This window comes from Salmo salar, chromosome ssa11 (genome assembly GCF_905237065.1).
Source record: "Salmo salar chromosome ssa11, Ssal_v3.1, whole genome shotgun sequence".
Taxonomy (NCBI): domain Eukaryota; kingdom Metazoa; phylum Chordata; class Actinopteri; order Salmoniformes; family Salmonidae; genus Salmo; species Salmo salar.
In genome coordinates, this window is record NC_059452.1 from 63,613,341 (window position 1) to 63,740,940 (window position 127,600).

General features: G+C 42.8%; 2 protein-coding genes and 1 long non-coding RNA gene across 8 annotated transcripts; 2 read left to right on the forward strand and 1 right to left on the reverse strand.

Moving 5' to 3' along the window:
* The first annotated feature begins 5,499 nt into the window (after positions 1–5,499).
* On the forward strand, positions 5,500–109,675 carry LOC106562892 (pro-neuregulin-1, membrane-bound isoform). Of its 5 annotated transcripts, XM_045689829.1 has the most exons (8): positions 5,500–7,103; positions 69,673–69,811; positions 74,966–75,024; positions 85,051–85,153; positions 85,390–85,516; positions 92,570–92,700; positions 106,554–106,754; positions 108,029–109,675. In XM_045689829.1, exons 1-8 carry the CDS (start codon positions 6,377–6,379, stop codon positions 108,732–108,734), a joined length of 2,193 nt encoding a protein of 730 aa, XP_045545785.1. In that variant the 5' UTR covers positions 5,500–6,376; the 3' UTR covers positions 108,735–109,675. The 5 variants fall into 5 exon arrangements, with proteins under 5 accessions (XP_045545785.1, XP_045545782.1, XP_045545783.1 ...); XM_045689826.1 differs by lacking the exons at positions 74,966–75,024; positions 85,051–85,153 and having other exon boundaries at positions 5,502–7,103; positions 108,029–109,674; XM_045689827.1 differs by lacking the exons at positions 74,966–75,024; positions 85,051–85,153 and having other exon boundaries at positions 5,503–7,103; positions 92,603–92,700; positions 108,029–109,673.
* On the reverse strand, positions 97,515–100,125 carry LOC123725179 (uncharacterized). 2 transcript variants are annotated; one of them, XR_006757619.1, is made up of 5 exons: positions 99,756–100,125; positions 99,405–99,485; positions 98,414–98,552; positions 97,890–98,304; positions 97,515–97,528 (listed from the first exon to the last, which is right to left on the reverse strand). It is a non-coding gene; the product is annotated as an uncharacterized lncRNA (long non-coding RNA). The 2 variants fall into 2 exon arrangements; XR_006757618.1 differs by lacking the exon at positions 97,515–97,528 and having other exon boundaries at positions 97,933–98,072; positions 98,224–98,304; positions 99,756–100,094.
* Positions 97,535–98,192, forward strand: LOC123725178 (piggyBac transposable element-derived protein 4-like). The gene is made up of 2 exons (XM_045689830.1): positions 97,535–97,724; positions 97,873–98,192. Exons 1-2 carry the CDS (start codon positions 97,583–97,585, stop codon positions 98,190–98,192), a joined length of 462 nt encoding a protein of 153 aa, XP_045545786.1. The 5' UTR covers positions 97,535–97,582.
* Positions 109,676–127,600: the final 17,925 nt, after the last annotated feature.

The following is a 127,600-nucleotide window of genomic DNA, read 5'->3' on the forward strand; positions in this document are numbered from 1 at the left end:
ATGGTCACAAGTGGTCTGCGGTTGTGAGGCCGGTTAGACGTACTACCAAATTATCTAAAACGGCATTTTTTAACCTCTTGGCGTTCCCCTAGGATAGGGGGCGCTAAAGCGATTTTTGAAAAAAAAATATGTGCCCATTTTAAACGGCCTCCTACTCAAACTCAGAAGCTAGGATATGCATATAATTAATACTTGTGGATAGAAAACACCCTAAAGTTTCTAAAACTGTTTGAATGGTGTCTGTGAGTATAACAGAACTCATATGGCAGTCAAAACCCTGAGACAGATGGAAACAGGAAGTGGAATTCTGAATTGCGAACTCAACTTCATCACGTTGCCTATTAATCACACCGTGAGCTATGGTTCATTGAGCACTTCCTATTGCTTCCACTAGATGTCCCCAGTCTTCACAAAGTGGTTTGAGCCTTCTACTGTTAAAACTGAATGAATGAGACGCTGTGGAACGTGGTCACACGGAGAGGGCCATCACCATTATGACGCCGGCGCCCCTGGTTACCCTCCCCTTTCGAAACGTTTTGAAACACAATGCAATCGTCCCCCTCGAATCTTATTGGCTCTCTTGTTGAAAAACGCCCTGAAGATTTATGTTATCCTGTTAGGGCTAGGGGGCTGTATTGACACGGCTGGATAAAAAACGTAACCGATTTAATCTGGTTACTACTCCTGCCCAGTAACTAGAATATGCATATAATTATTGGCTTTGGATAGAAAACACTCCAAAGTTTCTAAAACTGTTTGAATGGTGTCTGTGAGTATAACAGAACTCAAATGGCAGGTCAAAACCTGAGAGATTCCTTTACAGGAAGTGGCCTGTCTGACCATTTCTTGAACTTCTTTGCCATCTCATTCAATTACAAAGGATCTCTGCTCTAACGTGACACTTCCTACGTCTTCCATAGGCTCTCAGAGCCCGGGAAAAAACAGAATGTCGTCATCCCAGCCCCAGGCTGAAACACATTATCGCCTTTCTCAAGTGGCCGATCAAGGGACTGTGGGCTTAGGCGCGTGCACTGGTTGCCCCCGTCTTTGTGATTTTTCCTCTGTTTGCCGAAAAGGAGATTCCCGGTTGGAATATTATCGCTTTTTTACGAGATAAATTGCATAAAAATTGATTTTAAACAGCGGTTGACATGCTTCGAAGTACGGTAATGGAATATTTAGAATTTTTTTGTCACGAATTGCGCCATGCGCGCGACCCTGATTTACCATTTCGGATAGTTTCTGGAACGCACGAACAAAACGCCGCTATTCGGATATAACGATGGATTATTTGGGACCAAACCAACATTTGTTATTGAAGTAGCAGTCCTGGGAGTGCATTCTGACGAAGACAACAAAGGTAATAACATTTTTGTTATAGTAAATCTGATTTTGGTGAAGGCTAAACTTGCCGGGTGTCTCAATAGCTAGCCCGTGATGGCTGGGCTATGTACTTAGAATATTGCAAAATGTGCTTTCACCAAAAAGCTATTTTAAAATCGGACATATCGAGTGCATAGAGGAGTTCTGTATCTATAATTCTTAAAATAATTGTTATGCTTTTTGTGAACGTTTATCGTGGGTAATTTAGTAAATTGTTAGTAAATTCCCCGGAAGTTTGCAGGGGTATGCTAGTTCTGAACGACACATGCTAATGTAAAAAGCTGTTTTTTGATATAAATATGAACTTGATTGAACAAAACATGCATGTATTGTATAACATAATGTCCTAGGTGTGTCATCTGATGAAGATCATCAAAGGTTAGTGCTGCATTTAGCTGTCTTCTGGGTTTTTGTGACATTATATGCTAGCTTGAAAAATGGGTGTCTGATTATTTCTGGCTGGGTACTCTGCTGACATAATCTAATGTTTTGCTTTCGCTGTAAAGCCTTTTTGAAATCGGACAGTGTGGTTAGATAAAGGAGAGTCTTGTCTTTAAAATGCTGTGAAATAGTCATATGTTTGAAAAATTGAAGTTTTTGTATTTTTGAGGAATTTGTAAATCGCGCCACGCCTATCATTGGATATTGGAGCAGGTGTTCCGCTAGCGGAACGTCTAGATGTAAGAGGTTTAACCATTTGACGTTGACTAGGTTTAGGGTAACGTGACTCCATTCAATTAATTGATTTTAACCTTACTGCAACTGCTGCCAGTCTGTTCTTAGGATTCAGTATGTCAAAGTAATTTCCTGGAATTTTCGTCTCTTTAGATATTCCTGAAGTTTTATCATGTCCTCAATTTATGTGACTACAGTTCACTACTATCCTTGAAATTGTACTTGTTTGATGTCAGATTAAAAATTCTCTCCTCTGGTGTCTTTCATCGCACATGCTTTAATTCTTGTTCAGTGTCACACACATTAGCTTCCCCTTCCTTCCTCTATCGTATGATCTGTATCATCTTGAAAGCTATTGAGCCCCTAGACAATTTGTGGTATTAGATGATGAGGTATCCCTGCCTGCCAAATTAAATGTATTTCATAACAGCACCTGTGCAATGAATGATTCCATAGACATCCATTGGTTTGCAGAGCTGTCTGCATACCAAATATCTCTCCATTACTTGCAGTGACTCATCATGCATAATTCAAATCACTGGGCCTTTACGCCATGTGTTTGATCCTAGGCATGAGGTGCTATCAAATAAAATATACCTCTTTTGATCAAACCTCTCTTTTAAATGGCATAAATGTACTGTAAAGTTTAATATCAATATACAGACACCCAGATCCAGAGGATGAGAATAGCCACTTGACAGGAGGCCACTGTACTGACCCAAAGATACCATTACCGGTATTAAATCCTCTTGATGATTGAAAAGAGTAATTTGTTTGTCAATGGGAAGTGTGGCATTGACTGGACCTTTTTGACTCTGGTCCTCCTCCTGGTTAAACTCCCCCTTGCTTGCTCTCTCAGATAGCAGTCTTTGGATTGTCCTCCCAGCCTATTAGCACCGGGGGGGAAGAGCTTAACAGCTCACCAGGGGATGTCTTTGTAGTGCTGCTCAGGATCGTTAGGATATTGTGCTTAAAGCCAGCCATGAAAAGTGTGGATTTTGTGACCAGTAATAATCCCGGCTCCTCTTGCATTGTGGCAGATGTGATTTGAGGGCCAAAGCAAATACGCATGGGCCGTGTGACAAACAGGACAGGGATTTTCTACAGAGGTGTAGTAAATAGCAGTGGAGGCTACTGAGGGGAGGACGGCTCATGGTAATGGCTGGAACGGATCGAATGGAACGGCATCAAACACATGAAAACCATTTGATACCGTTTCACTGATTCCGCTTGCCATTACCACGAGCCAGACCTCCCCAATTAAAGTGCCACCAACCTCCTGTGGTAAATAGAGCATTCATTGTGCTGTGCATTTCTGAGCTATGCTTCTGAATGATGATAAGCTGAGCTGGTTCTGTGTCCCATGGATTAGCAAGAAATTGTACACGCTATTGATATTCAGCCCGTCCAATACTGTTTCTTAACTTAAAACCTGTTGAGGACAGGCGGAACGCCTAGCCAATATCCAATGGAACAGCGTGGCGCGAAATACAAAACCTCAAAAATCCAATAATTTCAATTTCTCAAACAAACGACTATTTTACACCATTTTATAGATACACTCCTCCTTAATCCAACCACATTGTCCGATTTCAAAAAGGCTTTACAGCGAAAGCAAAACATTAGATTATGTTAGGAGAGTACATAGACCAAAATAACCACACAGCCATTTTCCAAGCAAGGACATGTGTCAATAAAACCCAAAACACAGCTAAATGAAGCACTAACCTTTGACGATCTTCATCAGATGACACTCCTAGGACATCATGTTACACAATACATGTATGATTTGTTCGATCAAGTTCATATTTATATCCAAATCAGCATTTTACATTGGCGCGTGATGTTCAGAAAATGTATTCCCACCAAAAACTTCCTGTGAATTTACAAAAATACTCATCATAAACGTTGACAAAATACATAACAATTAATTTAAGAATTATAGATACAGTACTCCTTTATGCAACCGCTGTGTCATATTTTAAAATAGCTTTACGGAGAAAGCACATTTTTCAATATTCTGAGTACATAGCTCGCCATCACAGAAAGCTATACAGACACCCGCCAAGTTCGGGGCAACCTAAACTCAGAATTAGTATTAGAAATATGCTCTTACCTTTGCTGATCTTTGTCAGAATGCACTCCCAGGACTGCTACTTCTACAAGAAATGTTGTTTTTGTTCTAAATAATCCATATTTATGAACAAATACCTCAGTTTTGTTCGTGCGTTCAGGTCACTATCCAAAGGCTAACGCGCGAGCGCAATTCGAGACACAAAAAGTCAAAATGTTCCATTACCGTACTTAGAAGCATGTCAAACGCTGTTTAAAATCAATCTTTATGGTATTTTTAACATAAAATTGCGATAATATTCTAAGCGTATTCATTCAAGGAGAAAAAGAAGGCACAGCGTGCTCGCCGACCGCGCATATCCAATCTCTTTGTCCACAGGCAGTTCACTCAGTATCTGAGCTCCTATACTCTGCCCAGTGACAGGCGAATGCTCAAACCACTTTCTGAAGGCTTTTGACAGCCAATGGAAGCCTTAGAAAGTGCACCGTGACCCCACAAAAACTGTAGTTTCGAAAGGGACTAGAAAGAAGAACTACAATTCTCAGATCCTCAACTTCCTGGTTGAATTTTTCTCAGGTTTTTGCATGCCATATGAGTTCTGTTATACTCACAGACACCATTCAAACAGTTTTAGAAACTTCAGAGTGTTTTCTATCCACATCTACTAATAATATACATATTCTAGTTTCTGGGAAAGAGTAGTAACCAGTTTAATTTGGGTACGTTTTTCATCCGACCGTGAAAATACTCATCAAAGTAACGTGTATGAAGATATGGTTTTGAATAACTTGGTGTATTAATACATGTATGAAGTACAGTAGTTCCCTAAAGAATAGTCTTATGGAAATTAGTTTTACCCATCTGAAATTAAGGATTCCCTGTGGGAAGAGACTCTTTTAGTGCTAATACATTTTGATTTAAGACATTAAGACAGATTTAGCTCATTTATGTCCTAATCCTTTTTTGGTTTTGAGTGAATTGCCCAAATGTCAGAAGTCTAAGCTTTTATTTCCACACAGACATGCTCAAAACATGCATCTGTGTCATATTGAATTTTGAGAAAAGAAGAACATCATGCTAGCTCTGAAATGTGCCTCTGTAGTATGAACAATTAAGCATGTAGTATGACAAAATTGTATTGTGTTTTGATATTGGGTTATTTTAATGGAAATATTACTTCACAGATTTTTCCTTTTATTGTCATTCACGCCAAATGATGGACGATATCTGGGAAGAGCCATAAAACAATAGCTCAATCCCCTTGGGACGGATCATATGTCTATTTCAATGGCTCCCACCCCTTTACAAAAAAAACATACCCATTTTTGTATTAGCATAATCAATGGTCTAGTCTGAGAGGTTGAGAGAGAGAGCGAGGAAGAGAGAGAGGCCAGAGCCGTCTGCTTGCCTGTGATTCGTTGCCATTCCTCATAATTGGATCAAGTACAAACTAGTTTAGCTGTATGCTTTGTGTTTAGCCTGGGAGCAGATGCGAAGAGTGCGTGGACATACCAAAAAGAGAGAGACCGAGTGAGTGGGAGAGAGAGAAAAAGAGAGAGAGAGGCTAAAGGGGAGAGGAGGGGTGTGGAGAGGAAGAAAAGGGGAATATCCTGACTTGGCCATTCTTCCGAATTGTGCTTCTCTCTCTCTCCACTAATGATCTGTTTCTCTGGACCTGCTGAGATGATTCATCCCCTCTCGGCTGCTGCTTGAACACCACAGACAGACAGCATGTCACTCCTGCCACTCCTGCCACTTGTGCCTGCTTGATCTGTCCCAGCCGCTAGAGCCACATCCTGCCCGTAGCGTTTACACAGCAGCTGGCTCCACTCTTCAAGTCCTCAGTTGAGTGAGCGCCTACTGATTCCACCCAGCGAACTGCACTGAACTCAACTGGATCATGTCTTCTGGGCTACTTTTGTTGTGCGTCTAAGCTGTGCTGAATCTGATGCTTCTATTTCGGTACTTGTTTTGTGAACACATTTCCCATGAGAATGCTGAGAGCGTGAACCTGTGAAGAAATCTTTCTCCCTGTCACGCAAGTCTTATCGGTTTATTTACCAGACGTTAACAAGGTAAACCTCGCACGGCTCTGAAAAGCATCCTCCTTCTTCATCTCCCACCCAACCCCCACCATGGCGATCCGATAATGGACAACACACTTTACAGTACCCGCCGCAGCCAGCTGCTGTGTGCTTTGAGTTGAGTCCAGAGGTCCTTCTGTCTGAGAGAGAGAGAGGGAGGATGGCGGAGAGTGTGGAGGCGGAGGACTCCTCCACCGGGCTGGTTGTCCCTCCCGGATCAGCCTCCCTTACCCACTCCTGCACCGATCCTAGACGAGCCCCCGAGGAGGCGCCGGAGAGGGCTGCGGCAGGTGGAGAGGGCGGGGAAGAGGGCACCGAGGGAGGCGGTGACAATTGCGATGGAGTTCGAGCCGGGCCCCTGGGATTATTGGGCTTGGCAGGGACCTGCTGTGTGTGCATAGAGATGGAACAGGTGCGCAGTTGCCTACGCTCAGAGAAGATCTGCATCCTCCCCATCCTGGCCTGCCTGCTCAGCCTGGCCCTCTGCACTGCCGGCCTCAAGTGGGTCTTTGTGGACAGAATCTTTGAGTATGAGCCGCCCACCCACCTGGACCCTGATCGCATGGAACAAAACCCCTTCATCATCATTTCTGACCCCACACGGGATCTGCCAGTGTCATTTCCCCACCCCTCCCCTGTCCCCATGCCGACGACCACCACCACAGGACAACCTGAGGTCATAGTAGAGGGGAAACCCACCGGAGGACCCTTTGTACCCCAGTCCCCCAGAGTGACTCAGTACACCCCTACTTCTGCATTGACGTACCGCACAGACCCGCCCACGCAACCTGGACCCCCTAACATCCCAAAACCAGTGAACAAGGGAACACCAACCCCCTACATCCAAACTACTGTGGAATCTAATGACGTTATTCTCCCTAAATTCTGTAAGTACGCCACACTTTGTATTTCCAATGAAACCATGTGGTATTTTCATTTCTTCTCAGTTTATTTTACTCTCATCTTCAGTAAATATGTTCAGTTATATTAGCCTTGGAAGTTTAGACAAGAAAGGATTCTGAAGTTTAATGTCGGATAAAGACAAACTCACAAATATTCACTAGGGTAAGCATGTTTTTTTTAAGGGAACCAGATATTGTAGTCAAATGAAGGAAATCTACTGTCAGTTGATGTTGAAATCAAACATCAGCATACTGGGTACAGACAGAAAGGAGATCTCCATGTGATACGATTCAGTGAAATAGTTTGTATACAATCCTCCAGTGTACAATACGCAGCCTTAAAAGGCCATTACTTCTACGTGTTTTTTTTTTTTTAGCTTTTACAACTTTATTTTTTTCCTATTATGCAACTCTATGCTGAGAAGGATAATGCCTGTTGCTGAGCACTCTGTCTGAAAGCAGACATGCTGTGACTTGCAGTGTAGCGCAAGTGGCCATGACTAAACCTCAGAAGAATTACCAACCTACCTTGTTGTGCGCAAGAAACAAAATCCCTTTTGAAACCACCACAGGCTATTACTAGTAAACAACCAACTATAAACTCAACAACTAGCTACTATGGCATAAACATGCCCCTTACAGTCCCACACACCACATTCAATACAGTTAAACACAAGCATGTTAATACCATGGTGTTATGTCAATTTCACTCAGCATTTCACCAAAACATGTTCCCATCTGCATATTTCAAATAAGCACAGGGGCCCCCAATGCTAGCCGTGCATTATTTCCATTTCATATGAAAAATCATTAGCTGATGATGCACGTCTTCCTAAAACTAAATGCTGTGGTGCCAGAGAGACTTCCTCCTGCCAGGCCAATGCTCCATTTCAATGTCAGAGCCTGCTGGAGGCTAATTGCTTCCAATCCCAGTAATGCTATCTGCCATGACTTTTGTCCTCTTGCAGCTTTATTCCCCATTCCCTACAAGATTTCATATATGTTTTTCTCACCTGTCCTCATCTTAATTTGACTAGTATTGTCTCAACAAAATAATCTTGCAGCAACAGGATTTGAACTTTTAGTCCAAAATGTTCTCAGCAACAAAAGAGTGATCAAATAAAAATTCTACATCTGTATTTGACTCTTGTGGTGTAGCTGTGGGTTTTTGTGGCTGCCTGCCCTTGATGCATTTCTTCATGCAAATGAGACTTTCAGTGTAATTAATTCACACTTGACAATTGCCTGTTGGAGATGTGATGAGTAGATTATAGATCTCCATCTGTTCGAAAGGCAGGATATTTGGTTAATACGCCTGCACTCTGATAGCTGACGTGTGTGCTCGGTTTAGTGAGCAGAGAGATGGGAAGGTTTCCTTGTGTTTTTGACACACCCATGACAAAACAAAAGCATTGGCATTGAAATCTGCCAATCATCAGCACAGATTAAAGTTTAGAACTGTATGTGCAGCTTCGCTTAGAAACTATGAATGCCTCACATCAATTTAAGTTTTTCGTAACTCATGCATTGATGACGTTTATAATTTATTGGCTTGTTCCACCACAACAGAGGCACATTTTAGAAATTGAAAGACACAGGTGGTGTGTTTGCTTCGTATGCATTCATTAATCAAATTGAGGGCTGCTGTGAGGCAAGATACTCACCCCTTTTTTAAGCTGCATGATCAATGTTTGGGATTTAAATTGGAAATACGATCTGCTGCTTTGGTAACCCCACACCGAATCAATACCCAGAGAGCAGGTCAGCTGTCCAACCAGGAAGCACAGTGAACGTGATAGTGATTTGTCGCATTATTTGACACATTGAGCAAATTAGAAAATGTGAAGGAAGCTAACGAATACGCCAATACGGATGCCATGTCAATCTGTATAGAGGTCTATCAAAGTTGTGTCAGACATTCCTATGACTGCATGTGTGTATGAGACAGTTGGTGTTGTCGGCGACCTACAACACACCTATAATTGTTCTGCAAAAAAAAAGATATATACAACAATAACTCAATGTTGCAAGTACATGGCATGCTCTTGCTAGTTGACTGTAACATACAATAATACAATTGGTGCACCCTCTTAATCACAAATTGTAATGCGCTTCCTTTTCCCTAATTGGTATTTCCTAATAGTAATCAACTTTGCATTTCATTAAAGTTTGGGTTGAACTTAGAAATGTTTAATTCCATTGTTTCAATTCCCTTGCCAATTTCGTTTACCCACATGAAAAAATACTACAGTTTACTATAGAATATTATAGTACTTACTATACAATTCTGTAATAGACTGTAGTATACTGGGAGACTTCCGGTCGGTCGATCGAAGAAGATGTGTTTGAGAGAGGTCCCCATTTAAACTTTATTTTTACATGCCTCTGTTAGTTTTTATGTAGATGTATCAGTTGGTTATATTCTTTTAGAAAAAAGAACTGCTACAACCAACATATCGTTGAAGGTCGAACCAACTACTCGAATGCCGAAAATGGCTGCCGCGGCCAGCCCTGATGCAGAGTTGGAGGCCTTTACTATGACCACACTTGTAGCTGAGCTAGCTAAACAAAGAAGTAGCCTAAAAGAGGATATGGCTTGTCTCCTCAGCACTTCACTGGCACCTCTCCAAACTTCCATTGACGCCTTTCGAGAAACGGTCAACACGTTTGGGCGACGCCTCACTACACTAGAAGGTTTCTCCAGTGACAACACCAAGCGTATTGCTGAGCTAGAGGCAGCTGTCTCTCATATGAAAACGGCCAACACAGCTCTACTTTCCAAGGTAGATTTGTTGGAGAATTATGCCAGAAGGGAATACATCTGGATCATTGGCATCATGGAGGGAATTGAGACTGGAGTGAATTTGTCTCTGACATGCTGGTGGGTAACAGGACAAACCGCCAGAGCTTGACCGAGTGCACAGATCCCTTACCCCCAAACCCAACTCAGGGGAGCGGCCTAGGGCGATCATGGCCTACTTTTATCATTACCGAGACAAGGAACGGGCAATGTGCTGGGCAAAGGAGCATCAACCAAAATTCTGTGGCCAAGATATACGATTCTACCCGGACCTGAGTGCCAATATCATGAAGAAAAGAGCTGAATTCAAGAACCTAAAAACCTGTCTCTACAAGAAGGGGATAAAGTTTCAGTTCCTACACCCTGCCCGTCTTTGTGTCTTTTGCGAGGGAGAGACCCTAATTTTTGACACACTGGCCGAGGCTAAAGCATTCTATGTCTGGCACGAAGAGTAAAGTTGATAGAAGAAGCGACCCAGCTGGCTAGCCATGGCGGGAGGAATATGTGGCTGGCAATGGACTGATTTTCATGACATCCACTTAGATATTACTTTTCACGTGAAAACAATGTTTATTTTTCTTGATCTGGGAGAAACCGATTTATTTTATTTTGTTTTATTTGACTGAGATTAGTGGCAGTGTTAGCTATAATACATCACAATCAAATTGGCTGGCTAGCGCGAGCTGGCTGGACATACTTGACTGTTTACTATCTGGCTAGCTAACGCCACATTTATATTGAAATGTATTTTTACAATGTAACAAGATGATTGCTTAACTCCAGGAGCACCCAGGGAAATCTTTATTACGTCTTCACTTGGCTGAGAAGATTTCAGACAACAGGGACATTTGGCTGACTTGCTAGCATGCACAACAAAAACCTGAGTGCTCAAGCACTGACTGGGTTATTTGAATGTGGCGGTGGATTTATCTGAACACTTCTCTACCATTTCTAGTGGCTAGCTAGCTGAGATATAGCTTGACATATGGACACCTAGCTAGCTACATCTAGAATCAACTGAACAAAGACCTGTATCCATGTAAGTAAAAGTGGCTAGCTGTCTAGCTTAGCTGGCACTATTAACACATGTTAAATAGCCAACATGGGTTTGTTATGTTTTGTTTGAACTAAGTTGGCATTAGCAAGTCTGTATAGACTATTTACTAATGCTACAATCTCAGAGTTTGACTCGGGTACATTTCTTGTTTGCATTTGCTTTCATGTGACTGTAATGCATTTGTTTGATTGAGTGGGTGTTTGGATATATTTAGCTTTCGCTTCAACCAAGACTCTGACATTGGAATATTTTGGCCTTCGTGTTTGTGGAGTGCGTTCCCTGCTGTAGTCTTTGTGGTCGTGCTGTGCCTGAGTATCATATTTTACTCCCTGTGGTCGTGGACACATTTGCGCAGTGTGGCTGAGGGAGCGTGGCATGGAGCGCGCCCATAACACAACCCATGGGCCCGAAGTCTTGGCCAACAGAAGCATTTTATTTGGCTATTTGCGTTTGTTAAAGCCAATGGAGGATGTAACTGATCGACTATTGAGTGCCACTGTTAATATTTGAGTTCAAATTATTTAAAACTGGCGTTGTAAATTATTCTGTTAAAATCCGATCTGAATGGGAAAAGGAACTTGGTGGAGAGATCACTGCTAAAGTCTGGAATAGTGCCTTACTTAGTTTAAATGGAAGCTACTCTTGTGCCCGGCTCAGCCTTATACAGTCTAAGGTAATATTTATGGTACATGTGACAGGTGTAAAAGCTTCTTGGCGGACTTGACCCACATGTTCTGGTCCTTTCCTCATCTGGCAGACTATTGGTTCACTATATTTAAAACCCTTTCTGAAGCATTTGATTTAAAGTTGCAGCCTAGTGCAGAAATTGCTATTTTTGGAGTACCAAAAAAACAATCCTTCTCTGACCTTTGCCTCCCTGTTAGCCAGCAGAAGGATTTTAAAGGGTTAAAAATCTATTGATCCTCCCTTAGCCTCTCTTTGGCTCAAAGATCTGATGCTGTTCCTAAAATTTGAAAAAATTATGTATACCATTCGAGGGTCAACCACCTAATTGTATTCCACCTGGGACTCGATGATATGCTATTTTGAACAGCTCCAAACACTTCCTCCAGATTAGTATTCTTGGCCCCACCCCCACCCCTTGAGGTTACTGCTATATAGGCCTATAAGATCACCTAATCACCTGACATTGTTAGGCTATTACATTTTGGCTTGTATTGAAGTAACATTATTGTATACTTTTGTTTTGTTTTCTGACATGTAACTCAAGGACTTTCCCTTTTTTAAATGTGTTTGGAGGCATTATGAGGGGGGACGGGAGGAAGGAGGTCGAAGGGGAACAAAAAGGGGGAAAATGTACAATCTCTTTTTATCTTTAATTATTACAGTTTTTAATGTCCCGTTGGTAGGATATATGTGCTTGTAGTTTATTATCGAGCGATTGTACGTTGGCCAATAGTACCGATTGCAAAGGCAGATTAGCCACTCGTCGCTGGATCCTCACAAGGCAACCCGAACTCCTTCCGTGAAACCTCCGTATCTTTCTCCTGCGAATGACAGGGATGGGGGCCTGTTCGGGTGTCGGGGGTAAATCCCTCTCGTCCGACTCATTAAAGAAAAATTATTCATGCAGTTGCAGGTGAGTAATCGCTGTCCTGATGTCCAGAAGCTCTTTTCGGTCATAAGAGACAGTAGCAGCAGCATTATGTACAAAATGAGTTACAAACAATGTGAAAAAACAAACAAAATAGCATGGTTGGTTCAGAGCTCGTAAAACGGCAACCATCCCCTGCTGCACCATCATCATACTCCTGGTAAAGCAAAAACCAAAATGTGCATCCCTTGGGTTCCCAAGGACCGAGTTTGGGAAATGCTGCATTATTTGGTGAAGCTGTATTCTTACGAAAAATGAAACCACAAAGGTAAATATGTGTGTATTGATTTATGGTGCTGTCAGGTGCTAACTATGTCACCTTGACTGGTTTATTATTGATCTTTACAAGACAATGTGAGAGAAAATATTCAACTAAGTTTTGCTATTGATATCCAATTTTAAGTCAAGGGGAAGGTACAATTAAATCACAGCCTAGATTAAGAAAGAAGAATACTACCATTTCAAAACAAACAATCATAACTCAGGGTCATAGAGAACACAATTAGATTAAATTTGAAATCGAGATAAATTTGATCTAGGTAAAATTCTATGGCTGAAGTGAAAGAACTGGAAGAGGGAAGGCTGAGAAGAACTCGGTCTAATAAAATGACCTCTATGACATGGGATGTATTTTCCTTCAGTGAACTTTCCTTGACAATGCACCAGGGCATTAGTTTGTTTCAACTGAGCTAGTTCATAAGTTGGCATAAGCCTAGCTCTATAACAAGAAAGAAGCTTCATAACTTTACTTTTAAATTATTTTGACTGCAATGGAAATTTTACCTAGATCAAATTTATCTCGATTTCAAATGTAATCTAATTGTGTTCTCTATGACCCTGAGTTATGATTGTTTGTTTTGAAATGGTAGTATTCTTCTTTCTTAATCTAGGCTGTGATTTAATTGTACCTTCCCCTTGACTTAAAATTGGATATCAATAGCAAAACTTAGTTGAATATTTTCTCTCACATTGTCTTGTAAAGATCAATAATAAACCAGTCAAGGTGACATAGTTAGCACCTGACAGCACCATAAATCAATACACACATATTTACCTTTGTGGTTTCATTTTGCGTAAGAATACAGCTTCACCAAATAATGCAGCATTTCCCAAACTCGGTCCTTGGGAACCCAAGGGATGCACATTTTGGTTTTTGCTTTACCAGGAGTATGATGATGGTGCCGCAGGGGATGGTTGCCGTTTTACGAGCTCTGAACCAACCATGCTATTTTGTTTGTTTTTTCACATTGTTTGTAACTCATTTTGTACATAATGCTGCTGCTACTGTCTCTTATGACCGAAAAGAGCTTCTGGACATCAGGACAGCGATTACTCACCTGCAACTGCATGAATCATTTTTCTTTAATGAGTCGGACGAGAGGGATTTACCCCCGACACCCGAACAGGCCCCCATCCCTGTCATTCGCAGGAGAAAGATACGGAGGTTTCACAGAAGGAGTTCGGGTTGCCTTGTGAGGATCCAGCGACGAGTGGCTAATCTGCTTTTGCAATCGGTACTATTGGCCAACGTACAATCGCTCGATAATAAACTACAAGCACATATATCCTACCAACGGGACATTAAAAACTGTAATATCTTATGTTTCAACGAGTCGTGGCTGAACGACGACATGAATAACATACAGCTGGTGAGTTATACAGTACATTGTATCGGCAGGATAGAACAGAAGCCTCTGGTAAGACAAGGGGTGGCGGTCTGTGTATATTTGTGAACAACCGCTGGTGCACGATATCACAGGAAGTCTCGAGGATTGCTCGCCTGAGGTGGAGTATCTCATGACAATCTGTAGACCACACTATCTATCTAGAGAGTTTATCTGTATTCTTCGTAGCTGTCTATTTACCCCCACAAACCGATGCTGGCACTAAGACCGCACTCAATGAGCTGTATACGGCCATAAGCAAACAGGAAAAAGCACATCCAGAGGTGGCGCACCTAGTGGCCATCGACTTTAATGCAGGGAAACTTAAATCCGTTTTACCACATTTCTATCAGCATGTTAAATGTGCAACCAGAGAGAAAAAAATCTAGACCACCTTTACTCCACACGCAGAGAAGCATACAAAGCTCTCCGTTTCCCTCCATTTGGCAAATCTGACCATAATTATACCCTCCTGATTCCCGCTTACAAGCAAAAAACAAAGCAGGAAGCACCCTTGACTCGGTCAATAAAAAAAGTGGTCAGATGAAGCAGATGCTAATCTACAGGACTGTTTTGCTAGCACAGATTGGAATATTTTCCGGAATTCTTCCGATGGCATTGAGAAGTACACCACATCAGTCACTGGCTTCATCAATGCGTGCATCGATGACGTCGTCCCACAATGACAGTACGAACATACCCCAACCAGAAGCTATGGATTACAGGCAACATCCAAACTGTGCTAAAGGGTAGAGCTGTCACTTTCAAGAAGCGGGACTCTCACCCGGAAGCTTATAAGAAATCCTGCTATGCCCTCCGACGAACCATAAAACAGGCAAAGCATCAACACAGGACAAAGATCGAATTGTACTACAATGGCTCCGACGCTCGTCGGCTGCGGCAAGGCTTGCAAACTATTACAGACTACAAAGGGAAGCACAGCCGAGAGCTGCACAGTGACACGAGACTACCAGACAGGCTAAATTACTTCTACGCTCGCTTTGAGGCAAGTAACAATGATACATGAATGAGAGCACCAGCTGTTCCGGATGACTGTGTGATCACGCTCTCCGCAGCCGATGTGAGTAAGACCTTTAAACAGGTCAACATTCACAAGGCCACAGTGCCAGATGGATTACCGGGACGTGTACTCCAAGCATGCGCTGACCAACTGGCAAGTGTCCTCACTGACATTTTCATTCTCTCCCTGTCTGAGTCTGTAATACAAACATGTTTCAAGCAGACCACCATAGTCTCTGTGCCCAAGAACACTAAGGTAACCTGACTAAATGACTACCGACCCATAGCACTCACGTCTGTAGCCATGACATGCTTTGAAATGCTGGTCATGGCTCAAATCAACACCATTGTCACAGAAACTCTAGACCCACTCCAATTTGCATACCACCCCAACAGATCCACAAATGATGCAATCTCTATTGCACTCCACCCTGCCCTTTCACAACTTGACAAAAGGAACACCTATGTGAGAATGCTATTCATTGACTACAGCTCAGTTTTCAACCCCGTAGTGCCCTCAAAGCTTATCACTAAGCTAAGGACCCTTGGCCTAAACACCTCCCTCTGCAACTGGATCGTGGACTTCCTGACGGGCCGCACCCAGGTGGTAACGATAGGTAACAACATGTCCGCCACACTGATCATCAACACGGGTCCCCTCATTGGTGCGTGCTCAGTCCCCTCCTGTACTACCTGTTCACTCATGACTGCACGGCCAGGCACGACTCCAACACCATCATCAAGTTTGCCGATGAAACAACAGTGGTAGGCCTGATCACCAACAACGACGAGACAGCCTATAGGGAGGAGGTCAGAGACCTGATTGTGTGGTGCAAGGTCAACAACCTCTCCCTGAACGTGATCAAAACAAAAGAGATGATTGTGGACTACAGAAAAAGGAGGACTGTGAATGCCCCCATTCTTCTCGACGGGGCTTTAGTGGAGCAGGTTGAGAGTTTCAAGTTCCTTGGCGTCCACATCACCAACAAACTAAAATGGTCCAAGAACATGTAACGCCCTGGCCATAGAGGGTTTTTTTGTTCTTTATTTTGGTTAGGCCAGGGTGTTACATTGGGTGGGCGTTCTATGTTCCTTTCTCTATGTTTTTGTATTTCTTTGTTTTGGGCCGTGTGTGGCTCCCAATCAGGCACAGCTGAAGCTCGTTGTTGCTGATTGGGAGTCACACATAAGGAGCATGTTTTTCCTTTGGGTTTTGTGGGTAATTGTTTCTGTTCAGTGTGTTTCCTGTCAGTACTGTTTGGCTGTCGGTTTTCCTGTTTTTCTGTATAGTGTTCTCTTTGTTTGAATTAAATGTAAAGATGAACACTAACTCCGCTGCACCTTGGTCTTCTTCTCACGACAGCCCTTACAGCACACCAAGACAATCATCAAGAGGGCATGACAAAACCTATTCCCCCCCAGAAGACTGAAAAGTTTTGGCATGGGTCCTCATATCTTCAAAAGGTTTTACAGCTGCACCATCGAGAGCATCCTGACTGGTTTCATCACTGCCTGGTATGGCAACTGCTCGGCCTCCAACTGCAAGGCACTAAGGGGGTAGTGCATACGGCCCTGTACATCACTAGGGCCAAGCTTCCTGCCAACCAGGACCTCTATACCAGACGGTGTCAGAGGAAGACCCAAGAAATTGTCAAAGACTACAGCCACCCTAGTCATAGACTGTTCTCTCTGCTACCACACGGCAAAGAGTACCGGAGTGCCAAGTCTAGGTCCAAGAGGCTTCTAAACAACTTCTACTCCGAAGCCATAAGACTCCTGAACAGCGAATCAAATGGCTACCCAGACTATATGCATTGCCCCCCGCAGCTACTTGCCCAAGCCTCCATGGGTGGGCCTGGGAGGGCATAGACCCACCCACTTGGGAGCCAGGGCCAGCCAATTAGAATGAATATTTCCCCATAAAAGGGCTTTATTACAGACAGAAATACTCCTCAATTTCATCAGCTGTCCGGGTTGCTGGTCTCAGATGATCCTGCAGGTGAAGAAGCCGGATGTGGATGTCCTGGGTTGCCGTGGTTGCACGTGGCCTGCGGTTGTGAGGCTGGTTGGACGTACTTCCAAATTCTCTAAAATGACGTTGTAGGCGGCTTATGGTAGAGAAATGAAACTTAAATTCTCTGGCAACAGCTCTGGTGGACTTTCTTGGAGTCAGCATGCCAATTCCACGCTTCCTCAAAACATGAGACATCTGTGGCATTGTGTTGTGTGACCAAACTGCACATTTTAGTGGCCTTTTTTTGCCCCCAGCATGAGGTGCACCTGTGTAATGATCATGCTGTTTAATCAGGTGCTTGATATGCTACACCTGTCAGGTGGATGGATTATCTTGGCAAAGGAGAAATGCTCACTAACCGGGATGTAAACAAATTTGTGCACTAAACATGAGAGAAATAAGCTTTTTGTGCCTATGGAACATTTCTGGTATCTTTTATTTGAGCTCATGAAAAATGGGACCAGCACTTAACATGTTGAGTTTATATTTTTGTTCAGTATAATAAGATTATATGGCCAGGTCTTGTGGGATGCCATGGAATGCATTAGAAAGAAATCCATGCAGCGACTGACACAACCCTCTGTCCCTTTGGCCAGATGCCGCCCTGACATCACAGGCTGAAGGTGTGATAAACCCTCCCATGACGAATAGCCTCGCAACCAATACAAAGTAAAATCCCTTTGACTATGCAACTTGCGATAATAGCCAACAAGCGGATTAAGACATCACTGGTTTACTTTGACTCAATCAGCTGGGTTTTATCTATTGTGTTTGATGGTCCAGTGGTTGATTCTGACAAACGTTCCGAGACAGTAGGCCATCATTTAATTTGGAAATCAATTAAGGAAGTTTTATTTTAATGAAACAAGGACCATAATGTTTACTCTTCAACCGGTTAGCGATAAGGAGCATTTGAATGGGGCCAAGGGGTTCATTATCATTATGACGAAAGGCCAGCTGAGGCGACAGTCTCTAATTTAATTAGGCTAAAATGTTTTGCCATTGATTAAGGTACCACCGCAATTCTGTTTTTCCATTCAAAATGGATTACTGTAATGGCTCTGTGTGCGTTCCTTTGTCCCCATTTAGTGACTCAGCAAATTCAAAAACAGTGTGTCTTCCAAGTCCTTCCTATTCTGTGTCTGGCCATTTAGAAACCTTCAGGTTTGGCTGACGTCGGTACAAATCAAATGAGCACAGAATTCTACTTCAGAAAATGTGTAGATAATTTTTAACCTAACCTATTTAAGATCATTCATATGTCAACAGATGCCAGAGTACAGTGCAGAATTTGAGAATGATCCACTTAAATCATTGGTTCCTTTTGGTGATGAAAGTGCATCGCTTGTGCCGTTTATCAAATAAGGTCCATTACCTAATGATGAGCCATCAGGTTGGCCCCAGCGCTGAACCCTAGGTAACCCCATAAATACCTATCCTCAACCCTGAGTGCCTTTTTAGCTCACAGATAGAAAAGGCTTTCTTGCTCTGAGGTGTTGTCAGAATCTCCGATTTGAAAAATATGCGGTGTCTATCCTAAATAAATAATACAGAGATCAGCTAGAAGAGGGTTTAAAACCAACTGTGTCTGGCAGGAAGAGATTGTATTTAGGACAGATCTGTTCAAAGTTTCCCCTGGATATTTTTAGGGTTCACCTCTCATGTAACTGTAAAGATTAGATTCTGGGCTTTCACCAAACCCTTTTTTCTCTCTGAGGTGAAGTTCATGATAAAGAAGCTGTTAAAGCTAATCAAATGGTTAAGAATTTGAGGTCCTTAGCCAATCCTTACTACTTATCTCACCTGTCAATCATTATATGAACCAATGGTAAAACAAGTGCTTGGATCGGCATCCTAAATCAATTGTATTCCAATGTACTCAAAGTCATAGCTTCTGAAGGAATTTTGATTGTCACAGAGTGGAACATGGTCCTGATATGTAACACCAAAGCCTTGGCCGGAAGATATAGGCTCTATCAGCGACTCAACAAAAAGGAAATGGAAAAGCTACATCACTGTACCTTTGTCATAACCTTTCATAACCTTTGATTCAGACTACAGTACTTGTATTTCCACCTTCCGTGTTGCCAGTAAGAGACAATGGCTCAGTTGTGGAGTGCCACCGTAAGAGATGGATTGAAATTGACAGAAATGGTACCTGGAGGGTCATGCTTTTTCAATTTCAGTCAAGGGGAGGGTTTAGTGTTTTTTGATGTAGTCCAGGGGAGTGTCATGTAATTTGTAATTGATGAAATGTCAATATTTCTCAGTGTTTTAGAATTAATTGCTTATTAGGCTATATATCGATGTGTGCCCGATGCCGCCCCTCATCTCTGAGAGGCTACAAAGTGCATGCTCGGAGAAGCACAAGTCATATTTCTACGAAAATGTACTTCCTAGTCTTTTGCGCTGCTGGGATGGTCTAAATAAAACTGGGCTGCATTACATCAAATCAAATGTTATTAGTCACATGCGCTGAATACAAAAGGTGTAGACCTTACTGTGAAATGCTTACTTACGAGCCCCTAACCGACAGTGCAGTTTAACTGCCTACAGAGGCAGTTCAGGAGGAGAGTCAAATAATTATTCAGATTTTGGGGGGGATTAGGTCTATTCCAAAACACCGACTAGTCTATAGCCTATGTTCTGTTCAGTTTGAAGATGAGAGTGTGACGATGAGGAGGACAGAGGTCAACTTTGATAGCTTGCTACTCCTCTAATTGATTTTAATAAAACAATGTTTCTTGCCCATGATGTATTTATCAGAGTTATTGACCTCACAATAATTCAGATTTAAGTAATTTACATTGTGGTGCTGAAACTTGAAGCAATCAAAAAATGGACAGCTCATGGTGCTGAAAGTAGGCCAATTTGAGTAGGCATAATTCATTTCAACCGTAGACTTTACTAATACTAACCCTTTGTGTTGGAGCCTATTTCTTCCTATTTAATAAATAAGAGGTAAGCCTACCTGTTTGACAGGAGAAATTAGGCTATAGGCTGCTATATCCATAGATTTGTCTGCCAATTCCTCCAACCACAACTCTTTAAATAGAGCCTACCTCCATGTTAGTGAAGGGCTGTTCAGTTAAAACCAGGACTCGAATTTAACGGGTATGAGAGGGTATGCCATAGGACTACCTTTTATTAAAGAAAATGGAAAAAGGCACAGGCCTACCAATTGTTAGCTCAAGAGTTTGAAGAAAATAAAACATTTGATTATATAATTAAAACATTTTTTGAGAACAAGTTCTCATTTACAACTGTGACCTGGCCAAGATAAAGCAAAGCAGTGCGACAAACAACACAGAGTTACACATAAATAAACGTACAGTCAATAACACAATAGAAAGTCTATATACAGTGTGTGCAAATAAAGTAAGATTAGGGAGGTAAGGCAATAAATAGACCATAGTGGCGAAATAATTACAATTTAGCAATTTAACACTGGAGTGATAGATGTGCAGAAGATGAATGTGCAAGTAGAGATACTGGGGTGCAAAGGAGCAAAAAAACTAAAACAATATAGGGATGAGGTAGTTGGGTGGACTATTTACAGATGGGCTGCATACCGGTGCAATGATCGGTAAGCTGCTCTGACAGCTGATGCTTAAAGTTAGTGAGGGGGATATATGAGTCTCCAGCTTCAGTGATTTTTGCAATTCGTTCCAGTCATTGGCAGCAGAGAACTGGAAGGCAAGGCGGCCAAAGGGGGAGTTGGCTTTGGGGATGACCAGTGAAATATATCTGTTGGAGCGCGTGCTATGGGTGGGTGCTGCTATGGTGACCAGTGAGCTGAGATAAGGCGGGGCTTTACCTAGCAAAGACTTATAGATGACCTGGAGCCAGTGAGTTTGGCAACGAATATGAAGCGAGGGCCAGCGAATGAGAGCATACAGGTCGCAGTGGTGGGTTGTATATGGGGCTTAGGTGACAAAACGGATGGCAATGTGATAGACTGCATCCAATTTGCTGAGTAGAGTGTTGGAGGCTATTTTGTAAATGACATCGCCGAAGTCGAGGATCGGTAAGATAGTCAGTTTTACAAGGGTATGTTTGGCAACATGAGTGAAGGATGCTTTGTTGTGAAATAGGAAGCTGATTCTAGATTGAATTTTGGATTGGAGATGCTTAATGTGAGTCTGGAAGGAGAGTTTACAGTCTAACCATACACCTAGGTATTTGTAGTTGTCCACATATTCTAAGTCAGAACCGTCCAGAGTAGTGATGCTAGACAGGCGGGCAGGTGCGGGCAGTGATCGGTTGAAGAGCATGCATTTAGTTTTACTTGCATTTTACTGGCATTGAAGCTCGTTTGGAGGTTGTTAACACAGTGTCCAAAGGAGGGCCAGAAGTATACAGAATGGTGTTGTCTCCGTAGAGGTGGATCAGAGAATCACCAGCAGCAAGAGCGACATCATTAATATATACAGAGAAAAGAGTCGGCCTGAGAATTGAACCCTGTGGCACCCCCATAGAGACTGCCAGAGGTCCAGACAACAGGCCATCCAAGTTGACACATCGAACTCTGTCTGAGAAGTAGTTGGTGAACCGGGCGAGGCAGTCTTTTGAGAAACCATGGCTGTTGAGTCTGCCGATAAGAATGTGGTGATTGACAGAGTCGAAAGCCTTGGCCAGGTCAATGAATACGGCTGCACGGTATTGTCTTTTATCGATGACGGTTATAAACAGCGCTTTGGTCAATGATGTTTTATGCTCAAAACACGAAGTAAAATACCGGGGAAAGACGTGACTCCGATGTATAGTGGGATATAATTGTTTAGTTTCTTTGACATTCATAGGCTGAGCTACAACCTTCTATAGCCGAGGATACAAAGAATGGACTTTGCTTGGGAAGTAATCTAATTCTGTCACTTTCAATTCATTAAGTTGTCCACTTTATGTACAATAGAAGATGTTTAAACCCAGACAGCTTTCAGGGAAATACTTGTGACCTTCTATCATTGGGTTAAGCCATGGAAGAAGAGAAACCAGGAGTTAAAGCTCGCATTTTTCTGCGTCAGTAGGCCTACTCTCTGTCTGGGGTGGAAAGGTAGGTCTAACTTTTGAAAGTACCATGCTCAGATTCCTAATGACGGCTCAGATTTAATTATTTGTTAACAGGGACAGTTTCGTTGCAAACAACAAAAACACTGGTTTGGCATTGGAGAAATATGATAAGATGAACACAGGCCTATGTCTCTGTCCAGTCTTAGCCTGTAATTTAGGTAATTTGTGTGGTATTAAAAAATATTCTGCTAATATGTAAAATTACGTAGAATTGCATGAAATGTTTATAAAAGGCAATTTTTTCTGGACCTGCAAATACGATGATAAATTCATGCAATGGTTTTAATATAAAGGAGATGTTTCCAACCCTATTCTTGTCCACAGTGGTCTGTGAACCCAGCGGCAGGTAGCCTAGTTGTTAGAGCGTTGGGCTAGTAACCAAAAGGTTGTTAGATCGAATCCCCGAGCTGACACGGTATAAATCTGTCGTTCTGCTCCTGAACAAGGAAGTAAACTCACTGTTCCTAGGCTGTCATTGTAAACAAGAATGTGTTCTTAACTGACTTGCCTAGTTAAATAAAGGTAAGAAAACACAAATTTCTATCCCGCAGCCCTGTGTGCAATCAAAAGTCCTGCGTTGCCATGTCATTTTTACAGGACAAAAAAAAACAGTTTTTAAAATGGCATATCTCTCCAAGAAGTGAGGGTAAACGGTAAGCATATTCTCTGCTTTCCACTCTGCTTTAATTATTATTTGGGGTATAGGGGAGGGTCACTTGTTTTTTTAAAGTGTTCAGGGTGGGTTTAGGTTACATTTATTTTGCTGAAGGGAGGGCCATCCATTTTCATTTCAGAGAGGTCTGATTTTCTCCATGTAACTCTTATTATAAATAACGTTCACTTAATGGCCAGTGTCCATTTGTTGTATTGGACACTGACCAACAGCCCAAAGTATCATGTCAGTTTCATTACTGCCTCATATGCCAATTTGAACATGTCCCTTCCCACATAGTCCCCCTGCACATCCCGAACCTTAATACAGTTCTTACATGACTGCTGTACTACTCCACACAATATTGAAGTGTTTTGGCAATCATAAAACAGCCAGCTAGGGAATAGACATATATTCTACTGCACCATAAAGTCTCACCGAGAGCTAGTATGAAATGCCCTCTCTGACAAAAAGATGCCAAAATATCGATGCGTTTTCATCCGCTGCAGTGCCACAATAAAGAATAAGACATTAAAATGCCAATAAATGTGGTCGGCCATGAGGAGTAACATTATCAGTGCTTATAGTGAGACAGTAAAAACCACTAGGGTAGTCGATTATGGAAACTCCATCAATGAAAACATCTCTCTCACACACACATCTTTCACACGCTTCCTCCTCTCTCTCCCCCATCTATCCCCCTGTCAGAGAAGCTGAGTGGGTGAATTATTATTATTATTACACCTTTATTTAACTAGACAAGTCAGTTAAGAACAAATTCTTATTTACAATGACAGCCTATCCCGACCAAACCTGGACGATACTGGGCCAATTGTGCGATGCCCTATGGGACTCCCAATCACGGCCGGATGAGATACAGCCTGGATTTGAACCACGGACTGTAGTGATGCGGCTTGCACTGAGATGCAGAGCCACTCGCGAGCCTGAATCACTCAGTCTGCTTGTTTGAAATGCAGATTCAAGGTTTATAATTGCGATAAAATTTAAAGTAGCATTAGATATGCTTGGCAGAACCTGTCGAGAAGCGACGTTTCTCCGGCAATTCTGACACACCTGTAAGTGGCATTCAACAACAGGCCCTTTCTGAGTAATAGCCCCCTGCTCACCATAATGGTTGGTGTGTCCTCTTATTTGTCATTACAGGATAGCTGTGTAGACAGAGCAAGACAAACAATCAAGGTTAATATCGTGTGTGACGCCCAGTCTTCCCACTTCTACTGTGCTCTGCTAGGCTCTTTCCCACCTTGTTGATTAGCTCCTCGCTAATTCCACATACGAATCGCCTCTGTGCCCACAACAACTGTGGAGAAGACACTGCAATTAAAAGTCTCCCCGATGCCATTAGTAACCATCTGAACACTCCTCTGGAGGACTCTATTCTCTTTGTTTACAGGCTTCCAGTTGGCTCATTCATCCCCCTCCTCTCCCCTGTAACTATTCCCCAGGTCATTACTGGAAATGAGAATGTGTTCTCAGTCAACTTACCTGGTAAAATAAAAATAAGTTAAAAAAGGCGCTCGTTTCTTAACTCTTCAAAGATCCTTGAAGTCCTTGTTTTGAAGTGTGGATGCCATTTACACTGTGTACAAAACTAATATTCAGTTGCAACCCCCTTTGCCCTCAGAACAGCCTCAATTCGTCTGGGGGAAGGACTCTACAAGGTGCCGAAAGCGTTCCATAGGGATGCTGGCCCATGTAGAGTCCAATGCTTCCCACAGTTGTGTCAAGTAAACTGGGGTGCTGACTGGAATATGATTCTCATTATTCTACATGAGGAAATAACAAGAGCACTTGTTAAATTAGTATGGTTGTGTTTTTACAATTTATCCATATACTTCATTCAAATCAAATAATATCTAATTTTATTGGTCACATATTCATCAGATGTTATTGCGGGTGTAGCAGAAAGAGTGCAGTAGTATCTAACAATTCACAACATGTAACATGGGTCGTATAAAGGGGACCAAGGCGCGGCGTGTGAAGTGCTCATATTTCCTTTAATGAATACACTTAAAACAGAAGACAACAAAATGTCCAAACAGTTCCGTCAGATACTACGGACAAAACGGAAAACTACCCACAAAAACCCAGGAAGAAAAACCCCTACTTAAATATGATCTCCAATCAGAGGCAACGAGGACCAGCTGCCTCCAATTGGAGATCAACCCCAAAAAAACAACATAGAAATAGAAAACCTAGAACACAAACATAGAAATAGAAAAACACCCCCTGTCACGCCCTGACCTACTCTACTATAGAAAATTACATCTTACTAGGGTCAGGACGTGACAGTACCCCCCCAAAGGTGCAGACTCCGAATGCAACAAACCCCCCCAAAAAACAAAAAAACTAAAGGGAGGGTAGGGGGGGTGATAATTGTCTATGGCGGCTCAAATGCAGTCCACATAACCTTAACCTTAACCTCCAGCATAGGAGGAGGCTTCGGGTCGGGGCGTACTTCCTGCTCCACCCGCTGATCCTTCTGCTTTATTACCACCTGACCGTGGATCGTCGTCGAAGGAACCGAACTGTAGATCATTGCTGGAGGCTCCGGGCTGCGGACCGCCGCTGGAGGCTCCGGGCTGCGGACCGCCGCTGGAGGCTCCGGACTGAAGCGCATCGCTGGAGGCTCCGGACTGAGGAGCATCGCCGGAGGCTCCGGACTGGGAGGCGTCATAATAGGTTCCGGACTAGTGACCGTTGCTGCTGGCTCCGTGCCATGGATCATCTCTACAGGTTCCGCGCCAAGGATCATCACTGGAGGCTTCTTACCATGAATTATCTCTACAGATGCCGGGCCATGGATTATTCCTACATGCTTCGTGCCATGGTTTATCCCTACAGGCTCCAGACCATTTATAATCCCTCCAGGCTTTTTGCCAAGGATTATTTCTTCAGGTTCCGGGCCATGGATTACCTCTTCAGGCTTCGTGCCATGGAATATCCCTACAGGCTTAGTGCCATGGATCATCTCTACAGGCGTCGGACCATCGATTATCACTGGAGGCTTTGTACGTGGAGCAGGAACCGGTCTCACCGGACTGGGGAGATGCACTGAGGACCGAGTGCTCAAAGCAGGCACCAGCCGTACTGGGTTATGGATGCTCACTGGAGGGAGAGTGCGAAGAACAGGCACAGGACGTACTGGATTCTGGAGGCGCGCTGGAGGGAGAGCGCGAGGAGCAGGCACAGGACGTACTGTGCTATGGAGGCGCACTGGAGAGAGAGTGCGAGAGGCAGGCACATGCTTACCACAAAAAGCACGGGTAGTTGACTCAGGCCTCACCCCAGGCCCAGCCAAACTTCCCGTGTGCCCACCCAAAAAAATGTTTTGGGGCTGCCTCTCGTTTTTCCCAGGTAGGCTCCGATATCTTTCAATTACCTGACCCCAAGTCCAGTTCCTCCTCTCCATCCACTCTGTATGTGACCAGGTGTCCATTTCTGCCCGGGCACGCCGCTTGATCCAGTCATGGTGGGTAGTTCTGTAACATGGGTCGTATAAAGGGGACCAAGGCGCGGCGTGTGAAGTGCTCATATTTCTTATAATGAATACACTTAAAAAGAAAACAACAAAATGACCAAACAGTTCCGTCAGGTACTACAGACAAAACGGAAAACAACTACCCACAAAAACCCAGGAAGAAAAACCCCTACTTAAATATGATTTCCAATCAGAGGCAACGAGGACCAGCTGCCTCCAATTGGAGATCAACCCCCCAAAAAAACATAGAAATAGAAAACCTAGAACACAAACATAGAAATAGAAAACCTAGAAAAACACAAAACACCCCCTGTCACGCCCTGACCTACTCTACTATAGAAAATGACATCTTACTAGGGTCAGGACGTGACACAACAGTAGTATCTAACAATTCACAACAGTAGTATTTAACGATTCACAACAGTGGTATCTAACAATTCACAACAGTGGTATCTAACAATTCACAACAGTGGTATCTAACAATTCACAACAGTGGTATCTAACAATTCACAACAGTAGTATCTAACAATTCACAACAGTAGTATCTAACAATTCACAACAGTAGTATCGAACAATTCACAACAGTAGTATCGAACAATTCACAACAGTAGTATCGAACAATTCACAACAGTAGTATCTAACAATTCAAAACAATACAAATAATCAAAAGTAGAAAAATGGAAGTAAGAGATATTTAAATATTAGGATGAGTAATGTCAGAGTGACATTGACTAAAATACAGTAGAATAGAATACAGTATATACATATGAGATGAGTAAAGCAGTATGTAAACATTATTAAAGTGACTAGTGTTCCATTGTTAAAGTGACCAGTGATTCCATATATATGTAATTAGGACAGCAGCCTTTAAGGTGCAGAGTTGATAGCGGTGGTAGCGGTGATAGAGGTGGTAGCCAGCTAGTGATGGCTATTTAACAGTCTGATGGCCTTGAGATAGAAGCTGTTTTTCAGTCTCTCGGCCCCAGCTTTGATGCACCTGTACTTATCTCGCCTTCTGGATTGTAGGGGGGTGAACAGGCCGAGGCCTGGGTGGTTGATGTCCTTGATGATTTTTTTGGGGCCTTTCTGTGACATCTGGTGCTGTAGGTGTCCTGGAGCGCAGGCAGTATGCCCCCGGTGATGCGTTGGGCAGACCACACCACCCTCTGGAGAGCTCTACGGTTGCGGGCTGTGCAGTTGCCATACCAGGCAGTGATACAACCCAACAGGATGCTCTTAATTGTGCATCTGTAAAAGTTTGTGAGGGTCTTAGGGGCCAAGCTGAATTTCTTCAGCCTCCTGAGGTTGAAGAGTCACTGTTGCGCCTTCTTCACAACAATGTCTGTGTGGGTGGATCATTTCAGATTGTCAGTGATGTGTATGCCAAGGAACTTGAAGCTTTTCACCTTCTCCACTGCGGTCCCATCGATGTGGATAGGGGCGTGCTCCCTCTGCTGTTTCCTGAAGTCCACGATCAGCTCCTTCATTTTGTTGGCACCACTCTGCCAGGGCCTTCACCTCCTCCCTGAAGGCTCTCTCCTCATTGTTGGTATGTAATCATCCCCTATACATTTCCTGATGAACTCAGTCACTGTGTCCGAGTATACGTCAATGTTATTCTCAGAGGCTACATGGAACATATTCCAGCATGATCAAAACAATCTTGAAGCATGGATTCTGATTGGTCAGACCAGTGTTGAATAGACCTTAGCACGGGTACTTCCTGTTTGAGATTCTGCCTATAGGAAGGGAGGAGTAAAACATAGTCATGATCTGATTTGCCGAAGTGAAGGCGGAGGGCCTTGTAGGCAAAGGGGAGTAACAGTGGTCAAGCATTTTTGCAGTGTGAGTACTTTATTCAATGTGGTGATAGAACTTTGGTAGCGTGTTCCTCAAATTTGCTTTCTTAAAATCCACAGCTACAATAAATGCGGCCTCAGGAAATGTGGTTTCTTGAGGGTCGTGTGACTATTACCGAAGAGAATTCTCTTGGGGGGTAAAACTTGTGAGGTATTCTAGGTCGGGTGAAGAAAAGGACTTGAGTTTCTGTACGTTATCACAATCACACCATGAGTAGTTAATCATGAAACATACACCACCGCCCTTCTTCTTTCCGGAGAGTTCTTTACTTCTATCTAAGAGATGTACTGAGAACCCAGCTGCCAGTATGGACAAGGACAGCATGTCCCGAAAGAGCCATGATTCCGTGAAACAGAGTATGTTACAGTCCCGGATGTCTCTCTGGAAGGAAATCCTCACCCTAAGCTCATCTACTTTATTGTCCAGAGACTGGTGATTGGCTAAGAGAAATTGATGATAAAATGATTATGGGGGCTGTGTTAGACTTCAGTGCAGCTTTTAAAATTATCGATCATAGTCCACTGCTGGAAAAACTTATGTGTTATGGCTTTCCACCTCCTGCTATAATGTGGATAAAGAATTACTTGTCTAAAAGAACACAGAGGGTGTTCTTTAATGGAAGCCTCTCAAACATAATCCAGGTAGAAGCAGGAATTCCCCAGGGTAGCTGTTTAGGCCCCTTGCTTTTTTCAATCTTTACTAACGACATGCCACCGGCTTTGAGTAAGGCCACTGTGTCTATGTATGTGGATGACTCAACACTATACACGTCAGCTACTACAGCGACTGAAATGACTGCAACACTTAACAAAGAGCTGCTGTTAGTTTCGGAATAGGTAGAAAGGAATAAGTTAGTCCTAAATATTTCTAAAACTAAAAGCATTGTATTTGTGACAAATCATTCACCAAACCCGAAACCTCAACTACATCTCGTAACTAATAATGTGGAAATTGAGCAAGTTGAGGGGACTAAACTGCTTGGAGTAATCCTGGATTGTAAACTGTCATGGTCAAAACATTGATACAACAGTAGCTAAGAGGGGGAGAAGTCTGTTCATAATAAAGTGTAGCTCTGCCTTCTTAACAACACTATCAACAAGGCAGGTTCCACAGGCCCTGGTTTTGTCACACCTGGACCACTGTTCGTGTGGTCAGGTGCCACAAAGAGGGACTTCAGAAAATTGTAGTTGGCTCAGAACAGAGCAGCACAGCTGGCCCTTAAAAGTACACGGAGGGCTAACATTAATGACATACATGTCAATCTCTCATGGCTCAAAGTGGAAGAGAGATTGACTTCCTCATTACTTGTTTATGTAAGAGGTGTTGACAAGCTGAAGGTACTAGCACACAGTTCGGACACCCATGCATTCTCCACAAGACATGCCACAGTCCCCAAGTCTCTTCACAGTCCCCAAGTCCAGAGCAGACTATGGGAGGTGCACAGTACTACATAGAGCCATGACTACATGGAACTCTATTCCACATTAGGTAACTGATGCAAGCAGTAGAATCAGATTTAAAAACCAGGTAAATAATACAGCCTAGGCACCTAGCGGGGACTGTGAAGTAACACAGTACACAAACATAGGCACAGACACATGCATACACATGATAACATACGCACTATACACACACGTACACATGGATTTTGCATTGTAGATATATGGTAGTGGAGTATGGGCCTGAGGGCACACACTTAGTGTGTTGTGAATTCTGTAATGAATGTATTGTAATGTTTTTAAAATTGTATAACTGTTTTAGTTTTGCCGGACCCCAGGAAGAGTAGCTGCTGCCTTGGCAGCAGCTAATGGGGATCCATAATAAATACAAATAGAAATACAAATGCTGGTGAATTACCGCCGCTCAAATATCCAAAAGTTATTTCCGGCTGTATGTAATAAGAAAAAAAACATTCTGGGCAAATAATGTAAGAAATAACACACACAGAAAAATATATACTGCAAAGTGGCTTAGGAGCTAGAAGCTGAGCTGCTATGTCTGTTTGCGCCATCTTGTCATTCAGTTGCTATTACGAATGGGTAAGGGAACTGTACAAGGGTTTTTGTTTTCTAGGAGAATTATTATTATTATTATTATTATTATTATTTCACCTTTATTTAACCAGGTAGGCCAGTTCTCATTTACAACTTCGACCTGGCCAAGATAAAGCAAAGCAGTGCGACACAAACAACAACACAGAGTTTCACATGGAATAAACAAGCGTACAGTCAATAACACAATAGAAAAAAGTCTATATACAGTGTGTGAAAATGGCGTGAGGAGGTAAGGCAATAAATAGGCCATAGTAGCTGAGTAATTACAATTTAGCAAATTAACACTGGAGTGATAGATGTGCAGATGATGATGTGCAAGTAGAAATACTGGTGTGCAAAAGAGCAAAAAAGATGGATGACCAGTGAGATATACAGTGCCTTGCGAAAGTATTCGGCCCCCTTGAACTTTTCGACCTTTTGCCACATTTCAGGCTTCAAACATAAAGATATAAAACTGTATTTTTTTGTGAAGAATCAACAACAAGTGGGACACAATTATGAAGTGGAACGAAATTTATTGGATATTTCAAACTTTTTTAACAAATAAAAAACGGAAAAATTGGCCGTGCAAAATTATTCAGCCCCTTTACTTTCAGTGCAGCGAACTCTCTCCAGAAGTTCAGTGAGGATCTCTGAATGATCCAATGTTGACCTAAATGACTAATGATGATAAATAGAATCCACCTGTGTGTAATCAAGTCTCCGTATAAATGCACCTGCTCTGTGATAGTCTCAGAGGTCTGTTTAAAGCGCAGAGAGCATCATGAAGAACAAGGAACACACCAGGCAGGTCCGAGATACTGTTGTGGAGAAGTTTAAAGCGGGATTTGGATACAAAAAGATTTCCCAAGCTTTAAACATCCCAAGGAGCACTGTGCAAGCGATAATATTGAAATGGAAGGAGTATCAGACCACTGCAAATCTACGAAGACCCGGCCGTCCCTCTAAACTTTCAGCTCATACAAGGAGAAGACTGATCAGAGATGCAGCCAAGAGGCCCATGATCACTCTAGATGAACTGCAGAGACTACAGCTGAGGTGGGAGACTCTGTCCATAGGACAACAATCAGTCGTATACTGCACAAATCTGGCCTTTATGGAAGAGTGGCAAGAAGAAAGCCATTTCTTAAAGATATCCATAAAAAGTGTCATTTAAAGTTTGCCACTAGCCACCTGGGAGACACACCAAACATGTGGAAAAAGGTGCTCTGGTCAGATGAAACCAAAATCGAACTTTTTGGCAACAATGCAAAACGTTATGTTTGGCATAAAAGCAACACAGCTCATCACCCTGAACACACCATCCCCACTGTCAAACATGGTGGTGGCAGCATCATGGTTTGGGCCTGCTTTTCTTCAGCAGGGGCAGGGAAGATGGTTAAAATTGATGGGAAGATGGATGGAGCCAAATACAGGACCATTCTGGAAGAAAACCTGATGGAGTCTGCAAAAGACCTGAGACTGGGACGGAGATTTGTCTTCCAACAAGACAATGATCCAAAACATAAAGCAAAATCTACAATGGAATGGTTCACAAATAAACATATCCAGGTGTTAGAATGGCCAAGTCAAAGTCCAGACCTGAATCCAATCGAGAATCTGTGGAAAGAACTGAAAACTGCTGTTCACAAACGCTCTCCATCCAACCTCACTGAGCTCGATTTGTTTTGCAAGGAGGAATGGGCAAAAATGTCAGTCTCTTGATGTGCAAAACTGATAGAGACATACCCCAAGCAACTTACAGCTGTAATCGCAGCAAAAGGTGGCGCTACAAAGTATTAACTTAAGGGGGCTGAATAATTTTGCACGCCCAATTTTTCAGTTTTTTATTTGTTAAAAAAGTTTGAAATATCCAATAAATTTCGTTCCACTTCATGATTGTGTCCCACTTGTTGTTGATTCTTCACAAAAAATTACAGTTTTATATTTTTATGTTTGAAGCCTGAAATGTGGCAAAAGGTCGAAAAGTTCAAGGGGGCCGAATACTTTCGCAAGGCACTGTACCTGCTGGAGCGCGTGCTATGAGTGGGTGTTGTTATCATGACCAGTGAGCTGAGATAAGGAGGAGCTTTACCTCGCAAAGACTCATATATGACCTGGAGCCAGTGGGTCTGGTGACGAATATGTAGCGAGGGCCAGCCGACGAGAGCATACAGGTCGCAGTGATTGGTGGTATATGAGGCTTTGGTGACAAAACAGATGGCACTGTGATAGACTGCATCCAGTTTGCTGAGTAGAGTGTTGGAGGCTATTTTGTAAATTACATCGCCGAAGTCGAGGATCGGTATGGTAGTCAGTTTTACGAGGGTCTGTTTGGTGGCGTGAGTGAAGGAGGCTTTGTTGCGAAATAGGAAGCCGAGTCTAGATTTCATTTCTAGCCAGACACCTAGGTATTTTCATAACAGTCCAAAGCATGCATTTAGTTTTAGTAGCGTTTAAGAGCAGCTGGTGGCCATGGATCTGTTTATTAACTTGGCTTTCGAAGACTTTAGAAAGGCAGGGCAGGATGGATATAGGTCTGTAATCGTTTGGGTCTAGAGTGTCACCCCCTTTGCCACCAGCTTTACAATCTTTAGGGATCTCGGATGATACGAAAGATAGATTGAACAGACTGGTAATGGGGGTTGCAACAATGGCGGTGGATAATTTTAGAAAGAGAGGGTCCAGATTGTCTAGCCCAGCTGATTTGTACGGGTCCAGGTTTTGCAGCTCTTTCAGAACATATGCTATCTGGATTTGGGTGAAGGAGGAGCTGGGGAGGCTTGGGCAAGTAGCTGCGGGGGGTGCGGAGCTGTTGGCCGGGGTTGGGGTAGCCAGAAGGAAAGCATTGGCCAGCCGTAGAGAAATGCTTATTGAAATTCTCGATTATCGTAGATTTATCGGTGGTAACAGTGTTTCCTAGCCTCAGTGCAGTGGGCAGCTGGGAGGAGGTGCTCTTATTTTCCATGGACTTTACAGAGTCCCAAAACCTTTCGGAGTTAGAGCTACAGGATGTAAATTTCTGTTTGAAAAAGCTAGCCTTTGCTTTCCTGACTGACTGCGTGTATTGGTTCCTGACTTTCCTAAAAAGTTGCATATCGCGGAGACTATTCGATGCTAGTGCAGTCCGCCACAGGATGTTTTTGTGCTGGTCGAGGGCAGTCAGGTCTGGAGTGAACTAAGGGCTATATCTGTTCTTAGTTGTAAATTTTTTGAAAGGGGCATGCTTATTTAGATGGTGAGGAAATTACTTTTGATGATAATGGTAGATGTACCCTTCAGTTTTGTGATATTGAAATATGTACCCTTTGAGAACCCTCAAGTTCTTGGTTGTTTGGATTTTATGTGGAAGGTTTTTGAACAGATACCCTGCATGCTTAGTTGTATTGCTACATGGTCAAGCAGTCCTGAAAAAGTTATGATCTAGGTGTACCTATTCAGGGAATGACAACAATCTTTATCTACAGTTTTGTCTTACTTTCTTACACGGTTTAATATGAACTGTATGCACATTTGTTTTTAATAGATGTTCTACAAATATATTATTAGTCATGTTCTCCCTCCAGTTTCCCCCTTGTGCATCACTTACTTGATCAAATCTGTAGGTGTCCAGGGACCCACACGCAAAGAAGTACATTGCTACTGTCTGAATCGCTTTCATCAAACATTGCCTCTTAAATTAAGTCCCGTCACTCCATTTCCGCAATCCCTCTCATGGTTCTGCCCTTGTTTTTTTCAAGTGAGAGTAAGTACTTGAAAAGTTCATTAAAATCAAAGCTCCTTGAAACAATAGTGTTATAGTTTATATATTTATTTTACACTTTGATGAACTTATTAGTGCATCCATCCTTGACTTCCGAATGGCTCATTTAGCCCCTCAGTCCCCCCCCCCCCCCCAATGCAAATGTTCCCAGGTCATTGCTATAAATGATAATGTGTTCTCAATCAGCTTACTTGGTCAAATAAGAGTAGATAATAATGATTATAATGATGAAGAGCTAGGTCAACGACCATAGACCAGTAATTTGCGTGAAATCCTATTACTCTTGATTCTTTGTGAATTACAAATAACATGAAATGAAAATCCTCTTAACTATTTAACAGTGACCCTACATTTGGAGAATATTATGAGAATGCCCCTGTTGCCACATGACCATTTGCTAGTGCCTCCTCAGCCTTGAAGGGATGGAAGAGAGGGACAATGGGTGTCAGTCAGACTGAGGACGAGAGGCTGCTGGAAGAGAACAAATCCAGATTAGCCAGGCCCTTAGATCACGCAGATTTAAACCTAATCCAGGTATGTAAAGAACGATGGGGCTTCCAAGGTTCCCATATCCACAGCATGTGTTCTCAAAATACCCCATTCTTGTAGATGTGCATGTCAATGCAAAGCTTGGAGTGGGAGAGGCTAGAGTCCTGATGCTTCATCGTTAACTGGACAGCCTCTTTAGCCAGTGCATGATTCACAGGGATTTATTCAAACAGTTTCACAGAAAACCCAAAAGCAAGCTTAACATGGTCTTCGAAACCAATATATTATTTTGAGTTTATCTGAATCCTCTCATTTTCTACCTACAAGCAGATAGATTAAAGATGTAAGTGGGTAGCGGAGATGCCCCAGCCATATTGTAAGATTTCCCTTCAGCCCTAAGACATGGTTGCGCATTGAAAATATGGATGACCATTTAAAAGCCAATAAAGATCTTCCTGAAATAGGCAGTTTTTACTTTTGAGCCAGGGCTGATTTATCCCTACTGCAAAGTTGGCCAGTGACATTAATATTTAAAGGAAAATTGATACCCCTCCAATCCTTTGCCTCTTCAAGGCTCAACTAGTCCCTAATTATCATAAACATATCTTCAAAGTGTCCCTCGCTCTCTCAGGGTTTTTGAAGTGACAACATATGCATTGTTTTAATTATACACGGGAGAGCAAAGCTCTCCGCTATCCACTGTTCATCTTTGACAGTTTCAGGTTGGATCTGAGAATGGTCACTCCCATCCCATCTAGGGTGGCACAATTCTGGAAACTTTCCCAGTTGAATAATGCCCTTCCTGCTTATTCCTTAATGATTATGTGAATCGTCGAACCGGGATTTCAGAAAAAATGTTTAACTTTGGGAAAATGTTTGACGCAACAGTGAATACAAAAGCCCCAAGTAGAGTAACCAGTGAAACTTGCTCCTCTTCCCAATTCCTTCCTCTGGGCTCGCCCACAGCTGGCTCTCCATAGACTCCCGTTGGTTTTTCAGAGCCATCCTCTTGTTCCAATCTGTCAAGTCAGGGAGGCTTCAGTATGTCTGAGTAGGAATCAGCACTGCTGGTGATCCCGGGATAGAATAAATAGAGCAATCAGTTTGGCTGGTCTCACTAATGACTCAACAGCTTGATGGGAGAAGGAAGGCCCTAAAAATTGTCAAAGATTCCAGCCACCCTAGTCATAGACTGTTCTCTCTGCTACCGCACAGCAAGCGGTACAGGAGCGCCAAGTCTAGGTCCAAAAGGCTTCGCAACAGCTTCTACCCCCAAGCCATAAGACTCCTGAACAGCTGATCAAATGGCTACCCAGACTATTTGCATTGCCCCCCTCCCTTTTACGCTGCTGCTATTCTCTGCTTATTATCTATGCATAGCCACTTTAAAACTATCTACATGTACATATTACCTCAATTACCTCAACTAACCGGTGCCCCCGCACATTGACTCTGTACCGGTACCCCCTGTATATAGCCTCGCTATTGTTATTTTACTGCTTCTGTAATTATTTGTAAAAAAAAATCTTATTTTTCTTAAAACTGCATTGTTGGTTAAGGGCTTGTAAGTTAGCATTTCACTGTAAGGTGAACACCTGTTGTATTTGTCGCATGTGACAAATAAAATTCAATTTGATTTGATCCATCCTTCCTCACTAAACCAGCACATTCGCAGCACATGCTGGGTTTATAGACCTGAGATGAGGTTGTTATCTTCATTAGCTAGGCTAGAGAGTTGAAAAAATTGTACCATGTGGAAAGTCTGATGCATTCCAAGAGATGTCTATCAAGTGGCTGTTGGTGTTCATTCTCATACTTGTTTTACGATAAATTGGGAGATTTGTATCAGTGGTCCCGTATTCTCATTGGTAACTCAATCATAACTGAGGCAAATAAATTATTTACAATCGGCATACCTATCTGCAGATAGCGATGTCATATTCTTTATGGTCTTGATATTAGCAATTGGAACACAAAATCGTAGTTGCCAGTATTTGTAAAATGGTGCTGACAGAGATGGTTGCCTCGCTTCGCGTTCTTAAGAAACTATATTTTATATATTTGATTTCTTACATTGTTACCCTAGGAACTCTTAAGTCTTATTACATACAGCAGGGAAGAACTATTGGATATAAAAGCAACATCAACTTACCAACATTATGACCAGGATTTCGACTTTCCCGAAGTGGATCCTCTGTTCGGACCACCACTCAGGACAATGGATCTGATCCCAGAAGCCGACAAAAAACAATGGCGACGCAAAAGGGGCAGACGGCGCGGCCTTCTGGTCAGGCTCCGTAGACGTGCATATCGCTCACCGCTCCCGGGTATACTACTCGCCAATGTCCAGTCTCTTGACAACAAGGTAGATGAAATTCGAGCAAGGGTTGCCTTCCAGAGAGACATCAGAGATTGTAACATTCTCTGTTTCACGGAAACATGGTTCTCTCGGGATATGTTGTCGGAATCAGTTCAGCCACCGGGCTTCTCCATGCATCGCGCCAACATAAACACCTTTCTGGGAATAGGAACAACATATGACTATTTCACAGCATTTTAAAGACAAGACTCTCCTTTATCTAACCACACTGTCCGATTTCAAAAAGGCTTTACAGCGAAAGCAAAACATTAGATTATGTCAGCAGAGTACCAAGCCAGAAATAATCAGACACCCATTTTTCAAGCTAGCATATAATGTCACAAAAACCCAGAAGACAGCTAAATGCAGCACTAACCTTTGATGATCTTCATCAGATGACACACCTAGGACATTATGTTATACAATACATGCATGTTTTGTTCAATCAAGTTCATATTTATATCAAAAAACAGCTTTTTACATTAGCATGTGACGTTCAGAACTAGCATACCCCCCGCAAACTTCCGGGGAATTTACTAACAATTTACTAAATTACTCACGATAAACGTTCACAAAAAGCATAACAATTATTTTAAGAATTATAGATACAGAACTCCTCTATGCACTCGATATGTCCGATTTTAAAATACCTTTTTGGTGAAAGCACATTTTGCAATATTCTAAGTACATAGCCCAGCCATCACGGGCTAGCTATTTAGACACCCGGCAAGTTTAGCCTTCACCAAAATCAGATTTACTATTATAAAAGTTTGATTACCTTTTGTTGTCTTCGTCAGAATGCACTCCCAGGACTGCTACTTCAATAACAAATGTTGGTTTGGTCCAAAATAATCCATCGTTATATCCGAATAGCGGCGTTTTGTTCGTGCGTCCCAGACACTATCCGAAATGGTAAATCAGGGTCGTGCGCATGGCGCAATTCGTGACAAAAAATGTCTAAATATTCCATTACCGTACTTCGAAGCATGTCAACCGCTGTCTAAAATCAATTTTTATGCAATTTATCTCGTAAAAAGCGATAATATTCCGACCGGGAATCTCCTTTTCGGCAAACAGAGGAAAAATCACAAAGACGGGGGCGGCCAGGGCACGCGCCTAAGCCCACAGTCCCTTGATCGGCCACTTGAGAAAGGCGATAATGTGTTTCAGCCTGGGGCTGGGATGACGACATTCAGGTTTTTCCCGGGCTCTGAGCGCCCATGGAAGACGTAGGAAGTGTCACGTTAGAGCAGAGATCCTTTGTAAAAGATAGAGATGGCAAAGAAGTTCAAGAAATGGTCAGACAGGCCACTTCCTGTAATTATATGATATGCATAATTATATGCATATTCTAGTTACTGGGCAGGAGTAGTAACCAGATTAAATCGGGTATGTTTTTTATCCAGCTGTGAAAATACTGCCCCCTAGCCATAACAGGTTAAACAATGCCACTTTAAATAATGCCACTTTAATAATGTTTACATATCTTACATTACTCATATCACATGGACTGTATATACTGTATTTTATACCATCTACTGCACCCTGCCTATGCCGTTCGGCCATCGCTCATCCATGTGCATATTCTTATTCACCCCTTTAGATTTGTGTGTATAAGGTAGTTGTTGAGGAATTGGTAGATTACTTGTTAGATATTACTGCACTGTCGGAACTAGAAGGAGAAGCATTCCACTACACTCGCATTATCATCTGCTAACCATGTGTATGTGACCAATAAAATTTGATTTGATGTGTATTTTATCAGGACGTTTTTTGATCATCAGGTGAGGCAAAAGTACAATGTTTCTAAGGTGTGGGAGAAAACAAACTAATTTCTTGTCAACAGCAGTGATATTAGGCGCCTCATCTCTGTGCAAAAAACCCTGAACTGAAAATTAACAGAGACACCATGAGAGTAATTAGCTGATCATATGACACTGCTGACTAAAACAGATGCTCCCTATGTCTGGTAGCCCTCGGAACTGTTAACCTATAGCCTGGAGTAGCTTCGCACACACAGGAAGTGGTCAGAGACAATGGACTTCTTCTCTACTCTTTAACAGATAATTTGGTGTTAAGACCCCCAAGGGATGTGGGTTGTGGATAGGATACTCTATCTGCAAGCATGTTAGTGTTTTCTGGATGTTGTTGCGATGTTGGCATGAGATGAAATAGTTATCACATAACCTCCTAGCTGCTGCTAGCGACACTGGTTTATTCATTCAAACCAGCGTTTTTGACTCTCAGGTCCCAGAACAGGCTATATTAACTCCTGAACCTGCTAATGTTTTACAATTTAAGTGGGATACATGGTGTTTGTCTGTATAATGCCCAGTTATTAATCACTTACAAAATTGTACTCTATAAAGCTATGACGATAATTTTATCAGATGACAATAACATACACTTATCGTTACCGCTTCACATGCGCTCGTCTAATTAATTATACCTGCCACTACCACTAGTGTGAAATACAGCAGTGTTTTATTACTCGCAACCAATGTACTGTACCCTTACTGACATTGGCATGTGGTGTCACACACAGTTATCATACATTTACTATTTCTGAATGAAATCAAAACAAATATATAGAGGAAATAATATGGTTGGCTACTCTGCCCAAAAGGATACCTCATTTAGCTGGTGAAAGTTGAAGAAAAGTCTATAAACTCGTAAGTTATTCACTGAAATGTTTTACTCAAACTGTATTCTCCCCTCGTTAATTGGGCCCTCTGAAGAGGAGCCCTTGAAAGTCTTTATCGAATAGGAGGAGACGTCTGCTCAAAAAAAAAACCTTGGCCCAGACACGGCATCTCCATGGTGTGTCTATTAGATTATCCATCGGTTCAATTTGTGGCCCCAGAAGCAGACAGCAAAGCCAACCAAAGGGGATGAGGGGGGTGGTTATGATTATAACGCGCTCCATTGGTTGGAGAACTCCAATTGGGCTCTTGACTAAACACACACCAGGGGGTCGGAAGCAGTCTGTCAACAACCATTGGAATGGGGAAATAAACACTTTCAGTTTTTTTCCCTTTCACAATCATTAGTTATGGTGCGAAATGGAAAGTATGGGTGTAGATTAACTCAAAAAAACATATTTTTACTTGATCAGAATGTTGCGCCTAAATGCTCTTCAAAGTGACTGTAATTTACAGTTACATTAACAATGCAAGCGATTTAAACACAACGCTTAGTAGTATTTCATTGAAATGGAAGATGTTGGCCTCAAGGCTTCATCCCCGACAGGAAGCGTTTCCTTATAAGAATATGAATCTATCCTCCCCATCAACAAGCCAATGTGGTGCCCTCAGCTCAGTTACAAGGTGATCTTATACTCCTGCAGTCAGTGCACATATGTATGCCATTTAGCAGATGCTTTTATCCTAAGTGACTTACAGTAGTGAGTGCATACGGGTGTCCCCAGAGGGAATCAAACCCATGATCGTGATATTTCTAACGCCATGCTCTACCAGATGAGCCACACAAGACCACATCAAAATATTGTTTCTGGTGATGTTTAGGTTGTAGAGTAGCATCGATCATCGTCAGTGATGTAGAGGTAAAAAAATACGTGGATAAACTATGAACACCAGTGGGCGATCGAGATAAGATGAACAATCACTGATATAAACCAAAACATATTACATTTTTGGAACTGTATTGTTTGATTGCATTTTCAGGTAGTTAAAAATGACAGAAAACACACATCAGGTCATGCCTCCCAAAATAGTTAATTTGGACTGGACACTAGAAATGTCCAGAAAAATAGGATGTGGAGATGTTTATATTGAAATGTGTTATCTTTTTAATCACGTTCATGTTCTTATTATCTCATGTAAGCTGAAATACAGTTTTCTTTATTGTAAACTGCAAAAGTGCACCAGGGTTAAATGCGCTTAGTTGACTCTAAAATGTTTGATAAGATTACAGATTCTCTCAGGGGACCCCATTTAAATGTCAGGGGACCCCACATGGGTTCCTGACCCCAAGTTCGGGAACCACTGTAGTACTAACTTCTCTCTCAGCTTGCTTCCTCTCTCTGTGTCTCCTCTGCCTCTTCCTGCATTTTTTCACCTTTATTTAACCAGGTAGGCCAGTTGAGAACAAGTTCTCATTTACAACTGCGTCCTGGCCAAGATAAAGCAAAGCAGTGTGACAAAAACAACACAGAGTTACACATAAACAAATATACAGTCAATAACACAATAGAAAAATCTATGTACAGTGTGTGCAAATGTAGAAGAGTAGCACAATTTAGCATTAATACTGGAGTGATAGATGTGCAGATGATGATGTGCAAGTAGAGATACTGGGTGCAAAAGAGCAAGAGGGTAAGTAATAATATGGGGATGAGGTAGTTAGGTGTGCTATTTACAGATAGGCTGTACAGGTACAGTGATCGGTAAGCTACTCAGACAGCTGATGCTTAAAGTTAGAGAGGGAAATATAAGACTCCAGCTTCAGAGATTTTTGTAATTCGTTCCAGTCATTGGCAGCAGAGAACTGGAAGGAAAGGCGGCCAAAGGAAGTGTTGGCTTTAGGGACGACCAGTGCAATATACCTGTTGGAGCGCGTGCTATGGGTGGGTGTTGTTATGGTGACCAGTGAGCTGAGATAAGGCGGGGCTTTACCTAGCAAAGACGTATAAATGACCTGGAGCCAGTGGGCTTGGCAACGAATATGTAGTGGGGGCCAGCCAACGAGAGCATACAGGTTGCAGTGGTGGGTAGTGTATATGGGGATTTAGTGACAAAACGGATGGCACTGTGATAGACTACATCCAGTTTGCTGAGTAGAGTGTTGGAGGCTATTTTGTAAATGACATCGCCGAAGTCAAGGATCGGTAGGATTGTCAGTTCTACGAGGGTATGTTTGGCAGCATGAGTGAAGGATGCTTTGTTGCGAAATAGGAAGCTGATTCTAGACTTAATTTTGGATTGGAGATGCTGAATGTGAGTCTGAAAGGAGAGTTACAGTCTAACCAGACATCAAGGTATTTGTAGTTGTCCACATATTCTAAGTCAGAACCGTCCAGAGTAGTGATGCTAGTCGGGGGGGAGGGTGCGGGCAGCAATCGGTTGAAGAGCATGCACTTAGTTTTAGTAACATTTAAAAGCAGTTTGAGGAAGGACTGTTGTATGGCATTGAAGCTCGTTTGGAGGTTTGTTAGCACAGTGTCTGAAGAAGGGCCAGACATATACAGAATGGTGTCGTCTGCGTAGAGGTGGATCAAAGAATCACCAGCAGCAAGAGCAACATCATTGATATATACAGAGAAAAGAGTCAGCCCGAGAATTGAACCCTGTTGCACCCCCATAGATACTGGCAACGGTCCGGACAACAGGCCCTCCGATTTGACACACTGAACTCTGAGAAGTAGTTGGTGAACCAGGCGAGGCAGTCATTTGAGAAGCCAAGGCTGTTGAGTCTTCCGATAAGAATGCAGTGATTGACAGAGTCGAAAGCCTTGGCCAGGTCGATGAAGACAGCTCCACAGTACTGTCTTTTATCCATGGGGGTTATGATATCGTTTTGGACATTGAGCGTGTGTGAGGTACACCCATGACCAGCTCAGAACCGGATTGCATAGTGGAGAAGGTACGGTGGGATTCGAAATGGTCGGTGATATGTTTGTTAACTTGGCTTTTGAAGATTTTAGAAAGGCAGGGCAGGATAGATATAGTTCTATAACAGTTTGGGTCTAGAGTGTCTCCCCCTTTGAAGAGGGGGATGACCGAGGCAGCTTTCCAATCTTTGGGGATCTCAGATGATACAAAAGAGGTTGAACAGACTGGTAATAGGGGTTGCAACAATTTTGGCGGATAATTTTAGAAAGAGAGGGTCCAGATTGTCTAGCCCAGCTGATTTGTAGGGATCCAGATTTTGCAGCTCTTACAGAGCATCAGCTGTCTGGATTTGTAACGGCTGTCGTCGTAATGAGACCAAAATCCAAGCGGGATGTGGATACTCATCTTTTTAATGTAAAGAATGACGCAAACACGGAAAAACAATAAACAATAACGACTCACGACAGGCTAACAGGCTATACATACAAAAATAATAGCAGTGCTAGCGCAACAACCCACAAACCCAAGTGAAAAACACACACCTAAAATATGACTCCCAATCAGGAACAACGATAACCAGCTGTCCCTGATCGGGAGCCACATAGACCAACATAGAAACATACAACCCAGAACAAACATACACAGACATCTTCTGCCACGTCCTGACCAAAATACTACACAACTACACCCTCTGCTGGTCAGGACGTGACAGGATTTGGGTGATGGAGAAGCGGTGGGGGGGTGCTGAGTTGTTGGCCCGGGGTAGGGGTAGCCAGGTGGAAAGCATGGCCAGCCATAGAAAGATGTTTACGGAAATGATCGATTATCGTAGATTTAACAGTGGTGACAGTGTTTCCTAGTGCAGTGGGCAGCTGGGAAGAGGTGCTCTTATTCTCCATGGACTTCAGTGTCCCAAAACTTTTTGGAATTAGTGCTACAGGATGCAAATTTCAGTTTGAAAAGCTAGCCTTTGCTTTCCTAACTGAGTATATTGGTTCCTGACTTCCCTGAAAAGTTGCATATCGCGGGGGCTATTCAGAGCACCACAGGATGTTTTTGTGCTGGTCAAGGGCAGTCAAGTCTGGGGTGAACCAAGGGCTATATCTGTTCTTAGTTCTACAGTTTTTGAATGGGGTGTGCTTATTTAAGATGGAGAGGAAAGCACTTTTGAAGAGCAACCAGGCATCCTCTACTGACGGGATGAGGTCAATATCCTTCCAGGATAATCAGGCCAGGTCATTAGAAAGGCCTGTTTGCTGAAGTGTTTTAGGGAGCGTTTGACAGTGATGAGATGTGGTCCTTTGACCACGGACCCAGTACGCATGCAGGCAATGAGGCAGTGATCGCTGAGATCCTGGTTGAAGACAGCAGAGGTGTATTTAGAGGGCAAGTTGGTCAGGCTGATATCTAAGAGAGTGCTCATGGTTACAGATTTAGGGTTGTACCTGGTAGGTTCCTTGATAATTTGTGTGAGATTGAGGGCATCTAGCTTAGATTGTAGGATGGCCAGTTTAGGTCACCTAACAGTATGAACTCTGAAGATAGATGGGGGTCAATCAATTCACATATGGTGTCCAGGGCACAGCCGGGGGCTGTAAGGGGTCTATAACAAGTGGCAATGATGAGAGACTTGTTTCTGGAAAGGTGGGTATTTAAAAGTAGATGATCGTTAGTGGTATGCTTGACATGGATAGTATGTCACAACTCTGCAGGCTATCGCTGCAGTAGATTGCAACTCCACCCCCTTTGGCAGTTCTATCTTGACGGAAAATGTTATAGTTAGGGATGGAAATTTGAGAATTTTTGGTGGCCTTCCTAAGCCAGGATTCAGACACGGCTAGGACATCAGGGTTGGCGGAATGTGCTAAAGCAATGAATAAAACAAACATAGGGAGGAGGCTTCTAATGTTAACATGCATGAATCCAAGACTTTTACGGTTACAGAAGTCAACAAATGAGAGCGCCTGGGGAATGGGAGTGGTGCTGGGGGTCGCAGGATCTGGGTTAACCTCTACATCACCAGAGAAACAGAGGAGGAGTAGGATAAGGGTATGGTTAAAGGCTATAAGAACTGGTCGTCTAGAGTGTTCGGAACAGAAATTAAAAGAAGCAGATTTCTGGGCACGGAAGAATATATTCAAGGCATAATGTACAGATAAGGGTATGGTAGAATGTGAGAACAGTGGAGGTAAACCTAGGCATTGAGTGACGATGAGAGAATTTGTCTCTAGAGACACCATTTCAGCCAGGTGAGGTCACCGCATGTGTGGGGGGTGGATCAAAAGGGCTAGCTAAGGCATATTGAGCAGGGCTGGAGGCTCTACAGTGAAATAAGACAATAATCACTAACCAAAACAGCAATAGACAAGGCATATTGACATTAGGGAGAGGCATGTGTAGCCGAGTGATCATAGGGTCCAGTGAGTAGCAATAGATGAGTCAGGGAGCCAATTCAGTAGTCACTACTACACTAGGCGAGCTGGAGACACGGCGATTCAGACAGCTAGCGGTTCAGGGCTAGCAGATGGGCCTCCGGGGACGTCGCAATGGAAGAGCCTGTTGAAACCGGTTATGTCGGCAGACCAGTCATGATGGATCGGCGGGGCTCCGTGTCAGCAGTAAAGGGTCCAGGCCAATTGGCAAAATAGGTATAGTAGCCCAATAATTGGCTGATGAACCTCTTCAGCTATCCAGGAGATGGGCCTAGCTTGATGCTAGCTCCAGGCTAACTGGTGCTTGCTTCAGGACAGAGACTTGAGCCAGGAGTAGCCACTCGGATAGCAGCTAGCTAGCTGCGATGATCCGGTGTAAAGGTTCAGAGCTTGCAGTAGGAATCCGGAGATGGGTTGATATCGCGCTGTGCAGACTGGCAGGAATTGACCGGGCTGAGGCTGGCTGATGTCTGAGTTAACGGTGATGACCGCTAGCAGTGGCTAACTGACTACTAGCTAGGAGCTAGTTAGATGGCTAGCTTCTGAGGGGGGTTCCGGTTTTAATGTATAAAAATAGCAGATCCGTACCACATTGGGTGAGGCGGGTTGCAGGAGAGTATGTTCAGTCCATAGATGGAAATTGATATAAAAAATATATATTCTAGCAACATCTCAAGACATCAGTCAGGAAGTTAAAGCTTGGTCGCAAATGGGTCTTCCAAACGGACAATGACCCTAAGCATACTTCCAAAGTTGTGGCAAAATGGCTTAAGGACAACAAAGAAAGGTAATGGAGTGGCCATCACAAAGCCCTGACCTCAATCCTGTAGAAGATTTGTGGGCAGAACTGAAAAAGTGTGTGCGAGCAAGGAGGCCTATAAAACTGACTCAGTTACACCAGCTCTGTCAGGAGGAATGGGCCAAAATTCACCCAACTTAATGTGGGAAGCTTGTGGAAGGCTACCCGAAACATTTGACCCAAGTTAAACAATTTAAAGGCAATGGTACCAAATACTAATTGAGTGTATGTAAACTTCTGACCCACAGGGAATGTGATGAAAGACGATGAAAGCTGAAATGAGTCATTCTCTACTTTTATTCTGACATTTCACATTCTTAAAATAAAGTGGTGATCCTAACTGACCTAAGACAGGGAATTTTTACTTAGATTAAATGTCAGGAATTGTGATAAACTGAGTTTATATGTATTTGGCTAAGGTTTATGTAACATTCCGATTTCAACTGTATACATGGGACTGGACAAAACAGTCGTCCGACTGCTACGCCATCTTGGAACAGATGTCTCACTATTCTCTGTAAAGCAGTTTTAAAAATAGATTTTGATATAAATAAGAATAATATTAAATTGTCTTTACTCCGTTTTAGGCCCCAAATCAAATCAAAGTTTATTGGTCGCATACACAGTTTAGCAGATGTTATAATGGGTGCAGCGAAATGCTTACTAGCACCTAACAATGCAGTTGTGACACAGCCACAAGTGTGAGGTGATGGGCACATATACATATACTTGTCTGCTTTAAAGTTTTAAAAACATTCAAAGGGTAGGCCTTTGTGTATTTTAATGCTGTTACAGTATATTATGTATTTGCCAGTTCTGACTGTGTTATTTGCATTATCAAAGCTAAGATGGCCGCCATTTTTTTGGACTATCCCTTTAAGGGGGGGAGGGGGGTAGTATTTGTTGTGTACCTGGCTGAGGTTCCATTTGTATAAAGAGGATAGATTTAACCATTCAAGATGATAATTGTTGCTCATTCTTGTGGATTGTGTTTGTTTTGGAGGATGCCATAAACATTAAGCTGATGTAAGGAAATCCACCAGCCTGGATTTCCCTCTTCCTCAACAGTTCGGTGAGACTGATCCTGTAAGTTCTTTGAACTTTTAATTGTAGCATGGTTTGAGATCCGAGCTGATTGTTACACAGTAAAATGACAAACAAATACATGAATAATAAACATTTTTAAATAAAAAATGTATCATGAAATGTCAGAAGGAATCCAATTTTAACAAACCAAATATCACTGTAACAGTAATCCAAATGCAATCTATAAATACAGTATACTGTATGTACAGTACCAGTCAAAAGTTGACACACCTACTCATTCAAGGCTTTTCTTTTTTTCACTATTTTCTACATTGTAAAATAATAGTGAATACATCAAAACTATGAAATAACACAAAACTATGAAATAACACATATGGAATAATGTAAGATCAGTTCATTAGAGTTACCAGCCACAGAAATTGCAGCCCAAATAAACGCTTCACAGAGTTCAAGTAACAGACACATCTCAACATCAACTATTCAGAGGAGACTGCATGAATCAGGCCTTTATTGTAAAATTGCTGCATAGAAACCCCTACTAAAGGACACCAATAAGAAGAGGAGAGTTATTTGTGCCAAGAAACATGAGCAAAGGACATTAGACAGGTGGAAATCTGTCCTTTGGTCTGATGAGTTCAAATTTGAAATTTTTGATTCCAACCGCCGTGTCTTTGTGAGACGCAGAATAGGTGAACGGAGGATCTCTGCATGTGTAGTTCCCACCATGAAGCATGGAGGAGGAGGTGTGTTGGTGTGGGGGTGCTTTGCTGGTGAAACTGTCTGTGATTTATTCAGAATTCAAGGCACACTTAACCAGCATGGCCACCAAAGCATCCTGCAGAGATATGCCATCCCATCTGGTTTGCGCTTAGTGGGACTATTATTTGTTTTTCAACAGGACAATGACCCAACACACCTCCAGGCTGTGTAAGGGCTATTTGACCAAGAAGGAGTGATTGAATGCTGCATCAGGTGACCTGGCCTCCACAATCATCTGACCTCAACCCAATTGAGATGGTTTGGGATGAGTTGGACCGCAGAGTGAAGGAAAAGAAGCCAACAAGTGCTCAGCATATGTGGTAACTCCTTCAAGTCAGTTGGAAAATCATTCCAGGTGAAGCTGTTTGAGAGAATGCCAAGTATGCAAAGCTGTCATCAAGGCAAAGGGTGGCTACTTTGAAGAATCTAATTTATAAAATATATTTTGATTTGTTTTACAGTTGGTTACTACATAATTCCCTGTTTTATTTCATAGTTTATATCTTCACTATTATTCTACAACGTAGAAAATAGTAAACAAAGAAAAACCCTTGAATGAGTAGGTGTCCAAACTTTTTATTGGTACTGTATGTAATGGCACAATCAGCATTTTAATTATGTTCTTTTTGGGGGGGGGCTGGTATATAGACATATGCGTATGCATAAGCTCTAATATCTGTATAGGTGTTTACATACAACATCTTAAATGCTTTGAATTATTCATCACCTTAGAAAGTGCTGTCCATTTCGTTGTGTTTGGCTTTGAAACCACATCCACAACGACTATGTTTTCCATTCGGTTTCAACCTGTTGTTGAACTTCTTTCTTCAAATTGATCGTCGCAGTGAGGTGTGTTTTTAAAAAATGACACGGTTTTGATGATGCTTAATGTGATTTTTGATTGCATTTGCATTGATGTCAGTGGTTAGAGAGACAATATAGCCCTGAGGACCAGGCCATTAGGACCTGATGGTCATTAGCAAGTTGGGTACTACCAAAGCATGTCCAGAGTGCATAAGAGGAGATTACGTGACTCAACGGTCTCGTGGAATTTGACTGCGGTCATGACCCCTGACTGCCGGTGTGGCGGTAATATGGTCACTGCAACAGCCCTATCTATACCCATTCGAAGAGAATGAAGTTATTCATATGTATGATAAGATTAAAGATTCTCTGATCAGACAGTCACTGGAGCAAAAAGGAATCAAGTCTCACATCTGATTCCCGGCAGTACTGTGGGTATGGAAGGGAACACAGAGAATGGAGTTCACAAGCGCATATGAAGCCCTGAAAAGGCTGCAAACCTTTCCAGTTGAAAGAGATCCCAGTGCCCTGAGCAGAGGCAGAAGCGGAAAATAATTATAAGCACACAAGGCTACACACAGTGATGCCCAAGACCAGCTTGTTGTAAATTGAGACAATATTCCTTCCTCCTCCCCCTAATACAATGTATACTTCATTGTCCCCAAGTAACTGTTCTTCTCTAGGAAGTAACGATAGCATTAGCCGATGCCAATGAGATATATGGACACTGAAAGGAATATATAAGGGGAAATATAGCATGTAAGTCAATTGTTCTATGGATGTGTGGGCGAGAGGGTGTGAGTGGGTATATGTGTCGGTATGTGTCTGAGGAGCTGGGTTGGAGAGGTCTATGCTTCCACCTACTGTAGTAATAGCAGAGGTGTAGGCATCTTGACAAATAAGAATACACCATTTTCCCCTATATCCCCCTATATCCCAGCAAAATGGACCAAGAAGGCAATTTTTCAATGTTGTACCTTACATCGTGACAAATACACATTGATTTCATTGTATATCCCACCAGGGGAAAACCTGATGTTTTTAGATAGAATTGAAGCTATATTAGATCAAATCACGACAGGAACTATTATCATACACTTCTGTTCAAAAGTTTGGGATCACTTAGAAATGTCCCTGTTTTTAAAAGAAAAGCAAATTTTCTGTCCATTAAAATAACAAATTGATCAGAAATACAGTTTAGACATTGTTAATGTTGTAAATGACTATTGTAGCTGGAAACTGCAGATTATTTAATGGAATATTTACATAGGCGTACATAGGCCCATTATCAACAACCATCACTCCTGTGTTCCAATGGCACATTGTGTTAGCTAATCAAAGTTTATCATTTTAAAATGCTAATTGATCATTAGAAAACACTTTTGCAATGATGTTAGCACAGCTGAAAACTGTTGTGCGAATTAAAGAAGCAATACAACTGGCCTTCTTTAGACTAGTTGAGTATCTGGAGCATCAGCATTTGTGGGCTCGATAACAGGCTCAAAATGTCCAGAAACAAAGAACTTTCTTCTGAAACTCGTCAGTCTATTCTTGTTCTGAGAAATTAAGGCTATTCCATGCGAGAAATTGCCAAGAAACTGAAGATCTCGTACAACAATGTGTACTACTCACGTCAAAGAACAGAGCAAACTGGCTCTAACCAGAATAGAAAGAGGAGTGAGAGGCCCCGGTGCAGAACTGAGCAAGAGGACAAGTACATTAGAGTGTCTAGTTTGAGAGACAGACGCCTCACAAGTCCACAAATGGCAGCTTCATTAAATAGCACCTGCAAAACACCAGTCGCAACATCAACAGTGAATAGGTGACTCCGGGATGCTGGCCTTCTAGACAGAGTTGCAAAGAAAAAGCCATATCTCAGACTGGCCAATAAAAATAAAAGATTAAGATGGGCAAAAGAACACAGATGCTGGACAGAGGAACTCTGCCTAGAAGGCCAGCATCCCGGAGTCGTCTCTTCACTGTTGATGTTGAGACAGCATATTACTGCGTTGAAGACAACTGGGTACTCAAAAAAACAGTGCTCTGTCTGGGGAAAAATGATTTTGAACGGTCATCAAACTCGGAATTACAACTCGGGAACTCTGGCCTCTTTAGAGCTCAGACTTTCCAACCTGAAAATCACTGATGTCATGATTTTACCTCGTATTTTTACGAGCTTCCAGTTGTCTTGATAGCTCCATAAGTCAGTTGAGGGAACCATTCCTTCACCTCGTTTTGTTATAAAATCTTTGGTCTGACAGACGCTTACATGACAACCAGAATGCATTGTAACAAACATGATGCCACACATAGCTGGTAAATAGCTTAGCATTAGCTCATCATAATCAGTACAATCAAAAAAGTATTTTACACACATCATATGTGACCCACCGGCTCAAAGAGCCACGGCTTTTGTGGAGCGATAGGTAACGATGCTTCTTGGGTATCAGTTGTTGATGTGTGCAGAGGGTCCCTGGTTTGAGCCCAGGTAGAGGTGAGGAGAGGGACAGAAGCAAAACTGTTACATGAGCTACTTCCAGACATCTAAGTGAGAGAGAACAGCTCACTGAACATTACTCGCCCTAGCAGAGCTGGTTAGGCTGTTATGTTAAGCACCCAAGCTAATATTGGCTAGCTTGCTAGCTACTTCCATACACATAATGGACAACACCCCACTCCGACAACTTTACTTGCCGTATCAGAGCTGGTTAACCTGTTATGTTATCCAGAGCGTTGGTGACTGCAACTGTGCTCTCAGATTGTCCATTCGTAAATTCAGAGTGTTTCGCATTCAGAGCACACACCGGACGCTCTGGCAGGTTAGGGTTGATCCGAACATTCTGACCTCACAACGGCAGTCAAGCACCTGAGCTAACTGGCTAACATTGGCTAGCTTGCTAGCTACTTCCAGACACATAATGAGAGAACACCCCACTCTGACCATTTTACTCACCCTAGCAGAGATGGTCAGGCTCTTTTCATGTTATCCAGAGCGTTGGTGACTGTAACTGTTCTGCTGGCAACAATTTAATTGAGCTTTTTTGTCAACGTTTACTTACACAGCCCATATTTAAGAGGGGTTTGAGCATTCGTAAATTTGTCAGTTATTCTGCGATCTCTGGCACACTCAGAAGAGAGTGCTCTCAAATCGGAGTAGATGGCCAGACTGAATTTATGTACATATTTTGTTAAGACATGTAGCTAGCTACCTCTGTAGGTAGCTAACCAACCAGGTTCAATGTTAGCTAGCTAACATTAGGCTATAGCTAGCTAAGCAAATGGCTCTGAGATACGAATAATAAGGTCATACACCTAATTTTAGCTATCGGGCCAGCCAGCTAACGTTAGCTAGCTAGGTAAACAATGAACCATAATCACAACTCATGACATTACTACCCTGTATGAATCTGCAGGTAACTTAGCTAACCAACCAGGTTCAATGTTAGCTAGCTAACATTAGGCTATAGCTAGTCAAGCAAATAGCTCTGAGTAACGAATAATAAGATCATACATGTAACATTAGCTAGCGAGCCAGCAGCTAACGTTAACTAGCTAGCTAGCTAGGTAAACAATGAATCATAATTACAACTCATGACCTTACTATCCTGCATGAATCTGCAGGTAGCTAACCAACCAGGTTCAATGTTAGCTAGCTAACATTAGGCTATAGCTAGCCAAGCAAATAGCTCTTTCTGTCAAAATTAGAAACGTGTAATATCTAAAAATGTAGCTAGCAATGGTTATCTTCCATCATTCATGGTTGGACGTGTCTCCTGTCGGATCTCAGCCAATCATGTCTAGCGGGATGTTTGCTGGCTTTTTCTTTGGCTAAACCAACCAGGCTCGTAATTTAACAATTGTATCTGTATTTACAGATGGCATACACATTTGTTATTAAGTCACATGAAAGTTCACATGTTCGAGAAGGCATTTCTGCCAAAAAAACACATTTTGATAAAAAATCTAACAATTTAGTTCAAATGGCTCTCCTGTGAAGTAGTGACCCACAACAAAGGCCTACTTTCCTGAAACATGTCACATATGTGTCCATTACAATCTATGCAAGAATCAGAATGTATGATTTGTGACCAGTACTTGAAAACGTAAATAAAACAGTAAATACGTTATGCTCCATACATACGGTAAGCTACTGTAGAAACGACAATACGATATACAGAAAATAAGGCACTTACTTTGATAGGAACACACACAAAACAACGATGAAGGAAATGCGGGCACCAGCCTGTAACGGCCGTCGTTGAAGAGAGTAGACCAAGGCGCAGCGTGGTTAGTGCTCATCATGAATTTATTAAAGATAGAACACTTTAAACAAAAAAACAAGAAACCGACAGCCCAAACAGTTCTGTCAGGTGCAAACACTAAACAGAAATTAACTACCCACAAACCCCAAAGGAAAACAGGCTGCCTAAGTATGACTCCCAATCAGCGACAACGAAGTACAGCTGTCCCTGATTGAGAGCCATACCAGGCCAAAACAAAGAAATACAAAGCATAGAAAAACTGACATAGAATGCCCACCCAAATCACACCCTGACCAAACCTAAATAGAGACATAAAAAAAGGCTCTCTCAGGTCAGGGCGTGACAGTACACCCCCAAAGGTGCGGACTCCGGCCACAAAACCTTAACCTATAGAGGAGGGTCTGGGTGGGCATTTCTCCGCGGTGGCGGCTCTGGAGCGGGACGCAGACCCCGCTCCACCACTGGCTCACCCCACTTAGGTGGCGCCTCTAGAGCGGGGTCCCTCGCTGCGGGCCCCGGACTGGAGGGCGACTCTGGCTGTGCCGGAGGACAGGCGGGTGACTCTGGCTGCGCCGGAGGACAGGCGGGCGACTCTGGCTGTGCCGGAGGACAGGTGGGGCGACTCTGGCTGCGCCGGAGGACAGGCGGGCGACTCTGGCTGCGCCGGAGGACAGGCGGGCGACTCTGGGAGCTTTGGGCTGTAGGGCGACTCTGGGAGCTCCGGACTGTAGGGCGACTCTGGGAGCTCTGGACTGTAGGGCGACTCTGGGAGCTCCGGACTGTAGGGCGACTCTGGGAGCTCCGGACTGTGGGCCGTCTCTCTCGGTTCCGGACTGTGGGCCGTCTCTCTCGGTTCCAGACTGTGGGCCGTCTCTCTACGGGGCACTGTCGCTGGAAGCTCTGGACGGGGCACTGTCGCCGGACACTCTGAACGAGGCACTGTCGCCGGACACTCTGGACGATGCACTGTCGCCAGACACTCTGGATGAGGCACTGTCGCCAGACACTCTGGACGAGCCACTGTCGCAATACACTCTGGACGAGCCACTGTCGCCGGACACTCTGGACGAGGCACTGTCGCTGGACACTCTGGACGAGGCACTGTCGCCGGACACTCTGGACGAGGCACTGTTGCCGGACACTCTGGAGTCCTGGTGCGTGGGGCTGGTAGTGGAGGTACCAGACTGGAGACACGCACCCAAAGGCTAGTGCGAGGAGCGGGAACAGGACGTACTAGACTGGGCTGACGCACTGGAGGCCTGGTGCGTGGTGCTGGTACTGGGGGTACCAGACTGGAGACACGCATCTCAAGGCTAGTGCGAGGAGCGGGAACAGGACGTACTGGACTGGGCTGATGCACTGGAAGCCTAGTGCGTGGTGCTGGCTTTGGAGGCGCCAGACTGAAGACACGCACCTCAGGGCTAGTGCGGGGAGCAGGATACACTGGACCGTAGAGGCGCACTGGCGGTCTCGAGCGCAGGACTGGCACCACCCGTACTGACTGGGTGCCCACTTCCCCCCGGCAAATGCAGGACGCTGGCACCAAGCACACCGGCCTGTGGATACTCGGCTTCGACGCCGTGCGCATCACCCCATACCAGTACCTGACCAGTACCACGCTGCCTCTGGTAAGCACGGGGAGTTGGCTTAGGGCTCAACCCTGGCCCTGCCAAACTAACTGTGTGCCCCCCAAAAAACATTTTTTTGGGGGGGCTGCCTCTCAGGTTCCCATAGCTCCCTTCGCTTGTCCTCCCAGATTTGACGTTCCAACTCCCATGTCCATCCTTCCCCCCCGATGCTCCAAACCACGCTGCTTGGTCTTCTGTTGGTGGGTAGTTCTGTAACGGCCGTTGTTGAAGAGAGTAGACCAAGGTGCAGCGTGGTTAGTGCTCATCATTAATTTATTAAAGATAGAACACTTTAAACAAAAAGCAAGAAAACGACAGCCCAAACCAGTTCTGTCAGGTGCAAAACACTAAACAGATATGAACTACCCACAAACTCCAAAGGAAAACAGGCTGCCTAAGTATGACTCCCAATCAGCGACAACGATGTACAGCTGTCCCTGATTGAGAGCCATACCAGGCCAAAACAAAGAAATACAAAGCATAGAAAAACGAACATGGAATGCCCACCCAAATCACACCCTGACCAAACCTAAATAGAGACATAAAAAAGGCTCTCTCAGGTCAGGGCGTGACACAGCCAGAAAATGCACCATGTGGAAAAAGTTTTTGCAAGGCTTGTTCTGACTACAGATGCATAAATGTCTGCGTACTTGATCTGGGGATCTGGGCTCTCGTCGAAGAGAGGAGTTTTTCAGACTCAGTAATGCCTTTGCCACGTTCGTCGTAAGGATGGGACCAAAACGCAGCGGGAATGTGAATACTCATCTTCTTTATTATGAAGAAAACCAAAATAAACACTTAATACAAAACAACGACGAAAAACAGTCCTGTGAGGCACACAGCTACACACGGAACAACTACCCACAAATCCCAATGAAAAACACCCCTATTAAATAGGACCTTCAATTAGAGGCAACGAGGAACAGCTGCCTCCAATTGAAGGTCAACCCAATAAATTAAGCATAAAAATAGAATAACTAGACACAGATACAGAAATAGACTAACATAGAACATTACCCCCCAAAAAACGAAACACACTAAACAAACACCCCCTGCCACGCTCTGACCAAACTACAATAACAAACAACCCCTTTTACTGGTCAGGACATGACAGACTTAAACATAAATTGTCCACAACAGTGAAATGGGTTACTTTTTATGTGAATTAATGACGATGCGGAAAACACCTCAATGCAAATTGTTGCTAGAAAATTAAACTTGTTGGAAAATTATTTGAAATTGACAAGTTGAAACATAGCCTATAGATAATTAGCAAGAAGCGTGCCTTGGTTTGAGGGCAGCGCTGGTTAACTGTCCTGTTGCGTAACAATGACATTTTGGAACAGTGAGTGCATTCGGACATTCCCTGCATATAAAAACCATTAGAGATATTTGGAACTCATATATGAAAAGGTTAAATGGACCAAAAAAATATGAAATACTTAGGATGCTTATTAACTGACAACAAACAAATATATAAAGATAACAAAAAAATATGAAAGCATATCTAATTAAATGGAATAATCTTCTTCAAAAATCTTACTGGTAGAATAAACCTCTTCAAAATGGCATGGCTGCCAAAGATTTTGTATTTATTTTGGGTAATATCAATTACTCCCACCGAAGACATTCTTTAAAAAAGTATACTCGGTCATAACAGACTTTACATGGGAAATAAGATTCATAAAATAAAATGGAAAGTTTTACATGTTCTTAAGTCTGAGGATGGTTTTAACCTTCCAGACCTGAAATTGTATCATCTCGCCACCCAAGGCTTTTACTTACCCTAAATGCCCTAAAGAGGAACAATGGGTACATATTGAAGATGTACATGCTCATCCCCAGAATATTTTTACCTGTCTATTTTCAAATGATAAAGCTAAGAACATTAACAACTTCATAGTTAATAACACTTGTTATTGTCTATTAAAGTTCTGTATTACAGTGCATTCGGAAAGTATTCATACCCCTTGACTTTTTCCACATTTTGTTACGTTACAGCCTTATTCTAAAATGGAATCAATATTTTTTTTCCTCATCAATCTACACACAATACCCGATAATGACAAACCCAAAACTGTTTTTAGACATTTTTGCAAATTTATTAAGAATTAAAAACTGAAGTGTTCAGTACTCAGACCCTTTACTCGGTACTTTGTTGAAGTAACTTTGGCAGCGATTACAGCCTTGAGTCTTCTTGGGTATGATTGGCACACCTGTATTTGGGGAGTTTCTCCCATTCCTCTCTACAGATCCTCTCAAGCTCTGTCAGGTTGGATGGGGAGTGTCGCTGTACAGCTATTTTCAGGTCGGGTTCAAGTCCGAGCTCTGGCTGGGCAACTCAAAGACATTCAGAGACTTGTCCCCCCAAAATTATTAAATACATTTTAGAATAAGGCTTTAACGTAACAAAATGTGGAAAAAGTCAAGGGCTCTGAATACTTTCCGAATGCACCGTATATCATGTTTTCTGAGGACCCCAGGAAGTGTAGCTGCTGCTTTCACAACAGCTAATGGGGAACCTAATACAATACCAAAACACCAAATCGATATGGAAGAAAATGTAAAATACTTTACAAGAACCAATATCACTTCCTGGAAACAGAAACTTGAATAGCTGTTCAGAATTCATCGATTAATTGGCCCACATGGAAAACTAAAGGCATAGAAGCCCTAAATTACTTGGTAATGGGAAATACATTTATTTTAATTTTAAAAAGCAGTTTTGGGTTGACCAATTTAGATATTTTCCAATACATCCAACTTAAAAGTTTTAATCTTTCGGACATCAGAGCAATCTTGAAGGAATCCTATTTGGGTCAGAAAATGACTGTCATTTGTATAATGAGTACGCTATACAAACCCTTGCAGAGCCGATACAACTGACAATGTTAGAAAAAATATATACTATTGGAACCAAGTTTTAAAAATAACTGATATTTGCACAAGATGGAGGGAATGTTGGACCATAACTAATGAGATTACAGTTAACGAAAATGTTGTTACGCGGGGCGGAGCAGGTGAACCCAAGTGCAGACTCAGACTCAGAGACAGGGATAAGGTAACGAAGGTATTTATTGAAAGCGGGGGGGAAATGGGTTGCAAGCCAGGGTAAACTCCGGGGGGGGTGTAGCTGAGGCAAGGGAAGTAGGGGCAGGGTAAGCAGGTCCTGAGCCGAATCCAAGGAAGCAGTAGAGCGGGGGTCCAGGGCTAGGAAGCAGGTCTGACGAGACGAGGGACTGGAGACAGGGTCCAGAGTCAGAGCGGACGGAATGAGCAGAAGCTACAAACTGGCAGCGTGGAAGTGACAGGACGGACAGCTGATCGTCCTCGCAGTGGCAGACCACGTGTAACAACACCTGCACAGGATCGGTACAACTGAACATCACACCTGCGGGACAGGTACAGGATGGCAACAACAACTGCCCGAGTTACACCAGGAATGCACAATCCCTCCATCAGTGCTCAGACTGTCCGCAATAGGCTGAGCGAGGCTGGACTGAGGGCTTGTAGGCCTGTTGTAAGGCAGATCCTCACCAGACATCACCAGCAACATCATCGCCTATGGGCACAAACCCACCGTCGCTGAACCAGACAGGACTGGCAAAAAGTGCTCTTCACTGACGAGTCACGGTTTTGTCTCACCAGGGGTGATGGTTTTTTTTTTGTTGCTGAGTTTACTAATGACTCAATAATTCATGCCTTCTGGGAATGTTACAAAATGCAAAAGTTATGGGTTGTAAAGATCGATGTCTGAGGTATTGAAATGTAAATTTGTTAATCTGTCTTTCAAGACATGACATACAGTGCTGTGAAAAAGTATTTCCCCCTTTCTGATTTTCTCTATTTCTGCATATTTTTTACACTAAATGTTATCAGATCTTCAACCAAACCTAATATTAGATAAAGGGAACCTGAGTTTATAAATAACCCCAAAAATATATACCTATTTTATTTATTTAATTAACGAAGTTATGCAATACCCAATTCCCACGTGTGAAAAAGTAAATGCCCCTTTACACTGTGGGGGATGAATCAGAATTAGTTGGGTAACATAGATAATTAAGATGTTTTATTAGTATAATATGCTTTTGTGAGATACTTGTCATTAGAAAGTGTCCTTTGACTCTGGAATGTTTCAGTTACACATTTCCCTTAGCTGGGGCTCAGACACTTGGGGCCCAGAGAGGGGAAGAGGTCAGACTTGTCTTTTACTTGTCTCTGTTGCTCTGCAGAATATCAGCAAGAGAGGAGGACAGAATGAAATATTGTCTTCATATGTGAATGTCTCTTTACCTATGCTTAAACCATGTGAAGGGATGGCGTGATTAATGGGGAACCAATGACTTGTCTCCACAATGTCTGTGAGCAAGTCACACCCTCCTTTTCCTTATTGTGGGGAGGTTTATGGCAGTGTCTGGGACCATGGTCTCTTAGATCTCGCACTTATCCTGTGGTAGTATATGGCCTAGAGGCTCACTCACCCCAGTGAGCCTGTCCAGGGGTGGGGTCAAGAGGGGGTTTGCTTGAGATGGGAGTATTTAGAGTTGACAATTGATATATGCCATTGGATGAAATGGTGTTTTTGTTCTATGAAGTACCAGGGACGAGATTAGAACCTCGTCATTAGGGATCAAACTGAACGATAATTTATAGTGAATGTTATCTAGCTGTGGATACTCCTCTCTAAAGTAAACAGTCTTTCTTTGTGAACCGTTCCTAACTATCTGTGATTTGTCATGTCAAAAGCGGGTGGATCTTACTATAAAGATCTCAGAAGTCATTGTGTTCAACACTCTCAACGGGTCATTAGAAATGGTGAATCGTTGAAAGTCAACTGCTACTGCAAAGCTCTTATAATTAAAATTGTAGTTTAAGTATACACTCTGACTGGTGTGTGTGAAGTTTGTCTCTCATTTGTTAATACAGAAATTAGCAACCACAACACTCAATACACTCGACCTTGTCCAGGTATCCTGGAAGGATATTGACCTCATCCCGTCAGTCGAGGATGCCTGGTCGTTCTTTAAAATAAGCATGCCCCTTTCAAAAAATGTAGAACTAAGAACAGATATAGCCCTTGGTTCACTCCAGACCTGACTGCCCTTGACCAGCACAAAAACATCCTGTGGCGGACTGCACTAGCATCGAATAGTCCCCGCGATATGCAACTTTTCAGGGATGTCAGGAACCAATACACGCAGTCAGTCAGGAAAGCAAAACGTTTTTGGACACTGTAAAGTCCAAGGAGAATAAGAGCACCTCCTCCCAGCTGCCCACTGCACTGAGGCTAGGTAACACTGCCACCACCAAAAAATCCACGATAATCGCGAATTTCAAAAAGCATTTCTCTACCGCTGGCCATGCTTTCCTCCTTGCTACCCCAACCCCGGCCTACAGCGCCGCACCCCCCGCAGCTACTTGCCCAAGACTCCCCAGCTTCTCCTTCACCCAAACCCAGATAGCAGATGTTCTGAAAGAGCTGCAAATCCTGGACCGTACAAATCAGCTGGGCTAGACAATCTGGACCCTCTCTTTCTAAAATTATATGCCGCCATTGTTGCAACCCCTATTACCCGTCTGTTCAACCTCTCTTTCGTATAGTCCGAGATCCCTAAAGATAGGAAAGCTGCCGCGGTCATGCCCCTCTTCAAAGGGGGTGACACTCTAGACCCAAACTGTTATAGACCTATATCCATCCTGCCCTGCCTATCTAAAGTCTTCAAAAGCCAAGTTAATGAACAGATCACTGATCATTTCGGATCTCACCATACCTTCTCAGCTGTGCAATCCGGTTTTCGAGCTGGTCATGGGTGCACCTCAGCTACGCTCAATGTACTAAACGATATCATAACTGCCATCGATAAAAGACAGTACTGTGCAGCCATCTTCATCAACCTGGTCAAGGATTTCGACTCTGTCAATCACCGCATTCTTATCGGCACACTCAACAGCCTTGGTTTCTCAAATGACTGCCTCGCCTGGTTCACCAACTACTTCTCAGACAGAGTTCAGTGTGTCAAATCGGAGGGCCTGTTGTCCGGACCTCTGGCCGTCTCTATGGGGGTGCCACAGGGTTCAAATCTCGGGCCGACTCTCTTCTCTGTATATATCAACAATGGCGCTCTTTGCTGCAGGTGATTCCCTGATCCACCTCCACGCAGACGACACCATTCTGTATACATCTGGCACTTCTTTGGACACTGTGTTAATTAACTAACCTCCAAACGAGCTTCAATGCCATACAACACTCCTTCCGTGGCCTCCAGCTGCTCTTAAATGCTAGTAAAACCAAATGCATGCTTTTCAAGCATTCGCTGCCCGCACCAGCCCGACTAGCATCACTACTCTGGACGGTACTGACTTAGAATATGTGGACAACTACAAATACCTAGGTGTCTGGTTAGACTGTAAACTCTCCTTCCAGACTAATATTAAACATCTCAAATCCAAAATTAAATCTAGAATCAGCTTCCTATTTCGCGATAAAGCCTCCTTCACTCACTCCGCCAAACATAGTCAGTTTTACGAGGGTATCCTACCAATCCTCGACTTCGGCGATGTCATTTTACAAAATAGCTTTCAATAGTCTACTCAGCAAACTGGATGCAGTCTATCACAGTGCCATCTGTTTTGTCACCAAAGCCCTTTATACCACCCACCACTGCAATCTGTGTGCTCTCATTGGCTGGCCCTTGCAACATATTCGTCGCCAGACCCACTGGCTCCAGGTCATCTATAAGACTATGCTAGGTAAAGCTCCGCCTTATCTCAGCTCACTGGTCACGATAACAACACCCACCCATAGTACACGCTCCAGCAGGTATATCTCACTGGTCATCCCCAAAGCCAACACCTCCTTTGGCCGCCTTTCCTTCCAGTTCTCTGCTGCCAATGACTGGAACAAATTGCAAAAATCGCTGAAGCTGGAGACTTTCCCTCACTAACTTTAAACATCAGCTATCTGAGCAGCTAACCGATCGCTGCAGCTGTACACAGCCAATCTGTAAATAGCCCATCGAGTCCACCTACCTCATCCCCATATTGTTTTTATTTACTTTTCTGCTCTTTTGTACACCAGTATTTCTACTTGCACATCACCATCTGCTCATCTATCACTCAAGTGTTAATTTGCTAAATTCTAATTACTACTATGGCCTATTTATTGCCTTACCTCCTCGCGCCATTTGCACACACTGTATATAGACTTTCTTTTTTCTATTGTGTTATTGACTGTACGCTTGTTTATTCCATGTGTAACTCTGTGTTGTTGTTTGTGTCGCACTGCTTTGCTTTATCTTGGCAACGTCACAGTTGTAAATGAGAACTTGTTCTCAACTAGCCTACCTGGTTAAATAAAGGTGAAATAAAAAATTTAAAAACACTCAATGGGCTACCGAGTGGTGCAGCGGTCTAAGGCACTGCAGCTCAGTGCAAGAGGCATCACTGCAGTACCTGTTTTCAATTGAGACTGCATCACATCCGGCCGTGATTGGGAGTCCCAAAGGGTGTTGCACAATTGGCCCAGCGTCATCCGGTTTTAGCCGGAGAAGGCCGTCATTGTAAATAAGAACTGACTTGCCTAGTTAAATAAAGGTTAAATAAACATGTTTTTTTAAACTGATTGTTCCACCTTTAGCTGCAATGACAGCAACCAAATGCTTCCTGTAGTTGTTGATCAGTCTCTCACATCGCTGTGGGGGAATTTTGACCTACTCTTGCATGCAGAACTGCTTTAACTCAGCGACATTTGTGGGTTTTCAAGCATGACCTGCTTGTTTCAAGTCCTGCCACACCATCTCAATTGGGATTAGGTCTGGACTTTGACTAGGCCAATCCAACACTTCAAATCTGTTGCTTTTGAACCATTATGATGTCGACTTGATTGTGTGTTTTCATCTACTGATCATTGTCTTGCTGCATGACACAGCTGCGCTTCAGCTTCAGCTCACAGACGGATGGCCTGACATTCTCCTGTAGAATTATCTGATACAGAGCAGAATACATGGTTCCTTCTATTAAGGCAAGTCGTCCAGGTCCTGAGGCAGCAAACCATCACACTACCAAATCAAATCAAAGTTTATTTGTCATATGCGCCGAATAAAACAGGTGAAATGCTTACTTACAGGCTCTAACCAATAGTGTGAAAAAAATTGTGTGTGTGTGTGTGTGTTGTGTGTGTGTAGGTAAGTAAAGAAATAAAACAACAGTAAAAAGACTTTTGAAAATAACAGTAGCAAGGGCTATATACAGACACCGGTTAGTCAGGCTTATTGAGGTAGTATGTACATGTAGATATGATTAGAGTGACTATGCATATATGATGAACAGAGAATAGCAGTAGCGTAAAAAGAGGGGTTGGTGGGTGGTGGGACACAATGCAGATAGCCCGGTTAGCCAATGTGCGGGAGCACTGGTTGGTCGGCCCAATTGAGGTAGTATGTACATGAATGTATAGTTAAAGTGACTATGCATATAAGATAAACAGAGAGTAGCAGCAGCGTAAAAGAGGGGTTGGAGGGGGCACACAATGCAAATAGTCCGGGCAACCATTTGGTTACCTGTTCAGCAGTCTTATGGCTTGGGGGTAAAAACTGTTGAGAAGCCTTTTTGTCCTAGACTTGGCACTCCGGTACCGCTTGCCATGCGGTAGTAGAGAGAACAGTATGACTGGGGTGGCTGGGGTCTTTGACCATTGTTAGGGCCTTCCTCTGACACCGCCTGGTGTAGAGGTCCTGGATGACAGGCAGCTTTGCCCCAGTGATGTACTGGGCCGTACGCACTACCCTCTGAAGTGCCTTGCGGTCGGAGGCCGAGCAATTGCCGTACCAGGCAGTGATGCAACCGGTCAGGATGCTCTCGATGTTGCAGCTGTAGAACCTTTTGAGGATCTCAGGACCCATTCCAAATCTTTTTAGTTTCCTGAGGGGGAATAGGCTTTGTCGTGCTTGGACCATTCTAGTTTGTTGTTGATGTGGACACCAAGGAACTTGAAGCTCTCAACCTGCTCCACTACAGCCCAGTCGATGAGAATGGGGGCGTGCTCGGTGCTCCTTTCCCTGTAGTCCACAATCATCTCCTTAGTCTTGGTTACGTTGAGGGATAGGTTGTTATTCTGGCACCACCCGGCCATGTCTCTGACCTCCTCCCTATAGGCTGTCTTGTCATTGTCGGTAATCAGGCCTAACACTGTTGTGTCGTCTGCAAACTTAATGATGGTGTTGGAGTCGTGCCTGGCCATGCAGTTGTTGGTGACCACCATGCTTGACCGTTGGTATGAGGTTCTTACAGTGGAATGCAGTGTTTGTCGCCAGACATAATTGAACCCATCTCGTTCAACAAGTTGATTTAAGTTTGCTAAAAAAAAGCACCTGCAAACACTGGATAATCATCAAGACTCTTGGAAGAATGTTCTATGGACAAATGAGTCAAAAGTATAACCTTTTTGGATGACATGGGTCCCATTATGACTGCCGAAATCCAAACACTGCAGTTGTGGCCAAAAGTTTTGAGAATGACCCAAACATATATTTTCACAAAGTCTGCTGCCTCAGTGTCTTTAGATATTTTTGTCAGATGTTACTATGGAATACTGAAGTATAATTAGAAGCATTTCATAAGTGTCAAAGTCTTTTATTGACAATTACATGAAGTTGATGCAAAGAGTCAATATTTTTTTCAAGACCTCTGCAATCCGCCCTGGCATGCTGTCAATTAACTTCTGGGCCACATTTTTTTTTTGTCCACCCGCCTCTTGAGGGTTGACCACAAGTTCTCAATGAGATTAAGGTCTGGGGAGTTTCCTGGCCATGGACCCAAAATATCGATGTTTTGTTCCCCGAGCCACTTAGTTATCATTTTTGCCTTATGGCAAGGTGCTCCATCATGTTGGAAAAGGCATTGTTCGTCACCAAACTGTTCCTGGATGGTTGGGAGAAGTTGCTCTCAGAGGATGTGTTGTACCATTCTTTATTCATGGCTGTGTTCTTAGGCAAAATTGTGAGTGAGCCCACTCCCTTGGCTGAGAAGCAACCCCACACATGAATGGTCTCAGGATGCTTTACTGTTGGCATGACACAGGACTGATGGAAGCGCTCACATTGTCTTCTCCAGACAAGCTTTTTTCCGGATGCCCCAAACAATCGGAAAGGGGATTCATCAGAGAAAATGACTTTACCCCAGTGCTCAGCAGTCGTATCCCTGTACCTTTTGCAGAATATCAGTCTGTCCCTGATGTTTTTCCTGGAGAGAAGTGGCTTATTTGCTGCCCTTTTTGACACCAGGCCATTCTCCAAAATTATTCGTCTCACTGTTTGTGCAGATGCACTCACACCTGCCTGCTGCCATTACTGAGAAAGCTCTGAACTGGTGGTGCCCCGATCCCCAGTCTGTTATTCGAACTCAATCAGCATGACAGAATGATCTCCAGCCTTGTCCTCGTCAACACTCACACCTGTGTTAATGAAAGAATCACTGACATGATGTCAGCTGGCCCTTTTGTGGCAGGGCTGAAATGCAGTGGAAATGTTTTTGGGGGTTCAGTTCATTTGCATGGCAAAGAGGGACTTTGCAATTAATTGTAATTCATCTGCTCACTCTTCATAACATTCTGGAGTATATGCAAATTGCCATCATACAAACTGAGGCAGCAGACTTTGTGAAAATTAATATTTGTGTCATTCTCAAAACCTTTGGCCACGACTGCACATTCCACAGTAAGAACCTTGTACGGAGAACAATATTGTATTAGTGAGAAGTGTGGTATTAGTTTGTAGACCAAACCGTTCGGACACTACAGATGTTTTCGTGAGAAGACTGATTTTCGATATGTCTTCTGTCTGACAAACAGATGTGGAAGGCCTACATCGGTGGATGCGGTGGATTGAGGGGACATATACAAAGTGATTTTCGTAGGAGGTTAGGAGAGCATTTTCCCTAATCCTAACCCTTTTCTTAACCTTAATCTCAGTCTCCTAACCTGCTATGTTAATTATCCAGACTTGCTGAGTAAGTTCTACTAACCTGCTACGAAAAATGTCCTTATGTCTGGCATCTCGCAAGTCCACTGTCAGTGGCGTCTCTCTCTGCTTGTTTCATGGCCTAGCCATGAGGATATGAATCATCTGACAGCCCAGGCTACACATACATGCACACAGAGAGGCACACTTGGCCTGCTAGCCATCTGTCCTCATCAGAAGGAACACACTGCCAAACACACAGCCCTATGGGGGACTGGCCAATCAGGGGAGAGGAGAGAGTGACCTTGCTGCCCAAACAGAGACAGTTTTGTGTGTATTTGTGCTGTGTTTGTGTGTGTGTGTGCATGTGTTCCAGCCAAAGGACTCCCTTGGAATAAACCGTAATTGATCAGTGATGATTACGACGTGAACATTGTCGTGAGTGCCGATGATTCAGGCAGTGACTTTCGAGGCCATATTATACAGGACACTCAACAAAGCGTTAGTGGTGCCTCATTAAAAGTTAGTTTTGTGCACTCTGTTTCCCATAATGGCCAGTCACACTATTATTAAACATAAAATAAATAAACATAATTTATGATCTGTGTCCCTTATATGAAGTATGACCTATATTAAATCAAATCACCTTTTATTTGTCACATGTGCCAAATACAACAGGTGTTACAGTGAAATGCTTACTTACAAGCCCATAACCAACAATGCAGTTTTAAGAAAAATAAGTGTTAAGTAAAAAATAGATAAGTAAAAAATAAGAGCAGCAGTAAAATAACAGTGGCAAGGCTATTTACAGGAGCACAGATTAGTCAAGGTAATTGAGGTAATATGTACATGTAGGTAGAGTTAAAGTGACTATGCATAGATAATAAACAGAGAATAGCAGCAGCGTAAAAGGGGGGGGACAATGCAAATAGTCTGGGTAGCCATTTGATTAGCTGTTTGGGAGTCTTATGACTTGGGGGTAGAAACTGTTAAGAAGCCTCTTGGACCTAGACCTGTCGCTCCGGTACTGCTTGCCGTGCGGTAGCAGAGAGAACAGTCTATGACTAGGGTGGCTGGAGTCTTTGACAATTTTTAGGGCCTTCTTCTGACACCGCCTGAAATAGAGGTCCTCGATGCTAGGAAGCTTGGGCCCAGTGATGTACTGGGCCATGCGCACTACCCTCTGTAGTGCCTTGCGGTCGGAGGCCGAGCAGTTGCCATACCAGGCAGTGATTGCACTCGATTGTGTAGCTGTAGAACTTTGAGGATCTGAGGACCTATGCCAAATCTTTTCAGTCTCCTGAGGGGGAATAGGCTTTGTTTTGCTCTCTTCACGACTGTCTTGGTGTGTTTGGACCATGATAGTTTGTTGGTGATGTTGACACCAAGGAACTTGAAGCTCTCAACCTGCTCCACTACAGCCCATTGATAAGAATGGGGGCATGCTCGGTCCTCCTTTTCCTGTGTCCACAATCATCTCAAGGGGCCGATGCAGGAGAAGGACGAGACATTCCACCAAGCAGTGTCTCCGCTCCCCAGTTTTGGGTTTCTTATTCACCACCCTCATCTTTTGTTGTTGATTGAATTGTATCTTTCTCTTCCACTGCATGATTCCATCAAACACGTTGGGTAAAAATGTGCAGCTTAAGCTCTGCAGCATTGTTAAATATAGCCCTCATGACCCTCTCTCTCTTCTCTCATTAAGCCTCTGCTGTAAAACGAACAATATTTCAAACCATATTTCTCCCTGTTTTGATACTGGATTAAGAACTAGACTGTACAAGGAAGTAAGGTGTGAAGTGACTGATTTGGTACTGCTCGTTTACCAGTTCTAATGCATACAGTATGTGCTGATGCATTTCAGATAACAATGCTGACTTTTGCTGATTGAATCAATGTCAGTAATAGGGTTTGTATCAATAGCTGGTTGACATTTTGAAAGGTCCCAAACAAAAGCTGAAAATGTCAGTAATGGCAATCAGATGTATTTATTTTTTCCTCACTGGGCAATTACCCTTATCTAACAGAGCAATCTTAGGTAGGCCAGTTGCCAGTCTTGTAGTTGCAGTGCTGAAAAGGCTCAACATTTCTAATAGATAAACCGCCCTACAATTTAGTCCCTGAAAGTTGGTGGATTTGAAAAAGTGAAGAAGGCTGTCTGAGGGTCATATCGTTGGAATGGTTGGTATTCATGATTAGCTGAGTGTGTCATTACTTAACCTTGTTACTTATTTAAGCCCCAATGTAATTGCATTGGTGTCTGTGAGGAGAGATTATTTCCCATATATTAGCTACAGTCTATCTGTATGCAGAGGGGAGCATACATTTAGAATGAAGAGTAGGATGCAGCATTTTGATTGATTTAATGGTGGCATAGCAAGTAATTCAATTAGGGGGAGATAAGCAATCTGTTGCATTGTGTCACGTCCTGACCATAGAAAGCTGTTATTTTCTATGGTAGAGTAGGTCAGGGTGTGACAGTTTTTTTTTTCTAGTTTAGTTTTTCTATGTTGTCATGTTCTAGTTTTGAATTTCTATGTTGGTTTTGTTTGGGATGATTTCCAATTAGAGGCAGCTGGTCCTCGTTGTCTCTAATTGGAGATCATACTTAAGTAGGTTTTTTTTCTACCTGGGTTTGTGGGAGATTGTTTCTGAGTTAGTGTATGTTTCACCTCTGCGTCACGGTTTGTTGTTGTTTTGTTTATGTATTGCATAGTTTCACAGTGTAAATAAAATGTGGAACGACACACACGCTGCACTTTGGTCCGCTTCTCCTTACGACAACCGTGACACATTGTCAATTATTCAACCAGTGTTGGCTGTTTACTGGGAAACAACAGTATGGCCCCTAGAGATTGAATTGCATTTAGTCAAAAGGTAATGTCTCTCAGTACAAAAAGTAACCTGATGGTGCCTGTGACCTATGAAATCATTGCGTCATCTCAACAATAATCTATCAGTTAACTCGATTGTCTGTCAGGAAGGAGACACAGGCACGGCACTACGTCGGAATCAAACGGAATCGTCAATGAGGCCTAAACCAGTCACATGGGCATCCGGGTCACGATCCTCTTACCATTGCAAATGGGAAATGAGGGAGTAAAATATCGGGGTGGGGGGGATAGGTTTTTAAAAAGGAGGAAAAGATGGTGCAATGCTCACCTCGTCCAGCTGGAATTAGTCAGGACCAAAATGTGGTCTTAAGCCAAAATGTTGTATGTGAAAGTATATTCCTCCTGCCCTTGTGGTGCTCTGAGCCTGAGATGGCCCGGTGGGTGGTTCACGGCCCAAGACGGGATGTTTTTTTGCCCTAATCACTGTCAAACCGACTAGAGCGTTCATCCATGCCAGGAAGTATGCCTGTTTGATACAAACACAATCTCGCTCTGGCAGGTGTCTTGATTACTCTTTGCATATTTGTTTTGCAAGATAACTCATTCAACCCCCTAGTCATCGAGCTCTGGCGTCTTTTCGGCCGGCAGTTGCATCCATTGTATTTCCGATGCGCAAAGACTTCTGATGCCAGAAGTGACGTCCGGATGAGATAGAGGGTTAGGGGGGGAAAAGTGCTGATTTTAAAATGTTTATGGGCTTTCACACAGTGCAGACTGGGGAGGACAGGCTGTGGGGAGAGGCTGTAGAGACCTCCAGCAGACAGAGTGCTTAGAGCTCCAGCCTATTGATTCACTGGACGGCACTGGTCTGAGCTGCTCCAATGGGCAGAAAAGGGGAAATGCGTCTCCACGTCTTGAGACGTTTCAAAAACATCACTGCTCCAATGCTGGTTCATTGAAGATAAGATAACCATTCTTAATTCATTTTAGGTTTGAAGTAATTATTTAGACAGCAAGTAGTTGTAAAGGTTTTATTAATATTTGAGTTATATCACTGCTCTTAATGTCTCTCCGTGCTGTTTTATTGTAGCATTTTTCTAATTTAAAGCAAGTGTAGGCTAGTAGGATGGAATGTCTTTCATCATTGTTTCAGGACTTCTCTCACACAATTGAGCTCTGGAATAGCACATTCATATTTCAGTTGTTGAAATGATCGCTATACCTCGAGGTGTCTTTTATTTATTGTAAAGATATATGTACATCTTTATGTTGTAAAGGCATATGCGCGATAAAGCATTTTATTGATATATTTACTGTCATGGATAGCTGTAATCAATAAGCAAATCTTGCTTTGTGGGTTTGGTTTACTATATCTCTTGCCATTAATTTTGTGTTCCGCTGTAAGGGCACGGGTATAAATCATGGATGTACACTGAGCGCACAGAGAGGCCACAGTTGCTTTGCTCTAAGCACTAGCGTTCAGCTGAACACTCCTCAGGGTTCTACTGGGATGACTGGATCCATTTCCTGCATTTCCTGCTAATCCCTGGTATTTTCCTGCAGCTGCCACCAGCACCACCGCTGTGGTGAAGACCTCCAGCCACATGACGCGCTGTAGTGACAGCCAGAAAAACTACTGCGTAAACGGAGGGGAGTGCTTCACCCTGGACATCACCCCTGGCAGGTCCAAGTTCCTCTGCAGGTAGGACATGATGAAACACAACACCATCCACACCACACACTGGATACTATGCAGACTATGTTTGACTTGATGTTTAATACAATTCTTGATGGCTTATAGCTGCTATTTCTAAATACACTGCTCAAAAAAATAAAGGGAACACTAAAATAACACATCCTAGATCTGAATGAATGAAACAATCTTATTAAATACTTTTTTTCTTTACATAGTTGAATGTGCTGACAACAAAATCACACAAAAATAATCAATGGAAATCCAATTTATCAACCCATGGAGGTCTGGATTTGGAGTCACACTCAAATTTAAAGTTGAAAACCACACTACAGGGTGATCCAACTTTGATGTAATGTCCTTAAAACAAGTCAAAATGAGGCTCAGTAGTGTGTGTGGCCTCCACGTGCCTGTATGACCTCCCTACAACGCCTGGGCATGCTCCTGATGAGGTGGCGGATGGTCTCCTGAGGGATCTCCTCCCAGACCTGGACTAAAGCATCCGCCAACTCCTGGACAGTCTGTGGTGCAACGTGGCGTTGGTGGATGGAGCGAGACATGATGTCCCAGATGTGCTCAATTGGATTCAGGTCTGGGGAACGGGCTGGCCAGTCCATAGCATCAATGCCTTCCTCTTGCAGGAACTGCTGACACACTCCAGCCACATGAGGTCTAGCATTGTCTTGCATTAGGAGGAACCCAGGGCCAACCGCACCAGCATATGGTCTCACAAGGGGTCTGAGGATCTCATCTCGGTACCTAATGGCAGTCAGGCTACCTCTGGCGAGCACATGGAGGGCTGTGCGGCCCCCCCAAAGAAATGCCACCCCACACCATGACTGACCCACCGCCAAACCGGTCATGCTGGAGGATGTTGCAGGCAGCAGAACGTTCTCCACGGCGTCTCCAGACTGTCACGTCTGTCACATGTGCTCAGTGTGAACCTGCTTTCATCTGTGAAGATCACAGGGCGCCAGTGGCGAATTTGCCAATCTTGGTGTTCTCTGGCAAATGCCTAACGTCCTGCACGGTGTTGGGCTGTAAGCACAACCCCCACCTGTGGACGTCGGGCCCTCATACCACCCTCATGGAGTCTGTTTCTGACCGTTTGAGCAGACACATGCACATTTGTGGTCTGCTGGAGGTCATTTTGCAGGGCTCTGGCAGTGCTCCTCCTTGCACAAAGGCGGCGGTAGCGGTTCTGCTGCTGGGTTGTTGCCCTCCTACGGCCTCCTCCACGTCTCCTGATGTACTGGCCTGTCTCCTGGTAGAGCCTCCATGCTCTGGACACTACGCTGACAGACACAGCAAACCTTCTTGCCACAGCTCACATTGATGTGCCATCCTGGATGAGCTGCACTACCTGAGCCACTTGTGTGGGTTGTAGACTCTGTCTCATGCTTCCACTAGAGTGAAAGCACCGCCAGCATTCAAAAGTGACCAAAACATCAGCCACGAAGCATAGGAAATGAGAAGTGGTCTGTGCTTACCACCTGCAGAACCACTCCTTTATTGGGGGTGTCTTGCTAATTGCCTATAATTTCCACCTGTTGTCTATTCCATTTGCACAACAGCATGTGAAATGTATTGTCAATCAGTGTTGCTTCCTAAGTGGACAGTTTGATTTCACAGAAGTGTGATTGACTTGGAGTTACATTGTGTTGTTTAAGTGTTCCCTTTATTTTTTTGAGCAGTATATTTAACTGTGCTCCCACATGATGTATCATTATAGAATTTTGCCGGTGCCGACTTCAGAACACTACTTTGCTATATTGTACATGTCAAAAAGTAGCACATGCTGATACAGTAGATGCAGTCATAACATTTACTATCTATCATGTTTGAAGTCATGATCTTTTAGAATGCTGAATTGTCTAGCCCCATTTATGCCTGCTAAAGTGGCACCAGAGCTTTTTAGGCCCAAACTGTGCCAGGTTTAGAGGAAAGTGCAAAGTCTTTTTACAGTAAAGTAAAGGTGTCAGCTGAATGTTTTTAGAGTAAATCATTAAACAATCCAAAGACCTGAGCAAAGATTAAAGAAGGAATGCACAAGACATCATAGCGGTGTACAAATAGCCTCTGCACTTTGAAACGTCTTTTTGGGCAGCCGTAGGGGAGCTGGATGGATGTTCTAATGGATGCTTTGCATGACACTAACTGGGCTAAGCAACAGGGAGAGCATGGAGAGCAGAGCAGGTGGAGGTCCCTATCCACATGCTCCTCTGCCTCCCTACATTACTAATGCCTGCTCCTTTCATTGCCACAGCCCAACCGCTGCGCTCCATTTCTAAAAAACAAACCCCAAATCTGGGGCTATGTTGTCTTTATGAGATTTTCTTTCTGTCTTCTTCCCCATTTCATTGTTTACTTTGGAACCTTAGAGCTGGGTCGTGTTCATTAGGCACCAAATGTAACTAAACAGACTGGAGGGACTACCTGGACTTGTCCAATAAGAAACGGTCATTTCAGTTTGTTGTTGCGAAACGTTTTAAATTGTTTTCCGTCACATGCCCTACTGAACATGACTCTGTGCTGACATTGTGCTGGTGTCAGGATCAGCCGTGTTCTTGCAGCAGGACATTGATTTATGCTCCAGCATCGCACTCTTGTTGTCAAGAGTGTTCAGCCCTGATCCAAGCGATAGAGCCGATGAGAGACCAAGGCAGGACGGGGCTTGATGTGCTTTCCCAGTGCCCCCTGTGGCTTGAACCTCTGACTTTCAGTCTCTGAGAGTTTGTGTAATCAGCTCAAGGCACATGAGTAGCGAATCATCCCGAGCAGCAAACAAGCTGGCATGCACTTTACATGCTTCGTATGAGAAGCAACAGCATACATTGCTGACATCTGTATTTGACAAGAGAACCACCTCTCTGCGGTCCTGTCCACATTCTCCATCATTGTCATTCATATAAAATCTATCTGAGGTAAAATCATGTATTATCCAGACCGATTGACTACTAAGGCATTGAAGTACACTGTGGTCTGTATAGCAAAGTGGATTGACCCTTTAGAAACATTCAGAGGTTGTAAACTCTGCCTAATTAACTACAGCATCTCCCAATTTGTATAGTACATCTTTACATCTGTGGTTAGAACATCCAGTAGTTTTCAAAAGACATGGTGAGGTGGTGATACCTCATGGTATTATTGCTTCCATTGCAGCAGCAAATGCGTGACAAGAAAGATCACTGCAGCTCACTGCAGCTCCTCCCTCTTTGTGCCTGACACAAGGCTTGACATTGCCAAGGATACACTTTGGGTCTGGGCCATCCAATACATACATAAGACAGACTCTTACCGTCCACCGACAGATTGAGTTTCGTATTAAATACTTCAGTGACTAAGCGCAAAAATGCTGCTGTCTCCGGGAACTTTTGTTTCCTTTCAGTAAATGATGCAGCATGCCGTCACTGGAGGGGAGGGAGGGGAGAAAAATAACCTGTCGGTCTCCCTCAGAAATAACTCTATCTACAAAAATAACCTGTCTGCCAGGAGTACCTGTGGAGCCCGATTCGCTGAAACCTGAACAGTCAGAGCCCAGCAGACCCTGTCAGAACTTAAGTTGTTAATGTGCCGATACTTGGTAGACTGGTAGATGTTACATCAGGCCCCCCCAGGTGCATAGCGGAATACATTGGGAAGCGATGTCAAGCCACTGTGCCTGTGAGAGTCATAAATGCAAAATATTTGTGCATTCAAGTGAACCCAGCCATACGTGTCCTCTCTGGTGTTTCATACCTGTTCCAAAGTTCCAATCACTGTCTCTCCCAGAGCCAGACGGCCAATACATCCAGACAGTTTGTTGTATGTGTGTATGGAGTGGAGTAGAACGGCATACAAATTACTAATAGACACACATACACACTCATCCTGACGTGATTTCCTTTCTCGATAGATCAAAAGAGGTTGATAATCAGACAATTATTCAGGCATGGTGTCCACAGCTAAGGCGTCCCGCTTGCAGGACAACTTCCGGTGACACTGGAGGGCGCACAATTCAAATAAATTATCGTAGAAATTATGGATATTAAACATTTAGGTACATACAAGTGTCTAATATCGGTTGAAAGCTTAAATTCTTGTTAATCTAACTGCACTGTCCGATTTACAGTAGCCATTACAGCGAAAGCATGCCATGCGATTGTTTGAGGACGGCGCCCCACATCAAAATATTTTGCCACCGGCGCAGGTTTCATAAATAGCGATTAAATATTCACTTACTTTTTGAAAATCTTCCTCTGATTTGTCATCCAAAGGGTCCCAGCTATAACATGTAGCGTTGTTAGATAAAATCCTTCTTTATATCCCAAAAAGTCTGTTTAGTTGGCGCCATCGATTTCAGAAATCCACTCGTTCAACATGCAGAGATTGGAATCTGAAAATCTACCCCTAAACTTTGTTTCAACAAGTCAAAATACATTTTTATTGACTTCTCAGATACCCTCAAATGTAATCAAACTATAATATTTCATATGGAAAGAAGTATGTTCAATAGGAAAGCGATTTTAGCAGGTGCGTTCTGTCTTCATCTCGCGTGCATACACACATTTCCAAGACTGTGTCCCTGTACTAAAACTGTTTCCACAGACTGCTGACACCTTGTGGAAGCCATAGAAATTGCATCCCGGGAGCTAGAATTCAATATGCCCCTATACTTTCCATTGTAAGAGCATGTGCTCTCAAAAAAACCAAATTCCGTTTGGTTTATCTTTGGATTTTCTCCTACCATATCTATTGTGTTATAGTCTCCTACATTATTTCAACATTTTTACAAACTTCAACGTGTTTTCTTTCCAATGGTACCAGTTATGTGCATATCCTGGCTTCAGGGCCTGAGTAACAGTCAGTTTACTTTGGACATGTCAGTCAGGCGGAAATTTGGAGAAAAGGACCCTAGCCCTAAGAAGTTTTAATTACATCTCCCTGGAATCAAAATGCATGAGCCAAACATTTGCTGAAATTCGAGGCCTGTTGAATAAGACATTGATTGAGAATTTTCTCTCAAGTACAGATGTTTTCGCAAACAGAACTGGCGATCGTTGCAAGACATATAAGTCTCCTTGACAACACCAGCGATGCACGTGGGTCTTCTGTAGATCTGGTGTAAACTCATCGTCTCTTCTCCCTTGTCTTCTGTTTGTGACTTTTTTGTTTCCCTCTCAGGTGTCCAAATGAATTTACTGGTGATCGCTGTCAAAACTACGTAATGGCCAGCTTCTACAGTACGTCTATTTTCTCTTCCTGTCTGTGCTTGTGATTGGAGCATGCTCAATCAGCACTACTTCCTGTTGCTTCATTTTTTTATGTTGTATGTACCCCATAACGGTAGCTAACGCACTTTTGTACGTCGCGATGTTCCATACATTTGACCTTAATTTTGCGACCCAATAACGTAATACTTCCAGGTCAACTGTAATATGAATACTATTGTAAAGCACAATTTCTTCCCTTTCCAGCAAAATCAATGACGAGACCTTCATGCTGCTCATCTCTGCATGATCGTCTTTTTAAAAATGGTCGGTGGGGAAGCGAAAGCTACTGCGTCATAGTGAAAGGGGAGATATATTGTGTGGGGAAACGGCATTTTTCACCCGATTTGTTCAACTTATCAACTCTAAAATGTAAATATAACACTATAAAGAGTTGATATAATGTGTCATCACAAACCTTTAAATAGGTATGTATTGATTTTGAATATGGTTTTTCAGGCGGCGCTAAATTTATCTTCACAATTAAACTGTGGCTGTCACGGTTTTTGAGAGTCATGATTGGCTCGCAGTGATTACGCAAAAATTAACAATTGATTGAATTAACTATTGATGAACTCACGAGTAATTCACTTTACACTCATCATTTATCATGGTGGAAAGAGGCTGTATGGCACAGAATGAGTTGAATAATGCATGCAGTACGTTACGTTGTGACACGTCACACTTTAAAGTACAGCGTCAGCGGGGTCAGTTTTTTCAACTTTTCTCCAGTACTATGGGTCCATTACCATGTCAATCAACACTGAATCGAGACTTAGTTCACACCGCGGACTTTGATGCCAACACAGTCACTACAGTCCCATTAGTTTTCATTGCAGCCTCGTTTAAATGCCGCAGTTGCGCAAATGTGTACGGATCGGGGTTAGTCACCGTTACCTGTTTCTCGCATGTACATTTGTTTTGCCTTGTTTTGTTGAGTTGGATGACATTTAAAGCAGTTCATTGTAGTTTACTGATATTGTGTTAGTTATGTCATGATTGAATGGAACAATAATCGAAGAATGATGGGGAAATAAACACTCAAACTTATGTATATTCAATTTTCCAAACTTGAACCTTCAAATAGGAGGCAGGGGACAGTGTAGTTTGCAGTACTAAAAAAGCTCTATATCACTACTTACTGCCTTTGAAAGGAAACAACCTAAGCCTGCAATGTATTTTATAATCTGAAGAGCAATAACACTTATGGGAGGTAGGTGGGGGTCATTGCGGATCATGGAGGCACTGTAAAAACCTGAACAGAGACCTCTTTGATGTCATGGAAAGGCAAGAGAGGGAGAGAGGCAGCCGCCCAGGCAACGGGCCCCAGTGCACTTTATCACTATGACTTACCCACTCACCTTACATCCCAATTACTATAGGTTACCTGGCAACAGTTGCGGTGCGTGGGTAAAATCACTGAGGAAGCCAAGCCAAGCCAGTTAAAAAGCCATATTACAACCTGTGTTTTGATAATTTAGTTGTTTGCTCTATAAAGGGCGATTTATACTTTGTTTATTGACATGTCTGTAGACAGTTGGCGCAGGGACATAATGAACATTCTATTGTCGTCCGACATCAAACTTGTCGTTGACATTCTGAAAAAGTATAAACACAAAAACAACAGGCTGCATGACATCAGCACCCTGGTGGTCCAAAATAGCATAACTGGTGTATTTTAACACCAATAAACACATCCATTTAAAAATGTATTTAGTATAAGTCAATCGAGCAAACCAGGCAACTAAAGCAACTCTCTAAACAATGTCTTGGTCTGCTTCTAGCTTGTTAGCTAGCTAACTAACGTTAGCTGGCTAGCCAGTTCAAATAATTATCATATCATAGCTGACAACATCTTAACTTTAGCAAATTTGTATTGATTATTACAGGAAAATAAACTCACAAAAATATCATTATTTACAAGTTAATGGTGAGCAAATGAAAGAAAATAGCTTACAGTTGTGTGATGAAATAAAAGTAGGGCATTCTACATGAGGATTTTAGAACTTGAGCATTGTCTCGTTGCTGACTCGGTCAGGTAACCATGACAACGGACGCAGCGACAGGGTCAAAGTTGAACTTTTTTTCATCTGTCTGCAACAAGGAAACGGTCAGTCGCAGCGAAGGTCTACAGACATTCCACTGGAGTATAAATGAAATATAATTTTAACCAGCGACTCTTGTCACATTCTAATTGTCTAGAGACATGTCAATAGAGAAAGTATTAACCAGCTTTAACCCATTCGTTCATACACCACCATGATATACAATAATGCTGTGACAACAAAAAGTCAACAGTCACACATAGGCCTGTTACGTTGACCGTATTACCGCCACACCGGCGGTCATGAAGGCAGTCAAATTCCATGTGACCGTTTAGTCACGGTAATTAGGCTTCTCCAAGCTCTGATGCTGCTGATGGTCATTAGTATTAGCATGTTGCGCAACATTACTATAAGCTGTGCAACTGTGTGAGAAAACAGAGTGATGGCTTCTATTAAAAAGAGGAAGAACCCATCAGCTTTATATAGGCTTAGGCTACTACATTGATTTCTCAACTTTCATAATATTAAACACATTGCTTCTCTTTACAACAGGAGTATAGCCTACCTGGCTGGCATGAAAATGAACCACGAGAAAGCGTCCTCCATTTGCTATTTAAGTGCTTAGTTGACATGCATTTTAACCCCTGCCCGTTTCGAGACAGGCGCATGATAATGGTCCATTCTAAATCAAAACAAATTGCACACATACATAATTTAGTGTATGTAAAGACAAGATTAAATCAAGAATAATCAGATGGGTGACAATATTAGCCTATCACTTGTGAATTATATATTATCACTTGTGAATGATGACCAGCATAAGGCAAGAAACAATGGCTTTTTTCTAATCATACTCGCACACCTCATGTAGTTTTGATAAGATTTGTATCACAACTAAAGTGGCCAAAATTACTTCTTAAAATTAAGCACATTAACCTCTATGGGGCAGGCGGGACGAATTCGTCCCACCTACGTAACAGCCAGTTGAATCCTGTGGCGCGATTTTCAAATACCTTAAAAATCCTATTACTTCAATTTCTCAAACATATGACTATTTTACAGCTATTTAAAGACAAGACTCTCGTTAATCTAACCACACTGTCCGATTTCAAAAAGGCTTTACAACAAAAGCAAAACATTAGATTATATCAGCAGAGTACCAAGCCAGAAATAATCAGTCACCCATTTTTCAAGCTAACATATAGTGTCACAAAAACCCAGAAGACAGCTAAATGCAGCACTAACCTTTGATGATCTTCATCAGATGACAACCCTAGGACATTATGTTATACAATACATGCATGTTTTGTTCAATCAAGTTCATATTTATATCAAAAACCAGCTTTTTACATTAGCATGTGACGTTCAGAACTAGCATACCCCCCGCAAACCTCCGGGGAATTCGCTAACAATTTACTAAATTACTCACGATAAACGTTCACAAAAAGCATAACAATTATTTTAAGAATTATAGATACAGAACTCCTCTATGCACTCGATATGTCCGATTTTAAAATAGCTTTTTGGTGAAAACACATTTTGCAATATTCTAAGTACATAGCCCAGCCATCACGGGCTAGCTATTAAACCACCCGGCAAGTTTAGCACTCACCAATATCAGATTTACTAATACAAAAGTTTGATTACCTTATGTTGTCTTCGTCAGAATGCACTCCCAGGACTGCTACTTCAATAACAAATGTTGGTTTGGTCCAAAATAATCCATCGTTATATCCGAATAGCGGCGTTTTGTTCGTGCATTCAAGACACTATCTGAAAGGGTAAATAAGGGTCGTGCGCATGGCACAATTCGTGACAAAAAAAATCTAAATATTCCATTACCGTACTTCGAAGCATGTGAACCGCTGTTTAAAATCAATTTTTATGCCATTTTTCTCGTAAAAAAGCGATAATATTCCGACCGGGAATGTCCATTTAGCTAAACAGAGGAAAGAAAACAAAGCTTTCGGTCGACGCGGGCACGAGCCTGAGTCTCACAGTACTGTAACCAGCCACTACCCAAACGCGCTACTTTGTTTCAGCCAGAGCCTGCAAAGCCACGATTCAGCTTTTTGCCGCCTTCTGAGACCCTGTGGCAGCTGTAGGAAGTGTCACGGGACAGCTAAGATCCTCACTCTTCAATAAACAGAGACAAGAAGAACGACACCTTGTCAGACAGGCCACTTCCTGCATGAAATCTTCTCAGGTTTTTGCCTGCCATATGAGTTCTGTTATACTCACAGACACCATTCAAACAGTTTTAGAAACTTTAGGGTGTTTTCTATCCAAAGCCAATAATTATATGCATATTCTAGTTACTGGGCAGGAGTAGTAACCAGATTAAATCGGGTACGTTTTTTATCCAGCCGTGTCAATACTGCCCCCTATCCCCAACAGGTTAATCTAACCACACTGTCCGATTTCAAAAAGGCTTTACAACGAAAGCAAAACATTAGATTATGTCAGCAGAGTACCCAGCCAGAAATAATCAGACACCCATTTTTCAAGCTAGCATATAATGTCACATAAACCCAAACCACAGCTAAATGCAGCACTAACCTTTGATGATCTTCATCAGATGACAACCCTAGGACATTATGTTATACAATACATGCATGTTTTGTTCAATCAAGTTCATATTTATATCAAAAACCAGCTTTTTACATTAGCATGTGACTAGCATGTGACTAGCATTCCCACCGAACACTGCCGGTGAATTTACTAAATTACTCACGATAAACGTTCACAAAAAACATAATTATTTTAAGAATTATAGATACAGAACTCCTCTATGCACTCGATATGCATAGAGGTGCTTTTCGGTGAAAGCACATTTTGCAATATTCTCAGTAGATAGCCCGGCATCACAGGGCTAGCTATTTAGACACCCAGCAAGTTTAGCACTCATCAAAGTCAGATTTACTATAAGAAAAATGTTATTACCTTTGCTGTTCTTCGTCAGAATGCACTCCCAGGACTTCTACTTCAATAACAAATGTTGGTTTGTTCCCAAATAATCCATTGTTATATCCAAATAGCGGCGTTTTGTTCGTTTGTTCAAGACACTATCCGAAAGGGTAAATAAGGGTGACGAGCATGGCGCATTTCGTGACCAAAAAATTCTAAATATTCCATTACCGTACTTCGAAGCATGTCAACCGCTGTTTAAAATCAATTTTTATGCCATTTTTCTCTTAAAAAAGCAATAATGTTCCGACCGGGAAATCATTTTTTATTACAAAGAGAGTGAAAGTAAAAGCATGCTATCCCCTCATGCACGAGCCTCAGTCTAATGGCCCTCTGATAGAGCACTTGCCAAACGCGCTAATGTGTTTCAGCCTGGGGATGGAATTACATCGTTCAGCTTTTTCCCGCCTTCTGAGAGCCCATGGGAGCCATAGGAAGTGTCATATCATGCCAGAGATCCCCTGTATTTGTTAGAGATGATCAAGGAGGGCAAGAAATTGTCAGACAGGCCACTTCCTGTAAGGAATCTTCTCAGGTTTTGGCCTGCCAAATGAGTTCTGTTATACTCACAGACACCATTCAAACAGTTTTAGAAACTTTAGGGTGTTTTCTATCCAAAGCCAATAATTATTCTAGTTACTGGGCAGGAGTAGTAACCAGATTAAATCGGGTACGTTTTTTATCTGGCCGTGCAAATACTGCCCCCTAGCCCCAACAGGTTAACCCGACACCAAATGTGTTCGGAGGAAACACTGTACACCTGGCGACTGTGTCAGCATGCATTGCGCCCAGCCCACCACAGGAGTCACCAGAGCGCGATGGGACAAGAACATCCCTGCTGGCCAACCCCCCCCAACCCGGACAGATCTGGGCCAATTGGGTCTCCGCCCCATGGGTCTCCCGGTCGCAGCCAGTTGCAACAGAGCCTGGAGCCAGTTTTTCACCACCTTCACTGCGGTCCCATCGATGTGGATAGGGGTGTGCTCCCTCTGCTGTCTCCTGAAGCTCCTGCATTTTGTTGACGTTGAGGAAGAGGTTATTTTCCTGGCACCACTCTGCCAGGGCCCTCACCTCCTCCCTGTAGGCTCTCTCGACGTTTGTAATCAGGCCTACCACTGCTGTGTCATCTGCAAACTTTTTTTTACCACTTTTTCTCCCCAATTTCATGGTATCCAATTGGTAGTTACAGTCTTGTCTCATCGCTGTAACTCCTGTACGGACTCGGGAAATGCGAAGGTCGAGATCCGTGCGTCCTCTGAAACACAACCCAACCAAGCCAAGCCGCACTGCTTCTTGACACAATGCCCACTTAACCCGGAAGCCAGCCGCACCAATGGGTCGAGGAAACACTGTACATCTGGCGACCGTGTCAGCATGCACTGCGCCCGGCTCGCCACAGGAGTCACTAGTGCGCGATGGGACAAGGACATCCCTGCAGGCCAAACCCTCCCCTAAACCCTCCCCCTCCCCTGGTGGCGTGTGGCCACGCAGTCATGAGTGAACAAGGAGAATAGGAGGGGGTGAGCACGCACCCTTTTAGGGCGCATGTGTTGAGGATCAGCGTAGTGAAGGTTCAGTTTCCTACCTTCACCACCTGGTGGCGGCAACATCAGGAAGTCCAGGACCCAGTTGCACAGGGCGGGGTTCAGACCCAGGGCTCCGAGCTTAATGATGTGCTTGGAGGGTACTATGGTGTTGAAGGCTGAGCTATAGTCAATGAACAGCATTCTTATAAAGGTATTCCTCTTGTCCATACTGAGACAGAGAGGCGCTGTTTCGCTCGCTCAGATGATTTCTCTGGTGAAATTCAGCCACTTGCAAATTGATGGAAAATTCTGAAAACACAGAGAGAGACGGAAGATACATTATTTGATCATTTCAAATGTTTTGTTGAGTATCCATGAATACACGTCATTGCCTCGCAAAACAGCAGCAATAAAACCATGCTTTCATCTACGAGGTGGAACAAAAAAAAGATGCCAATTGAGATGTAATCGGAGTGTGGAGGAAGCAAAGGAACAGAGGGAGTTGTATTTTGCGTCTCCCTGAGATGACAGCGAGTGTATTGGAGGAGCTAATTAAAGGAATGCTGCTGTCGCTATCTGTTCCTCTAATCATCATGGCCCACTTGTACTATTCAGAAAACTTTTTTTTACACAAAAGCAGTGCACTGGGACTTTACTTTATTAGCGGACCAAAAATTCTCAGCACACCCCACCCCCAAACCTCTTCCCGCGGCTATGTCAGTCGGCGGCCTTTATCTAGCCAGGGAAAAATACCCTGTCCGTGAACCGCTGGAGCTGCAAGGATGGCACGCTGCCAGCAATGCAACAAGAGACACTCACTGCCACGGAGGAGGAGTAGGGATGCTGTAGATGAGGATGAGCTACGGATGCTATGTGCGTAGTATAGGCCGAGAAAGGATGGACGCAGCCCTGTCCTTGAAGATCAGGAAATATTATCCAAAGGGGGGACAGCCAATGTTACTGGGGCAGTCATATGAAAGGTGCCTTGGAGCTTCTAAGCTGAGGGTTCACAAGTGCAGAACAGCCATGCGTTTATGTTTTGTATCGTTTTTAAGGACCAACAAGATGTTTGAATATTAGTCAGATTTACTCAGGGAAAAATATGCCTTCTGTTCCTATACTACCTCATTGCGTCAGTTTATACACAACTTTATAATCACATCACAGCTCCTTCAATAACACAGCTATTAACCAAAATAACAGTATGATAATTGTAGCCTATTGTCAAAGAAAGAATAGGTTGTACATCACAGTACGTAACAGTGGCATTGGAATTCTATCAATTTTAGAATAAGGCTGTAAGGTAACAAAATATGAAAAAAGTGAAGGGGTCTGCATACTTTCCGAATGCAATGTATATATACTGTATATATAATTTTTGTATTCCTCTAAACATATTTAACAGGCATGGCTGTTGATCGGAGTAATGGCAAATGAGAACTTGGTATGACGGCAAAATTGACTTTGTAGAGCTGCATTAGTGTGTGTTGGGAATAGAAATAGTACATGATCATCACACATCATGAGAGGTGTAGGACATGCCGTCGTGTTTAACATTGAATGACTAATGCCCTAACTAGTGCCCGTAAACCTGCCTGATTGACCGTGTAGTGACATTAGCATTGGTAATGCAAGCAAAGTGATGTGCATAATTATAGAATTATTCTAGAAGGTGAAATAGTCCGTTATAATGCATTATTCCATTCTCTGTAGAAACATTTAGTGAGCAATATAGTTCTGAATAACACCTCATCTGAAAAATACCTCTCTTTTCTTTTTGTCACGTGTCTGCATTGGCAGAACATCTTGGGATTGAATTTATGGGTATGGATAGTTCCTTTCTCTTTAGTTTGCGGACGTAGGACTAGAAGCTTGAGCCTGCCCCCCACAACTCCAGCCAGTTTCCTTGTGCCAATGAAGGGATCATACAGCCATAACATACCATATTTGTTATATAATAATAAACATACATGCACGCTATATATGTACCTTAAATATGCTGCCCATCTATCGAGCCTTTATGCTGTTATTCTGGCCTCATGCCCAAAAATGGAAATGTGATTAATGTCATATAGTTCCACTCAAGTTCGAAGCCGCATGGTGTAGCCAACATCTACAATGCTTGGTAATGACACCTTCAATTATACATTTCTGGAAAACCTTGATGTGTTAGGGTATAGTCAAATTAACCTGCACACATACAAACAAACGACGAGTAGGTCCTCAAAATACCACCACACACATTAGGTTCTAAAATGTCCACCATAAACTCACATTAGACTCATTCAAACGTTTGAGCTACAGTAGACTATCTCTTGTTGTTGTGTCAAACACACATTAAGTAGTGTAGGTGCCCAGAGAGACTGCAGTGTGTTTATACTGTATGTTCAGATCCCTTCAGTTCTTGCTTTTGCCTTTTCCTTGCATCTCCCCTGATCCCTCCTCTGTTCCAACCAGTATTTAGCATGTCATGCCAACTATGCTGACAGCATCCTCCATCGCTACCCATTCATTTCATCTCCTTCTTTCCTGTCTTCCTATTTCCTACTGTACCGTGTGGATGTACTGTATGTATGTGTCCAACAGTATCCCCTTTGTTTTCCTGTCATCTCATGCTTCCTCCCCTTGTCTCATCAGTGATGCCAGTTTTTGCTGTAGGTCTTTTAAGTGATCTTGATGTTAACTCTGAACAATTTACCAAATAATTGTTCTTCATTTAAAAAAATGGTTGTTTCTAGCATCATTTGTTCACAGGACACGTAATACTGAGGCAAACCGACCAATTTTTTTTAAACGGAGTAGAGTACAAACTAGGTGCGATTACTTAACAGTTCATATAATTACACACTTCACTTGATCCCCTAATCTGGTGACTTGTAACCTATAAATATTTTGAAACACAAATATTCCATAATTCCAAGCGCTGGGTCCTGTGAACAAACAATGTTGCACTGTTTGCAGTATTAGAATATTAACATTACACAAAGGAGTGATTTTAATTGTCTTGATGAATAACAATATCTTATATACAGTATGCATCGGTTGTATTAGTAATACCTGGTCTGGTTAGAATGCCTAGTCATGATTACTGAGCCCAACCTTGAACTAACACTTCCTCGCTTTCCGACTGGATATAGCAGAACTGCCTCCTCAGATCAATGTATTCGATTTCCTCCATCTCGGTCAACAGCCAACACCCACTAATACAATGTTATATCTGGGCCACGTTCAGCAGCCAAACATTGTTTAACATTGCAGAAAGAAATGCCATGAATAAAGCCAACGTGATTCCTCTAAAACGTTGTGCCCCGGTTTGTTTGTTTCTGTGAATGTATAACCCTAATACATAACCTAAAACACGTTTGTTTGTTTCCCTTGGGATTTCCAAGTACAGTTTGGTTTGTGTAACAGTAAGGCCTGCATGTTGTGGAGTTTTAAGAATGCATTGTCCTCTTTTCCAGAAGCCGAGGAGCTGTATCAGAAACGTGTATTAACAATAACAGGAATCTGCATTGCACTCCTAGTGGTTGGAATCATGTGTGTGGTTGCCTACTGCAAAACAAAGTAATTCACGTCACATTTTTACACTAAACTCAAAATCATTATTTACTAGTATCCTTATTACGTAATTTGTAGTTTTCTCTGAGGTAATAGCCTGCACATCTGAACATTTAAATCTTTTTTGGGGGTCGATCACAACCTCTGATGTCAATCTTTGACAAAATCTGTCATCCCTCTGATTTTTGGATTGGCTAAATGGCTGGTCAGTCTTACAATGCAGTTTGTCTTTACATGCACAGAAAGCAGAGGAAAAAGCTCCATGATCTTCTGAGGCAGAGCCTACGAAATGAGAGAAACACCATGGCTAGTATGGCTAATGGACCTCCGATTTATAACCCTTCCCTTGAAAACGTCCAGTTTGTCAATGTAAGTCACTCACGTAGCTAGCTTACATCTTATAATGGTGACTAAGCAACTCTCACGCTAACTTTCAAATATACATTGCCTTCAGAAAGTATTCTCAGCCTGTGACTTTTTCCACATTTTCTTGTGTTACAAGGTGGGATTAAAATGCGTTTAATTGTCTTTTTTTGTCAATGAGCTATACAAAACACTCTAACATTTGTAAAAGAATTCTAACATTTGTAAAAAAAATATATATATATAATAATAATACACTAGTATATCTTGATTACATTTGTAACATTTGTAAAAAAATATATATATATAATAATACACTAGTATATCTTGATTACATTTGTAACATTTGTAAAAAAGTATATATATATAATAATAATAATAATACACTAGTATATCTTGATTACATAAGTATTCAACCCCCTGAGTCAATTCATGTTAGAAACACCTTGGGAAGCGATTACAGCTTTGAGACTTTCTGGGGATGGGTAGGAGCAAGCCCATGTAATGCTTTGTAGGTTAGCAGTAAAACCTTGAAATCAACCCTTGCCTTAACAGGAAGCCAGTGTAGGGAGGCTAGCACTGGAGTAATATGATCAACCACAGCCCCCACACCACTAGAGGGATAACTTCAACCACCAACTTACCATCCAGAGACAAGGCCGAGTATAGCCCAAAAAGAACTCCACCACGGTACAACTCAAGGGGGGGCCAACCCAGACAGGAAGACCACGTCAGTGACTCAACCCACTCAAGTGATGCACCCCTCCTAGGGACGGCATGGAAGAGCACCAGTAAGCCAGTGACTCAGCCCCTGTAATAGGGTTAGAGGCAGAGAATCCCAGTGGAGAGAGGGGAACCGGCCAGGCAGAGACAGCAAGGGCGGTTTGTGGCTCCTGTGCCTTTCCGTTCACCTTCACACTCCTGGGCCAGACTACTGACCTACTGAAGAGATGAGATGAGATGAAGTGTTGAGTCTTCAGTAAAAACGTAAAGGTTGAGACCGAGTCTGCGTCTCTCACATGGGTAGGCAGACCATTCCATAAAAATTGAGCTCTATAGGAGAAAGGCCTGCCTCCAGCTGTTTGCTTATAAATTCTAGGGACAGTAAGGAGGCCTGCTTTTTGTGACTGTAGCGTATGTGTAGGTATGTACGGCAGGACCAAATCGGAAAGATGGGTAGGAGCAAGCCCATGTAATGCTTTGTAGGTTAGCAGTAAAACCTTGAAATCAGCCCTTGCCTTAACAGGAAGCCAGTGTAGGGAGGCTAGCACTGGAGTAATATGATCAAATCTTTTGGTTCTAGTCAGGATTCTAGCAGCTAGATTTAGCACTAACTGAAGTTTATTTAGTGCTTTATCCGGGTAGCCGGAAAGTAGAGTATTGCAGTAGTCTAACCTAGAAGTGACAAAAGCATGGATTAATTTTTCTGCATCATTTTTGGACAGAACATTTCTGATTTTTGCAATGTTATGTAGATGGAAAAAGCTGTCCTTGAAACAGTCTTGATATGTTCGTCAAAAGAGAGATCAGGGTCCAGAGTAACGCCGAGGTCCTTAACAGTTTTATTTGAGACGACTGGACAACCATCAAGATTAATTGTCAGATTCAACAGAAGATCTCTTTGTTTCTTGGAACCTAGAACAAGCATCTCTGTTTTGTCCGAGTTTAAAAGTAGCAAGTTTGCAGCCATCCACTTCCTTATGTCTGAAACACAGGCTTCCAGCGAGGGCAATTTTGGTGCATCACCATGTTTCATCGAAATGCACAGCTGTGTGTCATCCGCATAGCATTGAAAGTTAACATTATGTTTTCGAACGACATCCCCAAGAGGTAAAATATATAGTGAAAACAATAGTGGTCCTAAAACGGAACACCAAAATGTACAGTTGATTTGTCAGAGGACAACCCATCCACAGAGACAAACTGATATCTTTCCGACAGATAAGATCTAAACCAGGCCAGAACTTGTCCGTGTAGACCAATTTGGGTTTCCAATCTCTCCAAAAGAATGTGGTGATCGATGGTATCAAAAGCAGCACTAAGGTCTAGGAGCCCGAGGACAGATGCAGAGCCTTGGTCTGACACCATTAAAAGGTCATTTACCACCTTCACAAGTGCAGGCTCAGTGCTATGATGGGGTCTAAAACCAGACTGAAGCGTTTCGTATACTTTGTCTTCAGGAAGGTGGTGAGTTTCTGTGCAACAGCTTTTTATAAAATCTTTGAGAGGAATGGGAGATTCGATATAGGCCGATAATATTTAATATTTTCTGGGTCAAGGTTTGGCTTTTTCAAGAGAGTGTCACGCCCTGACCTGAGAGAGGGGGTTTGTTTCTCTATGTGGTTAGGTCAGGGTGTGGGGTGGGCATTCTATGTGTTGTATTTCTTTGTGTTGGGCCGAGTATGGTTCCTAACCAGAGGCAGCTGTCTATCGTTGTCTCTGATTAGGAACCATACTTAGGCAACCTGTTTTTCCTTTGGGTTTTGTGGGTAGTTGTTTTCTGTTTTGTTCCTTGTAACCTAATGGAATTATTGACTGTCGTTTTTGTTGTTTTTGATTTATTGTTTTATTAAAGTGAAATAAATAGGCCTGCACCCTATTTCATTGTGGAGCTAGGGGAGTTAGAGCCCTGTCTATGTTCGTAGATAAGATGAGAGCAACCCTCCAGCTAGGATGGAGTCCGTCACTCCTCAACAGGCCAAGCTTGGTACTGTTTGTGGGTGAGTCCCAGAAAGAGGGCCAATTATCTACAAATTATATCTTTTGGGAGGGGCAGAAAACAGTTTTCAACCAGCGATTGAGTTGTGAGACTCTGCTGTAGAGCTCATCACTCCCCCTAACTGGTAGGGGGCCAGAGACAATTACTCGATGCCGACACATCTTTCTAGCTGATTTACACGCTGAAGCTATGTTGGCCCACAGTCGGTTCCAGACTGTGGGCCATCTCTAGTCAGGGCACTGTCGCCGGACACTCTGGACGGGGCACTGTTGCCGGAAGCTCTGGACGAGGCACTGTTGCCGGAAGCTCTGGACGAGGCACTGTTGCCGGAAGCTCTGGACGAGGCTTGGTGACCTCTGACTGTTACATCGTTGGTGCCGACGTGAATAACAATAATTGCACACCTGGATTGTACAATATTGGCACATTATTCTTTTTTAATTCTTCCAGCTCTGTCAAGTTGGTTGTTGATTATGTCTAGACAGCCATTTTCAAGTGTTGCCATAGATTTAAGTCAAAATATTAACTAGGCCACTCAGGAATATTCAATGTCATCTTGGTAAGCAACTCCAGTGTACATTTGGCCTTGTGTTTTAGGTTAATGTCCTGCTGAAAGGTGAATTTGTCTCCCAGTGTCTGTTGGAAAGCAGACTGAACCAGGTTTTCCACTAAAATTGTGCCTGTGTTTAGCCCTATTCCGTTTAGTTTTATCCTGAAAAACCCCCTAGTCCTTGCCGATGACAACCATACCTATAACATGATGCTGTAACGGCCGTCGTTGAAGAGAGTAGACCAAGGCGCAGCGTGATTAGTGCTCATCATGAATTTATTAAAGATAGAACACTTTAAACAAAAAAACAAGAAAGCGACAGCCAAACAGTTCTGCCAGGTGCAAAACACTAAATATAAATGAACTACCCACAAAGGAAAACAGGCTGCCTAAGTTTGACTCCCAATCAGCGACAACGATGTACAGCTGTCCCTGATTGAGAGCCATACCAGGCCAAAACAAAGAAATACAAAGCATAGAAAAACGGACATAGAATGCCCACCCAAATCACACCCTGACCAAACCTAAATAGAGACTCTCTCAGGTCAGGGCGTGACAGTACCCCCCCAAAGGTGCGGACTCCGGCCGCAAAACCTTAACCTATAGGGGAGGGTCTGTGTGGGCATTTCTCCGCGGTGGCGGCTCTGGAGCGGGACGCAGACCCCGCTCCACCACTGGCTCACCCCACTTAGGTGGCGCCTCTAGAGCTGGGTCCCTCGCCACGGGCCCCGGACTGGAGGGCAACTATGGCTGCGCCGGAGGACAGGCGGGCGACTCTGGCTGCACCGGAGGACAGGCGGGCAACTCTGGCTGCGCGGGACTGTAGGGCGCCTCAATCGGTTCCGGATTGTAGGCTGCCTCACTCGGTTCCAGACTGTAGGCCATCTCACTCGGTTCTGGACTGTAGGCCGTCTCACTCGGTTCCGGACTGTAGGTCGACTCTCTCGGTTCCGGACTGTAGGCCGACTCTCTCGGTTCCGGACTGTAGGCCGACTCTCTCGATTCTGGACTGTGGGCCGTCTCTCTCGGTTCCAGACTGTGGGCCATCTCTAGTCAGGGCACTGTCGCCGGACACTCTGGACGGGGCACTGTTGCCGGAAGCTCTGGACGAGGCACTGTTGCCGGAAGCTCTGGACGAGGCACTGTTGCCGGAAGCTCTGGACGAGGCACTATTGCCGGAAGCTCTGGACGGGCTACTGTCGTTGGAAGCTCTGGACTGGGCTGGCGCACTGAAGGCCCGGTGCGTGGTGCTGGCTTTGGATACGCCAGACTGGATACTACGCTAGTGCGAGGAGCAGGAACAGGACGAGTTGGACTGGTCTGACGCACTGGAGGCCTGGTGTGTGGGGCTGGTAGTGGAGGTACCAGACTGGAGACACGCACCTCAAGGCTAGTGCGAGGAGCGGGAACAGGACGTACTAGACTGGGCTGACGCCCTGGAGGCCTGGTGCGTGGGGCTGGCTTTGGAGGTGCCAGACTGAAGTCACGCACCTCAGGGCTAGTGCGGGGAGCAGGATACACTGGACCGTAGAGGCGCACTGGCAATCTCAAGCGCAGGACTGGCACCGCCCGTACTGGCTGGGTGCCCACTTCCCCCCGGCAAATGCAGGACGCTGGCACCGAGGACACCGGCCTGTGGATACTCGGCCTCGACGCCGTGCGCATCACCCCATAGCACGGGGCTTGACCAGTACCACGCTGCCTCTGGTACGCACAGGGAGTTGGCTTAGGGCTCAACCCTGGCCCTGCCAAACTACCCGTGTGCCCCCCCAAAACATTTTTTGGGGGGCTGCCTCTCAGGTTCCCATAGCTCCCTTTGCTTGTCCTCTCAGAGTTGACGTTCCAACTCCCATGTCCATCCTTCACCCCGATGCTCTAAACCAAGCTGCTTGGTCTTCTGTTGGTGGGTAGTTCTGTAACGACCGTCGTTGAAGAGAGTAGACCAAGGCGCAGCGTGATTAGTGCTCATCATGAATTTATTAAAGATAGAACACTTTAACCTCTATGGGCTAGGTGGGACGCCCACCTACTCAACAGCCAGTGTAATCCCGTGGCACGTTATTCAAATTCCTCAAAAATGCAAAAACTTCAATTTTTCAAACATATGACTATTTTACACCATTTAAAGATAAGACTCTCGTTAATCTAACCACACTGTCCGATTTCAAAAAGGCTTTACAACGAAAGCAAAACAGTAGATTATGTCAGCAGAGTACCCAGCCAGAAATAATCAGACACCCATTTTTCAAGCAAGCATATAATGTCACATAAACCCAAACCACAGCTAAATGTAGCACTAACCTTTGATGATCTTCATCAGATGACAACCCAAGGACATTATGTTATACAATACATGCATGTTTTGTTCAATCAAGTTCATATTTATATCAAAAACCAGCTTTTTACATTAGCATGTGACTAGCATGTGACTAGCATTCCCACCGAACACTGCCGGTGAATTTACTAAATTACTCATGATAAACGTTCACAAAAAGCATAACAATTATTTTAAGAACTATAGATACAGAACTCCTCTATGCACTCAATATGTCCGATTTTAAAATAGCTTTTCGGTGAAAGCACATTTTGCAATATTCTCAGTAGATAGCCCGGCATCACAGGGCTAGCTATTTAGACACCCAGCAAGTTTAGCACTCATCAAAGTCAGATTTACTATAAGAAAAAAGTTATTACCTTTGTTGTCTTCGTCAGAATGCACTCCCAGGACTTCTACTTCAATAACAAATGTTGGTTTGGTCCAAAATAATCCATCGTTATATCCAAACAGCGGCGTTTTGTTCGTGCGTTCTAGACACTATCCTAAAGGGTAAATAAGGGTGGCGAGCATGGAGCAATTCGTGAAAAAAAAATTCTAAATATTCCATTACCGTACTTCGAAGCATGTCAACCGCTGTTTAAAATCAATTTTTATGCAATTTTTCTCATAAAAAAGCGATAATATTCCGACCGGGAATCTGCTTTTAGGTAAACAGACAAAGGAAAAGAAAGCATTCGGTCGAAGCGGGCACGCACCTAAGCCCATAGTACTCTGAGTGGCCACTTGCCAAAAGCGATAAAGTGTTTCAGCCAGAGCCTGCCTCGATATCGTTCAGCTTTTTCCCGGGCTCTGAGACCCTATGGAAGCCGTAGGAAGTGTCACGTTATTGCACAGATCCTGAGTCTTCAATAAAAAGAGCCAAGATGAAACACTACTTCTCAGACAGGCCACTTCCTGCTTGAAATCTTCTCAGGTTTTGGCCTGCCATATGAGTTCTGTTATACTCACAGACACCATTCAAACAGTTTTAGAAACTTTAGGGTGTTTTCTATCCAAAGCCAATAATTATTTGCATATTCTAGATACTGGGCAGGAGTAGTAACCAGATTAAATCGGGTACGTTTTTTATCCAGCCGTGTCAATACTGCCCCCTAGCCCTAACAGGTTAAACAAAAAAACAAGAAACCGACAGCCAAACAGTTCTGTCAGTTGCAAAACACTAAACAGAAATTAACTACCCACATACCCCAAAGGAAAACAGGCTACCTAAGTTTGACTCCCAATCAGCGACAACAATCTCAATTTAATCCATTTTAAATTCAGGCTATAAAACGACAAAATGTGGAAAACGTCAAGGGGTTTGAATACTTTCTTAAGGCACTGTATATATTTTTGTTGACTTGTTTCAGAGTACATAGAGCTAAAGTATCAGCACATTTCATAATGTGAACGTGATTTCATGGCCTTATTATTGACGCTTCTTTTGATTGTTTCCCGTTTCCCTTCTTATAGCAATTTGTGTCTAAAAATGCATTGCCCACACAGCATCTACTCGTGAAGGAAATGGAAATGTCTTTCTCCACGAGCCAGTACACATCATCAGTGCATCAATCCACAACGGTCACCCACACCTCCAGTCAAAGGTAACGCTATACAATCCTACATGACAGCTTTCCTTTTCCTTTCCTTCCTCTCCTCCCATCTGTAAAAGCCGTCCGCTTTTAGAAAGAGATGAGCAATAGCGCTTGCTCTAAGAAGATACTGTAATAATGTGTCTAAGATAAAGTCCTATTAGATAATGTTCTTTTCATCTCCTTCAATCTGTCATAACTGTCATTGTGCATTACAGCCTCTCTACGCTATCTTAATCGAAGTCCTTCTAATTTTACCCCAGCCAAACCCGCTTTTCCTCCTTTCCTCTTTTCCCTCCGTTTATGTCAAGCAATGAATTCACATTGGGGGGAATTCCAACCCCAGTTAAGGCACGTAAATTGAACTTAATGATCTTTTTATTATCTTTTCTCTCCATGCGTATTCTGACCTTGAACTTAAGCATGAGAATAGTGTGTTTTTCACCTGCTCTCCATTTGGGGTGGAGATTGAATAAAGGAAGTGTGTCTACAGATACGCCGTATTCTGACCTTCACTTAATGCCCTTATAATTCCACCACCTTTACACGCGAGGAAACCATGAATAACATCTAGTGAATCTACCGGTTCCAAGTGGAAATAGCATCTACTTTATGCTTTCTGATAGAAATAACACCATTTTCCACGCACTGTAATGTAGAACTTGATAAGAGCTATTGATAAGAGCTAGGTAAATGAGTAATCCATTTCGATAAGGGAGTTATATATATTAATGACACTTGTTTTAGATTTATTTTACCTTACAATCGATGGAGACGTGAAACCAGTCATATGGTAGCAAACTGAAGTATATCAACATATCAATTTCCCACAGTACAGCTTATGAAATGCTGTGCCGTTATGCAGAATTTAAACTGTACAGCCTTTTAACTTATGTAGCCTGAGAAACAAGGTTCATGAAGTCAATAACTTGCTTGTAACAGATTACATTCATATTCTGACTATCTCTGAAACTCACTTAGATAATACCTTTGATGATACAGTGGTAGCAAAACATGGTTATAACATCTACCGAAAAGAAAGAAATGCCAACGGAGGCGGTGTTGCGGTCTATATTCAGAGCCATATTCCTGTAAAGCTTAGAGACAATCTAATGTTAAATACTGTTGAAGTAATATGGTTACAGGTTCATCTGCCTCCCCTAAAGCCAATTCTTGTGGGAAGCTGCTATAGACCACCAAGTGCTAACAGTCACTATCTGGATAATATGTGTGAAATGCTTGACAATGTATGTGACATCAACAGAGAAGTATATTATCTGGGTGATTTAAATATTGACTGGCTATAATCAACCTGCCCACTCAGGAAAAAACATCAAACTGTAACAGGTGCCTGCAACCTGGATCAGGTTGTCAGTCAACCTACCAGCGTAGTTACAAACCGCACAGGAATTAAATCATCAACATCTATTGATCACATTTTTACTAACGCTTCAGATATTTGCTCTAAAGCAGTATCCAAATCCATAGGATGTAGTGATCATAATATAATAGCCATATCTAGGAAAACCAAAGTTCCAAAGGCTGGGCCTAATATAGTGTATAAGAGGTCATAAAATAAGTTTTGTTGTGATTCATATGTTGATGAATATTTGCTGGTCTGTGGTGTGTAATGAGGAGCAATCAGATGCTGCACTTGACACATTTATGAAACAACTTATTCCAGTTACTAATAAGCACACACCCATTAAGAAAATTACTATAAAAACTGTTAAATGCCCTTGGATTGATGAGGAATTGAAAAATTGTATGGTTGAGAGGGATGAGGCAAAATGTATGGCAATTAAGTCTGGCGGCCCAACTGATTGGCAAACATTTTGCAAATTAAGAAATCATGTGACTAAACTAAATAAAAATAAACTACACCATGAAACAATATAAAGAATGATAGTAAAACGCTTTGGGGCACCTTAAATGAAATTTTGGTGAAAAAAGCCAGCTCTGCTCCTTCATTTATTGAATCAGATGTCTCATTCATCACAAAGCCCACTGATATTGCAAACTACTTTAATAGCAAGATAAGCAAACTTAGGGATGACATGCCAGCAACAAACACTGACAATACACATCCGAGTATATTGGACCAAATTATGAAAAACAAGAATTGTACTTTTGAATTCCGTAAAGTCAGTGTGGAAGAGGTGAAAAAACTATTGTGTCTATCAACAATGACAAGCCACCAGGGTCTGACAATCTAGATGGAAAATTACTGAGGATAATAGCAGACGATAATGCCACTCCTATTTGGCACATCTTCAATTTAAGCCTACTAGAGAGCGTGTGCCCTCAGGCCTGGAGGGAAGCTAAAGTCATTCCGCTACCCAAGAATAGTAAAGCCCCCTTTACTGGCTCAAATAGCCAACCAATCAGCCTGTTATCAACCCTTAGCCCTTTCACACGTACCATCACACGGGGTGTGATCGTTCTACAGTGGTCCCTGAAGCGTACGATCACACCCCGTGTGATTAGAACACTAATTTAGAATGCTCATTTAGAACGGCCAGTTTCGAATGACGCAACAATCAACATTTGAGCTGGCCACACTTTTTTCAGAAACTATTTACACAAACAGTCCTTACGTAAACTATACCATGAATTAGCTAATAGCAATTACTATGTACAATTATTGAAAGTAATCCGACAATTAGTTTCAGCGCGCAGCTGGCCACACTTTTTTCAGAAACTATTTACACAAACACAGTCCTTACAAAGTTATGTCCAGAATGTGAGCAGTTTATTTTTGATGCAATGTTCAGATATTCACAGAAGTATCTATAGCATAACACAATCATCCTAACCGGAAAAATGTAGGCTACATTTGTCCTAGCGCTGAGGAAAGATTGACGCAACACAAGCGGTCATATTTTCTAACTCTCGGCTGACATAAACTACACTATGAATTAGCTAATAGCAATTACTATTTACAATTAATCACATCACGGGTTTGCTCACCGTTGATCAAAATAATTGAGTAAAACACTTTCTAGAAATCGAAAGTAATCCGACGATTAGTTTCAGCGCGCAGCCATGCATTTTTTTCCTCACAGAAACCGAAGATAATAACAGACAAGATGAGTTCGGTCTGTTTATAGTATGCACGTTGAAGGGGTGTGTCTACTGTCGTTCACATCCCACCATTCTTTTCCAGAAGTCCTCAAAAAATGAGTGAACTCTTACTCACCTCATTTTGTTATAACATCTTTGGTCAGACGATTACGTGAAACCCAGAATGCATTGTATGTCAACAAACATGGCTCCATACACATAGCTGGAATTAGCTTAGCTCATCATAATCAGTATAACCTTCAAATAAGTATTTTACACACATAATATGTGCCCATTACAATCTATGCAAGAATCGGAATGCATGATTTGTCACCTAGAATTGAAAACATGTGAATAAAACAGTAAATACACAAATAATTACCACACAAAACATTTTCTGATGGTGATTTATTGATACAAGTGACGCATGCCGGCAGTCAATCACGTACCCTCTCACTCTGAGCCATTCAGTGTTGTTGTTTATGTATGTAGCTCGTGAGCTAAGCTGTAGCAAAAGCAATGTCTTTCAAAAGGAGACAACTCACAAATGTGGAAATTCTGGAGATTTTTTTAAATTCTGACAATGAGTCTGAGTATGAAAGTCAGGAATCAGATTCTGACAGTGACAGTGAGGAGCTGCCCCCAACCTTGTAGCCATTGAGAACCCTGAATCTGAGGTTCCCTTGTCCACTGACGAAGTACCAGGTCCCTTTGAAGATGCTGGTGGTGATGGAGGCAGACCGACAGTGGATGAAGTACAAGAGTTCTGTGGTAGCTGGAAGGCCGCCAGCCATTTCACCCCTCCTGGCCCTGCTGTTTGCTTTGACGAGTCCCAGTCTGGAGTGCAACGCCCCTTGCCATTTCCAACTGAGGCAGAGTGCTTCAAGTTGTTTCTGACAGAGGAGCTCGTGGGAAACATAGTACAGGAGACCAATCGCTATGCCTTGGAGCTACAGGAGAAGAGAGAGCCAGGAGTGAGGGGGAAACTCGCTAAATGGGTGACAACCACAATTAGTGAAATGTATACCTTCCTGGTGACAGTCCTCCTCATGGGGATAGTAAAGAAGAACTCCCTAAGAGACTACTGGAGCACAGATCCTATGTTTGCAACTCCCTTCTTTGCCACCCTCTTTTCCCAAGACCGCTTCCTAATTCTGCTGCGATGCCTGCATTTCGTCAACAATGCTACTGCCATCCTAAGTGACCCGTTATACAAAATAAGAATTGTTCTTATCAGCCTGACATCAGCATTTGGTCGGGTCTTTGTGCCATACAAGGACCTATGCATTGATGAGTCCCTGATGTTATGGAAAGGTAGGCTGGCGTTCCGTCAATATATTCCCTCCAAAAGGCACAGGTTTGGGGTCAAGTTCTTTGTCATGTGCGACGTGAAGACAGGATATGTCCTGGATATTATAGTGTACACAGGGTCTACCACTGACATCAAACATTATGAGGGGCTTGGGGTGTCTGGGTCCGTGGTGATGACCATGCTGGCTCCTCATCTCGGCAAGGGACACACTTTGTACGTGGACAATTGGTACAGCAGTCCCACACTCTTCCAGCATCTGCTCTCCAACAGCACAGGGGCCTGTGGCACAGTCAGGTCGAACAGGAAGGGGATGCCGGCATTCGGATGCAGGAAGATGCAGAGAGGGGAGGTGGAGTTCCAGGAGAACGGTCAACAGCTGGCAGTAAAGTGGCATGACAAAAGAGACGTCCATGTCCTCTCCACTGTCCATACAGCAACCATGTCGGCCACAGGAAGGTGGACCACCTGACGGGAGAGAGAAAGATAAAACCAGATTGTGTGCTAGACTATAACCTCAAAATGGGGGCCGTGGATAAGGCGGACATGATAAACAGCTTTGTGGAATGCACTCGGAAAACGACCAAGTGGTATAAGAAGATATTTTTCCAGCTGATCGACACTGCTGTCCTCAACGGCAGCATAGTTCACCGCCAACTAACAGGTGAGATGATTACTGAAACAGGTATTTTTGTAATTGGATGTACAGTTCACATACAAATCCATTATGCAATTACAGTGACAATATCTCACCAACCTACCCACTGCCTCATCATCCTCTAACTTTCCTCATCCTCCCCACTCCCTCATAGGTAAAGTAATTACCTACCAAAAATACAGAGAGAACCTCATGAGAGAGCTGTTGGAGGAGCACCACACCCCTCGGCGCCCCTCCACTGGGGGTCGCCCTGCTTTAGACAATCCCCTACGCCTCACTGCACGGCATTTTCCCTGCAAAGTCCCTCAAACTGCTGCTCAAGGTAGTCGCACACGGAGGCACTGCAAAGTCTGCCTGTCTGGCGCCAGGAGACGTAAGCAGAGGAAGATGACAAAATACATGTGTTTAGCTTGTGATACACCTCTATGTATTTCACCATGCTTTGAGGAGTATCACATGCTCAAGCATTATTGAGCACATCTGCAGCAATAAGTGACTGACTGACCTGACAGGTGACTTGACAGGTGACCTGCCATGATACTATGCCTTTAGAGGTGGGGGTGGAAATGCAGTTGTTGTTCAGTCACTGCATGAATATTAAATATGGGTTATGCATATTACATTTTTTGTCCTCTAGTAAAACAAGTTGTTGTTGAACCAACTACCAATACTTCAATAAAATAGACGACTATTACATATTGGCCTATGTGTTTTCTTGCTGTGTTTCCATCCAGTAAAACTGTTAAGGAGAGAACGTTAGCATACAAAAGCTGTCCTCAATCTTCAGCTCGAAAGATGTCCAGTTATGATATTGGCAAATACTGTTTGTGGTTTCTGAAAGTACAGAATAAAGAGGAATTATTAATTAGAATACAATATAAGGATATAGCAATAAAACAATATTACAAATAACATAATAAACACAGCTATAAAAATAGTTTATTGCATTGACAAAATCACAGATTTGAGTTATAACAGTAAGAAACTAACTTTTGAGCTCCACAAGGGGGCAAGGCAGGGCAGAACAGAGCCATGCTGAATAGACCAAATAAACAAACCATGGTCATATGTTTTATTTTATTTAACTAGGCAAGTCATTTAACAGCAAATTATTATTTACCTATGATGGCCTACACCGGCCAAACTCGGACAACGCTGGGCCAATTGTGCGCTGCCCTATGGGTCTCCCAATCACAGCCAGTTGTGATACAGCCTGGATTTGAACCAGGGTGTCTGTAGTGATGCCTCTAGCACTGAGATGCAGTGCCTTTGAGCGCTGCGCCACTAGGGAGTCATAAGGCCATGTAGCTTCAAAATACAACACAAGCTAATACTTCTCCGACGCAACTAGCATTGTTTTACAGAGCTAATAGAAGAATGTAGCTAGCTACCTAAGCATGATTGAATATAACACCATGAAGGTGGGCCTCCCTATGGCTCAATTGGTAGAGCATGGTGTTTGCAACGCCAGGGTTGTGGGTTCGATTCCCACAGGGGGCCAGTACGGAAGAAAAAAAAACGTATGAAATGTATTCATTCACTACTGTAAGTCGCTCTGGATAAGAGCGTCTGCTAAATGACTAAAATGAAAAGTTATAAAATGAGTAACGTCCCCTCGCTTATAAGAAGTATACATTATTCTCGCTACGGCATACAGAAACTATTATAACGTAATAAGGCACTTACTTAGAAACGCAGCATGGATTTGAACCAGGGAGTCTGTAGTGACGTCTCTAGCACCGTGCTGTGCCTTTGACCGCTGCGCCACTAGGGGAGTCATAAGGCCATGTAGCTTCAAAATACAACACAAGATAATACTTCTCTGACGCAATTAGCATTGTTTTACAGAGCTGATAGAAAAATGTAGCTAGCTACCTAAGCACGATTGAATATAACATAAAGGTTATAAAATGAGTAACGTTACCTCACGTGTCCGCGGTTATAAAGAATATACACAAATCTATTATGCTCCATACATACAGTACGCTACAATAGAAACGACATACATAAACTATTACAATGTAATAATGCACTTACTTTGATAGAAACGCACACATTTCCAAAGTTATTATTAGTAACGAAAACAATGAGGGCAACAGATGGAAAATGTGAACACGTGTGCAGATCCTTTTCTGACGGGAGATTAGCAAATGTCTGCAGACTTGAACTGCACAAACAATTGGAAAGTGCTTGGGGAATTTTGTCCGGGTCAGAAATGTCCCAAAAATGTAATTGTCCGCAAAAGTAAAAATGACTATTTTTATGTGAATGATTGAGGAGGCGGAACACACCTAAATTCAAACTGTTCTTAGAAAATAAAAACTTGTTAGAAAATCATTTGAAATTGAAGTTGAAACAGCCTATAAATAAAAACAGTCTGCGTGCTTTGGTTTGAGGGCAGCGCGGATTAAATGCACTGTTACGTAACAATCACATTCTGGAATGGAGAGAACATTCTAACATCACGTGCACAAAAAAACTCACGCTGTGGCAACCGTTAGAGATATTTGGAACTCACGCGTGAAAGGGTTAGTAAACTTCTGGAAAAAATTGTTTGACCAGATACAATGCTATTTTACACTAAACAAATTGACAACAGACTATTAGCATGCTTGTAGGAAAGGACTCTCAACAAGCACAGCACTTACACAAATGACTGATGATTGGCTGAGAGAAATTGATAATAAAATGATTGTGGCGGCTGTCTTGTTAGACTTCAGTGCAGCTTTTGACATTATTGATCATAGTCTGCTGCTGGAGAAACGTATGTGTTATGGCTTTACACCCCCTGCTATAATGTGGATAAAGAGTTGCTTGTCTAACAGAACACAGAGGGTGTTCTTTTAATGGAAGCCTATCAAATATAATCCAGTTAGAATCAGGAATACCCCAGGGTAGCTGTTTAGGACCCTTGCTTTTTACAATTTTTACTAACGACATGCCACTGACTTTGAGTAAAGCCAGAATTTCTATGTATGCGGATGACTCAACACTGTACACGTCAGCTACTACAGTGAATGAAATGACTGCAACACTCAACAAAGAGTTGCAGTTAGTTTCAGAGTGGGTGGCAAGGAATAAGTTAGACCTAAATATTTCTAAAACTAAAAGCATTGCATTTGGAACAAAACACTCACTAAACCCTAAACCTCAACTAAATCTTGTAATAAATAATGTGGAAATTGAGCAAGTTGAGATGACTAACTTGTTATGGATAGGGGTCAGTATTTTCACGGCCGGATAAAAAACGTACCCGATTTAATCTGATTATTACTCCTGCCCAGAAACTAGAATATGCATATAATTGGATAGAAAACACTCCAAAGTTTCTAAAACTGTTTGAATGGTGTCTGTGAGTATAACAGAACTCATTTGGCAGGCCAAAACCTGAGAAGATTCCAAACAGGAAGCACCCTCTCTGACTATTTCTTGGCCTTCTTGATCATCTCTATCCAAAACAGGGGATCTCTGCTGTAACGTGACATTTTCTAACGCTCCCATGGGCTCTCAGAAGGCGCCAGAATGTTGAATGATGACTTTGCAGGCCATGGCTGAAAAACAGTAGCGCATTTGGATAGTGGTCGATCTGAGAACAATGAGACTGGGGGCGAATGCACGAGACGACTCCATGTTTTAATTTTTTTGTCTTTGAATGAAAACAGGGTTTCCCGGTCGGAATATTATCGCTTTTTTACAAGAAAAATCGCATAAAAATTGATTTTAAACAGCGTTTGACATGCTTCGAAGTACGGTAATGTAATATTTTGACATTTTTTGTCACGAAACGCGCCGGGCGCGTCACCCTTCTTTACCCTTCGGATAGTGTCTTGAACGCACGAATAAAACGCCGCTATATGGATATAACTATGGATTATTTGGAACCAAACCAGCATTTGTTATTGAAGTAGAAGTCCTGGGAGTGCATTCTGACGAAGAACAGCAAAGGTAATCCAATTTTTCTTATAGTAAATCTGAGTTTGGTGAGTACCAAACTTGGTGGGTGTCAAAATAGCTAGCCATGATGGCCGGGCTATCTACTCAGAATATTGCAAAATGTGCATTCACCGAAAAGCTATTTTAAAATCGGACACCGTGATTGCATAAAGGAGTTCTGTATCTATAATTCTTAAAATAATTGTTATGTTTTTTGTGAACGTTTATCGTGAGTAATTTAGTAAATTCACCGGAAGTGTTCGGTGGGAATGCTAGTTCTGAACATTTACATTTACATTTAAGTCATTTAGCAGACGCTCTTATCCAGAGCGACTTACAAATTGGTGCATTCACCTTATGATATCCAGTGGAACAACCACTTTAAAATAGTGCATCTAAATCATTTAAGGGGGGGGGTTAGAAGGATTACTTTATCCTATCCTAGGTATTCCTTAAAGAGGTGGGGTTTCAGGTGTCTCCGGAAGGTGGTGATTGACTCCGCTGTCCTGGCGTCGTGAGGGAGCTTGTTCCACCATTGGGGTGCCAGAGCAGCGAACAGTTTTGACTGGGCTGAGCGGGAACTGTGCTTCCTCAGAGGTAGGGGGGCCAGCAGGCCAGAGGTGGATGAACGCAGTGCCCTTGTTTGGGTGTAGGGCCTGATCAGAGCCTGAAGGTATGGAGGTGCCGTTCCCTTCACAGCTCCGTAGGCAATCACCATGGTCTTGTAGCGGATGCGAGCTTCAACTGGAAGCCAGTGGAGAGAGCGGAGGAGCGGGGTGACGTGAGAGAACTTGGGAAGGTTGAACACCAGACGGGCTGCGGCGTTCTGGATGAGTTGTAGGGGTTTAATGGCACAGGCAGGGAGCCCAGCCAACAGCGAGTTGCAGTAATCCAGACGGGAGATGACAAGTGCCTGGATTAGGACCTGCGCCGCTTCCTGTGTGAGGCAGGGTCGTACTCTGCGAATGTTGTAGAGCATGAACCTACAGGATCGGGTCACCGCCTTGATGTTAGTGGAGAACGACAGGGTGTTGTCCAGGATCACGCCAAGGTTCTTAGCACTCTGGGAGGAGGACACAAGGGAGTTGTCAACCGTGATGGCGAGATCATGGAACGGGCAGTCCTTCCCCGGGAGGAAGAGCAGCTCCGTCTTGCCGAGGTTCAGCTTGAGGTGGTGATCCGTCTCCACACTGATATGTCTGACAGACATGAACGTCACATGCTAATGTAAAAAGCTGGTTTTTGATATAAATATGAACTTGATTGAACAAAACATGCATGTATTGTATAACATAATGTCCTAGGAGTGTCATCTGATGAAGATCATCAAAGGTTAGTGCTGCATTTAGCTGTGGTTTTGTTTTTTGTGACATTATATGCTAGCTTGAAAAATGGGTGTCTGATTATTTCTGGCTGGGTACTCTGCTGACATAATCTAATGTTTTGCTTTCGCTGTAAAGCATTTTTGAAATAGGACAGTGTGGTTAGATAAAGGAGAGTCTTGTCTTTAAAATGGTGTAAAATAGTCATATGTTTGAAAAATTGAAGTTTTGGGATTTTTGAGGAATTTGTATTTCGCGCCACGCCTATCATTGGATATTGGAGCAGGTGTTCCGCTAGCGGAACGTCTAGATGTAAGAGGCTAAGCTGCTTGGAGTAACACTAGATTGTAAACTGTCATGGTCAAAACATATTGATGCAGTAGTAGCTTAGACGGCGAGAAGTCGTCAACACTATCAACAAGGCAGGTCCTACAAGCCCTAGGTTTGTCGCACCTTGACAACTGTTCAGTCATGTGATCAGGTGCCACAAAAAATGACTTAGGAAAATTGCAATTGGCTCAGAACAGGGCAACACGGCTGGCCCTTGGATGTGCACAGAGAGCTAATATTAATAATATGCATGTCAATCTCTCCTGGCTGAAAGTGGAGAGAGGTATTGAGGTATTTATGAGAGGTATTGACATGTTGAATGCACCGAGCTGTCTGTCTAAACTACTGGCACACAACTCGGACACCCATGCGTACCCCACAAGACATGCCACAAGAGGTCTCTTCACAGTCCCCAAGTCCAGAACAGACTATGTGAGGCACACAGTACTACATAGAGCTATGACTACATGGAACTCTATTCCACATGGAGATAACACTCCCTCAAGTAACTGATGCAAGCTGTAAAATTAGATTTAAAAAACAGGTAAAAAAAACACCTTATGGAACAGCGGGGACTGTGAAGCAACACAAACATTGGCACAGACACATGCATACACACACACACATAGACACACACACACAAACGATAACATACGCACTATACATACACATGGATTTAGTAATGTAGATATGTGGTAGTGGTGGAGTAGGGGCATGAGGGCACACAGTATGTTTTGAAATCTGTGAATGTATTGTAATGTTTTAAAATTGTATAAACTGCCTTAATTTAGCTGGACCCCAGGAAGAGTAACTGCTGCTTTGACATCAGCTAATGGGGATCCATAATAAATACAAATGCAAACTTACAGTGATGGGCACTCTCGAATGTCGTAATCATAAGCTACCCCAATTTTCTCTGTTTCCTATTTCTATCATGTTAAATGTTAGCCACTATTATCAGACCCGGCGTCAGGGGGCAGTTGAAATCGATGAGGGGGCTACATTTTTCGGGGTTCTTGCATTGGAATTATATTGCATTCTGCTTATATCACGCTATATCACAATACACATAAAGTTCAAATGCAGAGACTCTTGACATCATTGAGTGCTTTTGAAGTGACAGGCTACAGATTTCACGACAACCTATCTCCCTTGCGCTGTTTCAGCGTAAAATAAGGACCTTCTAGCAGTGTTTGCCACACACCCTCCCCTTATTCTGGTCTCGACATTTTAAATTATGTTCGAGACACATTCCTCACACATAAGCAGTAACCTCAAACATTGCCAGGACATAGCAGTGGTCATTTTCCCTTCAAATTAAATCCTTACGGTTCAGTATTTTCTGACCACCCCTCTTAAATGCACACACTACCCAAACTTGTGACAGCAAGGCAGAATGGTACATGATACATATTGACCAACATGGTTTGTCCATTTGGTGAATGTAGATAAGTGGAGCAAAAAAGGAACATCATAGCAGTTGCACCGAGGCAGATGAACTCTTTGCCCAGGCCCTAAACACTGTCCACTAACTTTTTGGCAACGTGAGGGCACAAACTTCCCCACATGGGCCTTTGTTGAAGCAGGTAAGGGAGTGTTCTCTCCAGAACGATGCACAGCGAACCCTGGGGTTGTCTCCAGACCCCCCAGCAGTGACACAACTTCCGTTTCAAAACAAGGAACATTTTTGCAGTGCAGTCATTTTCTCTCCAAGCTTGGGGAAAGGGTCAGAGCACACCCTCTCCTCTCTAGGCTCTGGAGAGAGCTTGTTCATAATCAATTCAGTATCCGTCAATGTCGGGATGAAAACCTCACACACCCCATCATAGGGCCCATTATAAGTACAGCAGAGGAGCAGGAAAGAGACAGTTCAGCCTCCAACACGGCGTCCTCACCAGGGCCTGACTGGTAAACTTGACTCCGCCCTTATAAACTTAATTCAAATATTACAAGCGGAGGCGTATCACATTACTCACTTAGCCTACCAAATAGATGAGAAGTGTTTTTTCCTGCTTTATATTGTTATGGAGCAGTTGTGGAACAGTTTGAACCCGATGCATTGCGCAATATTTGGCCGTGTCATCACACAGTTCCATGGTTAGTGCAAGCAATAGATGAGGGTATAGCCTACTATTGAACACTATTCTCCCTACTATAATTCTATGTACACTAATCTTCCAACATTACCATGGGTTGAAGAACTGAATGTGGACATTTTCAGAATGAATAAAAACCACCATTTGCGTAAAGGCTCTCCAAACCAGTTTTTTATGATTCATTAATACTTTCCTCAACTGAAATAATCTACAAAATCAAAGTATTTTCTAATCTACCAATTGGTGCTGAAACGGAGACAAAATGTAATATGTATATATTTAGATGGCTTTCTTTCATTGATCCCTAATATTCTGAATATATTCTCGTGAGTGTGTCAACAAGATTCTAACTAAAAGGCACACCGTATTTAAAGGGATGGCTTAAGATAAATGTACTGAAAACCCTATTGAATGGAAACTCCACAAGAAAATCTGTTGGCCAGCAAGTGGGAGGGTTTTCAGCGGTTGAATTCAATTTATTCAGAGCTCGCAAGGTATCCACACCTGCAGAGCGCATTATGCGACTAAATATGGTAAGTCTGAATGCTAAATACTGAGAAGTGCGTAGGAAAGGTGTGTGTAGGAAAGGCATACATTTCCTATGTCTGAATCGCCCTGTTGTGATTAGTCTCGGTCAGTTGGCGGTTGATAGAATGATAACCCGTCCTGTTACATGATTGCCTGCGAATCACCTCGCTCACTGGATGATTGTCGCTGGATTCAACAAGGAAAGCGGTTCTGTGATCTTGAACCGTAAATCAGCAGTGGACAATGTATTGTAGTGCAACATTAACTACAATAGGACAACTGAGGCTCAGGTTGAACATGTAGAGCAACCTGGGTTTAAGTGCCATTTTAATCCTTTAGATACTTTGTGGTTTTGTTCTAGCCTGCTTGGAGTGCAAGATAGGCAGTTTTAGCAAATTTGGGACTACTCTATTGGTCCATTAAGCCGGACAAGCTCAATTAAGCCCAGCTGAAGTATTTGAAATTATTTCTACAAGTATTTGAAGCCAGGTTTGCAATAGACATGTTTTAACGTGTTTACAGCTTACGTCAGTGTCTGAAGCAGCCAGTGTTTTGCCGTCATTTAAGAGAAGCAATTAATTCCCCTCTTCTGTCTACCCTCTTCATTCTCCTTTGTCTCCCCTCAGCTGGAGCAACTGCCGCAGCGAGAGTGCCTTCTCTCACAGCTGCTCTGTCTTGGTGATGTCATCAACGAAGAACAGCCGGCACGCCACGCCCATCCACCGGGGTCGTTTGGACGCCACGGCCGGCGCCAGAGACCTGAGTGTCTACCTAAAGAACACCCAAGACACGCCAAACTCCTTCAGGGACACACCGTACAGAGACAGGTAGGAGAAAGATTCCCTAATGTAGCTAATGGTGCTACGTGCTGCTTTACACACAATAACCCCCCTTCAGCCCATACAACTAATTGAGGGCTTGTGACTAATGATAGTGTCTGCCACTTCTTAATGACCTGAGTTAAATAGAGATATCCATTTAAGAATAATGTGTATTTTAGAGATTATACTTGATAATCATTTTTAGGGAATAACGTTAACTTGATATATTATGGCATTTTTTTAATAAATATACAGTAAACCAAGATTTAATCCAAGATTTGTGGTATTTCCATTGCAATGGTATCATTTTCTTTCTTCTGAATGAAATAGTTATTTTTTTAATTATTAGAGGTTTCCTATGAGCTGTCCTATTGTAACGATCTGCATTGAGAGTCAGGAAGCAAGTTCAGGGAGTGTTTTAATAAATAAACACAACATAATGCAAAACAAGAAACACGAACAACGCACAGACAAGAAACAGAAAAAATAATGCCTGGGGAATGAACCAAAGGGAGTGACATATATAGGGAAGGTAATCAGGGAAGTGATGGAGTCCAGGTGAATCTGATGATGTGCAGGTGCGCATAACGCTGGTGACAGGTGTGTACCATAATGAGCAGCCTGGAGACCTAGAGGCCGGAGAGGGAGCACACATGACACCTATATTTAGACTTCACAAACAGTCCCTCCTAGATCAAACCTAATGGACAATGATGACTTCATATATCCTCATTAGTAAACCAATGTGGTGCTGATGAGCGCAGATGTAACCGTGTTGTCAGAGTCGAGCTGTGCAGCAAAGGTCACAGGGCACACTGTGTCAGAGAGGACCCATCTGTGCACATAACTCTAATGACTGGCTGGGGCAGACGGAGACGAATGCTCCAGTGTTCTTTACATCAGTGTCTCTGTCCTCCCCACACATACTAAGAGAAAAGCCTATACAGTCCTACACCTGATTGATGAAATGGATCGGGAATGAATGTGTATCCTGAACGAGAGTAGAGGAATGTAAAAAATAAAGTATTTGAGTGGAGACTGGTGAATTGCACTGCACTTCAGTAAAGGAGCCTACGCTCATTGGATGTGCACTTGAGGATTTGACTGTACCAATAGGGAACAAAATGCAATGCTATGGATTTAGTTAATTTAGCTAAAAAGCATGTGTTAACAGTATGTGTCCCTAATAAGGATTCTAGTGGTGTCCATACATACAGTTGTGTTTTCTCACTTTTATGTTCCTAATCGATAGTGGATTCTCTTTTGGTTCTGTCTGTCAGGTATGTATCAGCAATGACCACCTCAACGCGCCTGTCTCCTGTGGAGTTGCTCTCTCCCATGACCCTGGCCTGCCCTCCTTCTGAGATCTCGGCCCCACTGTCCAGCCTGGCCACCTCAGTCCCCTCGGTGGCAGTCAGCCCCTCTGGCGAAGAGGAGCACCCCCTGCTGTTCACCACCCCGCTGTGGCCCCGTGACAAGCCGCCGCGCCCCGACCACCACCACAGCCAGTCCAAAAGGAACTCTGCCCACTACAACTATGGCCACAAGGCCCACAGCCCCCCGCCCAGCCCGCTGAGGATTGTTGAGAGCGACAACTACGAGACCACGCAGGAGTACGAGGCGGTCGCCGCCACGGTTGTGGTACCAACCGTTCCTCCGCAAAGCCTCCCTAAAAAACTCACAAACAGCAGCAATGGCCACCGTGCCAATAGCACAAAGCCCAACGGCCACGTGGCGGGCCACAAAACGGAGTCAAACGACCGAGTCAGCTGTACGGCGAGGAGCAGCTCGGAGAGCGACACGGAGGAGGACTTTCGCATGGGAGAGGACACGCCCTTCCTGAGCTTACAGGACTCCATGGCTGCAGGTGTGGAGGCGCCCAAAGACAGTTGCAGAACTTACCCAGCACTCCGACTCTCCCCACAGGATGACCTGCAAGCCAGGTTTTCCAGCATCATCGCCAACCAAGATCCAATTGCTGTATAATGTCAAAAATGAAAATATCGCTTAGAAAAATACTTATGTCAGATTCAAAAATAAATAGTCACTACTAAACTTTTATTTTCTATAAATTCAATATTTACAAAAAAGAAAGAAAATGTTTATTTTAGCGAAGTAGTGAATAAAGTATTTTAGAAGTAAATAGAAATGTGTACAAATATGCTCATGTCATGAAAGAAAGTGCCATACACTACTATATACCAATGGTTCACAGTATTTCAATGGAGAAAAATATCAATGGTGCCATTAATTTCCATATGGTGTGCTTAAGGGAACTGCATCACGACTCTGGTCCATATATTCTTAACTTTAATCTCGCTGTTGGCATTTCTACCTGACCCTTAAAACAAAAGAATCCACCAGCACTATGCATTACCTATAATGACCTGTATGAACTACTCACTGTAAGCTCAATACAATGGTATTCTACTGAATCTGCGGTGTTGCTTATGTGTTCAAGTGCATGTCATTTTCTCCTCATTTACAGTAATGCAGTCATAGCCTACTAACAGAGGTGCATACAACAAAGTATTTATTGTTTACCTAACACAGCACCAAAATATGATACAGGATTTCAAGTTTTCCCCACTCACTTTTGGTTGACTCAAATGGTAAAAGAAAATTTGATTAGTATTTTTTTATGCTATTCTTGGCCCGTTAGCTAATAACACATGAATTACCAAGTCAATCACCTAGGAAGAATGTTGAATGTGTAATCTGATTAACATGATTAAATATTTGTAAGTCATGAGGGGGGCCAAAATAAAAAGTAACAGTCAGTATCTGGTGTGGCCACTAGCTGCATTAAGTACTGCAGTAGATCTACTCCTCATGGACTGCACCAGATTTGCCAGTTCTTACATTTACAGTTCTTGCTGTGAGATGTTACCCCACTCTTCCACCAAGGCACCTGCAAGTTCCCAGACATTGGCCCTAGCCCTCACCCTCCGATCCATCAGGTCCCAGACGTGCTCAATGGGATTGAGGAGGGTCATGTCAGGGTGAGCCTACAGGAAGGGTACCACATGAGGGAGGAGGATGTCTTCCCTCTAACGCGCAGCGTTGAGATTGCCTGCAATGACAACAAGCTCAGTCCGATAATGCTGTGACACACCACCCCAGACCATGACGGATCCTGCACCTCTAAATCTATCCCGCTCCAGAGTACAGGCCTCGGTGTAACGCTCATTCCTTCGACGATAAATGCCAATCCAACCATCACCCCTGGTGAGACAAAACCTTAACTCGTCAGTGAAGAGCACTTTTTACCAGTCGTGTCTGGTTCAGCGACGGTGGGTTTGTGCCCATAGCCGATGTTGTTGCCGGTGATGTCTGTTGAGGACCTGCCTTACAACAGGACAACAAGCCCTCAGTCCAGCCTCTCTCAGCCTATTGCGGACAGTCTGAGCACTGATGGAGGGATTGTGCATTCCTGGTGTAACTCGGGCAGTTGTTGTTGCCATCCTGTACTTGTCCCGCAGGTGTGATGTTCGGATGTACCGATCCTGTGCAGGTGTTGTTACACGTGGTCTGCCACTGCGAGGACGATCAGCTGTCCATCCTGTCTCCCTGTAGCTCTGTCTTAGGCGTCTCACAGTACGGACATTGCAATGTATTGCCCTGGCCACATCTGCAGTCCTCATGCCTCCTTGTAGCATACCTAAGGCATGTTCATGGAGATGAGCAGGGACCCTGGGCATCTTTCTTTTGGTGTTTTTCAGAATCAGTAGAAAGGCCTTTTTAGTGTCCTAACCTCTTACATCTAGACGTTCCACTAGCGGAACACCTGCTCCAATATCCAATGATGGGCTTGGCGCGAAATACAAACTCCTCTAAAATCCGAAAACTTCAATTTTTCAAACATATGACTATTTCATAGCATTTTAAAGACAAGACTCTCCTTTATCTAACCACACTGTCCGATTTCAAAAAGGCTTTACAGCGAAAGCAAAACATTAGATTATGTCAGCAGAGTACCCAGCCAGAAATAATCAGACACCCATTTTTCAAGCTAGCATATAATGTCACAAAAAACAAAACCACAGCTAAATGCAGCACTAACCTTTGATGATCTTCATCAGATGACACACCTAGGACATTATGTTATACAATACATGCATGTTTTGTTCAATCAAGTTCATACTCATATCAAAAACCAGCTTTTTACATTAGCATGTGACGTTCAGAACTAGCATACCCCCCGCAAACCTCCGGTGAATTTACTAAATTACTCACGATAAACGTTCACAAAAAACATATTTATATCAAAAACCAGCTTTTTACATTAGCATGTGACTAGCATGTGACTAGCATTCCCACCGAACACTGCCGGTGAATTTACTAAATTACTCACGATAAACGTTCACAAAAAGCATAACAATTATTTTAAGAATTATAGATACAGAACTCCTTTGTGCAATCGAGGTGTTCGATTTTAAAATAGCTTTTCGGTGAAAGCACATTTTGCAATATTCTGAGTACATAGCCCGGCATCACAGGGCTAGCTATTTAGACACCCAGCAAGTTTAGCCTTCACCAAAGTCAGATTTATTATTAGAAAAATGTTATTACCTTTGCTGTCTTCGTCAGAATGCACTCCCAGGACTTCTACTTCAATAACAAATGTTGGTTTGGTTCAAAATAATCCATCGTTATATCCAAATAGCGGCGTTTTGTTCGTGCATTCAAGACACTATCCGAAGTGTAAATAAGGGTCACGAGCATGGCGCAATTCGTGACTAAATATTTCTAAATATTTCATTACCGTACTTCGAAGCATGTCAACCGCTGTTTAAAATCAATTTTTATTTCATTTTTCTCGATAAAAAAGCGATAATATTCCGACCGGGAATCTGCGTTTAGGTAAACAGACAAAAGAAAACAAAGCATGGGGTCGACGCGGGTACGAGCCTGAGTCTCACAGTACTGTAACCAGCCACTACCCAAACGCGCTACTTTTTTTCAGCCAGAGCCTGCAAAGCCACGATTCAGCTTTTTGCCGCCTTCTGAGAGCCCATGGGAGCCGTAGGAAGTGTCACGTAACAGCAGAGATCCTCTGTAATGGATAGAGATAATCAAGAAGGGCAAGAAATTGTCAGACAGGGCACTTCCTGCATGGAATCTTCTCTGGTTTTGGCCTGCCAAATGAGTTCTGTTATACTCACAGACACCATTCAAACAGTTTTAGAAACTTTGGAGTGTTTTCTATCCAAAGCTAATAATGATATGCATATTCTAGTTTCTGTGCAGGAGTAATAATCAGATTAAATCGGGTACGTTTTTATCCGGCTGTGAAAATACTGCCCCCTAGCCATAACAGGCTAAGTTTTCATAACTGTGACCTTCATTGCCTACCATCTGTGAGTTGTTAGTTTCTTAACGGCCGTTCCACAGGTGCATGTTCAAGCATGGGAAACGGTGTTTAAACCCTTTACAATGAAGATCTGTGAAGTTATTTGGAGTTTAAGAATTATCTTTGAAAGACATGGTCCTGAAAAAGGACATTTATTTTTTGCTGAGTTTAGAAGAATTAATAAAATAAAATAAAAATAATTGGTTAAATTGGGTAATGGTTAGTATCTTGGGACATTTACTGAATGCACTATGTATATCCTTGCCATTATTCTGTGTATTGCGTTCTATATAATAGATGTATTTTCTCTGGTTAAGCAATACTCTATGATTCTTGCTCTCACTATAGTCACATCTCATGACTTGCAAGTCCAAATTGTTGAGATATGTACTGAATGAATGATTGAATATATGACTCTTTCAACAACACATCTGTGCGTAGTGCATTCTGGGGATCAAAGATAAAGCAACAATTTGAAATAAGGTACAAAGCAAAAGCTTTTTCATTTGTTTCAATTGTGTTTTAGTATGCTAGTCAATTTCTGCATTTTGTCCTTCTAAACAGTTTGGATAATGTAAACATTTTGGATGTTACATTACCCAAACTGTTCTTTCGTGTGAAAACAGTACATATTTGTTTTCAACTGTCCGACTTTGAGTTATCTCTGTGTAATATCATCGACATTAACATATTTTATTATATTTATATTTATGTTATATCACAAGGATACATTTAGGAGTCATGCTAGACAGGAACCACATGAGATATGGGTTGAATGAGTATTCATGGCCTGCCGAAGACTGTCACCAATAATTTATAACTATTATGAATAGGTAACTAGACACATTTTATTTACTACAGGATCATTTCTGGGGCTTCATAACCAACCCGTAAAGATTCATTGTTTCCAAATGGTAATTTCGTCTTAACAATCGACAGTCTTCAATCTGCTTGTCGCCAACATTAGCATGACACTATGGTATGAAGGATTTTCCCCCCCTAAATTATACGTTTGAAATGATGATGGCCCAATCTGAAATGTATCAACAGATTTATATTTTTTTATATTATTTATTTTGTGTTTATTTTGTGGTCCTTATTTTATCTTTTAATTACAGATTACATATTTTAATCAGCGTTTTATATATTTGGTTGGTATATACACTGCTCCAAAAAATAAAGGGAACACTTAAACAACACAATGTAACTCCAAGTCAATCACACTTCTGTGAAATCAAACTGTCCACTTAGGAAGCAACACTGACTGACAATACATTTCACATGCTGTTGTGCAAATGGAATAGACAACAGGTGGAAAGTATAGGGAATTAGCAAGACACCCCCAATAAAGGAGTGGTTCTGCCGGTGGGGACCACAGACCACTTCTCAGTTCCTATGCTTCCTGGCTGATGTGTTGGTCACTTTTGAATGCTGGCGGTGCTTTCACTCTAGTGGTAGCATGAGACGGAGTCTACAACCCACACAAGTGGCTCAGGTAGTGCAGCTCATCCAGGATGGCACATCAATGCGAGCTGTGGCAAAAAGGTTTGCTGTGTCTGTCAGCGTAGTGTCCAGAGCATGGAGGCGCTACCAGGAGACAGACCAGTACATCAGGAGACGTGGAGGAGGCAGTAGGAGGGCAACAACCCAGCAGCAGGACCGCTACGTCCGCCTTTGTGCAAGGACGAGCAGGAGAGGCACTGCCAGAGCCCTGCAAAATGACCTCCAGCAGGCCACAAATGTGCATGGGTCTGCTCAAACGGTCAGAAACAGACTCCATGAGGGTGGTATGAGGGCCCGACGTCAACAGGTGGGGGTTGTGCTTACAGCCCAACACCGTGCAGGACGTTTGGCATTTGCCAGAGAACACCAAGATTGGCAAATTCGCCACTGGCGCCCTGTGCTCTTCACAGATGAAAGCAGGTTCACACTGAGCACGTGACAAACGTGACAGAGTCTGGAGACGCCGTGGAGAACGTTCTGCTGCCTGCAACATCCACCAGCATGACCGGTTTGGTGGTGGGTCAGTCATGGTGTGGGGTGGCATTTCTTTGGGGGGCCGCACAGCCCTCTATGTGCTCGCCAGAGGTAGCCTGACTGCCATTAGATACCGAGATGAGATCCTCAGACCCCTTGTGAGACCATATGCTGGTGCGGTTGGCCCTGGGTTCCTCCTAATGCAAGACAATGCTAGACCTCATGTGGCTGGAGTGTGTCAGCAGTTCCTGCAAGAGGAAGACATTGATGCTATGGACTCATGCTCCTCATCAGGAGCATGCCCAGGTGTTATAGGGAGGTCATACAGGCACGTGGAGGCCACACACACTACTGAGCCTCATTTTGACTTGTTTTAAGGACATTACATCAAAGTTGGATCAGCCTGTAGTGTGGTTTTCCACTTTAATTTTGAGTGTGACTCCAAATACAGACCTCCATGGGTTGATAAATTGGATTTCCATTGATTCTTTTTGTGTGATTTTGTTGTCAGCACATTCAACTATGTAAAGATAAAAGTATTTAATAAGATTATTTCTTTCATTCAGATCTAGGATGTGTTGTTTAAGTGTTCCCTTAATTTTTTTGAGCAGTATATTTGAAAAGTGTGGAACTTTTATATTTTGGAACCATTGCGTTTCTCTGTCCCCATTATATATATGTCGTCTTCAATATGGGGTCAAACGTCTGTTTGCCTTTAAGCATTGACACCGGTATGTTGTTCAACATAAATGAATTCAAATAAAAAATGCACAAGTAATTTGAGTGTACATACACACTGATGATTAGCTGTGGCTAGAAACCAGAACAAAATCTCCCGTCAATCACATCTTGATATACCCCTTGATGAATTGCTGTCAATTTATGTAAACACCAAAAATATAAAAAATATTAAACCAATGTTTTGTGTTTGAGGATCACCACCTCAAAGACTTTGACTCTGTCTTAAATATTTTCCAAAACCAGTGGCTTAAAGTACTTAAGTAGTACTTTAAGTATTTTACTTATGTATTTTTGGGGGGTATCTGTACTTTACTTTAGTATTTTTTTTTACAACTTTTAATTCACTACATTCCTAAAGAAAATGTACTTTTCACTCCACACATTTTCCATGACACCCTAAAGTACTCATTATATTTTTATAATTTTTTTTTTTTTTTAAATGTAACCTTTATTTAACTAGGCAAGTCAGTTAAGAACAAATTCTTATTTACAATGATGGCCTACTGGGAAACAGTGGGTTAACTGCCTTGTTCAGAGGCAGAACGACAGATTTTTACCTTGTCAGCTCGAGGATTCGATCCAGCAACCTTTCGGTTATTGGCTCAATGTTTTTCTTATTTTGTTGCATTACAACCTGCAATTTAAATTGATTTTTATTTGGATTTCATGTAATGGACATACACAAAATAGTCCAAATTGATGAAGTGAAATGAAAAAAATAACTTTATTCAAAATATACAACAAAAAAAAGGAAAGTTGGTGCATGCATATGTATTCACCCCCTTTGCTATGAAGCCCCTAAATAAGATCTGTTGTAACCAATTACCTTCAGAAGTCACATAATTAGTTAAATAAAGTTCACCTGTGTGCAATCTAAGTGTCACATGACCTGTCACATGATCTCAATATATATACACCTGTTCTGAAAGGCCCCAGAGTCTGCAACACCACAAAGCAAGGGGCACCACCAAGCCAGCAGCACCATGAAGACCAAGGAGCTCTCCAAACAGGTCAGGGACAAAAATGTGGAGCAGTACAGATCAGGGTTGGGTTATAAAAAAATATCAGAAACTTTGAACATCCCACGGAGCACCATTAAATCCATTATTATAAAATCGAAAGAATATGGCACCACAACAAACCTGCCAAGAGAGGGCCGCCCACCAACACTCATGGACCAGGCAAGGAGGGCATTAATCAGAGGCAACAAAGAGACCAAAGATAACCCTGAAGGAGCTGCAAAGCTCCACAGTGGAGATTGGAGTATCTATCCATAGGACCACTTTAACCTGTCAAGGTATAGGGGGCAGTATTTTCGATTTCGGATGAAAAGCGTGCCCAGAGTAAACGGCCTAATACTCGGGCCCAGAGTCAACTATTTGCATATCATTAGTAGATTTGGATAGAAAACACTCTGAAGTTTCTAAACCTGTTTGAATGGTGTCTGTGAGTATAACAGAACTCATATGGCAGGCAAAAACCTGAGAAAATTCCAAGAAGGAAGTGGCCTGTCTGCGAATTTGTAGTTCTTCTTTTGGTTCTCTATCGAAACTACAGTATCCGTGGGGTTACGTTGCACTTTCTAAGGCTTCCATTGGCTCTCTAAAGCGTACAGAAAGCGGATTGAGGCGTCTCCTGTCTCTGGGCAGAGTATGGTAGCACAGTTTGTCAGTGGTCTGCCTGTGACTAAGAGATTGGAGATGCGCATTCACGAGACCATGATGTTTTTTATTTTTGTCTTTGAATGAATACACCATTGTCCGATTGGAATATTATTGCTATTTTACGAGAAAAATCGCATAAAAATTGATTTTAAACAGCGTTTGACATGCTTCCAAGTACGTTAATGGAACATTTAGATTTTTTTTTGTCTTGATATGCACTCGTGCGTTACCCTTTGGATAGTGACCTGAACGCACAAAGAAAACGGATGTATTTGGACATAACTATGGATTATTTGGAACAAAAACAACATTTCTTGTGGAAGTAGCAGTCCTGGGAGTGCATTCTGACGAAGATCAGCAAAGGTAATAACATTTTTCTAATAGTAATTCTGAGTTTAGTAAGCCCCGAATTTGGCGGGTGTCAAAATAGCTAGCCTTGATGGCTGAGCTATGTACTCAGAACATTGCAAAATGTGCTTTCGCCGAAAAGCTATTTTAAAATCTGACATAGCGATTGCATAAAGGAGTTCTGTATCTATAATTCTTAAAATAATTTATGTATTTTGTCAACGTTTATCATGAGTAATTTAGTAAATTCACCGGAAGTTTTCGGTGGGGATACATTTTCTGAACATCACACGCCAATGTAAAAAGCTGTTTTTTTATATAAATATGAACTTGATTGAACAAAACATGCATGTATTGTATAACATAATGTCCTAGGAGTGTCATCTGATGAAGTTCATCAAAGGTTAGTGCTTCATTTAGCTGTGTTTTGGGTTTATGTGACATATATGCTTGCTTGGAAAATGGCTGTGTGATTATTTGTGGCTATGTACTCTCCTAACATAATCTAATGTTTTGCTTTCGCTGTAAAGCCTTTTTGAAATCGGACAATGTGGTTAGATTAACAAGAGTCTTGTCTTTCAAATGGTGTAAAATAGTCATATGTTTGAAAAATTGAAATTTTAGCATTTTTGAGGTTTTGTATTTCGCGCCACGTGGTTCCACAGGCTGTTGAATAGAGTGAGACGGTGATGTCCCACCTAGCCCATAGAGGTTAAGCCATACACTCCACAGAGCTGGGCTTTACGGAAGAGTGGCCAGAAAAAAGCCATTGCTTAATGAAAAAAAATAAGCAAACACATTTGGTGTTTGCCAAAAGGCATGTGAGAGCTCCCCAAACACATGGAAGAAGGTACTCTGGTCAGATGAGATTAAAATTGAGCTTTTTGGCCATCAAGGAAAACACTATGTCTGGCGCAAACCCAACACCTCTCATCATCCTCATCACCTCTCATTTTCCATCGGCAGGGACTGAGAAACTAGTCAGAATTGAAGGATGGCGCTGAATACAGGGAAATTCTTGTGGGAAACCTGTTTCAGTCTTCCAGAGATTTGAGACTAGGATGGAGGTTCACCTTTCAGCAGTACAATGACCCTAAGCATACTGCTAAAGCAACACTCTAGTGGTTTAACCTGTCTGGGAACCTGGGACGCTTGCGTCCCACCCTAGTCAACAGCCAGTGGAATCGCGTCGCGCGAAATATAAATACCTCATAAATGCTATAACTTCAATTTCTCAAACATATGACTATTTTACACCATTTTATAGATACACCTCTCCTGAATCGAACCACGTTGTCCGATTTCAAAAAGGCTTTACAGCAAAAGCAAAACATTAGATTATATTAGGAGAGTACCCAGCCAAAAATAATCACACTGCCATTTTCAAAGCAACTAGCATGCATCACAAATACCCAAAACACAGCTAAATGCAGCACTAACCTTTGACAATCTTCATCAGATGACATTCCTAGGACATCATGTTACACAATACATGCATTTTTTGTTCGATAAAGTTCATATTTATATATAAAAACAGCATTTTACATCGGCGCGTGACATTCAGAAAATATTTTCCCTCAAATGCTTCCGGTGGATCAGCACTACAATTTACAAAATTACTATTCGAAAACGTTGTTAAAATTTGATATTGTCATTCAAAGAATTATAGATTAACATCTTGTGAATGCAACCGCATCGCCAGATTTAAAAATAACTTTACTGGGAAATCACACTTTGCAATAAACAAGGTGCTATGCTCAGAAAAATAGGCTAGGCGATACAGGTTAGCGCCATCTTGGAACCATCTAAAATCAAATATACTATTGTAAATATTCCCTTACCTTTGATTATCTTCACTTCCAGGAATCCCAGGTCCACAACAAATGTAGTTTTGTTCGAAAAAGTTCATAATTGATGTCCCAATAGCTCCTTGTTAGCGCGTTCCGAAGGCTACTCATAATGTAAGAGGCGCGCTGGACCTGTCGTCACGAATGTGCAAAAAAATATATATTTACGTTCGTTGAAACATGTCAAACGTTGTATAACATAAATCTTTAGGGCCTTTTTCAATCAGAGCTTCAATAATATTCAAGGCGGACGATTGCATTGTCTTACTAAACGTTTCGGAACAAAAGGGTACGCGCGTCATAGTAGTAATGGCCCTCCCCCTATGACCAAATTTCCAGGCCTCTCGTTCGGTCAGTTTCTACCGGAGAAGACTCAAACCACTTTGTAAAGACTGTTGACATCTGGTGGAAGCCTTAGGAAGTGCTAAATGAATCCTAACTCACGGTGTGTTTCATAGGCAAAGTGTTGAAGGTCATTCCACAAATCAGATTTCCACTTCCTGCATGGAATCTTCTCAGGTTTTGGCATGCCAAATGAGTTCTGTTATACTCACAGACACCATTCAAACAGTTTTACAAACTTCAGAGTGTTTTCTATCCAAATCTACTAATAATATGCATATTCTAGTTTCTGGGCCAGAGTAGTAACCTGTTGAAATTGGGTACGTTTTTCATCCGGCCGTGAAAATACTGCCCCCTATCCCCAACAGGTTTTAACTTCACCTGGGAAAGATGTGTGCTATGTGTGCTAAGATGTGTGCTAGGTGTGCTATGTTATGTTGGATAAGGTATTGATGTTGTACAACAGACTGTAGGAGGAGGGGAAACTACCAGGCAGCTGGAAGGAGGCAGTAGTGGTACCAATCCGGAAGCCAGGGAAGGACCCAACGAGGCCAACAAGCTATAGGCTAATAGCTTTAACATCACATGTATGTAAGATTATGGAACGTATGATTATGGAGAGGCTAACTTATTTCCTTGAGAGCAGGGGGCTAGTATCGCCACATCAGATTGGGTACAGGAAGGGAAGGGGAACTGTGGACCCAGTGCTCTGCTTAGAAGCAGAGGTCAGGAATGCTCAGGTGAACAAGGAGACTGTTGTAACTGTCTTTTTTGATGTGGAGAAGGCGTATGATATGATGTGGAAGCAGAGGTTGTTAATCAAGCTATATGGGGTAGGGGGAAGAACATACAACTGGATAAAGGATTTCCTGTTTGGAAGGTCTGTCGAGGTGAAGGTGGGGAAGTCTCTATCAGGCAGCTACCTGGTGGAAAACGGTACACCACAGGGGAGCGTGATTAGTCCTCTGTTGTTCTCAATCATGATCAATGATTTTTACTCTCAGGTACGGATGGATATTGGGAGGTCGTTATTTGCAGAAGAGTGCCATACATAGTCAGGAAGGTACAGGAAGCAATTGATGAGGTGGAGCGGTGGGCATTATTGTGGCGATTCAGGTTCTCTGTAGATAACTCAGTGTTTTCTACCAGGAGATAGGTGGGAGATGAGGTATGCTTGAGGTTATATGGGAGAAACTTGGAGAGGGTGGGGGCCTTCAGGTTCCTTATGGGTGTACTTTGATACTAGATTGACCTGGGCAGAACACATTGAGAGAGTGGTGGGAAAGTGTAAGAAGGTACTAAATGTGATGCGCTGTCTGACGGGGAAGGAGTGGGGGGCTGGGCGTTCCTCATTGAGGACCATGTATGTTGCATTGATCCGATCTGTAATAGACTATGGCACTATAGCGTATGGTTCGGCAACCCAGACTTCATTGGAAAGGCTAGATGCCATGCAGGGACAAAGACTCTTGAATATGTAGTGAATATGAATATGTAGAATATGTAGTGGGGTGTTTCTGACCTCCCCAGTGGCTGCACTATAGTTGGAGATGGGGGCTATGCCATTGCAGATTAGGAGACAGCAGCTGGCAATTAATTATTGGGTCAACCTACAGGGACATGGGGTGTCTCATCCTGCGAATGGGATTTTACAGGCATGCTGGGAACATGAGCGAAGACAGAATACAAGCTTTGGGTGGGTAGGTAATCCCCAGGCGAAGTTGATGGGACTGTATGGGAGGGAGTTTAGTCCAACGGTAGCTATTCCTGTAAAACCACCATGGCTACTCCCTCTTCCAGTAGTTGATCTAGAAGTGTTGGAGAGACTACAGAAAGATATGGAGGGTGTTGATCCATCTGATTGGTTTAAGAAACATCTGGATACTGTGTATCCGGATGTTGTGGCCATTTACACAGATGGTTCAAAAGATCCAAGGACAGGACGTACTAGGTCAGCATTTCTAGTGTAGGAATGTGGGGTGGCAGTCAGGAAACGTATTACAGATCATCTGGCTGTATATACGAAGGAGCTGATTTGCCTTGCAGTGGGTGGAGGAGCCAGACAGAGTAGTTATTTGTTCTGATTCATGTGCAGTGTTGATGAGTCTCCAGTCCTTTAGCTCACATAGCAGAGAAGACCTGCTTTATGAGGTGTCATAAACCCATGGCAGGATTAGACAGATGGGTATACAGATAAGATTTACTTGGGTCCCAGCCCATGTGGGGGTGGAGGGGAATGAGGAAGTTGATGTACTGGCTAAACAAGCTCTAAGTAGTGGGGATGTTGTAGTTTCAATGAGCAAGGCAGAGGCTAAAAGCCTGATATGGACAGTGATGGTGCAGAGATGGCAGGAGCAGTGGAATAGAGATACTAAGGGCAGGCATTTATTTCAAGTACAGAGGAAAGTTGGGGAGGATGGCCGGAATGGACAGAAGAGAGGAGGCTATTTTTGCACGATTAAAGGTGGGACACAGCCAGTTGAATAAGACCTTAAATGTGACAGGAAAGCATCCAACAGGAAAGTGTGAGTATTGCCAGGAAACGGAGACCGTGGAGCATGTATTGCTACAATGTGGGCAGTATCAAAGGGAAAGAGAAAGGCTAATATCTATCATGAGGGAGAAGGGGATACAGGAAATTAGTTTAAAGAGTATATTGAGTAGAATGCCAATAGATATGGTCTCAAATATATATAAATATTTTTTTTTATATTTTTTGCCTTTATTTAACCAGGAAAAGCCCATTGAGACCCAGAGTCTATTTTTCAAGGGAGACCTGGCCAAGAAGGCAGCAACAATCAATACATTACATAATTAAAACATACAACAATACAACACAACATGATCCAGCCTAAAAAAAGTATTTACACTCCTCCGTAACAGTCTCCCATCAGTATTTTAAATTCATTCAGTGGCACTAACATATCTAGATGAAGCATGAATTGTAGACTATTCCATGCCTCTGGTGCACAAGAAGAGGAGGCAGTCTTGCCTAATACTTTATTTTTTTGAGAGCAACGGGGCTGGCAGGTACGATTTAGTTTCTCCCTGTCTCTGGCCCACCACACTCCAGTACAATAGGTGGCGTAATGCACCATAACGTTGGATGTCAACCGGCGACAAACCCCACCGAAGAAATAATAGTATAGGTGTACAGTACAGGCCAATACTTGATCCAGGCCTGTTAAAACACTTACTCCATTAATCAGGTGTGTTAAGAGCAATTCAGTTTGTAACAAAAGCATGCAAAAGCATGTAGCTCTCCAGGAGGAAGGTTGGCCATCCCTGCTCTAGTGTACTGTGTTGGGACTCAATTTGGTTCATCTGTCGTCTCACGTTGTTTGTTCCAAAGTTTCACATTATTGTATTACCAACAGGACAATATAGAGGTACATGTGAAGTTATCCAAAAATACCTATACATTGAACTCGGCTTCGATATCAAGGTTATGTTCAAGAACACATGCAGCAAGAGGCACTCCTACAGCCACGGCAAAATCTATTGGACGTTATTAAACAACAAGAGGATAGATGAGAGCCTTAATGAAACCAACTCCACATTTGCTGCTGTGACTATCTGTAATAAATCCCTTCCAAAAGGAATAGTACAATGCCAGCCATGTAACTGAACAAGTCTTGGGTGGCACCATCAGCCAAACATAGTGTAAGTACCTACTTTATTTTTTGGCTGCATTAGCTTCATTATGTTGTCATTATTATCATGGAATCTGTTCAATTAACCTGTTGGGGCTAGGGGGCAGTATTTTCACGGCCGGATAAAAAACGTACCCGATTTAAACTGGTTACTACTCTTGCCCAGAAATGAGAATATGCATATTATTAGTAGATTTGGATAGAAAACACTCTGAAGTTTCTAAAACTGTTTGAATGGTGTCTGTGAGTATAACAGAACTCATATGGCAGGCAAAAACCTGAGAAAATTCCAAGCAGGAAGTGGCCTGTCTGAGAATTTGTAGTTCTTCTTTTGATTCTCTATCGAAACTACAGTATCTGTGGGGTTACGTTGCACTTCCTAAGGCTTCCATTGGCTGTCAACAGCCTTCAGAAAGTTCTTTCAGCATTCTCCTGTAACTGGGCAGATAATAGGAGCTCAGTCAATCAGTGGACTGCCTGTGGACAAAGGGATTGGATATGCGCGATCCCGCGAGCGCGCTGTTCCTTCTTTTCTTCTTGAATGAATATGCTATTGTCCGGTTGGAATATTATCGCAATTTTACGTAAAAAATACCATAAAAATTGATTTTAAAAAGCGTTTGACATGCTTCTAAGTATGGTAATGGAACATTTTGACATTTCGTCTCTGGTACCGAGCTCGCGCGTTATGCCTTCGGATAGTGCTCTGTACCACGAACAAAACGGAGGTATTTGGACATAAATATGGATTATTTCGAACAAAAACAAAATTTCTTGTGGAAGTAGCAGTCCTGGGAGTGCATTCTGATGAAGATCAGCAAAGGTAAGAGAATATTTCTAATACTAATTCTGAGTTTAGGTTGCCCCGAACTTGACGGGTGTCTGTATAGCTTGCTGTGATGGCAAGCTATGTACTCAGAATATTGAAAAATGAGCTTTCTCCGTAAAGCTATTTTAAAATCTGACACTCTGATGTCCGTCTTCCATTTTTCTACCTGGCTGGCTGGCTGGCTACACACACAGTGTGTAGGTTATTTACAGTAGGAGATGGGCTTCTATCATCTTCAATCATTCTATTTGGGCTTCGATCTAAAAGGTAGCTAGCAAATGTGAAACGGATTAAAATGACAAGAGTTGACAGCTGTATGAGTTCCCCATTTACACAACATATGCTGCAACCTTTTGTAATTTTAATAGTTTGTTTCATATTGGCTGGCTTCCAACAATAGCTGAATTTGCAAAGCTAGCGAGCACCAATTCAGTTTCAGTGGTGTTTGCTATAATCTTTGCTACCCGGGTTAAATAAAGGTGAAATAAAATAAATAAATAAAAGTTCACTTGCGACAATTTAGCTTTTGCAACGAGACCATTAAATATATTTAAGACAATGGAAGAAGAGAGTGTAGTTCTGTTCAGTTTGGATTTCAGTTTATCGCTAACCTTATCACAGGGACTTTCAAGCACTAACTTACATCATCTGCATGCTGATTCCATCTTTGACGACGCCACATAAATGGAATCGGTACTAGCTAGCTTAATAGTTAATATTTGCGCGCTAGCTCTGCATATTCAGCTAGTGTGTGTGCGCGATTGACTGGATTAACCTCACGTCAGTTACGTGCATTGAGTGCCTTTCAGACAGTAGATACGACCTCTCTGTTACCTAGCAAGCTAAGGAACTGGCAGTGGATCAAACCATTGTGAGGCAAAGGGTGGGGGGTTGCAATCTTTTGAAACTTAAAAACGCGCTATTAAGTGTCTATAATCAGCACAATTGCTTTCATTGCGTATTATTAATATTATTTAAATTACATAGTTATGTTTCAGTGATATATTGGGGGGGACAAATCATATTTTTCCCAGGATGGGGGGGTCGTGTCCCCCCGTCCCCCCCGGGATTTCCGCCCCTGGATCCAGGTGAAAAGGTTCAGAGCTTGCGGTAGGAATCTCGGGATATGAAGAGAAAATAGGTCCAGTATGCTCTGGTTTTAGTCGCGTTGTACAAACTGGCGAGAGCTTTCCGAGCTAAAGGTTAGCTGATGACCGCTAGCAGTGGTTAGCTGACTACTAGCTAGTAGCTAGTGAGCTGGCTAGCTCTGTTGGGGGATTCCGGTTCTGAGGTAAATAAAAATACTTTAGAAAAAACAGATCCACACAACATTGGGCAAAGCGGGTTGCAGGAGAGTATTTTGAAGTTGATGTTTAGAAAAATATAAAAATGATATGCGAAGAAAAAGATATAAAAAGATATATACATGGGACACAACAAGACGAAGGTCAAAGACGTCTGACTGCTACGCCATCTTGCATCCATCTTGGACTTCTCAGTGTCTTTCCTGTATCTTTATTCACATTTTTTTTTTTGTCTCATATAGGCTGTGTTTTATGCGTTAGGGGCACTTTGAAATATACCTTTTGTAATTATACTTGAGTGACAATTTCTACAATATGTAAACTCAGCAAAAAAAGACTGTCAACTGCGTTTATTTTCAGCAAACTTAACATGTGTAAATATTTGTATGAACATAACAAGATTCAACAACTCAGACAAAAACTGAACAAGTTCCACAGACGTGACTAACAGAAATTGAATAATGTGTCCCTGAACAAAGGGGGGGGGGGGGGTCAAAATCAAAAGTTACAGTCAGTATCTGGTGTGGCCACCAGCTGCATTAAGAACTGCAGTGCATCTCCTCCTCATGGACTGCACCAGATTTGCCAGTTCTTACTGTGAGATGTTAACACACTCTTCCACCAAGGCACCTGCAAGTTCCTGGACATTTCTGGGGGGAATGGCCCTAGCACTCAGCCTCCGATCCAACAGGTCCCAGACATGCTCAATTGGATTGAGATCCGGGCTCTTCACTGGCCATGGCAGAATACTGACATTCCTGTCTTGCAAGAAATCACGCACAGGACGAGCAGTATGGGTGGTGGCATTGTCATGCTGGAGGGTCATGTCAGGATGAGCCTGCAGGAAGGGTACGACATGAGGGAGAAGGATGTCTTCCCTGTAACGCACAGCGTTGAGATTGCCTGCAATGACAACAAGCTCAGTCCGATGATGCTGTGACACACCACCCCAGACTATAACGGACCCTCCACCTCCAAATCGATCCCGCTCCAGAGTACAGGCCTCGGTGTAACGCTCATTCCTTCGACGATAAATGCCAATCCAACCATCACCCCTGGTGAGACAAAACCGCGACTCGTCAGTGAAGAGCACATTTTGCCAGTCCTGTCTGGTCCAGCGACGGTGGGTTTGTGCCCATAGGCGACGTTGTTGCCGGTGATGGCTGGTGAGGACCTGCCTTAGAACAGGCCTACAAGCCCTCAGTCCAGCCTTTCTCAGCCTATTGTGGAGAGTCTGAGCACTGATGGAGGGATTGTGCCTTCCTGGTGTAACTCGGGCAGTTGTTGTTGCCATCCTGTACCTGTCCCACAGGTGTGATGTTCGGATGTACCGTTCCTGTGCAGGTGTTGTTACACGTGGTCTGCCACTGCGAGGACGATCAGCTGTCTGTCCTGTCTCCCTGTAGCGCTGTCTTCGGCGTCTCACAGTACGGACATTGCAATTTATTACCCTGGCCACATCTGCAGTCCTCATGCCTCCTTGTAGCATGCCTAAGGCACATTCACGCAGATGAGCAGGGACCTAGGGCATCTTTCTTTTGGTGTTTTTCAGAGTCAGTAGAAAGGCCTCTTTAGTGTCCTAAGTTTTCATAATTGTGACCTTAATTACCTACCGTCTGTAAGCTGTTAGTGTCTTAACGATCATTCCACAGGTGGATGTTCATTAATTGTTTATGGTTCATTGAACAAGCATGTGAAACTGTTTAAACCCTTTACAATGAAGATCTGTGAATGTTATTTGGATTTTTACGAATTATCTTTGAAAGACAGGGTCCTGAAAAAGGGACGTTTCTTTGTTTGCTGCGTTTATATTTGTACATTGTAAACCTGGATGGATATCAGTTTGACATTAAGATGATTCTTTCAACTTACTTTTTCACATGCATCTATTTATATAAACTCAAACATACATCTTTATACATGTGGTAGAATATGCCTCCTCAAATGTTTGTTTCTTCTTAATGTGAAGGACAGTTGTTGGTATAACAAGGAGATTCCCCTTTCCATCCATTACCAGTATGCAGTTTTGTTTGGGGTGTTGGAACACCCATTCTGGAGAACAGAAAGCAAGCGTGTTATGACTGAAAAACCAAACTACTTCAGTATCTTGCACAATAGTGTCTGAGTCACTGGCTGCAGCCCAAATGGCACCTTTTTCCATTTACAGTGCACAACTTTTGTAGGGCTCAGGTCAGAAGTAGTTTACTATATAAAGCATAGGCTGCCATTTTGGGACGCAACCAATAACTAGAGAAACATGAAGCTCATCCTTGTTGTGACCCTATGCTGTTCACAGAGTCATTGAACACAAACTCATCAGTCTAAGTCTATGGTCTGCCTGTTGGGACTGTGAGCAGCACAAAAAACAAATTTCCGTGGCCGTAATAAACAAAGCCTGGGGATGCACAGTTGAAGTATGGGACATATTATCTAAAACGAACAGATATTTTCAGGGGAAAATAAAGGAAAATGTATTAAATATATATTTTATATATTTACAAAAATAAATGGGTTTTGGAAATGATGCAGACATTTGATGGAATTCACAATCTGCAATATTAAAGCTGATATACCCCCATAGAGTTGATATATTTTTATCAACACTTGACCCTAAATAATGGACCGACTTGGTAAGGTAGAGGGGGAGGACATTTTATTTTCTGAGCATACCAATACAATATTGTATTGTGAACTCCTACTTCCTCCCTGTACGATGGACTTGTCACATCCTGACCAGCAGAGGGAGTAGTTGTTTAGTATTATTGGTCAGGATGTGGCAGAAGTACTGTGTTGT

What these genes read in the sequence shown, in the direction of transcription:
- LOC106562892 (XM_045689829.1), top strand. Translation starts at nt 6,377, where the DNA reads ATGGCGGAGAGTGTGGAGGCGGAGGACTCCTCCACCGGGCTGGTTGTC. An exon ending in AAAACGTCCAGTTTGTCAAT is followed by an intron (nt 85,517 to 92,569) that starts GTAAGTCACTCA and finishes CCCTTCTTATAG; the next exon opens with CAATTTGTGTCTAAAAATGC. An exon ending in ACCCACACCTCCAGTCAAAG is followed by an intron (nt 92,701 to 106,553) that starts GTAACGCTATAC and finishes GTCTCCCCTCAG; the next exon opens with CTGGAGCAACTGCCGCAGCG.
- LOC123725178 (XM_045689830.1), top strand. Translation starts at nt 97,583, where the DNA reads ATGGGGGCCGTGGATAAGGCGGACATGATAAACAGCTTTGTGGAATGC. An exon ending in AGTTCACCGCCAACTAACAG is followed by an intron (nt 97,725 to 97,872) that starts GTGAGATGATTA and finishes ACTCCCTCATAG; the next exon opens with GTAAAGTAATTACCTACCAA.